This window comes from Jaculus jaculus, chromosome 17, assembly GCF_020740685.1.
Source record: "Jaculus jaculus isolate mJacJac1 chromosome 17, mJacJac1.mat.Y.cur, whole genome shotgun sequence".
Classification (NCBI taxonomy): domain Eukaryota; kingdom Metazoa; phylum Chordata; class Mammalia; order Rodentia; family Dipodidae; genus Jaculus; species Jaculus jaculus.
The window spans coordinates 34408416-34552594 of record NC_059118.1 but is presented as its reverse complement, the minus strand read 5'-3'; the positions used below and the strand labels follow the sequence as shown (position 1 = coordinate 34552594).

Sequence of the window (144179 nt, the reverse complement as noted above, 5' to 3'; positions counted from 1 at the left end):
GTTTTGTTTTTTTGAGGTAGGGTTTCACTATAGCCCAGGCTGACCTGGAATTCACTATGGAGTCTCAGGGTGGCCTCAAACTTGCAGCGATCCTTCTACCTCTGCCTCCCAAATGCTGGGATTAAAGGCATGCACCACCATGCCCAGCTGGATTTGATTCTTGTACATGGAGAAAGACAAGAATCTATTTGCATCCTTCTACATATAATATCCAGTTTTCCCAGCAACACTTGTTGAAGAGGCTGTCTTTTCTCCAATTAATATTTTTGGAATCTTTGTCAAAAATCAGATAGTTGTAGCTGCCTGGATTAACATCTGGGTCCTCTATTATATTCCACTAATCTTCATGTCTGTTTTGTGCCAATACCATGCTGTTTTTGTTACTATGGCTTTGTAATATAGCTTAAAATCAGGTATGGTGATATCACTGGCCTTATTTTTGTTGCTCAAAATATTTTGGGCTATTGGATTGTTCTATTTCTGTGAAGAATGCCCTTAGAATTTTAATGGGGGTTGCATTAAATGTGTAGATTGCTTTTGGTAAGATTGACATGTTCACAATATTGATTCTTCCAGTCCAAGAACATGGGATGTCTTTCCATTTCCCTGTGTCTTCTGCAATTTCTCACTTGAGTGTTTTAAAGTTCTCATTGTAGAGATCCTTCACTTCCTTGGTTAAATTTATTCCAAGGTTCGTTCTTTCTTTCTTTCTTTCTTTCTTTATTTATTTATTTATTTATTTATTTATTTTGAGACAATTGTGAATGGGAGAGATTCTCTGATTTCATCCTTCACATGTTTGTTGTTGGTATATAGGAAAGCTACTGATTTCTGTGTATTTATTTTGTATCCTGCTATGTTGCTAAAAGTGTTTATCAGCACTAACAGTTTGCCGGTAGAGTCTTTAGGATACTTTATGTATAGAATCATATCATCTGTAAATAATGATAATCTCTTCCTTTCCAATTGGTATCCCTTTTATGAGTGTCTCTTGCCTTGCTGCTATAGCTAAGACTTCCAGTACTTTATTAAATAAAAGTAGACACCCTTGTCTTGTTCCTGAATTTATTGGAAAACCTTCAGTGTTTTTCCCATTTAGTATTATGTTGGCTGTAGGTTTGTCATAAATAGCTTTTATTATGTTGAGATATGTCACTTCTATTCCCAGATTATGTAATACTTTGACTATGAAGGGATGTTAGATTTTGTCAAATGCCTTTTCTGCATCTATTGACATGATCATGTGATTTTTGTCCTTCAAACTTTTTATATGGTGTATTACATTTATCAATTTCCATATGTTGAACCATCCCTGCATCCCTAGGACAAAGCCAGCTTAGTGGGGGTGAATAATCTTTCTGATACATTCTTGCATTCTGTTTGCCAATGTTTGTTCAGAATTTTAAATTTTTGGTTATTTTTATTTATTTGAGAGTGACAGACAGAGAGAGAAAGAAGCAGAGACAGAGAGAGAGAGCAGAGGGAGAATGAGAATGGGCGCACCAGGGCCTCAAGCCACTGCAAACAAATTCCAGATGCATGTGTCACCTTGTGCATCTGGTTTATATGGGTCCTGGGGAATTGAGCCTCAAACTGGAGTCCTTAGGCTTCACAGGCAAGTGCTTAACCACTAAACCATCTCTCCATCCCTTGTTTAGAATTTTTGCATCTATATTCATGAGGGAAATTGGTCTGCAATTTTCTTTTTCTGTTCTGTCTTTGTCTGGTTTTGGTATGAGGGTGATGCTGGCTTCATAGAAGGAGTTCAGTAGAATTCCTTCTATTTCTATTTTATGGAAAATATGAAAAGCAGTGGTGTTAGTTCTTCTATGAAGGTCTGGTAAAATTCAGCAGTGAATCCATGTGAGTCTGGACTTTTTTGGTTGGACTGCTCCAATCTCTGTACTTGTTATAGATCTATTTAAGTGGTTTATCTCATCTTGATTTAATTTTAGTAGGTCATATGAATCAAGGAAAGCATCCATTTCTTTCAGATTTTCAAGCTTAGATGCATAAATAATCTTAAAGTATGACCTTATAATTTTCTGAATTTCTTTGGTGTCTGTTGTAATGGTGACTTTTTCATCTCTAATTTTATTAATTTGTATCTCTTCTCTCTCACACTTGTTAAATGTTTATCAATCTTGTTATCCTTTCAAAGAACTCTTTGTTTCATTGATTCTTTGTGGGTTTTTTGTTTATTTGTTTGTTTGTCTGTTTTATTTCATTAATGTCTGCCCTAATCTTTATTATTGTTTCCCAGCTACTGATTTTTGGTTTGCCTTGTTCTTTTTCCAAGGCTTTAAGATGAGGCATTAAGTTGTTTACTTGTGAACACTCTAATTTTTTAATATAGGCACTTAGAGCTATAAATTTCCCTCTTAGTACTGCCTGCATTGTGTCCGAAAGGTTTTGGTATGTTGTATTCTCATCATCATTTGACTCTGTGAATTTATTGATTTCATTTTTGATTTCTTCAATGACCCATTCATCATTCAATAATGTACTGTTTAGTCTCCATGTATTTCTGTATGCTCTGTAGTTTTTCTTTTTGATGATTTGAAGTTTAATCCCATTGTGGTTAGGTAGAGTATAAGGGATTGTTTCAATTTTCCTGTATTTGTTGAGATTTTCTTTGTGTCCTAATATATGGTCAATTTTAGAGAATGTTCCATGTGCTGCTGAGAAAAATGTATATTCTGCAGCATTAGGACGGAATGTTCTGTAGATATCTGTTAGGTTTATTTGTTCCATGACATCATTTAATCCATATGTCTGTTTATTTTCTTGCCAGGATGTCCTGGCAATTGGCAATTCAATACCTGGGGTATTGAAGTCATCCACTACAACTGTGTTTGATGTTGTCTGTGACCTTAAGTCTAATAGTGTTTGGTGAAATTAGAAGCCCCCATGTTAGGTGCACATATGCTTAGGATTGTAATGTTCTCCTCTTGGAGTGTTTAATTAGTATAAAGTGACCTTCTTTATCTTTCCTCACTAATGTTGATTTGATATCCTGTCAGATATTAGAATAGCAACCCCTGCTTGTTTACTAGGCCCATTTGCTTGAAATAACGTTTTCCATATTTTCGCCCTATGACAGTGTCTATCTTTTATTGAGAGATGAGTTTCCTGGAGGCAACAAATGGCAGGATTCTGCCTTTTTTTTTAATTTTTTTTGTTATTTCTATTTATTTATTTGAGAGCAACAGACAGAGAGAGAAAGGGGCAGGAAGAGAGAGAGAATGGGCACGCCAGGGTTTCCAGCCACTGCAAACAAACTCCAGATGCGTGTGCCCCCTTGTGCATCTGGCTAACGTGGGTCCTGGGGAGTTGAGCCTCGAACCGGGTTCCTAAAGCTTCACAGGCCAGCGCCTAACCGCTAAGCCATCTCTCCAGCCCGGATTCTGCCTTTTAATCCTGTCGGCAAGCCTGTGTCTTTTAGTTGGGGCATTGAGGCCATTGATATTAAGAGTTATTATTGAAAGGTATGTGTTGCAGTCAGGTTTATATTGCTGGTAGAAATCAACCAACCAAGAATAGCTTGTGGGGAAAAAAAAAAAAGAGGTTTATTCTGGCTTACAGGCTCAAGGGGGAAGCTCCACAATGGCAGAGAAAATGATGACATGAGCAGAGGGTGGACATCATCCCCATAGCCTACATAAGGTGGACCATAGCAACAGGAGAGTGTGCCAAACACTGGCAAGGGGAAACTGGCTTTAGCACCCATAAGCCTACTCCCAGTACACTCTCTCCAAGAGGCATTAATTCCCAAATCTCCATCAGCTGGGAACCCAGCATTCAGAACACCTAAGTTTATGGGAGACACCTGAATCAAACTACCACATTCCACCCCTGGCCCCCATAAACTGATATTGATACATGATGTCAAATACAATGCATTCAGTCCAACTTTAAACATTCCCATAATTTTTATCAATTCCAATTATGCTTATGCATTCCCATAATCCAAGGTATTTTAAATGAGCAATAATACCAAAAAATGACCTCAAAAAACCCATAATGGCACAGAATAACCATTCACACTGCAAAAGATGGCATTGGGCATAGCAAAGAAATATTCAACAAATACAAGATTTAAAACAACCAGGGCAACCATCAAACTCTGTAGCTTCAAGTCCAACAATTCTAGCAAGTAACAAATCTCCAAGTTCAATAATCCTAACCAGCAACAAGTCCCTCCAGTTAGGCTACTCACAATCCTGGAAAACTTCATCAGGGCCAGCAGCTTTCCTTTGCAGCCATATCATGGTCCCAGCATCTCTACTGGGTCTCCACTGCAATCCACAGTTCATCCTCATGGCTCCATTGGGTCTCCATCAATCCAGCAAACCTACTTCACACTGCCCATGGCTATTTCCAAAACACAAGAGTATATTGTAAATTCAGTGTCCTGCATTTCCACAATAGCAGATAGGGTGCCAATTTGTTAATCCGGCGGGGGGGGGGGGGGGGGATAAAGCAGACTTTGAAGAACAGGACACTCCTTAAGCACTCAGACCCCTTCAAGAGTCAACATTCTTCCTGTTGCCCCAGTGCAGGTTAGCTGACCCAATCTCATTGGTTGTAATCTCTCAAACAACTTGGAGGTGACTGGGAAGCAGTTTAGGCCCAAAGATTTCATTTTTTTCTGTACCATATCCCTCTGCTCATACAAGTTCATTTCTATGCAAAGCAACCCTGCACAACTTCCCAGGACATGGGCATAAGCTTTTTACACATCTTCCTCTAGCCAAGTCCTGACAAAGTTCTTTCTTTCCCTCAGAAGCCAAACCTCACAGTCCATAGTTCTTTATGCACTCAAGTCTCTCAACTCTGACCAGAATAGTCCATCAAGATGTATTTACAGTACTGCAAGACATCTCTTAGGCCAATGTTTCAAATCCTTCCATGTTCCTCTTGAAAATCAGCTCCAAAAGGCCAAAGCCATAGTCAGGTGTCTAGCAGCAATCACACTCCACAGTACCACCTTACCATTTCAGCCAGGTTCACATTGCTGGTAGAAATCACCCAACCAAGAGAAGCTTGTGGGGAAAAAAGAGGTTTATTTTGGCCCACAGGCTCGAGGGGGAACTCCACGATGGCAAGGAAATGACAACATGAGCAGATGGTGAACATCACCACCTGGCCTACATAAGGTGGACCATAGCAACAGGAGAGTGTGCCAAACACTGGCTTGGAGAAACTGGCTATAACATCCATAAGTCTTCCCCCAATACACTCCCTCCAGGAGGCATTAATTCCCAAATTTCCATCAGCTAGGAATCTAGCATTCAGAACACCTAAGTTTATGGGGGACACCTGAATCAAACCATCCCATTCTTCTTATTTTGTAATGCTTCCTGTTTTCCCTTTACTCGCTTGTTTTAATTGTTATTTGAGTATGGTTTATTTTTTCCTATTTCCTTCTGTGTGTGTTTTGCTTTCTCTTCAGCATGAAGAATTTCTTCAAATATTTTCTGTAGAGCTGGTTTAGTTGTCATAAATTCCTTTAGCCTGTTTTTGTTGTGGAATGTCCTGATTTCTCCATCAATTTGGATAGATAGCTTTGCAAGATAAAGTAATCTTGGTTAACAGTTGTTATCTTTCAGAACTTGGAAAATATCATTCTCAGCCCTTCTGGCTTTTAAAGTTTGTGTTGAGTAATCTATGGTTATACTGATGGGCTTGCCTTTGTAGGTGACATGATTTTTCCTCTACATATATTCTATATATTTTTATCAATATATTTTCTTTGGTTTGTGTGTTTAGTAGTTTAATTATAACTTGGCAAGGAGAGTTCTTTCCAGATTTCGTTTGGTGTTCTAAAAGTTTCTTGCATCTGCATTGGCATTTCTGTCCCAATTTGGGGAAATTTTTCTTCTATGATTTTGTTGAAAATGCCACTAAGTCTCTGGACTGCAATTCTTCTCCTTCTTCTACACCCTGAATTCTTATGCTTTTCATAGTGTACCAGATATCTTTTAATTCCTATTCATATCTTCTTATTACTTCTCTTTCTCTTTGTTGGACTGTATTAGGTCTGCCAGCTGGTCTTCTAGTTTAGATATTCTGTTCTCTCCTTTATCCATTCTACTGGCTAGACTTGCCATAGAATTCTTTATTTGACTGACTATTCTTCAGAGCTAGAATTTCAGCCTGGTTTTTCTTCAGTATTTCTAGTTCCTTACTCATGTCTTATAATGACCTCCTGATTTCATGAAGGTTGCTTCCTGTGTTCTCGTTCAGAAGTTTGTTTTCTTCTTTAATTCCTTTGTTTTCTTTGATTCCTTTCATTTCTTCTTTGATTTTTTGGAATATAGATACAATCATTTTTTAAAAAAATCTTTGTCAGGTTATTTCATCTAAAACAGTTTCATTGGTGATCATTTCTGATGGATTTATAATTTTGGTGGAATTGTATTGTCTGGATTATTTGTTTCTTGTATTATAATGTAGTGACTTTTGCATCCTGAATTGATTTGATGCTTGGATTTTCTACTTATCTGCAGTGTTCTTAGATGTGGTGATCCACCCTTTAAATAGTTTCAGGATATGAGTTTAAGGTGTCATGTGTAACTCTTGTACACCAATACAGCCACAAAAGTAATCCTAGGTGTTGAATTTGCTTGCTAAGCAAGTATTCCAGTAGACTGAGTGGAATAATTTACTGGCAAATTCTAAACTGTAACCAAGCAATATACACATCCAATAAAACCAGCACAGAGTATGCAATTGTGGGGATTAAAACAAACAGATAGTCTTATAAAGCCAAAATCCCTAAGAGTGTGTGTTATTCTACACCCTTAATCTTGTCAGCTGGGAGGTAGAGATTTCTGTTCTGAATTGGGTTCCAGGTCAGTGTCAGTCTGAATCAGACCCTGCTCCTAATAATGACAGAAGACAAAGGCCCTATAAATATGAAAGCATCAAATGCAACAATATTCAATCCCCAAATGCAGTTTATTTGAAAATAGTAAAACCAGCCAAGAATATGTAACCCATAATCTGCCCTGACATGGGAAGATAGATTAGCTCTTCCAATGCAGGCCTATATACCTTTTATTTTTATTTTTATTTTTTTGTCAGTTGGCCTCATTACCTTTTGGGGTGCCTTCCAACCTCAATGCTGAGTGCCCGCCTCAATCCCTCCATGTTGTGCTATGGAACTGGAGTTCTGATCAGCTGTGTTGGCTGCGCTGCCTCAGGGGGTTGAACGTCGGAGGTTCGTGGTTCTGATGGTTGGGGGATGGGAAAGTGCAGAAGCCTGGAGTTGCTCATGCAATCCCACCTGCATCCCTTTCAGTAGCTCCTCAGTTGATCTCAGCTGTCTTTCCTTCAGATTTCTTGACTTTGCAAGAAGGCTGATGAGGTTGGAAAATCCCTTGTTTTGTTTCTGCTGCTGCCACTATTTGGCATGCCTGGCGGGGTGGTGCTGGGTGGGTGCATGGATCATGTGGATTGGCAGGCCCACAGGTACCTCAGTAAGATTCTGGCCATTTTCCTCCTTTCTGATGGATCTTGTTCTCTCGTTTCTCCGCTGTGTCTAAGAAGAACCTGTACTCCTTCACTTTTCAGAAGAAGAGTTTATTTCACTGTGGTTTTTACATCCCTCCCTAGGCTGGTTTGGCATGACTCCTATGCCACCATCTTACCCAGAAGTCTCAAAAGTTAATTTTTATTTGTTGGGTGGGGTGAGGCACACCTTTAGTCCCAGCACTCAGGAAACAGAGGTAGGAGGATCGCTGTGAGTTTGAGGCCACTCTGAGACTACACAGTGAATTCCAGGTTAGCCTGGGCTAGAGCGAGACCCTACCTCAAAAAACAAAAATATAATAATTATTTTTAAGAAGTTCACAACAGGGCCGGGCATAGTGGCTCATGCCTTTAATCCCAGCACTTGGGAGGCAGAGGTAGGAGGATTGCCATGAGTTCAAGGCTACCCTGAGACCTGAGACTACACAGTGAAAGCCAGGTCAGACTGGGCCAGAGTAAAACCCTACCTTGAGAAACAAACAAACAAAAAGTCACAACAGTAAGTCATAAATTTATTTTAAAAACCATTCTTTTGTATACATATATATAACTCTACCATTTATTAAAGGCAATAGCAAATTTACATGTAATGGATGTGCTTGTTTGTTTTTATTTTTACATAAAGGATGAAATCTTGGATGAATAGTTGACACTTCAGGGCACAGAACATCTTCAATGTTTACAGAGTTGATCAATATTTTGGTTTTATACTTGTCAATGTTGAGAATGCTGCTTTGCATAAATACACAGTACAAATAGCAAAAGTCTTTTTGGGGCTGTTTTAGAAATTATTGGAAATTCTGTTCTAATCACAAGCCAAAATTCATTTAACGATTTAAAAAAAAAAAAAAAGCTTAGCTGTGCAACCCAAGCAGCATTTTTTAAAAAATCAAACATTCTAAAATGATTCAATCCAAAGATATACTAATGTGATACATCCTGAGGAACCATAGTAGGAAAATGCTATCTTTGTTTTTTTGTAATTAAATGATTGTATTTTTATAAGAGCAGTGCAGGAAAAATACTGCAACTCATAGCATAGAGCAGTCTTGAGTCTGAGCAAGAGTGTTCCAGGCAGCATTCGTGGGTGTTTCGTGGTGTGTGCGTGTGCTATGTTCAGAATCGAGGTTGCAGCTAAGTCATGCACTGTCTCAGATTCGTTATGCATTTGATTTTGAATTATCTTTTGATGATTATTAAGCTCAGAAACTTTTTACTGTTGCCAAAGTTTTTCACGACCCAACATTTAGTTAAATGATCCTGTATGAAGTTGGGGTCACAATCCACAGTTTAAAAAGCTGGGCATGAGAGGACAGAGTCTAGCTAATAGCAAAAGAAATATTTCATGACCATAGCCAGAGCCAACACCTCTAGTCCACCTCCTCTGCTCTGACTCCAAGTGGACGTCCATTGGAAGCAAGGCGAGCCTCCTTTCTTCTTCCCCAGGGAAGGACCTGAAACACCTTGTTCCATTGTCTATGGCTTTAGTGAGATCTTCACCCAAGGTTCATCCTAAGGGACAACTAAATGGCCCAAGATCAGTTAATCAGACATCTCCACAAAGACATTACATTCATTTCTTCACTCCTTCACTCATTCTACATGCATGGGGTGTCTATCACATGCCAAGCAATCTGACTCTTCAACAGTGGGACCAAAACATGAAAAATGGTTACTGCCTTCTTATCCAAACAGGAACCCTACAAAGGTGACCCACTATCCTATCCTAAGGGATCTTGTGTCTTGTAAGCCCGCTATATTTTAGACTTTGTATGTTATCCTCAAATGCTTCCACAAATCCTCCTCTCCCCAGTGCATTTCTCACAGTCCACTTCAGTTACTTACAATCCAAACTCCCTGTTGCCTAATTACAGATCTGACGTCCGCATGCTCTTGTTTCAGAATTGTTTTCCATCTGCCTACTTGCAACAGTGCTGTCTCGGAGTCCCACCCTGAAATTCTGGTGCCAGCCAACCAGCTGCCCTACAGAGCGCTGTCCCAGACCACCTCAGCATCAGCTGCCTCACTTGTGGTGCCCGCCTCCCCTGCCCTGTTTCCCACCAGCTCTGGCAGGAAGCCAGCACTGCCTCACTAGCATCCTGACATCCAAACCACAGCTCACCAGCAGTGTCCCTAGGACCTGCTGGGCTCTTTTACTATTACTTCACTATAAAGTCCTACTTTAAAAAAGATAGTGGAAGTCTGGAGAGATGGCTCAGCACTTGCCTGCAAAGCCTGACAACCCAGCTTCGATTCCCCCAGTACTCATGTAAAGCCAGATGCACAAAGTGGAGTATGTGTCTGGAGTACATTTGCTGTGGCTAGAGGCTCTGGCGCGCCCATTCCCCTGCTCATTCTCTCTCTCTCCCTCCCTCTCTCTCTCTCTCCCTCCCTCCCTCCCTCCCTCCTTCTCTCTCAAATATATATATAATAAAAAGGTTTTAAATGTCTGTACAATAAAACAACTATAGAATGGGGAAGAAGGTGTTGGTTCTTAGAAGCCAAATGAATGCCATCTGCTGGCATAACATCCATGCTCAGGCCCCTGCAGGCAAGTCCCTGGGAGCAGCGCCCACCATTCTGCATCCAGTCTGTTATCTCCACGTGAGAAGCTTCTTCTCTTGCAGAGCATGGGGAAAGGCTTCCCAGAGAAACCACGGCCTGGATTCAGGAGTCCCAGCGTATGCTGCCATTTCCCATGGCTCCATTCCAAACATTTCCAGCCACAGTAAACTGCATCTTCTGCAATCCTCCGTTGCAAAGCTGTCTTGAAGAATTTTGGAAGCCATGTCATTTCCCTCTGTGATTTCCCCCACAGTGTCCCACACTCCCAAACCCCCTCAGTGGGAGGTGCCGTTGAGAAGATGCAGTGCACCTTGCTCACACCACTGCCTGCAGCACCAGTCTTCAGGATCTTCTCCTCAGAGCCAGGCTGCTGTCTCCAACTGGCCTTCCCCTAGATGCTAAGTGCTTAGAAGCCCAGGCTTTCAGGACCTGCTCACATAAGTGGCCATCCTCTGCACTAAGGACACCTGGTATCCCTGGTCACTCAGGGTAGATGACCTTCACACTGTATTTGCAAACCTAGAGGAGCTTGGGCACTGAAACTTTAGTCAGTAATTGGGAAGGCTGTGGAAATAAGTAACCAGCCACCAAATCAACTGCCACAAGGATGCAGAGAGGATATCATGTCTGTAGGTTCACCGTGGCTCAACAGTAATAGAATTCTAGTTAAAACAAACAAAGGGACATCTACCATGGTAACTCGTGCCTTTAATACCCCACAGAACCCATAAGCAGTTGTCACTGGGAAACTTCCTTTTTACTGGTAGAAGGAGATAATACTGATGTTTCTAAAGTTCATGGACAGATTTGGAATCAACCCAGATTTAATTCCCTATAAGTTAACTTTCTAGACCTATGTTCCTGGTCAAAGTAGGTAAAGTTGAAGGGCCTCAGTTTTCCTGTATGTGGCATGGAGATAATAAAAGCCATCTCACAGGATGGCTAGGAAAACAGAGGGAGTCCACAGAAGGATGCAGAGTTGTGATCCACCCCCAGCCTGCAGGCTTCTGTTCTCAGGATGGGTCTAAGCTGGTGAAAGAAGGACCCGGTATCTCCAGAGGCAGGATGCCTTAGCAATTTCTTTACCCTTTTCCTGGAGAAACACTAGGGACTTAGTTTGGTGATGTTTGGGGAACAGGGATCAGCGTTCCAGATAACGTTGTAAATTATTTATTTATGTGCGAGAGAAAGACAGAGAGGATAGACACACCAGGGCCTCCAACCGATGCAAATGAGCTCCAGATCCTTGCAGCACCAGTGCATCTGGCTTACGTGGGTCCTGGGGAATCAAACTTGGGTCCTTTGGCTTTGCAGGCAAGGACCTTACCTGCTAAGCCATCTCTCCAGCCCCCACCCCAGATGATGTTTTGAAGGACAGAAAGCTGGAGAGGAAGGCTCCATGGCCAGCAAACAGAAGGGACCCGGCACAGTCAGCATTTACCTGGAGTTTTGTTGGCCTTAACAATCCCTTGGGCCATCAGATCCACCAAGTCAGAGTGCCCTGAAAGCTTGCCAGTGATAGAATGTCAGGGTGCATACCCCCTATGTCAGAGGGACTGGTCTGCACAGTGGAGTTGAGGACATGAGGAGAAAACACATCAGTGGCTATCATGGGATAGAAACCATGTTAATGTTTTATGTAGGCAGAGGCCATGTGAGCATTTCTTGGTGTGGTGGTTTGAATGTGAATGTCCCCCATTGCCTCATCTGTTTGTGATTGAGCCTCAACCTCAACCCTCAGCTAGTGGAGTCTTTGGGAGGTGGAGCCTTGCTGGAGTCTTTGGAGAGGTGGACCCTGAGGTTCATCAGTCCATCCCTACTGGGTGCTCAGTAGCTAGCTTGTTCTGCTGCTGCCTCTTTGATGTATGATAGTGTGAGCTGTTTGCCTGCACTGCCATGCTTTTTCAGCACCATTAAACTTCCCCTCAAAACTGCAAGCCTAAAATAAACTCTTTCCTCCCACAAGCTGCATCTGGACAGGTGTTTTGTCTCAGAACTATGAAGGTAACTGCTGCAGTGGGCAGGCACACACTTTAGGTGACTCGGGATTGTAATGTGAACGGACTGGCTTCTCCCCACTCCCTTTTCTGCTCATGGGGTTGGCAAGCAGCTAGTAGACACCTACTATGGAGCAGCTGCTAGTCCATGCCGTGCCCTGTGGAAGTAAAAGAGCTGAGCCAGGCATGGTGGTGCACGCCTTTGATCCCAGCACTTGAGAGGCAGGGGTAGGAGGGTCATCATAAGCTCAAGACAGCCCTGAGATTACATAGTGAATCCCAGGTCAGCCTGGGCTAGAGTGAGACCCTACCTCAAAAAAAAAAAAAAAAAAAAAAAAAAGGAGAGCTGCTTCAAAGTGGTCATGATATTTGTGGCTTCACAGTGGCTGACACTACCTACACAAGACCTGCCTAATAGGAGGGGAAACATAGTAACATCAACATAGGAGAGACTAGTGGGAAAGAAACAGGGATTCGGTAAGGAGAGAGTCAGGAGTGGGAGAGGGTGTTGGGAGGGGATTTTGACCATGGAGTATTGTCTTACATAGATGAGAAAGTTGTCAATAAAAAATTAAAAGAGAGAGCTGCCATCTCCCTCCATGTATGCCTCTCTCTCTTGCTCTCTCTCTCTCCTCACCCCAGCCCCTTGATAGCCCACTCCATGCCAAAGTGCACAACCAGGTCGAGGTCCCTGGATTTCTGAGCCAGTCTCTCCCTGCCCTGGAGCCACAGTGCAGGACACAGCCTATGGTCCCAAAGCCCATGAAACAATGCTTGCAAGTTCCCAAAAGCAGCCCACCCCCTCACATAGAGATAACAAGAAAGATAACTGATAACTGCTTTGCCTACATTAAACAGATGGAACAGGGAATTATAGCTGCACTGAATTACAGTAGCAACACACTGTCACACCTCTCTGTCCCACTGTCAATTCTCTCTGAAGAGAGATGAGCTCTCCGGGCATGTCCTCAGCTTCTCACTATACATGATCACACACAAAAGCAGATTCCACTCTAGGCAATGTTTTGCTGCTTGTAACTTACAGACAAACTAGTATGCAGAGACAAACTTTTCCATGAGGGATCTGCCATACTCGGAAGTGAGCACCTAATTTCTATGGTGCATCAGTGAACAAAGTAGAATGTACAATTTCATACATATGTTGTCTTAGCATCACACCACCACCAACAGCAAAATCCAAGCTGGGAAAAGACCAAGGGAAGCAAGCGCTCTGGCTGCCTGGTTGCACTGTCCATGTCCTCAACTCTGGGGTTCTCTTCCCCCACTTCCATCTTCCAGTGTGGCTGCTGAGCTCTGAGCGCCCACAGTTCTTCGTCAACCCTTCACACTCTCTTCAGATCTGGCCTCAGTTACATGGTTGAAAAGTTGGATGCCAGTTTGGTCCCAAATGTCACACCACATTCATTGTCAGCTGAGGCACCACTGTCCTTGTGCAGATCTCTCTCTGCTGAGTCATGACATTACACATGGTTCCACTTTCTTCAAAAGAGCAACCTTTTGGCTCAAACATAGTCTCTGCCACTTCCATTTCTCAAGCACAGAGTGTTTTGTCAATTTGGTGAACTTTTTCTTCCCTCTGTTTTGTTACCTATTTTTATGCCAGATTTCATTGTTAGGATATGACTTAAGCCTCTTCTGCAAGTCCATGCTCCACTTAGTGTTTTGGAGACAATCTTCAATTTTAAGCCACAGATCAAATTCCAGTCCAGCAAATACCTAACCCCTAACCTTCCTGTAAAAGCATACTATTTTTTCTTCATTGCCAGCTAGTGGCCAGGGCGTCATTTATTTCAAGCTCTAGTGGACTTGATAAAATTTCACTGTGCAGTGTTGAAAATCAGAAATTTATGAAATTGAGATATATTTTTATTTTTATGACAAACACTTGGATTCATCTGGATTTATTTTTCTATTATTATTTTAATGATGGATGTCATTTTTCCCATACCATCAGCTTCTCTACCAAGAGCACAGGAGGCCAGGGGGCTGGGAAAATGGCTCGGTAGTTAAAGGTGCTAATTTGCAAAGCCTACCAACCCAAATTCGACACCCCAACCTGAATGCAAAGTGGTGTATGCATCTGTGGTCCCAACATACCTGTAACAGTGGGAGGCAAAGCCAGGAGAACGCAATGCCCACAGACTAGCTGGGCTGGTTTCTGATGTTCCTTTGCAATTTGCTAGTTCATTTGCAGCAGCAATAGACCCTGTGTCAAAGAAGGTGGAGCAGTTGCTGGAGAGATGGCTCATTGGTTAAGGTACTTGCCTGCAAAGCCTAATAACCTGGGTTGGATTCCCCAGTACCCACGTAAAGCCAGATGCACAAAGTGGCACATGCATCTGGAGTTCATTTGCAGTGGCTGGAGGCCCTGGCGTACTTATTCCCTCTCTCTGTCTCTCTGTCTTCTGTCTCTCTGTCTCTGTCTCTGTCTCTCTCTCTCTCTCTCTCTCTCTCTCTCTCTCTCTCTCTCTCTCCAAATAAATAAAAACTGTATTTTAAAAGAAAGTGGAGCAAAGATATCTCAACATTGTTCTCTGACCTTCATATGCATGTCATGGCATACATGCACACAATTAGTTAATAAATAAAATGCATTTTAAAATATTTTATTTTTCTTTATTTAAGAGAAAGAGAGAATGGGTGCACCAGGGCTTCCAGCTACTACAAATGAACTCCACACACATGTGCCACCTTGTGCATCTGGCTTACTTGGGTCCTGGGGAATTGAACCTGGGTCCTTTGGCTTTGCAGGCAAGTACCTCAACTGCTAAGCCATCTCTCCAGCCCAAAATACTTTTTAAAATAACATAGGAGACCAGTAGGCCTTAGACATGTGGCTGCAGTCCATTCCTTTATATTAATTATGGAGACACATGAAATTCCACCAGTGCCACCACTTGGATCTGCCCAGAGAATGCAAACTCAGTGTACACGCTGTGCATGCTGTTTCATGCCTACTGAATGGCGGTCCCAGAAGGAGCCATCCCTTACCACCGACGTGAGCCCTTGCCCGTTGCTGGGAATGAACTCTCCTTGGTTCACACACATGACAGTGCTCAGGAAGCTTTGGGAGTCTGGCATGTTTGGATGTGTTCACAACAATAGAGAAGTCACAACTTCACATATTTTTCACATTATTGCAGGCCAGAACTCACAGGGAGGACCCACCTCTCAAATGTGGCCCTACTTGCTGCGCCATGTTTTAGAGAAACACAGGAGAAATGGTGCCCTTTGGGAGTTTGGGCTAAAAGACACTTTGCAATCATTTCTATTTAGCCATCTATGTTAGCCAAGAGCTTGGCCACGTACAGTCCTTATGAGCTCCCTTATCACTCAGACAGGCAACGGTTTACTTACATTCTGTTGGAAACCCTTAGAAATGTGCTCAGTAACTGCAGATGTGCCCGCAGCCTGTCCACTGTCCCCACCTGGGTCAGCAATCTTTGCATCCTTGTAAATAACCCATGCTATAATCCCCAAACAGAATATTATCCATCTGGTAGCTTAAGGCAAAACGCTGAGGATGCACCATGTGTATTTGGGCTCGTGTTCAGTTTAATCCCACAGTACCTCCTAACTTGAAAATTATTTACCCACAAGATCACCACCTCACTGATATGTGCTATCAGTAGAAGGCAGAGAATGCCAGTGACTTGCACCACCATAGTATATTTCAAAGCAATTTACAGATACTCATCCTTAAAATTGCCCACCAGAGAAAGGGGGAACTTTCAAGAAGCTTGGCAATATAGTACTAATGTTGTCATAAATAGCTCAGTCCAGCAAAATTTCAGCATCCTCATTTCACACTGTCCTCCAAGGACCAGTGAATGCCTAGCCATGCACTAGGCTTATATAGAGAATAACAAAATTTTGCTCCCAGTGTCGCCCACAGAAATGCTGTCTGATTGCCTCTTGTGGGGGGACAGAAACATGCCCAGCAACAAGCCCCGCTCACAGACAACAGCAGAGGCAACAAGCAGCAGTCAGGCTGCACGGTGAATACGCAGCCACTTGCAACTGAGGGCCGCCTCCATGCTCAGAGTCCCCAGTTCTCACAGCGCTCCCAGGACCTCCTCACAGCAAGGCTGCAACACTTCCGTCCCTGAACCCCCCGACCCCTGACCTCCCAGGGTGGGTCTTGGGAAGGTTCATGCTAGGAAACCCTTCCAGTTGGTTCTCCTGAACTCTTAGGTAGGAGGAACGCAGTCCTCTGGCACACTTGACGCTTGGCCTTCCCCATTTGGAAAGTCCCTTGCTCCAATGTCAGTGTCTACACATAGATTGCCTCCTCCAGGGAGCCTTCCCAAATTCCTATAGGAAGAAGACAGCCAGCGCCGAGAGCGCCTCCTGCAGTCACGTGGACAGCAAGCTTACGATGCCACGATGTCCTGCTAGTCCTGCTTCTCCCCGTAGCCTTCCTGATCCCCCTTCTGCCTCTACTCTGCCCATTCTTTTCTTCCACGTGCAGCTGCTGCTTATCCTAGAATGTGTTTGATATTTTCTTTTATCTGACTCATTGGTTAAGACCTAGTCTATTTTATTTTAAATAGACATTATATATCACCGTCATAAATAGGAAACCACTATCATGTTACAGAAATCAAAAAATAAGCAAAATATACGAAAAACAAAAGAAAGTTATTGCATTCTGGTTTGGTAGGGCCTATCAAAGCTTCCTGTTTTCTTTCTGTTTTAAAGAAGTGGACATAACCTACTAGATAATGTTAAAGACACACTATCCCAGACTAAAACTAAAACAGCATTTCCTTCTTTTAGAAACTATCTCACATACAGTAAATAAGTAGTAGGTTCCTAATCTTTAAGAAACATTGCCCTAGGAGTTTAAAGTTTCCCAAAGACAAGGACCATTTTTAGGGTGGCTGCAAGGATTCAGAGGCGCACATGTGGCCACACGAGCAGTCAGTGGGAGCACGTGATAGCGCAGCCATGGGCGTCTGCAGCAGTGCTTCGGGACTTAGCGTGAGCGCTTTGCATACGGAGTGCACTGAACAAATATTTGTTGAGAGAATGAAGAAAGGAATGTACAAACATCCAGGCTGTAAAATTGATTTTGTACCTTTTCGCAGTTTAACTGCTCCATTAACCTCTGCTAGTTCAGTTCAGGGTCTCCCTAACACAATAGAAACTCCACTCTGAGTCCCTTCACTTGTGTGGAGTGCTCCAATTACACAGTTCAAGCAGCCAGTGTCTGATTTGCATGTGATTTGGTTGCAGTAAGCTTGGTCATTTGTGGAGGCTGAAGTGGACTTTTGTTGGTGTATTACACCTCCCACTTGAGTGCCAAATCACCCTTTCTGTTTACACTAGGTCATGAACCACATGGCTTATTGGATCCACTGATTGGTTTTTAGGTTTGGGTATCACTGCAGGGCCACACATCTCCTATTAATCCTGTCACTAGCTTCTCTGTAGCTCAGAGTTTGTGCTTACAGTGATAAAACCTAGAGCGGCCCAAGGCTGAGGAGATGGCTCAGTGGTAAAGGAGCTTGCTTGCAAAGCCTACTCACCTAGGGCTCAATTCCCCAGTACCCACATAAATCCAAATGCACAAAGTGGCACATGCATCTGAAGTTCCTTTGCAGCAGTGAGAGACTCTGGCTCACTTGTGCACTCTCTCTCTCTATAGATAGATATATAGAATTTATATTGCTCACACTACTGAAGGCCAATAGCTCCCTCCCCCCCCCTCTCTCTCTCACACACACACACACACACACACACACACATAGACAAATAGATAATTTTTTTTTTTTTTGGTTTTTCGAGGTAGGATTTTACTCTAGTCCAGGCTGACCTAGAATTCACTATGTAGTCTTGGGGTGGCCTCAAACTCACATTGATCCTCCCACCTCTGCCTCCCAAGTGCTGGGATTAAAGGCGTGCACCACCATGCCCAAAAAATAAATTTTTTTAATTAAAAAAATAAAAATAGATAATGAAATTTTACTCCATCCAGACTTCTGCCTTGTTTACTAAATATACTCTCTGCCCTATTGTCTTTTTTTTTCATCTTCCCTTTTAGTTTTCTGAAACAGGGTCTCACTCTTGTAAGCCAGGCTGGCCTGGAACCACAGTCTACAGCAGTCCTTCTCACATTCATGGCAATCCACCTGCCTCGGTCTCTGAAGCACCAGCATCACAGGCATGAGCCACCACGTAGAGTGCTATTTTCATATTATTATTTTAATGGTAAGTAATTTCCTTCCTGACTGGCAAGCATTGCAAAAGATACTAGCAAACTTCAGGCAGGAAATCCTGAGAATTCTTTGGAAATGCTTGTGTAAAACACTCATACATAAAGTCGCATTTGTTGTTAAGGTTTGTAGTCAAGAAAGGACTTTAAAAAACATGAGTTTTTCAGTGTATGACCTTCTTAGAGAATAGTTATAGTCCATTATTTTTTAAATTCAGACCCACATGGGTATTAGTCTGCTTGAGCCTCTATAACAAAATACCACAGACTTGGTGGTTTAAACAGACATCTATGCCTCACACTGCTGAAGGCCAGGACGCCCATGAGCAAGCTGCGAGATTCGGCTCCTAGTGCGATGATCTTCTTCCCGGCTGACAGATGGCGGCAGCGTCTGTCTGTGTCCTCAAGTGCTAGAGACAGACATTTCTTTCTTCCCCAAAAAAGCTACTAATCTCATCTTGAGGACCCGCCTTTATGGCTTCCACTAACCCTGAATTACTTTACAAGGTCTTTTCTCCAAATACCGCCCTACTGGAGGTTGGTTCTCCAGCAGGCATGCGTTTAGGGAAACTCAAGCCAGCCCGCAGCCGGCGCCATGTGCACAGTTACAGTGATAAGGGAACGTGCGGCCTGTTTCTCGTAGGCTTACCTGGCCACCCAAACCTAGCATGACTCACACATGCAACATATTCCTGAGGAGCTATTAAGGCACAGCCTTAAATTAAATCACACGCTACAGTACATAGTCCTTTTCTGTCCCTGGTATTGTTGTCATCAGCTCATAGGCGTGCACAGCGGTCACCTTTTCGAGATGGCTGTGCTGTGACAAAGGTGAAGTTGGTTGTATTCACTAGAATGCTGACTCATTTAGTGTGGCAGCCACAGAGATGCCCTCCCCAGTGCCTGGGCCAAGACAGACTTGCTGCCCAGCTGCAGGAACTGTGGATCGAGGCCACCTCCAGCTGTCAGCAATTTCAGGGTAGACCTCGGCTCCAAAGAGTCACCAGAGCACAGGCAGGCCTGTGGCCCAGCAGCTGAGGGCATGACCGATGGGGTGGCAGAGCAGCAAATGGGAGCATTGGTCCCTGAAGGCCCACATGAAACGTTGCTTCCCCTTGAGCCTGGGATGGCAAAGTAAACCTCCACCTTAGAAGCACTGGATGTTGAAGAATATTTGTTACAGCAGCCTTGCCTTACCTAATACAATCATCTACATTGCAAATCAGATTTCATTAAAACTTCAAATCTCAGGGTGGAGAGGTACCTTAGTGGTTAAGACAATTGCCTGCAAAGACAAAGGACCCAGGTTTGATTCCCCAGGACCCACGTAAGCCAGATGCCCAAAGTGGTGCATACACCTAGAGTTTGTTTGCAGTGGCTAGAGGCCCTAGCATGCCCATTCTTTCTAGCTGTCTCGTTCTGTCTCTCTCTCTCTCTCTCTCTCTCTCTCTCTCTCTCTCTCTCTCTCTCTTAAATAAATAAATAAAACCATTTAAAAAAATCTTCAAGACACTAGCTTGCACTGAAATCTGAAGAGCTAGCAACATTGAGATTGTTGGGGTTTTTTTTAATTTATTTACTGGAGAGAGAGTGTGAGAGAATGGGCAGTTAAGGCACTTGTTAGAAAAGCCAAAGGATCCAGGTTTGATTTCCCACTACCCAAGTAAAGCCCAATGCACAAGGTGGAGCATGCACCTAGGGCTTGTTTGTAGTGCTAGAGGCCCTGGCATGACTGTTCTCATTCTCTCTGTGTCTCTCTCTTTTTCTCAAATAACTGAAATGAAAAATACACACACACACACGTGTGTGTGTGTGTGTGTGTGTGTGTGTATAATACATATGAACATATATGAAAGAAAAGAAAATACTGTTGAATTGCTGCTGGCTGAGAGCCCCCCTGTCACCACTGGCTCCACTCAGCTGAGGGAAGTAGTCATGTTTGGTCTTAAAGTCCAGGCCAGGCCTAATCCACCACAAATGGCAGGAGTTTCCCATATACAGGAGGCCTAGCAACAGCTCAGGCTCTAAGTTTCTCAGCTTTTGTCAGTTTAAGTTAGTGCTTTAATGCAATTTTAATAGATAGTGATTTTATTTTGTATCTAATGAAACCAACAGAGCGTGAGCATGGACATCAGAATTTGGAAGATAATGAGTCTGTTAGCTCCGGTGCCAGCGTAGCTGAGGGAGGCGCGGCGCTTAAGGTAGGGAGCATTGACTGCTTCAGAAGAGGCTTTTATTAGCTTCATCCAGGGTGGTCATCAAGTGAACGATTTCATGGCAGACTTAATTAGCCAAGGAATGTGCAGGAGCAGCATCTTCCTCCTGCTAATTGGGCATCTAGATGCCAATGCATATTAGCCACCTTAGAAATGTAGCCTATAGCTACCTTGTGATACTCTCTGTGGCAGGATTTGAACACAGGAGAATAGCCTTGCAGCCTTCGGCTCCTGAGGTGAACCCAGAACACCTGTCTGTGCCATGCCCTTCCCCAGGTATCATCTATCAGTGGCAAACCAGAAACTGAGAAAATTTGTGTGAAATGGTTGCAGGGAACAGAGGGAGGCAAAGGCAGTGCCAGATGGTGAAGACAGGATACTTGTCCATCTCAGGAAGCCTGGCACAGCTTTCAGCTCTGCCAGATTCAAAAGGCTGAGCCACAGCAATGAAGGCGCTTGCTTGGAAAGCCTAACGACCAGGGTTTAATTCCCCAGTGTCCACATAAAACCAAATGCACAAAGAGGAATATGCTTTTGGAGTTTGTTTACAGCAGCGGGAGGCCCTGACGTGCCCATTCTCTGGCTCTCTTCTATCTGTCTCTGCTTACAAATAAATAACTTCAACTTTTTTTTAAAGGCTGAGCCATCAGAGGAGGGGCACACCGGGGACAGTCGGGGTCCCGCAGCGCTGGTTCAGTCAGGACAGAGGTGCACTGGTGACACCAAAATGTCCCCCACAACGAACCCTCCCAATGCTGCTAAAGGGAATTTCCCAGGCCTACCTGCCAGGCTTTTCTTAGCCATGCACCTAGTAGGTCAGCTTTTCCTTGGGCCCCACCCAATTTCATGAAAACTCAGACCTACCTATCTAGAGGAAACTCGTACCAGCTACCTGCCAGGTGCTATGAAAAATGGTCACTGAGAAAAAAAGCAAAGACATCTTAATAATTAAAATGAATAACCAAGCCGGGGGTGATGGTGCATGCCCTTCATCCCAGCATTTGCAAGGCTGAGGTAGAATTGCGATGAGTTCGTGGCCAGCCTGGGATTCAGAGTGAGACTCTGCTTCAGAGTAAAAGCAGAAAAAAATATATAACCACAGCTGGCATGGCTGTACATGCCAGCATTTAGGCAGTTAAGGCAGGGGGTGGCAAGTTCAAGGCCAACCTGGGCTACATAGTAAGACCCTGTCTCAAAAATACAAGAGTTTGAATTGTAAAACGCCTACTTTACACGTGCAAGACCCCGAATTGAATGCCCAGCATTGAAAGAAAAGGATATGTATTGTTTTCAAGCTGGACATGGTGACATGTACCTATAGTGCAAGTTACACAAATTCAAGACCAGCCGGGGTCACATAATAAAACTCAGCTGCAATAAATAAATCAGCAAACACACACACATATGAAAACGCCTTTAACCTCTAAGCCATGTCTCCAGCCCTCTATACATACATACATATATGCATACACATACATCTTGTTGTTGTTGTTGTTTTATTTTTTGAGGCAGGGTCTCACTCTAGCTCAGGCTGACCTGGAATTCACTATGTAGTCTCAGGGTGGCCTCCAACTCATGGCGATCCTCCTACGTCTGCCTCCTTAGTACTGGGATTAAAGGCGTGCGCCATCATGCTCGGCTTATACACATGCATTTTTAAAAGTATGTGGGAAAAGATTGAAGATCAAGTTGTTGACTTCTTCTTCTTCTTCTTCTCCTTATTATTATTATTATTATTATTATTATTATTATTATTATTAATTTGAGAGTGACAGAGAGAGAGAAAGAGGCAGAGAGAGAGAGATAAGGGGCACACCAGGGCCTCCAGCCACTGCAAACAAACGCCAGATGCATGCACTCCCTTGTGCATCTGGATAACATGGGTTCTGGGAAATCGAGCCTCAAACCAGGGCCCTTAGGCTTCACAGGCAAGCACTTAACAGCTAAGCCATCTCTCCAGCCCTTATTATTTTTTTAAGTTGTTGATTTAAAAATTTTTTTTTTGTTTATTCTTATCTATTTGAGAGTGACAGACAAAGAGAAACAGGCAGGGAGAAAGAGAGAATGGACACGCCAGGGCTTCCAGCTTCTGCAAATGAACTCCAGATGCGTGCGCTCCCTTGTACATCTGACTAACGTGGGTCCTGGGGAATTGAGCCTCGAACCGGGGTCCTTAGGTGTCACAGGCAAGCACTTAACCACTAAGCCATCTCTCCAGCCCAAGTTATTGAATTTTAAAGGCAAAGGCAAAAACCTCCCAGAACATAGAGAGGGAAAAAAGCTAGAAAATTCTTTCAAATATGGCAGAAAGGGAGAGACATGAAAAATATATTCAGGAAGTTTGAAATCTATCAAAGAGTAATTCTAGTAAAACCGTTCCCTCATAGCTGAAGAGAAGAAATGGTCACATGAGATAATCAGCAGGTACCCTGAATCTTTCTGTTGTGACGTTTTCTGTGAACTTTTCTGACAGTTGTGAGTTTTAAGGTTTTCAGGGTTCACCAAGTTCTAACTAAGATTAAAGGAAAAGACCCTCATCTTGACACCCCTGCCAAAATGCCCTCACTTCAAAGATGAAAAGACAATCCTAAAACCTTCCAGAAAACATCACTAAAATGATGTCTTTTAAAATTTGTCTTTTCCCTAGCTGAACTAGACTATGAAACAATAGTACAATAGACTTAATAACCTAATGAAAAGATACTTCTAAAAGTATTTTGATCTGTCAAATACTGAGATATTCCCAATCAAATACCAAAAGACTTTTACATACCCTAGATGAAAAGACTAAGGAGACAAACTTGAATGAAGTGGAAAGCCCTCTACAGTGTAATAAGAGTGACCATCCAGGGCTGGGGAGGCGGCTCAGTGGAGAAGGCACTTGCTGCAGAAGTCTCGGGACCTGAATTTGGGTCGCCAGAGCCCACATAAGGGCCAGAAGCTATGACAGACTTCTGCAATCCTGCTAAGCCTGGGGCAAAAGGGTGAGAAGATAAGTAGAGACAGGGGAATTTCTTGGAAGCTTGAGGAGCAGGTAGCCTGGCTAGCAGAGCTGTGAACAGCAGTGAGGACGACCGAGCCTGCCTCAGCCAAGCTGGAAGGTGGGGATGGATACTCAATGTTCCTCTGACCTGCATGCATGCACACGTGCGTGCACACACACACAGACCATGGCACACCTGCATACACATACACACACAAATTAAATAGCTTTTTTTAAAAGAGTAACCATCGAATATGAACTTATAGAAGTAAAGAAACTGGCGAAAATTAAACGGAAAATCCATTAGGCTGAGATGCTTTGAAAATTCTCCTTCAATGGGATTTCTTTGTTGTAGTTATTTGAATTTTGGCAGAGTTCTTTCTTTCTCCTTCCCTTTCTTTCCTTCCTCCTCCCTCCTTCTTTCTGTCTTCTCTCTCTCTCTCTTTCTTTCTTTTGTTTTTTCAAGGTAGGGTCTCACTCTACCTCAGGCTGACCTGGAATTCACTCTGTAGTCTCAGGGTGGCCTCAAACTCACAGTGACCCTCCTACCTCTGCCTCCCAAGTGCTGGGATTAAAAGCGAGAGCCACCCACCCAGCATCTTTCTTTCTTCTTTCTGTGGTTCCCAGGATCAATCAAGCTCTGGTCCTAAGAGTTCTAGACAAGTATTTTACCACAGAGCCACACCTATAGCTCCCTCAAAGGTTTGCTTTGGGTTTTTTTTAAAGGATTTTATTTTCTATCATATGGTTCAAATCATAACTGACTCTATAGTGACTGATATTTACATACTAGCACTATTGTAAATGCTATTAACAGGGTTTCTGTTTCAACTTTTAGATTAACCTGAAGATAGGATGGAGACTGTGTTACAACGACATGAGTAGAATACATTTGTAGGAAAGCATGAGACTGTAATGCAGCCCAGAAATTGAGAGGTGGACGGAGAGAAGTGAAAGTGTTCTGCAGGGATATCTCAGCTGATAAAGCAAGTCACTGGAAAATTTAGGCAAGATAAGAAATAAAGCAGTAGTATGAATGAGCTAAAGCCTTCTTTTTTATTGTAGTTAAACAAAATAATCGAGCTTCATTATGACATCTTCACGCCACATATCATTGTACTTTATTTGTATTCTTACCCCCATCATTCTCTAAGTCTCCCTTCTTGAAGAGAAAACTTTAATGTGCCCGTTTTAGATTTTTAAATCAAGAAATAGAGGTAGAAACATATTTTATGATGGTAAAATGCTACAAAAATTTAGGACAAGAACTACAGTGATTGCCTCTGGGGAGAGGTTCTGATGCGTTGGAAGAAATAACTTTGAGTATCCATTTTTTACCTGTTTGAAATCTATTATTTGATTACAAGTTTATCTTTCATATAGAGCTTTTAAAAAATTTACTTATGTATTTGCAAGGAGAAGAGAGAGACAGAATAGGCAGACAGAGAGAGTGGGCACACCAGGGCCTCCAGCTGCTGCAAATAAACTCCAGGGGCATGCGCCACTTTGTGCGTCTGGCTTTATGTGGGATCTGGGGACTTAAACCCAGGTTGCTGAGCTTTGCCAGCAAGCACCTTAACCACTGAGCAATCTCCACAGCCCTGGTTTTAAGTTATTTATTTGCAAGGAGAAATAGAGAGAGGGAGAGAAGGGATTTTTTACCTACAAGAAGAAAGTTCATATTTACTGTACTGTAGTCTTCACCAGTGTAATCAGAGGCAGCTGATGGAAGCTGAACTGAATGGCTTCATGGCCTTCACCAGACTGCAAATCCCACTCATTTTTAACAAACTTCTAATAGCTTAATGCTTAAGATCAACATGAAGTCTCAGAACTTTTTCTTTTTTCTCTCTAAAGAAAAAAAAAAAGAGTAGCTATTTTATGTGAGAACTCTAAAAAACATCTACAATAGTATATACCCACAGATGTAATAATCTGGCCTCCAAACTACTACTGTTGTCTTTAAATATTTTGTGCTGAAATAAAGGGGAGATGAGATGTGTGTACTGCCTTATGCTCTTTCTGGTTCCGAGTGGCAAGTGCTTTCAGAAACTCTGCTGATGCGGTGGTGGCAATGACGAGTGATGGTGATCACTACACATGTCAGAGTCAGGTGACAGGTCAGCGAGCAGGGAGAGGCCTTGGGAAACCTCAACTATGTGGCCCTTGGGATCTTAAAATATAATATCCAAAGGCCCCGTTCCATGTTTCTTTAGATGGAGTCACTGGAAACAGTTTCATAGTGTCTCCAGTATAACCTGGTGTCTTTGTAGAGTGACAACATAAATATGTTGTGCTATTGATAGTAAATTTGCACAGTGTCATGTTGCCTTGGCACCCATTTCAAATACAGCTGGAACTTTCCCATACCCCAAAGGAGAGCTTAGACATACTGGTCACTGTTTCTACTTCTCTGCCCCTCACAGTTCCTCAATGTGGTCAGTCAAGATATCTGCTACTGACCACCCCCCGAGGGGACAGATAGGTACAACTATCTTAGCTGACCCCACTGACAACCCCGCCACTGCCAACATTCATTGCACAGGCATGCCTCAGAGACCACTTCTCAGGCACAGGGTGACTCCACGGACCTCACACCTGCTTGCTCCAAACCTACCAATTACAACTCTCTATGGAAAACCCAATTTGGAGCTGGAGAGATGGCTCAGCAGTTAAGGTGTGTGCTTGCAAGGCCTGATGGCCTGGTTTTGATTTCCAAATACCCACATCAAGTCAAATGTACAAAGTAGAGCAGACATCTGGACTTTATTTGCAATAGAGGAGGCTATGGGCATTCTCTTTCTCTAATTCTTCTTGCAAACAAATAAGTCAAAAAATTTTAAAAAGAAAACCCACTTTAGGATGGCCTTGATCACAAAAAAGAGCTTTGGCCTACAGGTTGCTCTTTCTCTCTCTTGTTCTCCTCTCCCTGACTGAGTGCCTGGGTCCCTGAGTAGAATGCTATCTCTTCCTGGGATCTGTAAGTAATGTTTTGCTTCTATTGCTTCCTGTGTTTTGTTAAGTTGCCTCCTCTGGGCGCACTTGACTGACACTTGAAACTAACCTTCCTCTCACCCAGGGTTCTCCTAGAGACTGGCTGTGTTGCTCAAAAGAAACCTAACCCAAGTCAGACAAAAGCCATGAGAGTGTCTCCCAGTTTAAAAAAGTTTTCTGTGAAGGACACACCAGCTCAGATGGTGGGTTAGTATTATCATTGCTCTGACCAAATGCCCAAGGGCAACAACTGAAGGGAGGGGAGAAGGAGCAACTTTTTTTGGTTCACAGTTTCAGGAGTCTGTGCTGTAGTCATTTGGTTTTGTCACTTTGGACCTGAAATGAAGCAGAACCCATGGTGCTTGGAGTGTGTGGTGGAGCTGTTCACCTCACTGTGTACAGGAAACAGAGAAGATGACAGGAAAGGATCAGGGACAAATTGCCCCATGGACAAATTCCCCCACAGACCCATCCCCAGTGAACTACTTTCTCCAGTTAGGGTCTTCCTTCTGAAATTTCTAGAACCTCCCAAAATAGCACCACCAAGCTTTCAGTATGAGCTTGTGAGGAGCAATTCATATTCAAAGTTAGGAATTAGGCCACCCATCAGAATAGAGAAGAGGCCTATGAAAGACAGCCTGTAAGCCTGCCCCTGGGTGACTCATCTGCAGCCCTGTCAGGGTGGGACTGGCACTTACAGCACTCGACAAGGACATCTCAAGAACACATTAGAAAAACCAACACTCCCACAAGCAAGCAACTTGTGGTTTCAAGAGTTGAGAGCTTTAGAACCTCAGTTCTGGAGCCTAATTCTTGTTCTGCCAGTTGGAGGGCGTATCCATTCTTCCCCACCCAGGCAGAGGGTTAGCGCCAGTAGGCGACTGCCGCCCCATGCTGAGTGTGGAGAAGTCACGTGGTTCAGAACATCTGCCTGAAAAATCTAAACCGTTTCAACAGCTCCCTTGACTGTGCGTACATGTGCATGCAGAGAGCTGCGTCCCACTGCTAGAACTGTCATTGGAAAAACAAGGTTTGTTCTTCTAGCTGGAGATTAGGGAAAGCACCTCAGTGCTCTCTGGAGACACTGAAAACAATGGCAGCTTCAAGGATACAGGTTCTGTGGTCTAAAGTTCAAATGGATACTGAAAATCATGGCAACACCTCACATCACAGCACACTTGCTGTGCCCCAACCACAGTTCCAAACGTTCTCCACGGACACAAGTTACTCAGTACTTACCAGGACCCTATGAAGTAGTGTTGTTACTAATGTTCCTACTGTTAGCTAAGCTACCTGAGACTTGCCTAAGGTTACAAAGCTAGAAAGAAACATAGCTGGGACTTGAACCCAATCAACTGCCTTCCCCCTTAAGCGTGGCTTTCTCTAAAAGTGATGTTTTTAGTGGAACTTGGCTTCAAGAGTTATCGTTAATGCCCAAGGGAATTTTGGAGATCTGGTAGATTGTTACAATCATGCCCAGCTCTCTGCATGATTCACAACCCTCTCCTCAACACTTTCCCCTTTCCAATGGGAACTTGAAGCTCTTTACATGAAAAGGTAGAATCTACCTCCTGACCATTTGTAACTGGACTGACCTTGGCCAAGAGAATAAAGTGGAAAGGAAGTTGTGCAGCTTAGAGCTGAGAGCATAACCGGATTTGCAGTTTCCAGCCCCATCTTCTCACAGAGCTCTATGTCTGCCATAGCATGAAGCCCTGAGCGAAAGATCACATGGAAGGAGACAGCCAGTGTCCCAGCCATCCTGGAAGAACCCAAACCCTTTTGGCCTACCAGTTAAATGCACATGGGCAAACCAGCAGACAAGTCCAGTCTTCCCATCGGCTTGGGAACTACAAATCATTTGTTTTCAACCAGTGTTGTGGGCAGCTGTTAGCTAATGTAGTGACTGATACAGAGATGTTGGCATGGCCCACTCATTTCATGATGAGACCAGAGGTGAAGAGACTTCCCAGGTCTTTATGGCAGAATTTACACAGAGCCACTGCCACTTGCCATAGACACAAGCCGTTGTGGTGGGGTTGACATACACGTTCCCATAAGGATGAGAAGCAGGTTCAGGGACCAGAGCAGGTGGATGGAGAAGAGTTCCCACCTCAGGCCACAGTAGACCCTCTGATTTGGCAAAGCACCTAGGAGACCTCAGGATTAGCGCAGTTTGAGTGGTGACATCTATTGATGCTGGAGGGCTCTCCCTCCTTAGGCTTAGGATGTGACAAATGAGAGAAACCAGAAGGCATCAGAGACCCCTTCTGATTGCCTGAGCTTCTGCTGTAGAATCAGGCAGGTGACCTCTAGACCACCCTGCCACAGCTACCAGCTGGAGCTGCTCTGCTAGGAAAGTCAGAGAGGCTTGCGGAGGGCATGGCAGTATCAAGGGACACAGTATAAAGGAAAGGAAAGGTGGTAGGAAAAGGAAAAGGGAGAGAAGGACAAGATCCACGGAGGTCTCCCGAAGTGCCTTTCTCTGTCCTGTCCCTATTGATTGTGCCTCACGTGCAGGTCAAGAAGAGGAGCTCTAGGGCTTGGGCTGCAGGTCAGCAGTGAAGCATTTACACAGCATGCACAAGGCACTGAGTTGGATTCCCTGCACCTGAAGAAAGTGGAGGGAGGTCACTTGGGGGCTCAGAACAGTTCATTTAGCTCTGGTGCCTCACCCAGGCCTCTCTTCACCCGAACCTGCCTCCCACAGCAGTACAAAGAACTCCCCAAGCCCCTATGCAGTGTCCTGTTTACAATGTAAACGCGACAGTGCCTCCACAGCCTTTGCTGGCTGCTTGCACATCGCACTTGAACTTTCCCCCATAGCCATAGACACCTCCACTATCATTCCATGTCGTTCTCCAAAATGGATCATCCCATGGAGTGCATTTCTCTCTCTCTCTCTGAAAGCCCATTGAGAGTGTGTAAGTCAGAATATTTGGGTTTCACAGAACAGGAACTGGGCTCCATGACTGGGTATAAAGAATGTCTATTAGGCAGCTGTGGGAAGGGGAGGTCTCACAGGGCCAAGATGTGGTCAGGTTGGAGGGACCATGGAGCCTGCTCCAGCTTCACCTGGACACAGCTGCTGAAATGAATGACAGCCAAGCATTGACTGTGCATCACTATCTGATTGAAATTTCAGGGAGGGAATTTCTACCAGCATGCTTGGGTCCCCTGCCTGCCTCTTAGCTATGGGTACCAGTAGGTTCTATAAAATGGGATACTGCACCATCAAAACCCCACCATGCATGAGAACATTCTTATTTCCTGGAAGAGGAGACCCAACATGTGTGTACATGGAGCACACATATGTGCATATACCACATGCACACATACAACACACACAAAAGACAAACATAGCTGCTCTCAGGCTTTGGTTTTGTAGAGCCCAGAGGACCAAGAAAGCAGCAAGAGGTGGAAGCACTCCCACATTGCACAGGTTGGTCTCCACTCCCTCAGAAAAGTCCTGCAAAAGGCAGAAACTTCCATCTTTGGCCTGATACAACTTTAAGGGTGTTGAAGAGAAAGGTGGCAGAGGTTGGGAGGTTACAAAAACTACAATTATTGAGCTGTGATTTTTTTTTTTCTCTGTTTCTATGGGAGGGTCAGAAGTGTGACAGCTTTGAAGAATTATGTGCAAGAGGAATAACTATTCTTAGAATCCTCAGGACTCATGGACCTCCAACACTTAGCTCCACTTACATTCAAACATACAACGTAAAATCACAGTGATCAGTTCAGCATACAGTCCCAGGTTCCTAATGTAGACATAAATCTACAAGGTTTTCACGGAAAACAATAGCCACCACTATCCATCACTGAACTAAGTAACTTGTCATCTCTGTCCAGAAGCCTAGTCTCCCCCTAGAGGTCTTTGGATTTTTTCTTCACTTGGGAACTTCCCAAGCTTCCTTTCATTTTACATGTGCTCAGTCTTTGGGGGACCCAAAGAACGGGACTATTCCTTCCCCTTTCTCACAGGACTGGAGGAAGCCATAGCCGTGGGGCCGTTGTGTCTGTGCAGTCTACAGAGTCTGCGTAGTCAACGATGAAGCAGACGGCGCAGGGTAGACAGGTGCTGGGAGCAGACAGGGAGATTCTCAGATGTGTGAGGGCACCCTGCGAAAGCGTGGCCAGGCTGAGAAGTTTGTTGACTGATTTCCTCACAGGCTGGAGGCTGAACTGCTCTGCTCTTCCTTGGGATACAGTGGCTAAGTGCAGAGCCTTGGTGGGGCAAACCCACATTGCCCACTTGGCAAATGCCAAGGTCTTTGTGCCCCTAATGACAAGTTGTAGTGAATGTCCAGTATGAGTCAACAGATGTGGTAGGAACAACAGACTGTGCTGTGTTAAGCTAGTGGGATGAAATTGTAGCAGAGCAACACATTCTGAGTTAAATGTTTATTATGATTACAGAAGAACTAACAGGTCCGAATAATGGTTCCCAAATAAGAACCTGTTCCTTAGTTTTCTGAGGTTATAGCTTTAGAATATAATTATTTTGGAAAATCAAAGACCAGCAAATGAGATTCTTTAATGCTCCAATTTTGTGATTATTTTTATTAACATCTGGGATTGTGCCCAATAGGAGGGAGGAGGAGAGAGGGAGGGAAGGAAGGAAGACCGGAGGAAGGAAGGAAGGAGAGGGAGGAAGGGGGGAGAGATATCAGGCATCCAGGGACATCACACATCTAATATTTCCAAATAATGCTGACAGTAAACATTAAATTTATGGTTTGACAATTAACTGGCTCTCATCTTGGAAGCTATTCAGTTTCTTTGCAGAAATTCCCCAAGATAAATGTTGGAAAAGGGCTTTTTAGAAAACAAAAATAATTGATGAGTTTTGAAAATAATTGACAAAAGATCTGAAAAGACACTTCACCAGAAACCAAATCTGATGCTAGAGACACTTCCTCAGCATGAGAACAGAGTTCACACCCCCCTGAAGAAGCCAAAGGGTTAGGCCCAGACTCCTTTGCACCTGGGGCGCAGACTGTGACCTGAGCTTAGCTTGTCTCCAGTGCACAGGGAGAACAGAGGGCGCAGGACAGACCACAGCTGTTGAAGGTCTGTACAGCTGGCACCTGGGACTCTGCCTTCTTTCAGTCCATCCTCTTCTAGAGATTCCAGGATCTGCCCAATAACTTTTTTTTTTTTTTTTTTTTTTTTTTTTTGGCCGCTGCTGCATGTGGGGAGAACCGGACATGAGCACCATGGACCCTGTGTTTGGATTAAGATGCCAGTCATCCAATGTGTTCCTCAGCTTCCCTTCTGCAAATACTGCTCTATTTCACTGTATTGTCTTTTAACAATCACATCTAAAAATGTAAAAGCTCCTTTGGCATCATTAAGTAATGTGGACAAAAGAAGCCAGTGTACATATGTTTTCAACCCAGCTTATTTGACTGAAGAGAATTCAAACTTCAGAGGAAGAGGAGAAGAGCCCATTCCAGACCCTGGTCCACACCCGGGTTTCAGCCCCTTGGGGCAGCGAGTAGGCATCCAGCCCACACAGTGCCTGCTTGGACTTAGAATGAAAGCATGGACTCGCGGGAGAGGAGGGCTGTTCGCCCCTGCAGAGCTAGCTTCGCCAGCCTCCACCTGCTGGTTTCCCGCCCTGAGCTTTTCCTGCTGCTGTGATAACATCAGGACCCAGACACTCAGCTTTTAAGTTGTTCTCCTTTCACCGACTGCCACTTGCAATCGTAGCACTGGAGGCAGAGGCTAAAGATGCTAGCCGTGTCATGGAGAACACAAGTCCATGGGAAAGAAGCCTGTTCTCAGGAGAAAAGGTCACGGAAGGGGGAGGGTGAAGCCCTCCAAAGGACGGTCCTGCAGAAAGGCTTTTGAATCCCACACGGTCAATCTCACAATGTTAGACACTATCACCCACTTTTATTTGCAAACCTGACCAACAGTATCATGAGTCTTCTCACTGCCAATGTGTTAAAGAATAGGGACGAGAGAGGGCCTGGCAGGGAGCCGTGGGCGAGAAAAGGAGCCCCAGCAGCTCGGGGGCATGAGACCAGGACCACCTGCTCAGACCACATCAGTGTTTCCTGCCTGCCTGGTGTCAATTTCATTCTATCCTGCGGAGCCTTTGTCATCCATTATGACACCCTGAACCCATCTTTTTATTTCACACCTGTAGCTTAGAGAAAATTCTCTGAATCAATCTGTCACCTTCTGCCCTGGGCACATCTTCAACAGGCACTGCTGATGTGGCTGTGGTCAGCGGGCCTAAGGACAGCCCAGAGATTCCTTTCAGGGGAAAGTACTACTAAGAAAATGTTAAAATTGAACCAGGCTTGGTGGTACATGTCTTTAATCTCAGCACTCAGGAGGCAGAGATAGGAGGATTTCTGTGAGTTCGAGGCCAACCTGGGACTACAGTGAGTTTCAGGCCAGCTTGGGCTAAAGTGAGACCCTACTTTGAAGAAACACCAACAAAAAAAAAGTTAAAATCAGATGCCCATCAGGAAGCCCTGCAAGCCTTCGGCAGTTTCCATGATGCAGGTGCTCCTGTGGACCTTCAGGCCGGGGAAGAGTGCCTGTTCTCCAGCTCTGCAGGCCGCAAAGGCGCTCCGAGCATACTGGGAGAAGCACAAGGCGCGCAGGAAGGAGGGTCTCACTCTGCCCCCTGTGCAACACAAGTATTTGGTGGGAAGTGGTCCTCCAGGTTGGCCTCAGGGTTTGGGGGTTGCCCAAGTTCCCAGAGTAGGGAAGGTTGAACACTCCACATTTGCCCTCAGGCTGCCATGTGTTCTTCCCTGGGCACCCTGAAAGTCCTCCGCGCAGTGGGAGTCAGGCAGGTCTCTGCAGTCTCAAAATACAGGTGCCCCCTAAGCTCCACCCACCACAAGTCCCAGGGATATTTGCCCTCTCTAGCCACTGGGAACATGGAAGAGACATGAAGATCCGGCTCACCCATCATGCCCAGCACGTTGCTGTAATTCCATTCTAAATATTGCCTTAATGCCTATTCTACCAGGCCACAGCGTGAAGAGCTAACTCCACAGAGAGTTTCAGTCATCTGCGTTAGCATTTTTCAATATTATTCCTACATGAGACACGACTTTATTACCATCTCGAGCTGCCCTTTTCAATTCTAATATTCTCATATTCTGTGCATCCCAAGGGGCCCCTTTCCTGACAAAGATATTTACCTTAGATATGTGTAACTTCCTGGAGTCTAAAATCTGATCATAAAGCTATTAGCTAACACTGTGGCTTTTATCTTCTCAAAAGCAGAACTCACACCATTAATAAGTCTGTTAGACTCTTTTTCTTTGCATAGCTCTCCTTTATCCTCCCATGTGGGGAGGAAATATTATAGACTATGTCTTGGATTCACCAGGGGCCCTACAGAGTGAGGCCTGCATGGCATTTTACTAGCCCAGTGGACTGTGTTCTTAATGGAGAGGGGAAAAAAGCAAGTTAGCTTTCCAGGAGTCCTGGAACCTCAAGAGCTCTTCTTTGAGGCTGACACAGGGGGAGAAATCCCTCCTTGGGCAAGAGGCAAGTTCAGCCTCTCAGTATCTCTGCTCCCAAGAGGACACACTACAGATATATTCTGAAAACCAGCCTCACTATTACAACTGGATTCTGGGTTAGTCTAGGCAGTAGTTCCCACACTTGAGTATTTTTTACAATCACCTGGAGAACTTGACTGATTGCTGGCCTGGCCCCTCCTGAACCTGTGGCTCTATAGGCCCCAGGTGGGGCCAGGAATAACCATGCTAACAGTGCTGGTCTGAAGACAAGTATAAGCAGGATTCCAAGATGGGTCACTAGAGGAGCCAATAAGCACAAGCTCTTGCAGTGCCCCAATCTTGCTTTGTCCCTGGTCCTCAGATTCCAGTGAGAACCAACCTTCCCAGGAGAGAGCCAGGTCCTTTGACATCAGAGGAGGTAAATCCACATAAATGAGCTAGCTCCTCCTTCACATGCCTGTTTCTCTCTCTCTCTCTCTCTCTCTCTCTCTCTCTCTCTCTCTCTCTTTTTCTTCTTCAAGGTAGGGTCTCACTGTAGCTCAGGCTGACCTGGGATTCACTACGTAGTCTCAGGGTGGTTTCAAATTTAAAATGATCCTCCTACCTCGGCCTCCCAAGTGCTGACATTAAAGGCATGTGCCACCACGCCTGGCCACATGCCTGTTTCTATCCCTACCATAATGAGCTACGTAACTGGGGGAATCCAGTCCAAAATGAAAACTCAAAGCCTGTTGTTCTGAAATTAATAATCCAGTATAGTGACAATAAGTGTGTCCTTTTCACTAGGGCCTGGACTCTATGGACTGTAATTCAGTTCAGCAAACCCTGACTTGTTCCGCGTTCCTGTCTCCCTCATGTCCGGGTGCCCCGGTCCCTCCTCTCTCTGATCTTACCTCACCACCTTGATTCCATAGCCCTTACCCAATAAGATTATTAGGAGATTTGAGGAAATTTAAATACTATCAAAATTGTAGAATGTTCCTACCCTTCAGTTCAGCAATTCCACTCCAAGGGATTTATATTTCAGTGAAGAGATTCTTTGAAGTGTTTTTACAATGCTCAAAGGCTGTTCATTGCATGGTTTTTGTAATAAAACAAAATAGAAACAACTTAGATGTCAGGTAGTGGCAAATAAGTAGGTTCAAGATGTGGCAAGGATAAAATGAAAGTTAAAAATGTCGGGGGAGGGCCGGAGAGGTAGCTCAGTGGTTAAGAGCACAAGCACGAGAGGCTGAGGAGACCTGGGCGACCACAGGCGTCAGATCCCCAGGACCTGCACAAACACCCACAGAAATCCAGACGTACAAAGCCTCTGGAGTTTGTTTGCAGTGGCAAGTGGCCCTGGCATGTCCACACTTGCTCTCTCTCTCTCTCTCTCTCTCTCTCTCTCTCTCTCTCTCTCTCTCTCGTAGCACATAAATAAGTAAAAAAATAAACTTTAAAAAAATATTTATGGGCTGGAGAGATGGCTCAGTGGTTAAACGTTTGCCTGTGAAGCCTGAGGACCCTGGTTCGAGGCTTGATTCCCCAAAACCCATGTTAGCCAGATGCACAAGGGGGCACACACGTCTGGAGTTCATTTGCAGTAGCTGGAGGCCCTGCCGCACCCATTCTCTCTCTCTGTCTGCCTCTTTCTATCTGTCACTCTCAACTAAATAAATAAAAATGAACAAAAAAAAATTTGTTTAACTATGTATGTATTTGAGAGACACATATGTCACTTTCTGCATCTAGCTTTATGTATGTACTGGGAAATTAAACCTAAGCCATCAGGCTTTGCAAACACCTTTAACTGTTAAGCCATCTTTCCAGTCCCTGTTTGAACTTTTTATATATGCACATGTTAATGGAACACCACAAATACAGTTTTGCATCTGGCTGGATGATCCTCCTAGACATTATTTAATGGCCTCATAATATTATTTCCAGTGAATTATCAGAACCCTCTCAAACTGTTCCACTATTTTTGGATGTTCAAACTATTTTTTTTTTTTTTTTTTTTAGTTTTCAAGTACAGCTCTGGTATGCGCATATTTTTCTATATTTTTTCCATTGTTTCCTAAGATCAGATTTTAAGTGGGATTTCAAGATCAAAGAATAAAGAATACTTAAGACATGATACATTTACCCCAATTGCATTTTAAAAGATTATATCAATTTATAGCACAATGAGGAAGGTAAAAACAGTACATATTAACTAAAACTTATTTCATAAATGTTTACAAATAACTTAAAATCTATTTTTGCAACTAATATTCAGGAAGGAGAACAGCAGCATCTTGGAGTAGGAAGGAAGCTCAGATCTGAACCATCAGTTCTTAAACTTGACAGCACATCAGAATTATCTGAGGAGTCTTTTACTAATATGAGTTTCACTAAAGCTCCTTGGAGAAATGGCAGTTTTAAGTCTGGAGTAGGAAATCACAGAAGATATGCCTGGAGAACTTGTTATTTCAGAAACCTAGGAAGCCATGAAAGAACAATGCCATCCATCAGAAACATCCAGGAGCTTGAAGAGGCTCTCCCTGGTCAAAGAGAGGAATTCTCAGTATAGGAACTGGGAAGCATTGAAGCACAGACATGTTAGGGTCCATGAAGTTACAGGATACTGAAAATAACAACAATGATCACTTTGGAGGACGACAGTGATACTGTGTATCAAAGTGACTTTGGAAACTGGGAACTGAAAGAGGTTACCTGTCCTGCAGGAACTGTACTGTGGGATAGGCAGGTGCTTTCCCAGGGGAGGTTTCAGTTACTGCTGCTAATAAGTGACAAGGGACTGATCAGTTGCAACCCCAATGAATCAGTGAACTCAGGCACTGGCCGTCCACAGCTTCTAATACCACAAAAAAGATATGGTAGACTTCATGTGCCCTTGAGGAAATGCACTACATCTCCTATGATGTAGTCTTGTCAAAATGTTTGAACCTAAATCTAATCAAACCTCCAGGTCAAAGTACTGATTTTTAGAAAATAAACATGGAGGTAAGATACAGCCAGCTAAATCCAGATTGTGGAAAAATCTAAAAGACAAACAACCCAGTTTCTTCAGCAACAGAAATGCTGTAAAGAAAAAACTGAGATTGAGGGACACTAATGGATAAAAAAAATATTTAAGATGGATTCAACTTAAATGTCTATCAATTGATGACTGGTTAATGAAAATGTAGCACATATACACAATGGAGTTTTACTCAGCTATAAATAAAAATGAAGTTATGAAAACTACAGAAACATGGATTAATTGAGAAAATGTGGTAACAACCCTAGTTAGATCAAAATTACATGTACTCTTTCTTATGTGAATACGAATTTTTTTTTTTTTTTTTTTTTTTTTTTTTTGGAGGTAGGGTTTCCCTGTGGCCCAGGCTGACCTGGAGAAACTACATAGTCTCAGGGTGAAACTCACTACGTAGTTTCAGGGTGGCCTCAAACTTACAGTGATCCTCCTACCTCAGCCTCCGAAGTGCTGGGATTCAAGGTGTGCACCACTACACCTGACCTGGATCCTAACTTTTAATGTTCACATGTATGTAAATAAAGAGGACATGAGGCTGAGTATGGGCTATGGTTCTAAGAGAGCATGAGAGGGAACATGAGATGATGAGAAAGGGGGAAAGAACAAAAGGAAACATTAGTATGAAAGCAGAACAGAGGCTGAGTTGAGGGTAGATAGGACACAAAGGAAAGAGAGGGGATAGGGACAGGTTTGGGGAAGGGAAACAAATTTGTTTGAAAACATACTAAAAAATCATTCTCGCCAGGCATGGTGGCACACATCATTAATCCCAGCACTTGGGAGGCTGAAGTAGGAGGACCGCTGTGAGTTCGAGGCCAGTCTGAGACTACATAGTGAATTCCAGGTCAGCCTGGGCTAGAGTGAGATCCTACTTAAAAACAAACAAACAAGCAAGTAAAAAAGCTAAATACTTGGGCTGGAGAGATGGCTCAGCATCTAAAGTTCATTTGCAGTGGTGGGAGGCCCTGGCATGCTCATATTCACTCTCTGTCTGTGTCTCTCTCATTCTCTCTCTGAAATAAATAAAAATAAAATAATTTAAATTATTTGTATACTAATAAAAAGTAAATGTTTACACCACAGGTTGTAGGTTGTTGAGAAATCAAACTGGAGTTGAGCTGAAAGCCTTCTCTTATTCACTAGCTGTCATGATGCTGGAAAGAGCTATGCAGCCTGATGGAGAAAAGTCATCACTGGCCTTAACCAACAGTGGACGCTGTAAGCTTTAGGCCTGGCCATCCAGGATAGATGTGCCAACTGGTGCATTAGTAGTGTGGTGGTTTGCATCAGATGTCCCCATAAACTCATGTGTTCTGAATGCTTGGTCCCCACCTGATGACAGTTGGGAGGTGGAGCTTTGCTAGGAGAGATGTGTTGTTGGAGGGGGTTTAGGGGTGTGTGGTGGTTTGAATAGAATAGATGGCCCCCAATATATTCAGTTGTTTGTTTGTAGTTTGCATCTGCTGGTTACCTGGCTGGAGGCAATGTCACTGGGTGGATCTTAAGTTGTGGAGATGGGTCTCCAATTTCAATATAAAGATATGCAAAGTGGGCCTAGCTGGAGTTCCTGAAGTGTGCTGTGGTGTTTGGCTTTTAGGCTTGTGCTTCTCTGTATCTGCTTGGGCCTGGGAAGGCAGGCCAGCTTCTTCTGCCATTATGGAACTTCCCCTGGATCTGTAAGCTTCAATAAATCCCTTCCTCCATAACTGTGCCTGGTCTGAAAGTTCATCTCAGTGAACCTGAAGCTGTCTGTTACAGGGTGTAATAGCCAGCTTCCCCCTTGCCAGAGATTGGCCACTCTCTTGCTGCTGTTTTCCACCTGTTGTGGAAGACTAGCCTCTGCTCATGTCATGCTTTCCCCTGCCATCACAAAGCTTTAGCTTGACACTGTAAGCCAAAGTAGAAACGTTCCTCCTATCAGCTGCTCTTTAGGTTGGTGCTCTATTCCAGCCGAGAAGGTAAGGAAACCAACTGCTCTCTGATTAAAGTTAAGGCTACTACATAGAAGAGAATTCCTGTATGGTACTGAACACCTAATCAATAGCTTGTGGCTGGGAGGGTCATAAATTCTAGGCAGAACACTATTACTGTTGTTTAGCTGTATAGATATACTATGCCCACCAAACTGCCCTCTAAATACTGATGTTTGTGCACATATATTAATGCTACTCTCTTTTAGTTAAAGAAGCTTCTCTTTCCAGATGGTGATAACAATTGGGGAAACTTAAAACTCATCAAAATGCTGAGAAGTGACAGTGGAGTGTTCAGCATTAAGTAAGACATCTATCCCACCCTCCAAGTCACAGGGACCACTGCCAGAGGGGTGAGGAAAAGAATCTAAGAGACGAAGGTGAGGAGTGCTTTGTAATTCTATAATTTCAGATACAAAATGACCTTGGCACTGATGACCTCACTGTAGCTGATGCTACCTACATATGAGTTACATAATAGGAAGAGGGGGATGACATCAAAATAGACCAGGGACTAGTTGGAAAGAAGGGATTTGGTGGAAGGCTGATGGGGGACAAAGGAAAATGGTGGGAGGGGATTGTGATTATGGTGTATATTGATGGAAGTTGTAAATAAGTATTTAAAAAGACAAAAATTGTTTTCTTAAATCTGAGCAACAAAAAATTGTTCTTTTGCCATATATAACTATTTTATTTACCAATATGATGGCTTCATGTTTCAAATTATTAAAACTAATGTTATCCTTAAATTATTTAAGATGCTTATTATACATAAACCTAATTTGGACTTAAAATAAAAATGCTTTGTTTGAGAGAGAGAGAGAGAGAGAGAGAGAATGGGTGCACTAGGATATCTAGGAGCTGCAACAAACTCCAGACACATGGGCCACCTTGTGCATCTGGCTTACATGGGTCCTATCCTGGGGGATCAAACCTAAGTCCTTTGGCTTTGCAGACAAGCACTTAACCATCTAAGCCATCTCACAGCCCTTAAAAAAAATTAAACACTATAAATAGATTTTTGAACACCGATAGGATTTCTGGTATTAAGGAGCCACTGCCAATTTTTCCTACTGTATAATCCTTTCATGGATATTTTTAAATTCTGCATCTTGTGAAGAAATATAAATGCAAAAGCATAGACAATTAACATATCTAGGAACTACACCTACTAAAGTAGCTTAGAGTGGCTAGGATCCATTATACTATTCTAGTTTTGTACATGTTTGAATTATTCCATAATTAAATACAAGACATATATCAGGTCCTAGACTCCTCCTGAGACTTGCTGAACTACTCTCAGAACTAAGGTTCTGGAATGTGAGTTGTGGGAATCCCCTACAATTCTCATGGAATTGGTTCTGTGAATGGATTTCTGGGAAAGTGAGTTCTCTCCAGGACAGTAAATATCTTGCCCAAGCTTACAAAGCCAGGTCCCAGAAGAACCTGTTGCCTGACCATAGGCCAGTGTATATCTTGAGACTCTTTTGAATGCAAATGGCCCATGTGTATTCCTTCCTAGGTAACATGATGCTCTGACCCAGTTTAAAAGCACTTATCCAGAAGGTGCCCTGCAGGTTGTCTAGGATCTTTAATCACCCCTGAAATCTTAGTCTCATGGGGTTACTTGATCTGTGAGGACACTGGTGTCTGCTGTGGAACAGGTCTTTGAGTCAGATCTGTACTGGAGCACTCACACTCAGACTTCTCATGTTATTTCCAAATGAAGGTCATGACCTTCGCCAATTGTCCTACAGGGTTCAGAGTGTAGCCATAGAAAACCCTCTCTATGCTCAACCCCTTGTGAGTTTCTGACATCCACGATTGCTACTCTAAAACACAACCTCTTGAGATTGAGGGTATAGAGGGGTTTACCCATGCTGAAGTTTGAGCCTGGACAGAACAGGGAGTACCCCATCTTAGGGTATTGGGATGTTGGATATGAGTGGATAGGCTGCAACCTGGGTTTCTCATGGTAACTTACTGTGATAAAGGACTGGCTCCCTTCAGTCTTAATGGATTTTAGGAACAAAGTGGTAGGCCAGTTGTAAAAATTTGTGACAGACAGGTTGAATGTCTGGTTTTCTTGTGACCACTGTCTAATGTGAGAAATCCTTCTTAACTTCTGGTGATGAGGTTGTCACTCCTAACCTGGCCACTGCTGGGAAAGAAGAAACCCACATCAAAAGTTCTGACCACAAGCTGAGCTCTCCTCACCATAAGGGAATGGATGGTTTCCTCTTCTGCATGGCCAGGTTTGATGCTCACCCTTGCTTCTCTTTAGATAATCTAATCAAGATAAGACTTGGAGGCTAAGACCTTATGGTCCAGTTTCCAATGAATGAATGCAAGCGGGTCTCACAGCATTCTACCCAGGTGTCATTTTGGAGAAGGCCCCTCCTAACCATATGCCAGGACACAGTAGAAAAATAAAAACTCACCCTCATGTTCTGGAAGAGGACATTGTTGCTGGCTTTGTTTAAAAATTTATCAGCCATGCATGGTGGTGCACACCTTTAATCCCAGCACTTGGGAGGCAGAGGTTTTGTTGTGAGTTCGAGGCCACGCTGAGACTACGTAGTGAATTCCAGGTCAGCCTGGGCTAGAGTGAGACCCTACCTCAGAAACAACAGACAAATTATTAGAAATGTGTTGCCTCTGTCTCACCTGACAACACACATACAAAAAGCTAATCCAGCAAAATTATACATAAAAATTAAAAACATCTAAAGTCACTCATTAACGTATACCTAAATTATTAGACATTTTTTCACTTCTAAAAATAGCATAGTGGTTTAAAACAAGAAAAATGGGCTGCAATACACTCATACTGGGAGACTTTAGCTTTGTGCTTCAGCTGTCAGAGGAAATCAGTGTGGATATGGGGACATAACTGCCACTCAGCATGGTTTATGCAAGTGGAATTGCTTTAGACCCACACAGTTCTCCAGATGACTAAACCAGTTTTTCTTCACTCATCTAGATAGCCTGCCAAAATCTCCCTCTGCTTTGTAGATTCCAGAAACCTTCCCAGCTAGAAACAAGTAATTTCATCCAATTTGAATTACTTTTTTAAACAGTGTGTCACAAATTCCCAGGGCTGGCTAAGGTGTGGTGCATACCCATTCTCCAACAGATTAAAAAAAAGTCTAAAATGGTACTTTTTTGATGCAGAACTGACAATGTGCATCATTTTAGCTTTAAAATGCTTGCATTTTTTCTCAATAGTACTGTATCTGAAATTAAATTATACCCTGATTTTTAATGTGTACAAATAAAATTATTAGGCATAGTGATGTTCATCACTGTATTATCTTAGGATGAGGGGAGAAGAGAAAACCACTAAAATTTCTAAAGGAAATTCTCAAGGAAATGAACTGTAGTAAAAGATGTGGCCATAAAGTTCTTTCCTGTCAATACTGGTAACACAGGGATAGGCCTAGCAGAACCCTCTCAAAGAAAGGCAAGGCTGAAGGTGGCACCCCACCTTCCTGGGGCGGCTCTGCTGCATCACCCTCCATGATTCTAGCTTCCTGGCCTGCTGCTTTCTCCTGTTCTGCCCATCCCAGCACCTGGCTTGCCAGGTGCACTGTGGGTTCTCTTCACCCACAGGCTTTTCTACTGAATTGATTTTTCTTAATTTAGCTAGAGACAGACCCTGTGAAAAATAAAGTTGCCTGATCACAGTTCCAAAGTGTTTCCCAAAATATGCCCAGTGTCACTTTAGCCCTCTGAAATAAGTGCCAGCAATACATGTCTTTCCCTGAGGATACACAGGTCACATCCAAGGTTTTTAGAGATCCAAATCTTCTAACACTGCAGTGCAGGAGACCAGAGTAGTGGGCAGCAGTGAATTGAAGACAGAAAAGAAATCTAGTGTAGTCTATGGTTTCATCATCTTCTCATGAACCAGTAAGAGCAAGAACACTAAGTCCTGATCAATTTCAATTTGGCTGAATTTCAGTATAAGACACAGCAAGTGAAAGAAATCTTAGGGTGAATACTTAGCCTCTGCTAGCAAAAAGGGACAACCCACAGTATCTAAGGAAATAATAAGAGTGGTTAAATTATTTAGGAGGGAGCTGCTAGGGCGGTGCTAGATACCATGCATTATCACATTTAACCAGCACAGCCAAGAGCCTCCTCTTTGGTATCCCTACTCTTTTGCCCGTCTCATTCTGTCTGCACAGTAATCTTAAAACATATCTCTCTTCCCTTGCTTAACTGTCGAGCTACCTGTCCTTATCTCATGCTACTCTTTCCTCTGCACACTTGGGCTACACTCCTGTTTGCCAGCACCACAGTATTCCCTCTGTAAGATATACCAACTCCCAGCCCCTTGGCCACAGCTCTCACAGCCATCTTCCCACTCAATTCTCAGCGGAAGCAGGACCACTTCTTCCTAACAGTTCCCAGGCCTCTCATACAACTCTTCATTTTTCAGTACACTTTACCATCTGCAACCACTAAGTCATGGCTTATCTGTTCCCAGTCATCCCATCTGGTCCCAGTACACAGGAGATGCTCAACTTGCTGGTGAACTGAGCTGTGGATGGCACACTCTTGATGCAGATGAGCAAAAAGACTCTAAGCACCCAGCCTGCAGGGGTCCTTGGGTCTCTTAGCATCTAGGTATTAGACTGTAAAATGACATGTCTTTAAGGGAGCAATTAACTGCAAAATTTATCTCATCAAGACCTGTAACTAATCCAGATGACAAAGGCCTGAAATTTATCTATCAATATCATGTTGCACATGAACTATCCAAAGAATTCAAAGATCCTCAGGTTTCATATCTGTCTTCCATCCCATTTTATAACCTCACCCCAGTCTTTCTTCTTGCAATGAGCAGTGCTTTGACCAAAGGTCTATATACATTAAGCAGTTAGACAAGACCAGTTAGTGTATCTTATTTACCTTGTTTGCAACACTTTGCAAGTCAGAACTAAAAGCTATGGAGGAAAAAAATAAAACTGCAAGGGAACTGGGCAAGACAAGTCTTCACCCCACTCCCAAAGGCCATCATAGTTGTGTCTGCTTCCATCAAAAGGGTTTCAATAGATATAAATCATTTTCTCTACAATCATAAGGAGCTTTGTGCACAATCCCCCAAAGTTGAGTAGGGGACAGGGCCAGTTTGTGTGCTGTGAAGGTAAACTACTTTACAGACAGAAAAAAAAGAAAAAAAAAGAAAGAAAAAGAAAAATATACTCCTCTACTAAATAGTGAGGTGTATAAGAAATTACCAACAGCAGCATAGAAGTAGGAGACATCCAGAGCATCCAGAGCCCACATGGGCAGGCAGAAGCGGCTCCAGCAGCAACGGCACCAGGTCCACGGGGCCATAGCTGCAAAGCCTGGCATGAGCTGCAGGGAAAGCCAGATGAGGGGATTTTCCACTCACACTGGAGCTCTTTGCAAACTCCAGAAATGTGAAGGGAGAACTGCAGCAGCAGATCCTGGGGTAGAGAATAACATGTACCAGCAGGAGAACTAGAGCCACCCTCCACAGCTTGCCCCCTCCCACCGCCAGCAAAAGCACCAGAGACCAGGGAAAGGGAGCTCACGGCACCTAGCACCAGCCACCAGAGCAGCAGTCCCATGACCCAGCAAGCCTACTTGAACCCACAGTGCATCAAAGAGGGACCCAAGCAGGAGCGCAGCAAAACTGAGACCAAAATCATCCCAAAAGATAACTGGGATTACAGCAGGTCAGTACCCACCAAATAAGCCTGGTACATAGGCCTGAACTGGAAGTGCTAATTGCACCTTCCATATCAGGATAAATTATATGTTAAATCTGATGGATGGTCGGATTTGCCATTCTTAAATAAGCTATATTTTGGGCTTGTTATTTGTTACTTCTTGATTTACAGTGGCTTTGTTTCCTCTTCTGTTGTACATTAGGGAAGGGTCTCACTTGGTCAAAAGCTGACTTGGAACTACCAAAGGCCAGAAATCTTAACCTCCTGGTTGACAGGATTAAGGGTGTGGGGCACCACACACCCTAAGGGACAGTGTCTTGTTAGAGGATCTTGTTGTCATAATACCTACTCTTGCATAAATACTCTATGCTGTTTCTCATTGAATGCATATATTGTTTAGTTAAATTTTAGAATCTGCCTGTATTTTGTTCCACTCATTCTACTTGCATACTCTCATAGCAGGCAAACCCAACACCTAGGGTCAATTTTGTAGATACTCTGAGACTCTTGAGAGCCACACCTACCACCTTAAGCTCCTACCCTGAAGACATATAACATCACATTGATTGATACATCTATAATACTGCAGCTAACTAGAAAATCCAAGCATTAAATTGATACAAGATGCAAAAATATATACATTATAACATAAGAAATACCAAAAATCAAGACAATATAAATCCACCAAAAAGTATTAATGCATCAGAAATGACCTCCAGTGAGACTGATTTTGAGGAAATGACTGAGAAAGATTTAAAAAGAATGATTATAAGTATGCTCAAAGACGTCAAAGAGGAAATCAAAGGACTGAAAGAGGAAATCAAAGGAATCAAAGAAGACACAGGAAACCAATTTAATGAAATAAAGAGGTGAATACAAGACATAAATAAGGAAATAGAAATAATAAAGAAAAAAACAGAATTATTAGCAATGAAGAACACACTAAATGAAATTAAAAAAAAAACTTTGTAGAAAATCTCACTAGTAGAATGGATGAAGGAGAGGACAGAATATCTAAACTAGAAGAGCAGGTGGCAGATCTTATACAGTCCAACAAAGAGAAAGACAAATAATAGGGAAGTATGAATGGGAATTTCGAGATATTTGAGACACTATGAAAAGATCAAACATATGAATTCAGGGAATAGTAGAAGGAGAATTTCACTCCAAAGGCATAGTAGATGTTTTCAACAAAATCAGAGAACAAACTTCCCCCAAAACGGGAAAGAGGTGCCAATGCAGATATAGGAATCCCTTATAACACCAACCAAAACAAACCTGGAAAGAACCTCTCCTCACCATATTGTAATTAATACCAAACGTACAACCAAATAAAAAATATTGAAAGAGAAAAATCAAGTTACCTACAAAGGAAAGTCCATCAGGATCACAGCAGATTACTCGACACAAACTTTAAAAGCAAGAAGCTCATGGAGTGATATACTCCAAGTTCTGAAAGATAACAACTGTCAACCAAGGTTACTTTATCCTGCAAAGCTATCCATTCAAATAGACAGAGAAACAAGGACATTCCACAATAGCAAGCTAAAGGAATATTTGAAGACAAAATCAGCTATACAGAAAATACTTGAAAGAATCTTCCACACTGAAAAGAAAGAAAAGCACACATATAAGGAACCTGGAAAAAAACAAACAATACTCAAATACTAGTTAATACAAGAGAGCAAAGGTAAAAATGGAAGAACTACAAAAAAATTGGCAAAAATAAATACACACCTTTCAATAATATATCTTCAATGGCCTCAATGCTCCAACCAAAAGGCACAGGTTTGCAGACTGGGTTAAAAAGCAGGATCCTTCAATTTGTTGCCTCCAAGAAACTCACCGTTCTACAAAGCATTGACACTATCTTAGGGTAAAAAGTTAGAAAACAGTGTTTCAAGCAAATGGATCTAGAAAAAAAGCAGATGTTGCCATCCTAATATCTGAAAAGGTAGACTTCAGTCCAACATTAGTTAGGAAAGATAAGAGAGGTCACTTTAGGGCTGGAGAGATGGCTTAGCGGTTAAGCGCTTGCCTGTGAAGCCTAAGGACCCCGGTTCAAGGCTCGTTTCCCCAGGTCCCACGTTAGCCAAATGCACAAGGGGGCACACACGTCTGGAGTTCGTTTGCAGAGGCTGGAAGCCCTGGCGCGCCCATTCTCTCTCTCTCCCTCTATCTGTCTTTCTCTCTGTGTCTGCCGCTCTCAAATAAATAAATAAATAATTTTAAAAAAAAGAAAGGTCACTTTATATTGATTAAAGACACACTCCAACAGGAAGACATTACAATCCTAAACATATATGCACCTAACATGGGGGCTCCCAACTTCATCAAACAAATGCTATTAGAACTAAGGTCACAGATAACACCAAACACAGTTGTATTGGGTGACTTCAACACCCCACTCTCATCAACTGACACGTCATCCCAGGAAAAAATAAACAGAGAGGCATCTGGATTAAATGAGGTTATAGAAGACATAGACCTAATAGATATATACAGGACATTTCATCCAAAGGCTGCAGAATACACATTCTTCTCAGCAGCACATGGAACATTCTCTAAAATAGACCATCTATCAGGACACAAAGCAAATCTTAAACAATACAGGAAAATTGAAATAATTCCTTGTATTCCATCTGACCACAATGCAATCAAACTACAAATCAATAGCAAGAAAAGCCATAGAGCATACACAAAATCATGGAAACTAAACGATGAATGGGTCAATGAAGAAATCAAGAAGAAAATCAAAAACTTCATAGAGTCAAATGACAATGAGAACACAACATACTAAAACCTTTGGGACATAATGAAGGCAGTCCTAAGAGGTAAATTTATAGCTCTAAGTGCCTGTATTAAGAAATTAGAAAGGTCTCAAATAAAAGACCTAATGCTTCACCTTAAAGTCTTAGAAAAAGAAGTACAAGGCAAACCCAAAATCAGTAGACAAGAAGAAATAATAAATATTAGGGCAGAAATTAATGAAATATAAACAAACAAACAAAAAATCCAAAGAATCAATGAAACAAAGAGTTGGTTCTTTGAAAGAATAAACAAGATTGATAAACCCTTAGAAAATCTGACCAAAAGAAAGAGAGAAGAGACACAAGTTAATAAAATTAGTGATGAAAAAGGCAACATCACAACAGATACAAGAGAAATTTTTAAAAAATCATAGGGGCATACTATAAAAACATACTCTACTAAGTATGAAAATCTGAAAGAAATGGATGCTTTCCTTGATTTATATGACTTACCTAAATTAAACGAAGATGAGATTAATCACTTAAATAGACCTATAACAAGTATGGAAATCCAAGCAGATAGCAAAAGTCCAGGCCCAGATGGATTCACTGGTAAATTTTACCAGACTGTCAGAGAACACCACCATTACTTCTTAAGCTTTTCCATAAAATAGAAAAAGAAGGAATCCTACCAAACTCCTTCTATGAAGCCAGCATCACCCTGATACCAAAACCAGACAAAGATAGAACAAAAAAAAAGAAAATTACAGACCAATCTCCCTCATGAACATAAATGTAAAAATTCTCAACAAAATATTGGCAAGGAAAACACAAGAATATTCAAAAAGATCATTCACCCCAACCAAGTAGGCTTTATCTCAGAGATGCAGGAGGGTTCAACATATGCAAGTTGATAAATGTAATACATTATATAAATGGAAGGACAAAAATCACATGATCATCTCATTGGGTACAGAAAAAAACATTTGACAAAATCCAACATCCCTTCATGATAAAAGTCCTACAGAGACTGGGAATAAAAGGAACATATCTCAATATAATAAAGGCTAGTTATGACAAGCCTACAGCCAACATATTATATCCCCCAACATAAATGGGGAAAAACTGGAAGCTTTTCCACTAAAGTCAGGAACAAGACAAGGATGTACATGGTCCCCACTTTTATTTAATATAGTACTGGAAGTCTATAGCAATAAGGCAAGAGACACACAAAAAAAGGATACAAATTGGAAAGGAAGAGATCAAGTTATCACTATTTGCAGATGACATGACTCTATTCATAAAGGACCCTAACGACTCTATCAGCAAACTGTTAGAGCTGATAAACACCTATAGCCATGTAGCAGGATACAAAATACACACACAAATCAGTAGCCTTCCTATATACTAACAACACACAGAGGATGAAATCAGAGAATCACTCCCACTCACAATTGCATCAAAAATAAATAAATAAATAAGGTCTGTTGGAATAAACCTAACCAAGGAAGTGAAGGATGTCTACAATGAAAACTTTAAAACACTCAAGCAAGAAATTGCAGAAGACACTAGGAAATGGAAAAACATCCCTTGTTCCTGAATTGGAAGAATCAATATTGTGAATATGTCAATCTTTCCAAAAGCTATCTACACACTTAATGGAATCCACATCAAAATTCCAATGGTATTCTTCATAGAAATAGAAAAAACAATCCAAAAATTCATTTGAAATCACACACAAAAAAACCCTCAAATATCTAAAACAATACTGAGCAATAAAAATAAGGCTGGTGGTTTTACCATACCTGATTTTAACCTATACTACAGAGCCATAGTAACAAAAACAGCATGGTACTGGCACAAAAGCATATATGTAGATCAATGGAACAGAATAGAGAACCCAGATATAAGTCTGGGTAGTATAGCCACGTAATATTCTATAAAAATGCCAAAAATACTCATTGGAGAAAAGACAGCTTCTTCAGCAAATGGTGCTGGGAAAACTAGACATGTATCTGTAGAAGGATAAAAAGAGATTCTTCTCTCTCTCCATGCACAAGAATTAAATCCAAATGGATTAAAGACCTTAACATTAGACCTGAAGCTCTGAAATGCTAGAGGAAAAAGTAGGGGAAACCCCTCAACATACTGGTCTTGGCAAAGACTTTCTGAATATAACCCAATTGCTCAGGCAATAAAACCACAGATTAACCACTGGGACATCATGAAATTACAAAGATTTTGTATGGCAAAGGACACTGTGAATAAAGCAAAGAGGCAACCTACAGAATGGGAAAAAAATCTTTGCCAGCTATACATCTGATAGAGGATTAATATCTAGGATATACAAACAACTCAAAACATTTAATAATAAATCAAACAAGCCAATGAAAAATGGGCTATGGAACTAGAGAGTTCTCAAAAGAAATACAGATGGCATATACACATCCAAAAAAATGTTCTACATCCCTAGTCAGAGAAATTCCGATTTAAACTATGTTGAGATTCCATCTCACTCCTGTCAGATTGGCTATCATCATGAAAACAAATGACCATAAATGCTGGTAAGGATTCGGAAAAAGAGGAACCCTTCTCCACTGTTGGTAGGAATGCAATCTGGTCCAACCATTGTGGAAATCAGTGTGGAGATTCCTAATACAGCTAAAGGTAGATCTACCATATGTCCCAGCTATAGCACTCCTAGGCATATATGCTAAGGACTCATCTCATTACCTCAGAGATACTTGCTCAACCATGTTTATTGCCACTCATTCACAATAGCTGGGAAATGGAACCAGCCTATATGTCCCTCAGCTTATGAGTGGATAATGAAGATATGGCACATTTATACAATGGAGTTCTACTCAGCAGTAAAGAAAAATGAAGTTATGAAATTTGCAGGAAAACAGATGGATCTGGAAAGGATTATACTAAGTGAGGTAACCCAGGCCAGAAAGCCAAGCGTTGCATGTTCTTTCTCATATGTGGATCCTAGCTCCAGATGCTTGGACTTCTGTGTGAGTAGAAAGAAAGCCGAGTAGCAAAGGCCAATAAGCTAGAAAAGAAATACAAAGGGAAGAGAAAGGGAGAAGGGGGCTTAATAGGATGGCATTGTATATATGTAAGTAGAAGAATAGATTAATGGGGATGAAAAGTCCCAAAGTAAGGTCAGGGGAAGAGACTGAGTAAAGGAAAGGTGGAGGGAAGGCTAACCAAAATCTAAGAGGATATAAATACATCATATGGATGCCTACATTTTGGACAATGGAACACTCAGGAGCTGTAGATTTTGTTAGAAATTTTTCAGTGCCAGGGATGGGATATCTTCCAGTGAGTTGTTGGCCAGGGAGGTCCCTGATGCCCCAAAAACATTATAGGCCATTGCTGAGGCCCTTAGTTTCCCACCAGGAATAGATGGTAAGACCCTATTGCTGAAGACTCCACATACTTGGGCTGCAAGGCCACTGAGAAATCCTGCTGGAACTGAGCTGAAAACCTCCTCCATGTAGACAGCTGACAGAAAGCTGGAAGAAGCCATTCTGCATGCAGTTCAATGGGAGACAGAGAAATCACCAGTGAAGATACCCAACAGTGGACACTGCAAGCCTTCTAATTGGCCAGCCAGGCCAAATGAGCCAACGGGTGCAATAGTGGCATTTATGTCATGGTGGAAACCAACTGCCCTCTAATTGGACTGGAGGCCCACTCCATGGGAGAGAATATATCTCTGATACTGAAAACTTAAAACAGGAGTAGTCATGAGCCCTAGGGGTGTAACGTCTGCTGATGTCTGGCTAAACGTATATACTATGCTTATCAAACTGCCCAGTAAGTACTTCTCTTAATGTTCATACCCTTATATTAAAGCTACTGTCACTTTGGATAGAGAATCTTCTTTTTAGATGGCAGTGACCTTGGGATGACTCAGAAAGCATCATGGTCCTGTAAAGAAGTGACAGGAGTGCTCATTACTGAAATATCTCTATCACACCTTCCTAGGCTCAGGATCCATTGCGGAAGAGGTGGCAGAAAGAATGTAAGAGCCAAAGGAAGGGTAGGGCTCCTTACAACGTGCTCCCCCCAGACACAAAATGGCCTAGATATCCATGACCTCACAGTGCCTGACACTACCTACACAAGACAATCATAATATGAGGAAAAGATCATGACATCAAAATAAAGAGAGACTGATTGAGAGGTGAAAGGGATATGATGGAGAATGGAGTTTCAAAGGGTAAAGTTGGGGGAGCGAGGGCATTACCATGGAATATTTTTTATAATCACGAACGTTGTTAATAAAAAAAATTTGAAAAGAAAAAAAAAGACTGTGCTAGATTTTATTTCAAAACATATGCAAATAAAGGATATTCTGAAAAGCTTTAACAAGTTCTAATGTCAATCATGAGAACAAACAAGTAAAATGATCATTCCCTGCTTAAAAACTTTCTCTAACATACCTGCTATTTAAATCAAATTAAACATGCTTTCAGGGCAATCAATTCAGAATTAAATCTGTATTCTTAGACATAGATGTCTCTTAACAAATATCTGATGAGTGCTATTTTTGTCTTGTGGCACTTAAACATATTATTTGGCAGAATTGGACAGGGTGAATACTTTCCTAAGGAGAATGCATTCTTAAAAGAGGCTACTTTCTGAACAGTATATGAGATATAAAAGCTATTCATAATGCATGATCTTGATGTCTAGTAGACTTGAATTCATGCTAGCTAAATATTACTGCAATTAGAGAAGATGGCTACTTAAAATACTTGGTACCTGATATCTCACTACATTCTGGGAGGTTATACTGGGACCAGATTATGTACTTTCCTAAAAGTAAATGAAGGACCATCAACTTATACCACCACATATTAGGAATATTCTGCTAGGGAAGTCACTCTTAGTAAGGTGTTTGTACCTTTCAAATTCAATGTTTTAGCTATCTGAGGTCCCCACATGCTGTTTTTAATCAAAGTTATGCTTGTCCAAAATTCATGTTTTACAGCTTGGAAAACTCCAAAAAGCTTTATAAATGTCCTTAGGACATTACCACTAACTAAAAGCTGTCATTTATGATAGAACTTAAAGTGTAATTTCCTTTTCAAATTTAAAGTACAGGTCTATTCTCAAAGCAGCATTAAGGCCCATTTCTTCTTCCTGTATAATCTGAAGCCATATACTAATTTGCAAATAGGCACAACACACAAAAGCATGATCAGACTCACTGCTCAGCCTCTCTGCTTCCTCCAACACTGTTCTGCCAGTGTACCAGATGCATATGGCTCCATGCTGACAATTTGTAGCATCTTGTGTAGATCTGACTTCAGAGAACCAATCCAGTGCTTCCTCAGCTCCATGCTCTTCCCCAGACTCATCCCACACATGCATTTCAGCTGTTTGAGGTTTTCCTCATGAAGAGTCCTCCTTTCAGATACTAACCAGTGGAAATTCCACAACAGTAAGAGATAACTGATAAAAAGTACTTCTTTTGCTGGGCGTGGTGGCGCATGCCTTTAATCCCAGCACTCGGGAGGCAGAGGTAGGAGGATCGCCGTGAGTTCGAGGCCACCCTGAGACTCCATAATGAATTCCAGGTCAGCCTGGGCTAGAGTGAGACCATACCTTGGGAAAAAAAAAAAGGACTTCTTTTAACAGTCTACTTAACAAAAATGGTTTTGCCAAATAGAATTGAGAGCTATTAACAGGTTGGGGCAGCAGACTATGAAGTGGTAGGTGATATGCAATAAATATATCAACATACCACAAATTTATAAATTCTCTTAGCCAAATGTAAAGAAAGCATTCTTTAAACTCACCTAAAGGTATTAGTGCTGTGGAAATTGTTACTTTTTGACCTGATTTTAATTTTAATCATAGGTGTTTCCATCATTAGTTTCCTAGGTAGAGTAACATTAACATAAGTGCCTCTGTACTGCAGCCATCAATACTTTGCATTCTTCAGTGACCATTCAAAGTTGTCACTCCCATTTTGTGGGCTAGTATAAAATCCAAATTCAGGGAGCCGGGCGTGGTGGCGCACACCTTTAATCCCAGCACTCAGGAGGCAGAGGTAGGAGGATTGCCGTGAGTTCGAGGCCACCTGAGACTACAGTGAATTCCAGGTCAGTCTGAGCTAGAGTGAGACCCTACCTTGAAAAACCAAAAAAAAAAAAAAGGTCCAAATTCAATTTCATAGCCCAAGTTCTTCCTCATCTCCCATTATTCCAAGCCACAGCATGTTTTTTTAAAAGTTAAGTTCTTTATTCTAGAAGAGTTTAATACTGTGTTTTCTAAGATAAAGTTAGCATTTTGTTTTAAATTCATAAAGGTTTATTCTTTGCCCTTTGTACCAAATGAACATCAAACTACAAAACATTCAGTAGGGAAAATTTCTCTTTTCCCCCACCAGGCAATAAATAAAACCATAAAAACAGTGAAGCATGGTCATCAATACTAATCCACTGTAACTTCAGCATCCATTTGCTTCCCAAGTACATCCTAGCATGCCAGGCTATGAGGTGTGGATGTGAAATTACATCACACTGAACCATGAAAGAGAACACAGAGCACACAGTTGTACAAATGGTAGAGTTTTAATTAAGTGATGTACCATATTTCACTTTGTAGAGCAGTCACACTCACAAAAACAGTAGAATGTGATTGTGAGAGACAGGACAGAAAGGGAAACAGGGATTTTAATGGATACAGAGTTTTGATTTTCCAAGATGAAAATTATGGTTGTACAACAATGCGAATGTTCTTAACACCAATAAACTGTACACTTAAAGATGATTATGATGGCAAATGTTGTAAAGAGCATTTTACAATTAAAAATAAATTCTTTAAAAAGAACCAATGAGTTGACATTTACAGGTTGGAAGATATATTTTTATAGTACTCCCTCTTATGTGTTTAAATTTTCCAGTGAAATAAACATATTTTTAACAAATAGAATAAAGAAATGAAATGTCCTAATAATTAGGAAATCATCTATCATGAAACCATCTGACAGTTTGTTTTTTTAAAATATATTTTATTTATTTATTTGAGAGACAGAGAGAAAGAATGGGTGTGCCAGGGCCTCCAGCCACTGCAAACGAACTCCAGACACGTGTCCCTTTGTGTATCTGGCTTATGTGGTCCTGAGGAATTGAATCAGGGTCCTTTGGCCTTGCAGGCAACACCTTAACCCCTATACCATCTTCTCCAGCCCCCAGCTGACAGTTTAAATATGTAAGATGTAGTAACATTTTAGCTACAACTGCTAAATGTAGCACACCACTATTACACTTGGAAGAAAACTAGCTTCTACAGGGCTCACTTTAGAAAGACCATATGGAGAAAATTACATGAACAGTCTAAATTTACTATGAAAACATTTCATTGAAGTAATTAAAAGTCAAAAACAACAAGTGAAATCCCACAAACTTCGTTTGCAACTATTTAATCTTTATGTAGAAAAGCCAGAAAGTAACAGTCTCAAGGGAAAGCAGCTCCACAACAAGCCTAACCCTTAAACTAAGTTATGGGTGAGAGCCCCCAACTGTCTACCGCAGAACACGGCAGCCGAGCTGACTTCAAATAAGAAGTCCCACTTCTGAAAAACTGTCCTTCCTGATTATTTTAAGCCACCAGAAGCATAACATAAAAGAGCCTGTTGAAGTAAGAGAATAAAACACAAACGTTCCAAGCACAATTACATATGAAAATGAATGAGGGCATTTTACCTATAGAGCTACAAAACTGAACAAAGTGAGAATTATCCACAGATTACATTTACGATGAAGCTCCATGAGGTGGTACTACCCAACCTACGCGTTGGAGTCTCAACAACAGAACAAGGATCTCTCTAAGCAGCAGCACATTCCCACCTTTTAGTCTATCATCACAACACGTTCCCTGGGATTTGTGTATGTTTATTTGTATATTAAGTATGAAAAGAAAAAGCAGGGGGTGAGGGGAGAGAATGCAAATAAATACTCCCAAATACCTATTCCAAATATGCATGTGAAACATGAAGACACCAAACAGCTTGCAAGTATGTGTGTGTAGTCACACAATCCTTTAAACAGTGCCGTCACTAATATCTGTACTGAATTTTCTGTTAGCATTTCCATTAAAATTTAGAAGAGTAAAACCAAAATAAGGTATTTAAAAATACACAGCTTTAGAAAAATGGTACTGTTCATTTTTTACAAAACTTTTTCAGCTAAAGAAGTCACATTGTTGTAGTCATCAGAATAGTTTAAGTTGCTTTGGTGAGAGAGATTAATAGACCCTTTTAAAAATAATAACAGTAATAATCATGACAAACCATTATCATGGTCATGTAATTTTTCAAACCTTACACCATTACAAAAGCAAATATGCACAGAATATTTCTCATAAACATGAACTTAATCATAGTTAAAATCTCTTTAATTATTTTTAAGTGCTCAACATTATTAATGGGAAAAGTATATGGGTCACAAGCAAGTATTCCCAAGATTCTTTAATTGGAATAGAAGTCTCAGGGTAAGCCCAATGGAGTGGTCTGCAATAAAGAAAAATTAGGTCAATAGGGAGTAATTTCTGCAAACTTCAGCAGAAAAGCCACTGTATTCTGAGCCAGATAGTCATACTTTTGGATCAGGACTTTTTTGTTGTTGTTGTTGTTATATTAGTTCTTTAACTTCTCAAGCATGTTACAGTTCAGAAATTTCCATACATTTACAAACATGAGTAAGATAATACAATATCAAAGAAAAAATCAACACACTCCTTTTCAGTCATAGTTCTCTCCCACATTTACTTTCTCTTACCTGGAGAGAGGAGTAAAATGCCATTAAGCTGGTAAAGAGTCCCTGCAAATAAAGTCAGGTTGGAAGGTAAAGAGTCTAAACCATATTTGTCAGGGCAGGCAACATGATGTCCTCTTACATGCAACTGTGACATACGGCAATAGCTATCTGGACACAGTCTTTCCTATAACTAAAGGTCATGTCCATGAACATTTTAGTCAACTTACATTCTACTACATAAAAGTGGGTTCTCTAGATAAGATATAAATAAGCTACTGGAGGGGAAAAAATTTCTCTCTCCTTAAAACTCACCAATTTCTGATCCCATTGAACTCTCATGGAATCCATAAGAATTTTTTTGGAGACAGGATCCTGTTACTTTGCCCACACTCAAACTCCAGAGCTCTATGTGATCTCCCTCAGCCTCCTGAGTGCTGGGATTACAGGTGTGTACCATCATGGAAGGATCATCTAATTTAAAAGGGTTATTCTAGATGTCTCATGAAGTAGAATTGGATATTACCTAATACTATTTGCAATTCAAGAAAATAAAATCCAGTACAAGCTTATACACACATTAATAAACTCAAAGAATGTATATTCTATTGGCCTAAGCAAATGTTTGCCTATCCCAAAGGAAGCCAGTTTTTTCTGCCACTATAAGATAGACTGTAATAGTTATATCTGGATTCAGATAAAGAAAATTTCTAATTCTATTATAGTAGGAAAAATATCACAAATACTCAAATCCAACCTAACATTTTCTATTCCCACTTCTCCAATATATTCTTTTATAAAAAGAGAGAAAATAAGCATACCTTACAACTTGACTGGAAAAATCATTACCTGACCAATTCTAAGCTTATCCAAAGATGAGAGTGAATGAGGAAAGCTGAAAATCACCAGCACTTAAACACTATTTTTACAAATTAAAGTCGATTATATAAAATTCCATCCTCCCAGGCAATGAACAGGGGAGGAAAATAATGTATTACTTTTAAAACGACCATTATTTATAGGGCTTTAAATATCAGCACCAAATGTTCACATTAATTATTCTGAGCAACTTTTAGGAATTAACATTTCCTAGCAAAATGATCAAGAGTGACTGATAAGGTAGTAACTTCTAAGATGTACCTTCATACTAAGAATCAATATGTAAAATAGTTTGACTGGCATGTTACAACATTATTGTAGATTTACCCAATTTGGAAATGACATGCCTTACTGTTCAACTAACATGCCTACTCCACAAATCAGGGGTATAGGATGTCATATTTTGTGATTAGGAAAGATTAAACAAGATGAAAAATTTTTTTTAAATAAGTGAAGCCAAAATAATATTAGAGAGAAAACACCATAAGGTGGGTAAATGAAAAACTGAAAGCAAGATTGACAAATACTGTCAGTTCAAATCTACATAACCCTTTATTACAATATATTCATGGCCATATTTTGGTTGACATACACAACTTTTCTTATTTCTTCCTCAGACTGCAGCAAGTTATAATCAACTTCAATTCTGCAAATGGTGTAAGCTAAACTTTTTGTGTATTGAACTTATAAACCAATGGGTGTTACAATTGCCTGAAAACCACTTTATTGTTAAATTTTTATTGAAAGCTATACCTCAAACCACATCCTTCCCAAAAAATTTAAGGTGTTTTAAACAAACATGTAGAAATATTGTGACACCAATATTTGAAAGACAGCCTACAGACAATTATAAAAAGGCATCTATTATACAAAAAAATTCTATGGCAAAATCTTGTTATAAAATTTCTTTTATAAATAAACTTTTTCATGATAGAAGATAAAATCAAAAGATAGAGATTTAATTTTTCCTCTAAAAATACATAGTTGCTCAGAACATGGGTTGAGTGTTTTGAAATCATATTGCTTCTTTGAAAAAAAGAAAAATGTCTTAGGTATTACATTAACAAAATACCGTATCATATCCACTTAAGTCTTTTGATCTCTGGGTATGAGTATTATCCAAGAGAACTTTATTATAGAAATGATAACAAGCCTTTTAATAGGAGTCTCGGTCCCATTATTTTGGTAGTCATCTTAGTAAATAGAAAATGTTAGCTACTTCAATAATGGAGCATGTAAAGTGCATTTGGTATAAGAACACAACAGTAGTGCCAAATTCACCTATTAGGATTTTAAGGGACTTGATATCACCAATTGGGCAAAAAAACAACATTATAGTTTTCTGTTCAGATTTTATTTGAAATCTAATTCAAATTGTCAAAGCTACAAAAGGGTGGGGGGAGACATCTGTGTTATTTTGCTAAGTCACAACATCCTAAAACAAAATACTACTACTGCCAGCAGATCCACTGTCCACATTCTGATGAAATTCATTAGCACAATAAAAATTTCATCTGAGAAACAGCCACAACAAAAGTAATTTATACAATATAAAACAATGACAGGTCTACAGATGCAGTTACTCATGAATTTACACATGCATTCACAAACAAACAAAAAACCCAGGAATGCTCTTTCTTTTGATTTTTTTTTTGTTTTTTTTTTCCTTTTTTTTAAAAAAAAAAACAAACAAGACTATTCAGGCACAAAACAAAATTGCATTTCCGCTAAGTGACAGCATCTTGACAATGTCAGTGTTTGTTTTTCTTTGACTTTTTATGAGACCTGTGTGGAGATCGGGACTGGGATCTGGACTTTTTTCCTGATTTTTTAGGGGATCTAGACCGTGATCGCCTAGATCTTTTAGGTGTCCTTGAACCAGATGGTGACCTGAGAAAACAAACAACAAAAAAAAAATAACAATTTTTCAAGTCCTTAAGCTATTGAAACTATCCTTAAATTGTCTAAAAACATATTTAAGAAGACAATACAAACTGAACTAAACACAAAACTGTAAGCTCAAATTTACACAATTCCCACCAAGCACATACACACACACATGCACAGGCGTACTTATTTACTTAGTTTGTACTATGTACTATGTATTACATCAATACATAGTACAAAATCTGTGATCATTTGTAGAAACTTGTTGCAAAAACCAATTTCTGAGTTGTATCCCTACTCTACTGAGAATGTACATTTTCAGCATGCTCTCCCAGGTAACTGATACCCCAAAATGCTATCTTCTATTTTACTAGATAAAGCTCAAGATGGAAGGCAAGATATTCACACAATTTTCAGAAAGTAGTAGCACTGCAGGCTATAAATCTTGGAGAGAAAAATCATTCACTCCTTTTACTATCATCCAAGGGCACCATCTAAGCAGCATTTTGGGGTTGAGGAGATGGCTCAGCAGTTAAAGGTACTTGTTTGCAAAGCTTACTGGCCAGGGTTCCATTCACCAGTACCCAAGTAAAGCTAGACAAACAAAGTGGCACATGTGTCTAAAGTTCACTTGTAGTGGCAAGAGGTCCTGGCTTGCCCATCTCTGCCCCCCATCCCTCTGCTTGCAAATAAATAAATTTATCTGGTATAAAGTTCTGTTCATGAACATTTCCAAAACCAAAAAACAGAGCCGGGCATAGTGGCACACGCCTTTAATCCTGGCACTAGGGAGGCAGAGGTGGAGGATCACTGTGCGTTCAAGGCCACCCTGAGACTACATAGTGAATCTAGGTCACCCTGAACTAGAGACCCTACCTCGAAAAAACAGAAACAAAAACAACCATATATACTTTACACACATGCGTGCACACACGTATACAAGGGATATTCAAAAGGGGTTAAAGGTTTTTGTTTTGTTTTGTTTTACTGCCCTCCTGATCCCTATCCCTTCCCCACTTCCCCTTTCTCCAAACTAGCTCCACACCCTATCTCATCATCCCTAACCCCCATCCCCAAGCTACACTACAGCTCTCCCCCACCTCAGTTTACTGAAAGTAGTTGCAAAAAAAAAAAAAAAAAATTAGCATATAAAACATTTGTAGCCAAAGACAATTCCTCTGTAGTACCAAATATTTCTGAACCACTCTTCTTAAACTGAAAGTTCAAATAAAATACTACACTGCTACTGAAAAAAATGGTATTAATTAGCATTTATGGTATTTATTTTCACAAATCTTTGCCCACAAACTTGCTAGTAATATTCCTGTGTATATTATATGTGTGTATTTTCCTTGCAGCTTTGACAAAAATCTGATAATATTCTACAAAAAAATAAAGAACAGGAAACAGTAAATATGTTTAAAATTCTTGCCTGGTCTTTGACATACTAGAAGTCAGCCATGAGAAACTGGGTTACAGATATGGGAGGAATAACCTAAAATAAAAGTGTATCTCTCTTGTTTTCTGAAAACCTTAAAAAAAAAACACCTACCAACCATATCATTTTCAAAGGTGTTAGGATGACAAGTTAACTGTACCTGAACTATATATTTTTTAATTTTACTTATTTATTTATCTGACAGAGAAAAAGAGAGAGAGGGAAAGGCAGAGAAAGGGCGCAACAGGGCCTCCAGCCACTGCAAACAAACCCCAGATGCGTGCGGCCCCTTGTGCATCTGGCTAACATGGATCCTGGAATATTGAATCTGGGTCCTTTGGCTTTGCTGGCAAAAACACTTTAACTACTACTAAGCCACCTCTCCGGCCCCTGAATGTATTTTTTAAATGACTTGCATTTACCTTTTGGCTTTTTTGCTAACATCTCTAGGAGAATCTTTATGAGATGACCTGGACCGTGAGCTTTCTTTGTGAGATCTTTCTGACCGCTCCGATCGTTCTGATTTTGGTGATGGGGATTTCACTCTTCGGCCACTGCTACTTCGAGATGGGCTGGGGGATGTACTATGTCGCCTTTTCCTGTGGAATAAAGCCCCCAAAGTATTACACAAGTGAGCAAAGGGTTGGCGTGTTAGTTTTTCTTTCTGTCAAGTTAACTACTATTTGCTACCAGCTTATACCAACAACATTCAAAGTCCTTTATATTTATTTTTATTGGTTTTTCAATGTAGGGTTTCACTCTAAGAAGTACAGGCTGACCTGGAACTCACTATGCAGTCTCAGGGTGGCCTTGAACTGAAGGTGATCCTCCTACCTCTGGGATTAAAGGTGTGCACAAGTCTTTTTTTATATTAAGAACAAGTGTTAAGTCAGGGTGATCAAAAAATAACTGAATTCATTTAAATTGGATTTTCTTTTGCTGTAAGGGATTACTGAGATAATCAACAAAATTTAATTAAAGTTTCTGAATAAGACAACAGTGACAGTGTACTTTTTTAACAATGTTACATTTCTTGATCTAGTATTTTACTGAGGTTAAATGCATCTAGTTAAGAGAATGGGGCCTTGTACAGCCAACATGATAACTGCTTGGAGGCAGACTAGAAAAGGAAGAGCTAAGCAGAAACAGAAATATTTGAACATTTAGGGGTTACTTATACTATTCCTGCAATTTTCAGTAAATCTGAAAAAAAAAAGTTAAAATAATAAAGGATCAGAAAGTTAATTTTGTACTTAACCAACTGTTATAACTTAGTTGTTTTAAGTACTTGCAGTGACTAAGCCGAAGTTGTTATTTGCAACCAATTGGCTTTACAATTTAGAAAACTTCAATTCTATTAATTTTTTCACTAAATCAGCTATATAGGATCTATAAAAGAAATAAAAGCTGAAAGAGAAATTCTAGAATGATGGACTTCAAAAGCGAGAAGCAAGTCTTTGTACCCTTTGTATACAACTGCCTTTCAAGAATGGGAAAATGCTTACAGAGGCGACAGGAAAATCTAACAGGTTGTCTTATTATTTAAGCCTCGGGTTTGACACTTATATTGTAATTGAATTCTTGTATTGAATTAAGGCTAAGGATACCATACGAAGCAGGTAAACAAATGATATTCAAATTAAGCCAAGTGGCAGCTCACTGCCCTGTTATCTCACTACTTCTACCTCATACGGCAGAGGCCAGACATGCTTACTGTGAAAAACCGTTTCCAGTATGTTGGTACCAGTAACAAAATTATAAACTAAAACATTATTCTTAAAACAAACAAGCATATTAAACAATGCACGTGTTATATATACCTTTCTTTCCTCGTTGGAGTACACTCATCTTTTTCCTTCTTTTCTTTGGATCGAGATTCCAATTTTTCTTTATCCTTTTTGTCTCTTTCTCGTTCTCTTTCTAGTTCTTTCTCCTTCTCCTGTTTTGTTTTGTTTTAAAGAAAATATTCAGCTGTTTAAAAAAAATACCAATCCAGGCAAATCCCATATATCTGCCCATATTTTGCCTTTTAGGAAACAATTTTTTAAATGACTATTAAAGTGCAATACCATATGATTTTCAAAAACTTATCTATCCTTCCAGGGAAACCAGACATTTCAGTAGGTAAATATGTACTGAGTGCTTACCATAGTCCAAGCACTGTACTAAACAAGTTTCCTTATACCATTTCATATAACCCTTTACAACACCACTAACAATAGTACAAACGATCCTTAAGCTAAAGATGGGAAACCAGACTTAGAAAGATTCATGACAATGCCCAGTCATAGTAGACCAAAATAAACTTTAGTCCATGAGCTGTGACTCCCTCATACTGAAATAAAAAGCTAACAATGTATTGACTTTTCCATCAGAGACTTAAAAACATGGTCATGCCAGGCATGGTGGCACACACCTTTAATCTCAGCACTCAGGAGGCAGAGGTAGGAGGATCGCTCTGAGTTTAAGGCCACCCTGAGACTACATAGTGAATTCAGGTCAGCCTGAGCTACAGTGAGACCCTACTTCAAAAAAAGGGGGCGGGGGGGGGGGACATGGTCACAAGTGTTTCTTCTAACTGTATAGCAGATTCATTTAATAAAGAGTTCTTACCAAAAAGGGGAAATGGTAGCCAACAAAAATCATCTGTGAAGATTTTATTAGTGAGAAACAAGACCAGTTACAAGGGGAAGTTTAAATCTTATAAAAATATAAGTTGAATACATAATTATATAAACCAGAAAAAAAGCCCTAGATGCTATAGGTGCTGGAACTGTACTTCTCTCTTAAAAGTCTAATTTCTGTTGATAAGAGGGTAATTAAAATAGTAACTTAGGATACTGAATCAACTAAGTTCTTTACCAACAGAAATTAAATTTCTCTATTTGTATGCATCAAAAAAGTTATTTAATAGCTGACTTTTTTTTTTCAAAAAGTAAAAAAAAAAAAAGCCTATATTAAAATTTGGTAAGCTTTTTTAGAAAGCATTATTAAGTATTTTCTGTTTGTAGGCCACATAGTCTTTGTAATAGCTCAGTCAGCTGTACCACTGCAGCAGGAGAGCCATCAAGGACAAGAGTGTCTGTTCTAATGAAACTTTACTTATGGGTTGGAGAGATGCTCAGCAGTTAAGTGATGTTCTCTGGCCACTGCTGGCAAACACACATGGCACCATATGAGCACATAGATGTGCACATACTAGACATACAAAAACAAAACTTAACAGAGACCACAGTATGTCTAGAATGTGTACATCTATGTGCTCATATGGGCCTGTGCCTTCTAGAAACTCAATCAATTAACAGTCATAGAACACAAGGGGAAAAAAAAAAAACCTATATTAAAATTTGGTAAGCTTTTTAAGAAAGCATTATTAAATATTTTCTGTTTGTAGGCCACATAGTCTTTGTAACAGCTCAGTCAGCTGTACCACTGCAGCAGGAGAGCCATCATGGACAAGAGTGTTTGTTCTAATGAAACTTTACTTATGGGTTGGAGAGATGCTCAGCCTGTGCCTTCTAGAAACTCAATCAATTAACAGTCATAGAACACAAGGGAACTAAACCTATAATTTACACATTATTCATTTTCAGTTTGTTACCATTAGACCCAGGGCATTTAGGACAGTTGTTCATGCAGATCAGTAACCTGACACCAGCTCCAAATCCAGAGTATTAATTTCAAAACGAGAATGACTTTCTCTACTGGTCTATTAGATACAGTTTACTGAATCCAATGTTGAGAATTATTTCCTTATTGAAATGCACATCTTATAGAAATCTACTATTTTAAGCATTCTAATTCAATGCTAAAAGTGAAAGTTGCTATTTCCTAACTAATAACCTCACAGAATTGGAATTGTCAACCCAGTTTCAGAAAGAAAAACCTAGTGGTGCAGAGCAGAAAATGGCACTAGAATTCTATAGGGCTGTGTGGCTCCACCATCACTTTACTAGGTGGCTCCCAACCAAAAGTTTTAGAAAAAATAACTGCTTCCCAGTAGTTGCAAGCTGCCTTATATAGCTTTTCCCTATTTCTTATTTCTTTTCTTTTGGTTTTCCACAGTTTTGAGGTTTCACTTTAGCTCAGGCTGATCTGGATTTCACTACGTAGTCTCCAAGTAGCCTTAAACTCTTGGTGATCCTACCACCTCTGATTCCCAAGTGCTGGGATTAAAGGTGTGCACCACCACACCTGGACAGCCCCTATTTCTTATTTCTTTTTCACCACACCATTTACTATTATTGTAATGACAACTATAATATAGGCTAAAATAGCAGTTCCCACAAAGTCCTGAGATCTTATAAAAATTACTATGTGGGCTTCCAGTTTTAAAATTGCCTGCATATTTCTATTTGTTGTATACAGAAATAAAAGGTCAGGCTGGAGAGGTGGTTTAGCGGTTAAGGTGCACGGGTTCAGTTTGATTCCTCAGTACCCACATAGCCAGATGCACAGGGTGGTGCAGACATCTGGAGTCTGTTTGCAATGGTTAGAGGCCCTGACACATCCATTCTCTCTGCTTCTCTAATAAAAATAAATAATTTTAAAAGTAAAAAAAAAAAAAAAAAATCCCTCAAAAATATAGAACTCACTTAGCATACGGTCTTAGAAACAATAGGCAAGAACAAGGACTTCCCAGCACCAGGATTTCCAAAACCGCTTTGTCCATCTTTGTCCCACTGTCTTTAGTGGAATGGGATATGTACAATTATAGGGTTACCTGGTTTTGAAACCATGATCTAGCAGAATTAATCTTTTTAAAAAATATTTTATTTATTTGAGAGAGAGAAAATGCAGAGAAAGACAGAGAGGGAAAGAGAAAGAGAGAGAGAGAATAGGCATGCCAGGGCCTAGCCACTGTAAACGAACTCCAGATGCATGCACTACCTTGGGCATATGACTTAACATGGGTCCTGGGGAGTTGAACCAAGATCCTTTGGCTTTGCAGGTAGGCGCCTTAACTGCTAAGCCATCTCTCCAGCCCCAGGATTAATCTTCAAACCACAGGTAGTATACACAACAAAGTTTTTCTAGTTGTCTACAGCATTTAATATTTATACCTCAAGGATATAATTTCCAATATACTTTCCTTAAGCACATTACTCTACAAAGCCAATAAAAACCTTTGGAAATACATTTTATTGAAGAAATCGATTCCTTACTCGTTGAAGAAGTTTATCTCTGTAGTGTTCTACTTGCTCTTGAAAACTTTGGCCTGGTTTTTTAGGTCTTTTGCCAGATTCCAATTCATCCTGAAACTTCATCACTTTGAGCTGTGGGGGGGGGGGGGGGGGGGGGAGGACATTTTAAAAATAAGTATTTCCCATAACCACTTCTGAAGCATTGCTTTTCTCCTACAGCAAAACAGAAAACAGGTTAGAATTCAGTCAAAATATAACCACAATATAAATTTCTCTTGTCAGACAAGAGCCCACACACTAACTCAACACCATAAGCAACCCAGACATGGTCTTTAATACATATGCCTTTAGTGGCAGCACTCAGGAGTCAGATAGGAGAATTGCCCATGAGTTCATGTTAGCCTGGGGCTACAAAGTGAGTTCCAGGCCAGCCTGGGCTATAGCAAGACCCTACCTTGAAAAACAAAATAAAATAAAACCATAAGCTGTGCATGATACAATCTACTTAACACTCGACACCATAATAATGAATTTGGTAACTTGTTCTCCAAATTAGAAAGGCAACATGACTAAAAGCAAGATTAAAGCAGGTCATAGGAAAATAAGCATCTTAAAAATAAAGGCAGTATTCTGGTTATGGTTCATATAGAACCAAACCTAGAGCCCCATAGCCTGAAATTTTCAACCCTATTCATAATATAGTGTGATCACTGAACATCAAAGCACCAACAGGGCTGGGAAGATGGCTCAACAGTTAAAGGAGCTTGCTTGCAAAGCCTGCTAGCTGGGGTTTGATGTCTCAATACCCATGTAAAGCTAGATGCACAAAGTGGTGCTTGTGTTTGGAGTTCATTTCTAGGAACAAAAGGTCCTGACATGCCCATACTCTTTCTCTCTCTGCTCTCAAATAATGAAAGTGTTTTTCAAAAACACAAAGGGGCCAGGCATGGTGACACATGCCTTCAAGCCCAGCACAGGTAGGAGGATCACTGTGAGTTCAAGGCCACCTTAAGAGTGCATAGTGAATTCCAGGTCAGACTGGGCTAGAGTGAGACCCTACCTTGAAAACAAAAGAAAATCACAAAGGGTTAAATCCCTGAGATGACATAGTGAATTCTAGGTCAGACTGGGCTAAAGTGAGACCCTACCTTGGAAAAAGAAAAAAAAAAAAAATCACAATGGGTTAAATCATATTCATACCTTTTAAGACAGTAAAAGTAAATGCTGATTTTACTCAGGGTGGCCTTGAACTCATGGCCTCTGCCTCCCGTGCGCCACCACGGCCGGCTCCATTTCTTAAAATGTATTCCATCAGAATACCCTAAACTATTTGTATGCAGATATTCATTGTAATTGTTTTGTAAAAGTAGATCACTTACATGTTCCAGACATTTCTGGCTAATTATATACATATAGTCACAGAGACACACAAGTAATGAATGACCTAAAAACATGTACATAAAAAGCTGATTAAAAAAAAAAATCCGTCATAGAGTAAGGGAATATTTGATTAGATGATGCTACTTTTACTTTTTATTATGGAAAATTAAATATTTTTATATTTTTTTCTAAAATTTGACTATATAGCCCAGGCTGACCTCAAAATTGTGATGATCCTGATTCAGCATCTGGGCTCTGGGTATTACATGTGTGCATTACACACCTGACTAAAAATGTCTTAATCTGTAAAAATCACTGAAAACAAATTTGTGATATATTTTAAATAACCACATCACAAAATAATTTAAATTGAAACTCTCTGGAGACTTATGGAAATTCAAGTGATTCACAGAATTTACAAACATAAAAATAACCGCCTATGAAACTAAGTGAAGGAAGAGGCTAAGGCAGACTCCAGGGCACCACTGCACTGCAGTCCCAAGTCTGTCTACCTTGTTGGAATTGGACCGATAAAGGAAAACAGATTCATGTCTAATGGGATCATTACATAGGCTAACATTTTATCTGTTCTATTCAAATATTGCTACGTCCTTTAAATGGGCTATATGTGATTTATTAGTGGGAAAATGAGACCTCATTTGGTTTTGCTTTCAATTTTTTAAAAATTTTTCTTTGAGAGAGAGAGAAAGGTGGGGGGGGGGAGTAATGGACATGCCAGGGCCTCCAGCTGCTGCAAACAAATTCCAGATGCATGTGCCCTCTCGTGCAACTGGCTTACATGGGTCCTGGGGAATCGAACCTCGGTCCTTTGGCTTTGTAGGCAAGCGCCCTAACTACTAAGCCATTTCTCCAGCCCAAGATCTCATTTGTTTTAGGTTTTTCTCCCTCACTATGAATGAAGGTTTCTCACAGAATGGAAATGAACTACAACTCCTCCCTTTCTCCATCACAGATGTATTTTCATAATTTTAGACTTCATGAATATTTCTTGTAAGTTCTCCAAGTTTTGCCCTAATTCACTAACTCACTTCTATAATCAGAGCTGTAGGGTTCTATCCATCTCAAATCTTTGCATTTTTTTCACATTTTGATTAGTACATTTATAAGACAGTATCATGTTAAGATTGAGGAAAGAAGAGCAATGGAAATATGTGCGTTCACCACCTCGTGAAGCCTCCCATGACTAAACTAGTTCTCTTCTCTAGAATGTAAGTCAGAGTCAAGCAATCAAACGACATTGAGAGGAAAGCAGGCGTACCTAGAGAACGTTTTTTATGTTTTTGTTTTTTGAGACAGAGCTTTACTATGTGGTTCAGGCCAACTGGGAACTGGTGGTCCCCCCCCCTTTTTTTTTTACCTCCCAAGTGCTGGAATTACAGTGTCTGCCAGCACACATTGTTTAAAATCTCTTTTCATATAATCATAGAAAGCCAACATAAGAGTTTCTTGTGATACTGTCTAATTGAGACCTAAGTCCAAGGTATCCAGAAAAAATGTAGCCATGCTTTTCACCCCAACAGCAAGTGACTGCAATCAATGGCTTCTTAGCCATCTCATCCCATCCCAGTGCTTTGGGACAATGCCATACACCACTGCCACTCAACAAGTCACCCTTTCACTGGAGACCAAGGTTAGAGGGGGCTCTTTCCTCACCACTACAGAAGACTTTGCACTTGGTTCTGTACCCACCTTTCTACTCCTCCATCCTTCATTGGTAGCACTGAGGACATCAGCATAGGAAGACAACTCTAGCTTAGGCACTGAAAGTTAAGAACTCATTCCTGGTCAACATGGCAGAGAATGTCAGCACCATAAAACAAAAATCCTTGGGTTTTATTAAGCTCCATCACTCTTTTACCCATTCTGGCTTGCATCAAAGTCTTTACTAATCCTCAAGCTTGTCATTTTTTCCTCCCACAGACTCCAGTGATTCTTGGGTCTCTGTTCCCCATGGGACTGGGATTACAGACATGCACAGCTGCACACAGAAATTTACATGAGTTCTAGAGATTCAAACTTGTGTGACCTCAGGGACCCCTAAGCCCTCATGCTTTTGTAGAAAGCAAACATAACCACTAAGCCATCTCTCCAACCTGGAAATAGCTTTTAAGATTTAAAAAAAAAATAGTTTTAAGACAACACAAAACAACAATACAAGAAAACAATAATTTTAAAAAACTATTATATATAATAAACCCTATTGGAAAACCTAATTTAGAACTTTATTTTTTACTAAATGGTTCTCTAATAAAAGGATTATCACTCAATATATTTTAAATTCAGAAACTGATTTTCAAACTAAAGGGCCAAGAAACTTGCTGAATGAACTGCACACCCCCTGAATTTTGGTCCAAATTTATCACCATTTATGAATCTTGATTCTATATAAATTAAATGTCTGAGAGTAAACAAATGAGAAGGATTAGATAATTCAAAGATGGAGACATTGTCTACATTTTAAAACTAGGATTTGACTGATATTCCAATTATGAAACAGGTATTATGATAGCTGAAGAAATATCCAACAAAGAAGGGGCAAGATTACAAAGACCACATATAGAATAGAAATGTACATACACAAGACATGTGTGTATGTGAGTACATGCAAAAATGTTTCACACACACACACACACACACACACACACACACACACACACACATACAGAAAACATGAAAATAATACTCATAAAAATAAGCCAACTTAACTAAAAGCTACACTATGTGGATCTCTTCTCTAACAAGGAAACAGAACTAAGTAGTCTGTGTTGACATTTGTTAAAAGGCAACTTCAGTTATCAAGAAAATATGTTTTTACTGACTCAGTCTTATTTCTACTCCCCCTTTCCCTTGGTCCTGAGGGTTGAACCCATGACTTTTGCAAGTTACAGCAAGTGCTCTAGCTACAGCCTCAACCTCATCCCTCCATGCCACTTTGTAACGGCTTTTACTAAGTTGTACGAGCTGGCCTTGAACTATGTAGCCCTGGCAGGCCTCAAACTTAAATACTCCCTATGTGCTACCATACCCAGCTATTTCTACTCCTTCACAGCTTCATCAGATCAGGGAGGCAAAGCTACCCAAGAAGATACACAGCTTTATGCACATACAGGATGAAAAGGTGTGTTCAGTGATATGTAACACCTCAATCCCTTAAAATCTAAAGAACATATAAATTAATTCTAGAAAAAAATTAATTTCTAATTGAAAAACTCTTATCTCTACTATCACTGAAATCATGCTCATTCTTCTACATGGGATTAAACAAAATGCTTTCTTTGTTAACTTTCTGGTTTGGTGATACTGGAGAAAGTGGTGGGTAAGAATATACCCACCATGAGTAATTATGCACAAAAGTAGAAATGAGATATATGGCCATACCACCCAGAACACACCTCAGATAATCAGAAACAAGGTAATTAGTATGGTTGGTACCGTAAGCTAAGAAAAGTTGCTGGCTCATAGTAAGCATTCAAAATTATTGCAAAATAAAGGCTAATGGGCAGAAAACTCATGCATTCCTTTTAGGGTCTAGGCTGGCTACTGCTGGCATTTACTAGACAAGATGTGTCAACTTAGAACCATTCAAAAATGCTATTCTCTTTGACATTTGGGAATAGCCTTTGATTTAAAAAAAAGGAGAAAAGACTGGAAAGGGGAGCGAAAAGCTTGCTCAAGATGGTTTGGGCATGCCAATATAATTTTCCCCTCTTAATATCAGGATTCATCCAATGTATATTACTCGGTACCCCATCACAAAAAGTATAAGCCTGTAAAATAAACCCATTGTAACTTGAATATGCCACAAAATATTTCACTTTTCCTACTTAGAAACTAGGCATTCGCCATGAAACAGGTTTCCTACATGATCAGATATCAACTCATCATAATCCTCTTCTTCAGAGGATGTCTCATGTCTCATCACCAGCCTGATACAAATGATGAACAAATGACACTTATGTCCTTTTCCCCTCACAGAAAGTATAGCCTGTGCGGAAAATAGACATCAAAAGAGTAAGCAAGCAAGCAAACCCACAAAATACACACATATACCAGAGGTAAAAATCACACATAGGGAAATGAGGCTTCCAGAAAGAAAGAAAAGACTATTATGAGAGAAAGCATACTTGATGTAAGAAGCCTTACAGAGGATGATCTTGTATTGAGGCTTCTAAGCAGAGCTGTGTGAGTCTTATGGAGAAACTAACAGCCAGAGAAGCGTAGTTCTGCCCTTACTGCAGTACTCACCTCAATCTCACGAAGTTTAGCTCGCTTTTCCTCACTCATTTCAGAATACTTAGAGAACTTAGATTCTGTCATTTCCTCCTTGATTGGATTAGAATACAAATGATGTTCCTCAGATTTGGAACTCTGAGTATCGTCTTCATCTTCACTTTCTTCTTCTTGGCTTTAGAATAAAGAGAATACAATGTATATCAAAGCAGTAAAAATGAAGTGTTACCATCTACATACTTTGTTTTCTACTGTCCTAGAGCTTAAATAACATCAGCAGAACATATGAGTACGACTTATTTCTAAGACATTTTCTGCAAAATATCTGATAATTTGTAAACTTTTGTTTCCTCTACAGAAAAGGCTGAGCCTCAACACTGTCATACTTTAATAACTACTCTTACGTTAATGAGCCTTTCATGCTGCAACTTACAGTAATTAAATGATGTGAATAATCAATAAGTTCAGCATACTCGTCAGGTTTAGTAATTTCATGAAGGTTTGTGTTTAAAAAGCCAAATGTGGAGCTGGAGAGATGGCTTAGCAGTTAAGGCACTTGCCTGCAAAGCCTAAGGACCCATGTTTGATTCTCCATGTCCCAGGTAAGTCAGATGCAACTGTGCAAAGTGGCACATGTGCGTTAGGTGGCACACATGTCTGGAGTGTGATTATAATAGTGGCAGGAGGCCCAGTCACGCAACTTCTCTCTCCCTCTCTCTTGCACTCCTACTCTCCCATGAAAACAAAGAACAGGCCAGCCTGTGGGGCTTGCCTCAGCAACAACAACAACAAGCCAAATGTTCATCCTTCCTTTGGTGGAGCCTATAATCCAGGAGGTGTGCATTTGTGACAAAAGTCCCCATGAAATCATCAATGCAGCATACAGACTCACCCTGATTAACAAATTACCCCAGAATAAAATACATAAAGTTTAAGTATCAGCAAACTTCAACACTTAGAATTCTTAAAGTTGTACTATTCTAAGTCACATAGGAAGAAAACAAAAGCTTAAGGGATTGAGGAGATGGTTCAAGGGTTAAAGGCATCAGCTTGCAAAGCCTGATGACTCAGGTTCAACTCCCCAGCCACCCACTTAAAGGTAGACAGGTATTTTAAATATTTGTTTGCAGCAGAAAGACCCTGAAGCAAGCATGCAAGAGCATGCGCACACACATGGCACAATTATCTGGGGGTTGGAGAGATTATTCAGCTGTTAAAGGCACTTGCTTGCAAAGCCTGCAGCCCAGGTCTGATTCCCCAGTGCCCAAGTAAAGCCAGATGCACAAAGTGGCACAAGTGTCTGCAGTCCCAACACACCCATACTCAGTCACATTAATACTCTCTCAAATAAATATGTATTAATTAATTGTATATAGTGATTATATATTAATAAAATATAAATTAATTATATATAGTTATTAGGCATGTATGTATTAAGCCAAGTGACTAACATGGGTATGTCACAAAATATAAATTAGAAAAAAAATTTTTTTAGGTAGGATCTTGCTCTGGCCCGTGCTGACCTGGAATTCACTAGTTAGTCTCAGGGTAGCCTCAAACTCAAGGCAGTCCTCCTACCTCTGCCTCCCTAATGTTGGGATTAAAGGTGTGTGCCACCATGCCCAGGTAAAGAAGAAAATTTCTACTGTCATTCCAAACAGGCAGGCAATTACAGATAAAACTAGACATAAGTACTAGCATACAATTAACAAAATGTCTTTGAAGTAAATTAGTGGCCTTTAAAAAAGTTTTATGTTCTGGGACTTAGTTTAGGGGTATCCACATATGGGTTATTGGCAAATAAATTTGGGCAAAGCAAGGTTATTTATGTATAAACAATTTAATTCCTCATTGGGCCTAGTGGAACATTCAGACAAGTTGAAGACATATCTGGGCTACAGAGAGAGTTCAAGGCCAGCCTGGGCAACTTAAGAGGCAAGCACGAGAACCTGAGTTTTATCACCAAAACCCACATAAAAAAGCTGGGCATGGTGGTACTAATTTGTAATCCCAATGCCCTAGACTCAAAGCCACACAAATCATTTATGCTACATCTAGGTACCTCTCTATATAGTACTTAGGTAAGGAAGAAAAAGCCAAAAGCGAACACAGGGCCAATGGTATGTGTGTGTGTGTATGTCTGTCTGTGTCTCCCCCTCCCTCTCTCTCCCCCCTCTATACATATATATATGCATATATATATGTATACATATATACGTGTGTGTGTGTGTGTGTGTGTGTGTGTGTGTGTGTGTGTGTGTGTATTCTCCATATCCTACATACCTTGGCTACATTGAAGGCTTAAGCAGAAGGATGCAACTTTTAGGCCAGCCTGAGAAGTTACTAAAACTTTGCCTCAATATAAAAATTAGGGGGGCTGGAGACATGGCAATGCCTACCAACCTGGGTTTGATTCCCGTGTACCCATGTAAGCCTGATGCACAAGGTGGTATGTGTATCTGGGGTTTGTTTGCAGTGATTAGAGGCCCTGGCACACCCATTCTCTCTTTCTCTCTGTGTATCTCTGCTTGCATACTGCCTACCATACTTACTCCTCAACACACACACAGACACACACAGAGCCACTGTATATCTCATTTGAGAGTTATTTTATTTTTTGAGGTAGGTTCTCACTGTAGCCCAGGCTGAGCTAGAACTCACTCTGTAGCACCAGGCTGGCCTCAATTATGGTGCTCCTCCTATCTCAGCCTCCCAAATGCTGGGTGCCACTATACCTGACTTTATTTTTATGCTCATATGTTTGTTAGAAAAATTCCTAAGAACAGTTCTGTTAATTTTATAAAACCTAAGAATTTCTTGTGTTACAGTACATAAAAAGTTTACAAGTCTGTGGTGCTTTTACATGATTAAAGTTTGTAAGTAAACAGCTGTTTACTAAAGAATTATTCTAGAAAAGGTTCAATCAACAAATATGTCCACTGGTTATCTGCGGTATTTACTTAATGGACAGGTTTTTATTTTTTTAATTTAAATATTTTTATTGATTATTTGCAAGGAGAGAGAGAGAGAGAAGGCATGAATGGGCATGCCAGGGAATCCTACCACCGCAAATGAACTTCAGACACATATGCCACTTCGTGTGTATGGCTTAACATCGATACTGGGAAATCAAGCCCAGGGCATCAGATTTTGCAAGCAAGTGCTTTTAGTCACTGAGCCATCTCTCTAGCCCAGAAACACTTTACTTCTTCAATGAGACAGACAAAATTGGCATGCCAGGGCCTCCAGACGCATACATATGTGGAACCTTGTATCACCTTGTGTGTCTGGCCTATATGGGATCTAGAGAGTTGAACATGAGTCCTTAGGCTTCAGAAGCAAGCACCCCCACTAAGCCATCTCTCCAGCCTATGAAATGCATTTTAAGTCTCTAGCCTAAATGTGCCAGATAGCACTCAGCAGCTCCTAGAGTTATACCCAGCATTCTTGGGTCCATTTTCCTCCTCTCCCTATCTGAAGTTTGACCAGTCCTCAATGGACATTCTTTTTTTTTTTTTTTAATTTTTATTTATTTATTTGAGAGCGACAGACACAGAGAGAAAGACAGATAGAGGGAGAGAGAGAGAGAATGGGCATGCCAGGGCTTCCAGCCTCTGTAAACGAACTCCAGACATGTGCACCCCCTTGTGCATCTGGCTAACGTGGGACCTGAGGAACCGAGCCTCGAACCGGGGTCCTTAGGCTTCACAGGCAAGCACTTAACCACCAAGCCATCTCTCCAGCCCTCAATGGACATTCTTAATAAGTTCTAGTCTATTTATTTCCTTTTCAATTTCAAGTATTCGCTGGCAAACATAATAGTCCATGTATCTGAATGTTTGCTTTCAGCCAGATGAATACAAAACAGATATGACTTACATAGACCTGTATTCATAAAACTGAGAAAACATAGGTAACAGGATAGTATACCCAGTGATTTTTAAATCATTTTTGCTTATATATGTACAATGGGCTATATGGATGAAAATGACATTGTTCTGAGGCCTTGACAGTGTTTTTTTGTTTGTTTGTTTGTTTGTGGGGTTTTTTTGGTTTTTGAGGTAGGGTCTCATTCTAGCCCAGACTGACCTGTAAACGCACTATTTAGTCTCAGGGTGGCCTCTAACTAACAGCGATCCTCCTACCTCTGCCTTCCAAGTGCTGGGATTAAAGGCGTACACAACCACGCCTGGCGACAGTTTGTTTTAATTGGTTTTGTTCTTAACTCAGTTATTAGCTCTAGGTTCAAATCTCACCATACCTTTCAGGTGTTTTGGATTTTTTTTTGGGGGGGGGGGCTTTCTGAGATAGGGTCTTGCTCTAGCTCAGGCTGACCTAGAATTTACTATGTAGTCTCAGAGTGGCCTCGAACTGAACAGCAATCCTCCTACCTCTGCCTCCCAAGTGCTGGGATTAAGGGCATGTGCCACCATGCCTGGCCCCTTTTAGCTGTACTGTTAGGCTAAATGAAATTTAAAACTCTAGTCAAAAACAGAAATGGCATTTTTAGAACTTTTTCCCAAAGTGTTTCAATTGCTACTCAAAAAGAAAATCACATTGTGTCACAAATACAATAATCTCTAGTTGTATCAAGGAGCACTAAGCAAATGGCAGTTTTGGAGTTAGCCTCTAGAGAGCAGCAGTAAGGCGTAAGAAAATCTGAAGGGTTAGAAAGTTTATTATGTTCCTTCCACTGTACTTCTATAAAGTCATGCTTATATTATGATGGCTTATTTGAACTTCCTATAGAAGTCAAAAATATAAATTACCAATGATTATTTCAACATCAATACTTAAATGAATTCCAAGCATTAACACAAAATCAGTTTTATGCCAAAAAATTAATGGCTTCAGAAAAAAAAATCAAAATAATAATATATTCTGAATTCTTTGATTTTTTTTTCTGTCCTTCCCTCTAAATTAAATAACTAGTAGTACACTATCTATTTTATTTTATCTTATTTCACTTTATTCGAGGTAGGATCTCACTCTGGCTCAGGATGACCTGGAATTAACTATGTAGTCTCAGGGTGGCCTCAAACTCATGGTGAACCTCCTATCTCTGCCTCCCGAGTGCTGGGATTAAAGGCGTGCACCACCATGCCTGGCCTACACTATCTATTTTAGTGCAGTGATGCAACAATCTTGAGATGCGACTAATGATAGACCTTCATAGACATAAAGCCAGTGAGACCATTTCAAAATAAACTGTTCTCAATTCTCAACAACTTCAGATAGCTATTTCCAATAGGAAAACATATTTCTATTTTGTAAATACTCTGTCAACCATTATTGACTTGTTCAGATGGCATTTCAGTAAAGGTGTCAGCATCCCAGTTTTCCTCATCACATGAAACTGTTTCTACAAATTACTGATTGATCACACTCCCTTAACAATCCAAAAACCAGCTGGCTTTATAGAAGACACACATATGCCAACACTGTGCCAGCACACAGAGGCTTTCCTTCTATTCCTTCTTCCCGTGGAGAACAAGACAAGACTAGAGACTCTCTATAAACAAAAACCTCCTCATACTAACAGATTTCCTACACAACTGTTCTTCATACTAACTCTTCCTATTTGAAAACAAAATTTTCATGGCAATGATCTTGAAAAGTGTGACACTTCCTAAAACTCACCAATACAAACTTGAGGTTCCTATCTTCACAATGTCAACTGCAAAAACAATTCTGGAGTGATTACAAAACAGTAAGACCAAAAGGGCTACACCTTTTATTACCTTAGTTCCTCTGACATATTTACATTTCAAGTAACAAACTAGTATGTTAGTTATGTACTATCCAAAAGAAAAAAAGTATAAACTTCCACTAAACATTTCAAAACTCACTTTGTGTGAAGTCCAAAACAATATTGGGAGACAGATAGAAAACAAATGCAGTCAACAAACTAGTGGCTGCAGGTAATGATGTAAAGCCCACAGGACCAAACTGAAGCAAGATGACTGCTGTACAAAGACAGAGCCCAAAACTCTCTATTTATTGGAAAAACAATGCACAACTAAAAGTGATAAGCCCACACGTTTTTAAAAGTGAAATTTTGTTCTTCACTATTATTTCAACTGTAGATCTTAATGAAAAAAGGAGTGCTGCCGGGCATGGTGGCGCACGCCTTGAATCCCAGCACTCAGGAGACAGAGATAGGAAGATCGCTGTGAGTTTGAAGACACCCTGAGACTACATAGTGAATTCCAAGTCAACCTGGGCTAGAGTGAGACCCTACCTCAAAAAAAAAGCAAAAAAAAAAAAAAAAAAAGGAGTGTTTATACACACAAAAAAGCTGAGACTTGGATTCTTACTTTTGAGTTTCTTCTTCTTCTGATTCTTCATGCTGGTCAAATAACTCCCACTTAGAAGTTGTTACAGCTGAATGGTGGGAAAAGAAGATGTAATTCCGTAAGGTAAATTAGCATTTTTGCCACAGCACAGTAGAAACTCACCTTTAGAACTGAAAGTTTATATTACTAATGTTTTTAGCTATGCTTATCTATTATTTAAATACCTAATTCAACATGCTAAATATTTCTTTTCTCTTTACCTACACTGCAATTTTACTCAAATTCAAAACTGACAACAAAACTATCATACTTATTTCAATGTTGAATGATTAAGATTCATTTCATTAGGCTCTACAAATATTAACACTAACAGCCAAGCTCAAGTAAATAAGAAAAACATGTCTAAACTCCTCTCATAAGCATTACAAGAGGATCAAAGCTTTGTTTCTCCAAAACTGACCTCTAAGTAGATTAAATAAGTACAGCTTCCCACTTATACTTTCTACTGAAACGCCTCCCCCCTCAAGCTTTTTAGCAATTTCTCTGATTATTCTAAAGCTTCCAAACTGACGGATCTAAGAAATTATAGCAACAACAATGAAAGCTTATAGTAGACATAAAAGGTGGTTACACTAAGTCTTAAGACTGAACCATGCTATTAAAATACAAGGAAATCACAGATACACATACAAAGCTATCAATGGTTATTTCATATACTCACATGTTTTCCTCTTCAAGTGCTAGGGAATGAACCCAGGGCCTTGCCATGCAAGCACTCTACCACTGAACTATATCACTAACTCAGTACTCAAATTCTTAGAGCTTAATTATTCATTGTACTTTTACTCACCTTGTGCTTCCAACTCAGATTCATCAACAGCTTCCCATTTTGATGGAGCAACTTTAAATATAGGTTCACTCTTCTTTGAGTCTTCAGTAGCATCCACTATTAGAAAAATAGGAGCTATTAAATCTACTAAGGAATAACTTAAGTTAATGTGCTAGTAAATACTCATAAAATTATTAAAAAGCAAAGTGAAGGGGCAGGAGAGATGGCCCAGTGGTTAAGATGTTTGCCTATGAAGCCAAAGGACCCACATTAAGCCAGATGCACAAGGTGGCACATGCGTTTGGAGTTCATTTGCAGCAGCTGAAGGCCCTGGCACTCCCATTCTATCTGAGTCTCTCTCTCTCTTTCTCTCTCAAATAAATAATTTTTAAGTTGTTTTAAAACATAAACTTTGGGCATGGTAGTACATGTCTTTAATCCCAGCATTTGGGAGGCAGAGTAGGAAAATGGCTGCAAGTTTCACACTAGTCTGAGATTACATAGTGAACTCTAGGTCAGCCTGGGCTACAGTGAGACCCCACCTCAAAAAAAAAAATTATTAATCATTACTTTCTGGAATTTTTTGTTTAATATTTACAGACCAAGATTACACAAATCTGTAAATAGGGGGAGTAGTGCATATATCTACTCAGACCATACAGGTAACATTTTAAGCAAATAGAGAGGGATAGTTTAAAAATAAAACTTTAACACTTAATCATTGCTGAGGCTAAGAATTTCATACATTTTTCAGTATTTTAATATAATTTTAGGCAGGTAAAAAATTTCAATCTGTAAGGTGAAAAAAAAAAATCACTGATAGCCAGGTGTGGTGGTGCATGCCTTTAGTCTCAGCACTTGGGAGGCAGAAGTAGGAGGATCACCATGAGTTCAAAGTCAGTCTGAGATTCCACAGTGAATTCTAGGTCAGCTTGAACTACAGCAAGACCCTACCTTGAAACACAAAACAAAACAAGAACAACAAAAACCTGATAAAACCAGGAATACATATATATAGCATGAGATCATAACAGAACACAAGATTTTACTATACTTAAATGACAACAAATATAAAAAGAAAAATTTATTAATAATATAGGAAGCCAAGTCCTATAAAAGATAACCATAATAAACTTATGTCCCTTGGCACAGTCAAATGTTTTATAAGGCATCTAAACTTTAAAATATCAGAAAAAAGTTACTGACTTGACATAATCAAATTGTATAACTATTTCCCATTTCAGTATGCGTGGAAATAAAGGCATTAGGTAAATAAATTCAGTCAGACAATGTTTTGAAAACTGAACTTACAAGGCACTCCATCAAGATCATCATCAAGACTTTTTATAGGGACTCCATCAAGATCATCAATGGGAGTAGCATCAATGGGAATTCCATCCACATCTTCCAGGGGTGCACCATCCAGCTCCTCCTCAATGGGAGCACCATCAAGATCATCTGGTACATCCTATGGAAAGGTACTACTGTAACACTTTCTTTGACTTGCTAAAGTCCTAATGCAATAAGAGTAATGTAAAATCCAGCACACACTAAAACTTGCCTGGATACTAACATTCTTAGATATAGTCAAAGACACACTTTATGACCAAGTCTGTCAAATGTAATCATTTGTACATTTATTTACTTAACGTTTACCAAGTGCTTATTATTGGTTCCCAGTACCATGTGAGTCAATAATAAGCAAAACCAAGCGTGCTATTCATATTTCCTAGTGCTTACTAAAGGATTTTGTTGTTGATGTTCCTTGAGATGAAATTAAGTCAGACAATTACACAATGCTATACAATTAATTGCTGAGATTGTATTCCTAGATAAACAGAAGTTCCAGAAAAAGGGAAGAGCATGTAAAAAGACCAATGAAAGGGGGAAATAGTGTACACGTAAGAATCTGAAACAAGGACTCTGAGAATATGGCAGACTAGGCACTGTCTCTAAGTGAACTAGTGAGTGACTAAGAAAAAATAGACTATCCCGAAGAGAGAAATGGAAGAAAACCTTCAGAAATCTAGAGGTAAAAGCACCCTGGAAAAGAACAGACACAAAGAAGAGTATTATACAGTTCCATGGCAAGGGAAGGGGACCAAGAAAGCTGCCTCTAAAGCAACTTCATTCATCCTTGTTAAGTGGTACTCTGGGAACTGAGCCCTCAAAACCCCGCTGCTCAGTAAGATCCCAGACAAAAATCCAGAAGAGCTGGAAAGATGGCTCAGGGATTCAAGGTTTTTGTTAGCAAAGCCTGGATGCCTGGGTTTGATTCCCAGTATTCATTGTAAAGCCAGATGTACAGGGTGGCATATGCACCTGGAGTTTGTTTGCAGTAGCAGAAAACCCTGACATGAGTATTTCCTCTCTCTCCTTGCAAATAAATATTTTTTTAAAGCCCAGAATAGCTAAACCAACACACAGCAAATTGCAACACAGAAACACCAAGAAGCAAGGCAACATGGCTCCTCCAAAAGATCCTAAATTCTCAAGCAACTGACAGACACTTTTAGAGGTAAAATGTCAAGTAAAAATCATCAATGATATAAACAAGCAGATGATTTTAAACCAGGTTCTAGAGAAGAAAGTCAGCAACACAGAGGTAAAAGAAAAATGGATGAGAAAACTACCTATGCAGATGAAAAAAATCAGCAACATGGAAGAAAAATTCAGCAAGGAATCTGAGCATTGAAAAAAAAAATACAAGTGTTGGAAATCAAAACTCAGTAAACACAGTAGAAAGCACTACCGATAAACTCAACCAAGTACAGTAAGTAACATCAGGCAAATAAAACAAGGTTGACAAAATGCTGCATCTAAATATTAGTTGGGGGGCTGGAGAGATGGCTTAATGATTAAGGTGCTTGCCTATGAAGCCTAAGGACCCAGGTTTGATGCCCCAATACCCACGTAAGCCAAATACACAAGGTGGCGCATGTGCCCAGAGTTCATTGGCAGTGGCTAGAGGCCCAGGAGGGCCCATTCTCCCTCTATCTGATGCACGCGCACGCTCTCTCTCTCCCTCCCTCTCCCTCTGTCTCAAATAAGTATCATTTGGGAGAAGAAGCATGACCACAATGTTCAGGAACCCTGAGATGTGATCAAACAAGAATATATGGGACAGAAAGAGCTGGTAATGTTATAATCTCCTCAATGAAATTACTGTAGAAAATATCCCCAAGTCTAGAGGAAGAAACAAATATTCAAATACAAGAGAAGTGGAATTTAGAACCCCAAATATATACGACTAAGAAGACAAGGTGTCAAAATTAAAGAAACATAAAGTAACAAACTTAAATGCCAAAGGGTCAGACACCAACTCATCTACAAAGCAGAAACAGTAGAATAGCATCCCTCTCTCAGCCTGGCAAAATGTTGGTAAAATGCTAACCTCACAACTAAGAAGACTCAAGTCAAGCCCCAGAACGCACACAAAATCCCAAGAGTACTGTGGTACACACCTGTAATTCCAGATGGGGAGGTGGAGCTAGGTGGAGTGAGCAAGGTTCCCAGGAGCTCACTATCTAACCAAGCTGAACTGGACAGTTCCAGACCAATGAGAGAACCTGTCTCAGTAACAGTTGGACAGTGTTCCTGAATATAACACCCAAGGTTGTCCTCTGGCCTCCATACACACATGAACCAACACTTATATGAACATGTGTAGCCGTGACTCTTCCCCCTAAAATCAGATCTTTTATCAGCAACCTTTAAGGGAAGGCATGCAATTTCAAGAGCTCTGAAAGTAAGTAACTGCCAACCTAGTTTGCTATATCCAACAAAACTATCTTGAAAACTGACAGATAAATAAGAACATTTAAAAATAAGCACAAACCAAGGCAGTTCATGGCTTCCAAGAGAGCACGAAGGTATTTACGTAGTCCAAACAAGGAGAACAGGATTTAGTAACATCTCACAGTAACTTTACACCTAAGTAAACACACTCAACTCACCAGCAGACTAGCTAACCAGATTAATAAACTAGATCCTACTTTCTGTAGTCTTTAAGAAACACATCTTATCTTACTAGTAAAGACACCACAGGCTGTGAGCCAAAGGATGGAATGCAAACTATCAAGCAAAGGAAAACCAAGAGCAGGTTGGTTTAGCTACTATGACATCTGATAAGTAGATTTCAAACCAAAAGTAGTCAGAAGAAATAAAGAAGGCCACTACCACTACAAATTAATAAAAGAAACAGTTCATGACAAAGATATACCAATCATAAATATATATTCACCAAATGTTGAGATGCCCAACTTCATAAAACAAAAACAAACAGTCATAAAAAGTTAACATAGGTCTTGATACAGTAATAGTAAGTGATCTCAATACCTCACTTTCATCTCTATTCAGGACAAACTAAAACTCGACAAAGAAACTTTATAAACTATACCATCAATCAAATGGACATTGTATATGCAGACTTCCATCTAACAGAAACAGGAACACATTGTTCTCAGCACCCCACAGAACATTCTCTAAACAGACCATGCTCTAGCCCACAAATCAAGTCTTAACAAATACAAAAGAATCAAAAAGCATCTCAGAGCTGGGGATATAGCACAGTTAGTAGAGTGCTTATCTAGCATGCACAAAGTCCTGGATTCAATCCAGAGTGCAGCATTAAACCAAGGGTGGTGGCATCTGCCTATAATAACAGCACTAAGAAGCTGGAAGAAGAAGGATCAGAATTTCAGAATATCGTAAGCTAAAAAGGGAGCATGAAGAAACCATGGAACCATGAGACACTAACTTAAGAAAAAAAGGGGGAGGGGGGACTTGAGAGATGGCTTAGTGGTTAAGGAGCTTGCCCATGAAGCCTAAGAATGTATGTTCGAATCTCAAAGTCCCACACAGCCAGATTCAAAAGCGACAAATGCATGCAATGTTGCACATGTGCACAAGGGGGCATACACGTCTGGAGCTTGTCCGCAGCAGCTGAAAGACCCTTGTGCGCCCATTCTCTGTTCCTCTCCCTCTCTTAACAATAAAATGGTGGGCCAGAACAGTGCCATGGCTGCAGGTGTGTGCAGCACCCTCTTCACTGGCTACTACTGTGACAGCCAGAGGTGGGGTGACCCCAACTTCAAGAACAGGCTCGAGAACAAAGACAGAAACAGAAGCTTGCCAAGGAGAGAGCTGGGCTTTCCAAGTTACCTGACCTTAAAGATGCTGAGGCTGTTCAGAAGTAGACTAGTAAAGCAATCAGGAAAGAAGTTAAAAGGTTCCTAGAGGCGCTGGAGAAATGGCTAAGTGATTAAGGAACATGCCTGCAAAGCCTAAGGATCCAGGTTCGATTCTCCAGTTCCCACATAAACCAAATGCACAAGGTAGTACATTCATCTGGAGTTCATATGTAGTGGCTAGAGGCCCTGGCATGTCTATTTTCTCTCTCTTTCTCTCCCTCTATCTCTAAATAAAAATTGAAATAAAAAAATTTAAAACACTTTTAAAAAAAATGGTTCCTAGAGGACTAGGGAGATGGCTCAGCTGTTAGAGGCACTTGCTTGCAATACCTTCCAGCCCAGGTTCAATTCCCCAGTACCCACATAAAGCCATATGCACATTGTGATGCATGCACCTTATTCTGTTTCTCAAATAAATAAATAAATAAATAAATAAGAGTTTCTTTAAATCTCTAGGAAAAAACAGATATAAAGTGGCACATGCATCTTAATTCTAAACACACATATGGCAATGGGAGGCACAGCCGGGAGAACCCAAAGCTCGCAGACTTAGCTACAACTACTCTGGCCTTCTCTGGTGAGGCAGGAAGAACTATAAGAGACTCCGTGTCTCAAACAAGGAGAGTACTATCACCTCAAGGTTGACCTCTGACTTCCACAGGCATGCCATGCCATACACACAGAAATAATAAAAGCAAAGAGTTTCTAAAATCAAATGAAACAACTAAGGCAGTTCTAAGAAAACAGTTTGTATATATGAGTGCTTACCTTAAAAAAGAAATCAGAAAAATCTATAATAAATAACCTAGTAATGTCTCAAGGTCCTAGAAATACAAGAATTCAGAAGCAAACACAGTAAAAAGGAAGAAATAATAAAAGATTAGGGAAGGATTAATGAAATGAGTACTAAGAAAAATACACAGAATCAAAATTGAGAAAAAAAAATACACATAATCAACCAAATGAAAAGAAAAAGAAAGAATGACAAGCCTCTCAACAAACTAACCAAAAGAAGAGACAAATTAATGAAGAGACATGAAAGAGGGAAATAAATACAGATTCCAATGAAATGAAATAAAAGAAATATTAGGTCATATATTAATGCTACCCTCACCTTTTGGTTAGAGAAGCTTCTCTTTTGAGATGGACGTTGAGATGACTCAGAAGGCACCATAATGGTGAGAAGTGAAAGAGGAGTGCTCAGCACTGACACACCTCTATCATACTTTCCAAAGCTCAGAGTTCATTGTGGAAGAGGTGGCAGAAAGAACGTAGGAACCAAAAGGGTAGGACTCATTACGATGCACTTTTCCAGACACAAAACGGCCTAGATATCCATGACCTTGCAGTGCCTGATACTATTCTACACAAGACCATTACAACAGGAAACGATGAAGACATCAAAATAAGAGACTGATTAAGAGGGGGAGAGGATGTGATGGACAGTAGAGTTGTAAAGGGGAATTTTGGGGGGAAAGGGAATTACCATGGTTTACTGTCTATGATGAAAATTATCAATAAAAAAAAAAATCAAGCTGCAGAGATAGCTTAGTGGTTAAGGCGCATGCCTGCGAAGCCTAAGGACCCAGGTTCAATTCTCCAGGTCCCACATAAGCCAGATGCACATGGTGGTGCACGTGTCTGGTGTCTGGAGTTTGTTTACAACGGCTAGAGGCCCTGACACACCCACTCTCTCTCTACCTCTCTCTGTCTCTGATAAATAAATAAAAATGATTCTTTAAAAAGAATTATTAGGCAGTCCTTTGAAAGCCTACATTTCAAAAATGTAAAAAAATCTAGAATAAAAGATAAATACCAAAATAACTAAATCAAAATATAAACAACTGAAACAGACCCATACAATCATGTAGTAATAATAAAAAGCCTCCCAAAAAAGATAAGTCCAAGACTAGCTAGATTCACTGCCAAATTCTACAAACTTTTAAAGTACTAATATCAGTGCTCCTCAAACTGATTTCATAAACATTGGCAAGCTCTTTTCATGAAGCTGGTATTACCCTGATAACAAAACCAGATAAGGATACAACAAAGAAAGAAAACTAGATTAACCAATTTCCCTGTGAAGCATAGATGTAAAAATTCTCAGTAAAATTTCTGAAAATTGAATTCAGAAACACACAAAGGCACTGGAGGGAGAGCTCAGTAGATAAAGTGCTTCCTTTGCAAACATGAGGACCTGAATTCAATTCCCAGTGCTCACATCAAAACTCCAGGCAGGCATGGTGGCAACATGTGTAATCCCAGTTCAGGGAGGTAGAGAAATGAGGATCTGGGATTCCATGGGCAGCTAGTTTAGACTAACTGGAAAAACTAAAGGGCAAGGAGAGACCTTTCTGCAAAGGAGTGGATAGATGGCCATCCTGAAGATGACACCCAATGTTGTCCTCTGGCCTCCACCTGCACACACGGACATGCACACATGCATTTATTTTATAAAGTGACCAAGCTGGTTTCATTCCAGGGACGTAACATTACTTCAACATACACAGATGTGTACATAAGACACTTCAGCAAGGAAGCCAATAAATGTGGACAAGGCTTTTGACAAAGTTCAACGTCTCTTCTTCATGATAAAAGCCCTGAAGGAAGTAGAAATAGAAGTAATATGCTTTGAATGTAATAAAAGCTATATATGACAAACTTGGAAAAAACATTATACTAAATGGGGGAAAACTAAGCATTTCCTATAAAATCTGTAATGAGACAAGGGCCAATCTTTCCACTCATATTCAATATAATGCTTAAAGTCTTAGCCAGAGTAATAAGACAAAAGAAAGATACAAAAAAGATAGAAATCAGAAAGGAAAAAATTAAATTATTCATATTAGCAGTATTTATGGTCCTACACTTAAAACATTCTAAAGACACCACAAGGAAACTCCTAAAACTGATATACTTAAAGCATAGCACCAGGATACAAAATCAACAGCAAAAACAAGCACCTTTCTATAGAACAAATTTGTCAAAATTAAATTGAGGGGGAAAAAAAATCTCATTCACAACAGCTACAAAAACAACAATAACAGAACAAACAACCTTGGAAATACACTTCACCAAGGAGGTGAAAGACCTCTACTATGAAAACTAAGACACTGAAGAAAGAATCTGAAGACACTAAGATAGAAAGACAGCCACGTTGATGAATAAGCAGAAGCTTCCGCGCAGCAAAGGAAGCTGCCCGGAGAACAGAGCACCAGAAGAATGGAAAACATCTCTGCCAAATACATATCAGGCAAACCATTAATATCCAGGCAATACGAAGAACTGCAAAAATTAAATGCCAAAAAACTAAATAATGAACTGAATAGGTAGTTCTCAAAAGCAGAAATACAGCCAGGTGTGGTAATACATACCTTTAATCCCAGCACTCGGGAGGCAGAGGCAGGAGGATCACTATGACCTTGGGGCCAACCTGAGACTACATAGTGAATTACAGGTCAGCCTGGGCTAGAATGGGACCCCACCCCAAAAAACTGAATAAATGAATGAATAAAATAAACTACTTACTTCTGTTTCCTTTTCTTCAATAATATTTACAAGTCCTAAGAAAATATTTTGGAGTTTGATCAAAAATGGTTCCGGATAGATGGCCCAATCTTCCCATGCTCTGAAGCAGGTCATTACCCGTTGCTAAATAAATAGGAAACAATGAATAACCATTTGGGCAATATGTCTTCAAATTTCAGTTCATGAGGATGACCACTGTAATTTGCTGAATATTCCTTTAAGATGATTTTTTTAGTTTAAATAACAATATCTAATTTTAAAAATTAAAAAAAAATTCAAGCTGGGCATAGTGGCACATGCCTTTAACCTCGGCACTTAGGAGGCAGAGGAAGAAGGATTGCCATACGTTCAAAGCCATCCTCAGACTACATAGTAAATTCCAGGTCAGCCAGGGTTGGAGTGAGACCCTACCTTGAAAAACCAAAAATTTCAATGTCATCTTCCAATTAAAATAACTGGGGAAAAAGGACAACTTTTTGCCACATAAAGTCAACTCCATGCCATGAGCCACATTCTGAGAAACTCTCCTATAGTAATGCATGAAAGCTGGAAATCCAAGTAGCCATGTTTTATTTCATGTGTGTTTATGTGTACATGAGTGTGAAGGCCAAAGGCTGAGAACTTGTGAATTCAGCTCATTTTAGCTAACAAGCTCACCCCAGGGATCCATGTCTCTGCCTCCCAAGTGCAGAGATTACATGTGTGGGTGTCAGATGTCTCAACTCCCATCTTCACACTTCTGTAGTATATCTTTTACCAACTGAGCCATCTCCACAGCCTTAAAGTAGCCAAGTTCTGACTTGAATCCATTATGATTCAATAAAGTATTTCCTGATTGTAACTAAAACTGTTTTTTTCCTGCCCACTTCCTACACTTGTAACCAATAACCAAAATTTAAGATCTAGGGTTGGGAAGATAGCTCAGTGGTTAAAAATGCTTGTCACTTATTAAACATAAGGGCCTGGGAAATCCAGAAGCCACTTGAGTTTGATTCCCCCAGAATTCATGCAGAATATGGATATATATATATGTGTCTGTATCAGAGACTAGAGAATTGATGGGCCTTACTGCCTGAAAATAGCAGCTGTGTGTTGACGGAAACCCCATCTTGAGAAACAGGCAGAAGAGCAATAGGAAAGAGTACCTAAAGTACTCCTTTGGCCGCCACACATAGGCAGAGTGCTCATTGGTACACACATGTGCATGCACCACATATATACACACACCACACACTCTACACCCACAGATGTAGATGTACATACACTACACAGTAACACACCACACCGTACACTCTACACACACACAAATTAAGGCCAAAAATAATTTAAGGACTAGAGAGATGGTTTAGCAGTTGGGTTGCTTGCCTGTGAAGCCTAGGGACCTAAGTTCTACTTTCCAGATCCCACATTACCCGGACACACAAAGGTGAGGCAAGCACAAGGTCGTACATGCCCTCTAGGTAGCATAAGCACCTGGAGTTCTACTGCAATGTCTGAGGCCCAGGTAACTGTCTCTTTCTGCCTCTCTCTCTAAAATAAATTTAAATTTAAAAAAAGAAAGTTCAAAAAACATTTTAATGGGAGTTGTTTGAATACCTTAAATAATGAAGTCAGCGAACATTTTTTCAAGCTAAAAGTTTCTTGGAGCTGGGCTAAAGGGGCTTCCTTATAGAGCCTGCTAGCTCACATCCAATTCCCTAGCTACTCACATACAGCTGGACACAAAAAAGTGGTGTATGCATTTGTGGGTCCCTGACAGAGACTTGGACATGCCCTTACAGATATGCACAAATAATAATTAAAAACTAAAATTTCTTGGGCTAGAGAGACAGCTGGGTAGTTAAGTGTGTTTCTTAGGAAGCATGAAGGCCCAAGACAATCCAAGTTCAAATCTCCAGATCATACATGAAACAGCTAGGCATGACGACATGTGTCTGTGACCTCAGTCCCATAGGAGAGCAGAAATCTGAGAATTTATGGAGCCCCACAAGCTATGGAATCAGTAAAAGGAAGACCCTACCTCAAAAATAAGATCAGAAGGAAGAACAAGGGAGCAGGACTCCACAGGCAAGGAAACCCTACTAAAGGTGAGCATATTGGGTGCTACAGGGGCACATATATGTGCATACACCACACATTACAAACATAAACAGAAAAATTTTTTCTAGATGGGCATGGTGGCGCACGCCTTTAATCCCAGCATTTGGGAGGCAAAGGTAGGAGAATCATCATGAGTCCAAGGCCACCCCGAGATTACATAGTGAATTTCAGGCCAGCCTGGACTGGAGTGAAACCCTACCTTAAAAAAAAAAAATCCTTAACAAACTCTTCCCACAAAAATATAATCGCTTGTTCTTTTTCTTTTCAATTTTTTTTTTTTTTTTTTTTTTTGGTTTTGTTATTTATTTGAGAGCAACAGACAAGACAGAGAGAGAAAAAGGCAGATAGTTAGAGAATGGGCGCACCAGGGCCTCCAACCACTGCAAATGTACTCCAGATGCATGTGCCCCTTGTGCACCTGGCTTATGTGGGTCCTGGGGAATCAAGCCTCAAATAGAGGTCCAGAGGTTTCACAGGCAAGCACTTAAATTGTTAAGCCATCTCTCCATCTCTATAATCTCTTTTCAATTTAAGTTTTTTTTCTTTTATTTTTGCTTTGACTCACTTTTCATTTTTAAAATTTTATTTGTTTATTGGAGAGAGAGAAAGAATGAATGAATGGGCATGCAAGGGCATCAGGCCACATTAAATGAATTCCAGATGCATGCACTACCTTGTGAATCTATCTGGCTTATGTGGGTCCTGGGGAATGGAACCTGGGTCCTTTGGCTTTGCAAGCAAGCACCTTAACGGCTAAGCCATCTCCCTAGCCCTTGACTCACTTTCTTAACATTGGCCTATAGCTTAAGATGTTAGGGAAAGAAAAAAGTGGGGCCTGGGAACATGCTCAAGGGTTAAAGGTGCTTCCTTGTAAAGCCTGCTGGCCTAGGTTCCAATCTCAGCACCTCCATAAAATTTAATGTAATCTGAAACTCACAGTGGCATAAGCTAGAGAACCTGAGGAAGGTAGAGCACAAGCCACTTTGAGGCTGTCCTCTGACCTCCCCATGCATGACATGCACCCCCAACACACATATAAAATAAATAAAAGATTACCACAGAACTTCACATAAGCTGGTTTTTTTAAAGTTTCATAGTTTGTTATAATGAAGGTGAAATGTCAGCATAACTTAAAAACAGTAATTTATAAAAATGCACATTTGTATGTCTTATACATACTTTCTTTCTTAGTCTTCCATGGCCCTCATTCTCTATCTACTTAACACATTAGGGCAAAAGCATTAAAACACATACCTTAAAGTTTTCAGATTGTAAATGGCCTTGAATTGTACGATAGGTAGCATTGAGGTCTGAAAATATCTGACATAGCTTTGTTTCAAAACTGAAATTCAAATAATACATTCTTTAAAATAGCATTTGTTTAAAAACCCACATCTTCATTATGATAGACATTGAAAAATCACTCAGGATTTAAATACTTAGATTTAGTAAATGGAGAAATTCTTAAACATTAATAATAATGTATTTAAAACCTAAAACTGGAAATGAACTGCCTGAACTCCTATTATTCTGAATTTTTCTACCACAAATTCCTTGAGCTTATACTAGTTTCCTTCAACAGCAAGCAACTTTCTACCTTCTGTTTCATAAAGCAGCAAACGTAAGAGGAACTAAGAACAGGACCAGCATTTTGTTTGTTTGTTTCTTCCTTTTTCTAAGATGAGGTCTCATGCAGCTCAGGCTAAACTCAAACTCACTATGTTCCTGAGTATGACCTTCAACTTTTGGTCTTCTTCCCTTCAATTCTCAACTGCTGGGATTAAAGGTGTGTTTATGTGATATTGGGGACTGAAGCCAGGGTTTTATGATAGTAGGCAGGCAATAATCTCCATCTCCAGTCAGGACCCCCATTTCTAAAATTTCATTTCAGCATCAGTTCTTAGCCCTATGGGACTTAAGACAATATACATAAATTGCAGTATAGCAGCATAACTCCCTATTGCCCTAAAAAATAAAAAATTAACATTGGGAGCCAGGAAGATAGTTTAATCAACCAAGTTGCTTGCCCTGAAAGCACAAGGTCTGAATTTGTATCTCCAATAGCCACATAAAAGCTGGGTGCAGTAGTGTGTAGTAATAGAAACAGCAGGATCCCTAGAGCTCCCTGGCTAACCAATCTTCTTGAAATGGTGAGCCCCAGTTCACAGAAAGATTCTAACACTAAAAACAAAAAAAAAATGAATCTGGGCATGGTGATACACGCCTTTAATCCCAGCACTTGGGAGGCAGAAGTAGGAGGATTGCTGTGAGTTCGAGGCCACCCTGAGACTACATAGTGAGTTCCATGTCAGCCTGGGCTAGAAAAAAAATGAGAGCAGTAAGACACACATGTTGTTGACCTTTGATCTCTCCAGTAAAATACATGTACCCATATATGAATATGCACATATAAAATGTATATACATGCATACTACATGTACTTGCATACAAAATAAAATTAAAATCAGAAAGCTAAAAATATTAAAACTTTTCAAAAACTACATTTTACATTGACTTAATTTAATCAAAGTCTACTTTTTAAAAAAATCCCTCAGCCAGGCACAGTGGCACACGCCTTTAATCCCAGCAGCAGGAGGTAGAGGTATGAGAATCATGGAGAGTTCGAGGCCACCCTTAAACTACATAGTGTACAATTCATAGAAAACCAAAAACACAAAATGAATAAATGTAAGTTATTTGGGGGAGGGGGTGTTGAGGTAGCGTCCCACTGCAGCCCAAGTTAACCTGAAATTCATTATGTAGTCCCAGACTGGCCTGGAACTCAGATACCTGAGTACTGGGATTAAAGGTGTGTGCCACTACACCCAGCCAAATTATTTCTTATTAATAAAGGATGCTAACAAAACAAGCTTATGTTTTGACCTCTGTACTGTTAAATATTTTATTTCAGGAATATCAACTTATAATATTATACTTACAATTTTCTGTAATATGAAGCATTGGCAACTTTGGCTGATGAGTTGTATAAAACATCAGAAACCAAATATAATCTGGCAATCTGTAACAACAACAGACAACATTAAATAGGCTAAAATTAAAAAAAAAAAAATTACTAGCCAGTAATATATCTAGAAAAAAATCTGTATTTTCATTCCTTAAATCAGTAGCAGATAGTTAATTGTAGTTATAATTTAATAATCACTAGTTTGTGAAACTCAGCATCACTACAATTACGTCTTTGGCAGAAATAAAATTTGTTTACTCATTTACATTTCAACTTGTTAATAACTTGTATACAAGTGAACTGAACAAGTTTCTCAGGGAAATTAAAACTACAGGAATGATTTCATCAGTTAGGTTCTTTGTTCAAAAAGAAAAAGTTTCAATCAAAAATAAGTCAACTACTCTCTTCCCTGCTCTTAAATGTTCACAGAGAAATCGCTTCCATACCTTCTTAGGAAGTGGAGTCTTCAGGATGGACAAGGACTCAGCAATGCAATCCACTATCTCTTCAGCTGCTTCAGCATTATTAAGGCAGAAAACCATTGCATCACCAATGTCATTTTTCCTAGGAGTTAATCCTCGCAAGATTTCTTCTAATTTATCCCGCTGTCTGAATATAAATTTTAACCTTATTAATATTCACCAACATACATGTAAATGCCATTATGGCTTTTGCTCAAACTAGTTTTTTAAAACCCACTCAGACAAAATAATTCTGAAGACTAAATTTTAAGACCCCTCCCCATATGTATTTCAATTTTTAAAAACTTGTATAGAGAAAATACTTTTCCAAAACTAACAGATTCCAGTGACTTCTGTTAACTTAAAAATTAGGTAAATTTAGCCGGGTGTGGTGGTACACGCCTTTAATCCCAGAACTTGGAAGGCAGAAGTAGGAGGATCTGTGTGAGTTCAAGGCTACCCTGAGACCCCATGGTGAATTCCAGGTTAACCTGGGCTAGAGCATGAAACCCCACCTCGAAAAACAAAACAAACAAAAAAAATTAAGTAAATTTAAAATTATGAACATTTTTCCAAGTCTTCAAAAGTGCCCCAGTCCTATCATCCTATTATGTTGAAAAATAGCCTTCAAAATCTTTACTCTCCTTTGAATGTAGTGTTACTTTAGCACTTCTGCAAGGGATTAGGACAGACTTTTTCTGTTAAGAATAAGACCAAAAATGCTTTAGATTCTTGAGACCACTTGGTCTTTATCATTTACTCTACAGCCCTAGACAACAAACATTCTTTACAAAAACTGAGCACAACTGTTTTCCTATATAACATTATTCAGTGAACCAGGAGGCAGCCAGATTTAGCCTCCAGACCAAGCACAGAATTAAACTACTGAATGTACACCTACAGAAACATACATCTCTCACAATTATAAGCCTCGTTAGCAATCAGCCTGATAAATAATGCACTGATACAATGGGTATCAAGCCTTATAGACTATGCAATGAATATGTAACCTTAACTAATAAAAATTCTTCTAGCCAGTTTTCTTCCCACAAGAGTAGAAAAGAAACTGAACAGCTACCAGATGAGGTTCTCCTCTTTAAATGTGCCTACCTGTACTGGGTCAATATTACAATACTAAAGAACTCACTGTACTGGGTTAGTATTACAATACTAAAGAACTCACTTATCCTTAAGAGATGATCACTATGACACCAGGAAGAAGAAGTAAAAGTCAACAGGAAACAGGTTTGTATTTATGTTTAAAATTATAAAGCATATAATGAAGCATATTACTATGTGAAACATTCACTAAGGAGAACATTGTATCTCAGGATTAAGATAGACACAGCAAGACTATTAATGAAAGCAACTATTAAACAACTTTTCTGAATGTGTAACAGAAATGGGGGGGTTGGGAATCTTACTCTTCCTTAAGTGCTCCCTTTTTACTAGGCTCCTCTACAAAAGCCTCTGTTTCTTGCTCTTCTGACATTCCATGCAGGTATGGATTTAATGGTGGTGGCCTCCAAAATGATCCATTTTTAAACATTCGAAAATCTTCTGTTCGCCATTTAGTTGGAGAATCTCCCTAATAAACACCCAAAAAGTTATTAGTTCAAATAACTCGGAGTTAAAATTAACAGAGTAACAAAGAAAACTAATTCTACTTGCCTGCAGAATAGAATAAAGCTTCCACCTGTAGTAAACATGGGCTGGTGTCTGATTTTCAAATAAGAACCTAAATAAAGCCAACAGCAAAGAAATAAATATTGTATTCTTTATAATAAACAATTAAAAAATATTATTTGCCTATTTAGTTCTAAAGAACACCACAGCTAAGGTGTCTGTCAATCTCATTCATCTTGCATCTATTCCTGGCCCAAGCCCAGATTATTTTACTAACATGAATACTGAGAAGGTTCATCTTGCTGAGATTTGTGATTGCTTCACAGAGCACTTACAGATCAGATGCTATACCTAGGCCACAGAGACATGTTCTCAACTTGTATTTTCAAAAGCAGTGATTCTACAGTACTTAAGAATATTCAATTAATATCTGAGATTTGGAAGACAATTCCCTTTCAAAGTCATTTGTTAAAATTTCTCACTTATGGGCTGGAGAGATGGCTTAGCGGTTAAGCGCTTGCCTGTGAAGCCTAAGGACCCCGGTTCGAGGCTCGGTTCCCCAGATCCCACGTTAGCCAGATGCACAAGGGGGCACACGCGTCTGGAGTTCGTTTGCAGTGGCTGGAAGCCCTGGCACGCCCATTCTCTCTCTCTCCCTCTATCTGTCTTTCACTCTGTGTCTGTCGCTCTCAGATAAATAAATAAATATTTTTTAAAAATTTAAAAAAAATTTCTCACTTATAATTGTCTCATTCAAAAGCATAATAATTATTTTCCAGATAGAAAATGTTGAAAGCAATACTACTTAATTCAAAATGTGATAAAAAAAAATTGACCTAAACATATTCAAATATAATTACTAAGATAAACTTCTTATCCTACAAAAATCCTATTTTTATATTTTCATATTTGAAAACACTTTTAATACCAAAAACTAAATTAAAAGCAGCTTTACAATGAACATTTGATGAATAAACCAAATACAGTATACAGATACAATAGAATATTATTTGGCCTTAAAAAGGAGGTGGGTATGGTAGCTCACACCAGTAATCCCAACAACTCAGAAAGCTGAGCCAAGAGGATGAACACAAGTTTGGTGCTAGCCTAGGCTACAAAATGAAGCCATTCTAATATCCTCCCACCTGACAGAAAGAAGAGAATTTCAGTGTATAGCTACAACATGGTGAGCCCTGGATACATAAGTGAAATAAGCCAGTCCCAACAGGACAAACACTGTTTAATACCACTCTCCTGAGATGCCAAGAATAACCAAATTCATACAGATAGGAAGAATGTTGATTGCCAGGGGCTGAGGCCAAAAAATGGGCACAGGGGTTTTAGTTATAAATTTGAAAAAGTGGTCTGCAAATGGATGGTAGTGTTGATTGTGTAACAGCAGTTTAAATGCACTTTTTGCCATTTAGAAATGATCAATACTAAAGTTTACATTGTAGACTCACTGTCACAATTTAAAAACAAAAAGCACACCTGAACATAGGGTTGTTGATTTCTCTGTTCATAATCATAGCTTCAAACATCGGCCCTTCACGCACAACAAACTCTATCATTCGATGTATTAGGGCGAGCAAATTCCTACAACAACAACACAGTTAAAGAACATGGATTCAGACCTACTACTACATAAAACTACACTTGACCTAAGTTACTACAATTGTGCAGAAAAAAAAGATCATTCTGCTAAACACAGAATTTAATAACAAAAAGTTACTTAGAGTATTTAAAGGCCTTGTGCACTAATTAAAAGGGAATGAAGCAGTGGGGGTAGAGGAGTGGGAAGGAGGGTCAAAGCAGGGTGGGAGAAACCATAAGACAGCCTCACAGTTACAAAGCTTTAATAATCTAAATGTCAATTAATGTTATTTTTCAAATGCAAAATATTAAATTATGGATCGTAACTAACTGCAAAGCTGGAAATAGATAAAACCGGTAACTTGCATATTATAGCCATCTAAAAATTTACACACTATCTCAGTTTTAAAACAAAATGTTCCTAATACAAATACTTTCATAATAATATTTAAATGATATGACCATGACTATAATTTACAAAAATGCCAAACTATTAATATAGGGCCTGATTTAATTTAAAAACTCCATACAAATTCTTATACTTTTCTAGTGCACATATGCCAGATGGAGTTTTTATGAAATCCAACCTTAATGAGGCAACATCCCTTTGAAGCACATTTCAAACTGGCTTAGAAGTCATGACATGTATAATTCTGCCTGTACATTATGAGTCAATGAAGACATTATATTGCCAAAGCCATAAGTGAATGGAGTCCTACTCTTTCCAAAATGAGACATGGTGAGATGCCCACTATCTGTAACAATTATCTTCCAATATTTATGCCAAAAAGAAAAATGACTACTTTTTAGCTATGGTTACTTTATTGGCTAGACTCAGAAAATATTTATTTTTTAAAATCTGAATCTAAAATGAGACTCCAAACAAAATTTAAGTCATTGATTATGTCACTGGCAAAATGAGACTTCTCATTTCACCAGTTCCCTAATAATACTAAGTTGGCAAGTAACCACTGAGAAAAGCAAAAGGATATTGGCTCTTGGTTTAAGGCATACACTAAATCACATGTTTAGCACTCCCAGCTCAAATTAATGTAACAGCTAGAAATGTAGAAGACAGATTTGTGGGGAGGGGGTTTATAATGTTCTCCTTCAAAATACCTTAACAGTAAATATCTCTTATGTTGATTATAAATATTTTTTTCAGAGTTTTCATACAAGCCTACTTAAATGGACACTACCATTTCTACACAATAGGAAAAAAAAAAAAACCTCAATTCTAAAGGACAAAATTTATATGGAGGTTTAAATCATTCCAAAGGGGAAAGTATACATTTAAAACTTCTTGATTCAACCTCAATTGTTTAATTTTATCTTAAAAATTATTTTTCCTTCACAGAAGTATTAACTGCTCTGCAAATATGCAGTACTTAATATCCAAAGGAAAATGAAATTTTGAAGGAAATAATGAAAAGTTAGTATTCAATTCCAAAATTCCCACTGGTTATATACCAAGAAATGTTATCAATTAAGTCAAAATCAGCTTGACTTCAGTAATTTAAGACAGGTGAAAAATGGTTTAGCAAGTTGGAACCCAAAGAATTCATTCTAATGGTACATAAAGAATCTCCAGTAAAATACTCAAAAGAATGTTTAGAAATAAGCTGCTTCACATGTAGTTGTTACTGAGCATACTTTTTTGAGTGCTATAAAAATAGTTTTCTGTTGAAAGTCTTATCAGTGGAAAAATAACCCACTATAGTTTTAAACAGGCTTGTAACTGATAAAATCTATTTCTATAAAATTGCAAGTTTAAACAAAGTTTTGAAATATTTCATATGATTACTTAAAATCAAAATCTGACAATTAGTTGTTGACTTGAACTCAATATTAAGGAATTATAATCAAACTTCTAAGGACTATATGATTTTCTTATTTTTAAAAAAATGATTACTTTTCTATCAGAACAAAACAGTGTAGTACAAAAATGTTGTATTTTAAAGTGCATTATTTTATTTCAAAATGGTAATTATCTTATTCTGGGCAACCACAACAAAAAAAAAGTCTTTCAGCTATAATAAAACCACATTTATTGGAGTCGATCGTACCAATGTCTGGCCAAAAACTGTATACTTTCCCAATCCATCCCATGATGTTTTCCTGGTCCCCCGCTGCCGCAGACAGTTCAGCTGGTGTTGCTCACCAAGGCCAACGTCAAAGAGAATTTGTTTTTCTTTTGTGTTCATTTATTATTCAACCAGTGTTGTGTTACTGTGTTTGGGAAAAGGCTTAGCTTGACTGAGCAAGAGCAAACCTAGAGTATGAATTGTTCATTTAAAGTATACTTAAAAAGGAAAAAGAGAAGAAAGAAAAATAAAAAGACTTAAGTATCTTTGCTATCATGAAAAAAAGGGTTCCTAATATGTCTAGTGCCCATGAGAACATTAAGAATTTCCTCTTAAAATGAAATAGGAAAAATAAAAAAATAAAACTATGCCTTCAATAAGAACTAAAACCAAGATCATATACTAACTGCAGAAACCAAGATAAAGTAACAGACTGGGTCAAATGGAAACATTATCTAAAATTTAAGATAAGCTTTATTTAAAATACCTATTGTCCCTTTATAAGCATTTAACATTATCAGATTAACAACTTCACATTAATCTAGTTAATACAGTCTAACTTCTAGAACTATAAAACTCCCTACATTAATAACAAAAATGAAAAAAAGCTGACATAAAATTCAAAAGTATACAAAAGTTAAAGTTTACATATCCCCCCAAAAAAAGTACTGGGAAGGAACCATTGCTCAGTCAAGATATTACCTTTTCCTCAACACCATTTTTTTTTTCAATTCAGAAGGGGATATTGTCTATATTTAGATCAGTAATAATAAAGAAAAACATGTACCTTTCTGTTGGGATAACCACTTTGACTATGGCTTGCGACAGAGTCTGTATATGAAGTCACATCAGATAATAAACATAGAATATGTGAGTATTGTTAACAAGTAACAAGCAAAAATATACATATGCATTGAAAATACTACACATCTAATTACAAGTTTTGCAGGCAATCACTGCATTTGAAGTAATTATACACTAAGCAATTACATAAATGCAAATGGATGTGTTCAGTGAACAATTAATGTTCACCAAATGCAAAGAATCAGAACACTCCTGCCAGAATGCACATCAATGCACTGAAATAGGTACTACACTGAGAATTATCAGATAAAGATTTTAATTTGTGAAATAATTAACTGTTTGCCTCTGACCATACAGTTTTTACTTTGTTCCCAAGCCTTTAAAACGAGCCCTGTCATTTTAAATGTAATTAACTCATAATAGAACCAACAAATTATTGTAACTTGAAATTAAGTTGGTTTTATGTTTAATAAAGAGAAATACTCACCCTTTGCTTTTACTACAATGAACTATTTTTTAAATACTGTATATGTTCTCAAATATTCTAATACCTCAAGACCTTGAAAACTAAGTTAGCTTGCTGATATCCAAACAACTCAACTATTTAGGTGATCTTTCTAATTGAAAAGTCACTTTAACCAAATAAAAACTATCATTTTCTCAGAACAAAGTAACTTCAGATACTACACTTAAGCAAACCTGGATACAACACTGGGCAAAAAAAAAGGGGGAGAGGGGAGCTTGACCAGTGGTCAAAAAAGGAGTGATAGCCACAAATATAAATATGACCTACTATGTCAATATAGGGTTTCCATGGGCTAAGGCAGGGAACACATCTAACTTATTTAAGAGTTGCCAAACAGAGTAACACACACATTTCTATAAATTGTTGAAAGAAACACTACCACAGATTTAGTATTTATAAATTAGATGCAATCCTATGTACATTTTTTAAATTACCTTCTCAAAATCCTCCTTATTTTTAGGTGGTGGCAACATGGGAGCATTGGGGTTTTTTAACCGCTCTCTAGGCTGCGCATTGAAAGGCAGTCCGGAAGGAGGAGGGGGAAGGGTATGTTCCATCATGGAAGGCGGAATGTATATTGGATGTGGAGGAATAGGTACAGCTTTACCCCAACCTAACTTCATCTCAAAAGACATAATCATTTTTCCTATAAGGAAGAAAAACAAAAGTTACTTTGGCAAGTCTCAAAAGAAAATAAAAGTATTTCTGGTGACTTGAATTGAATTTCCTTTTTAGCCTTTCCAATTTCAGTTCAATCCCCCACTATAACTTTTATAAATACTTTTTCTTCCAACCAAAGAATGTCTGAATTCTATAAATAGATGATAAAAATGTCTCACCATTTAAATTCTTTAAAGCTCTTTCAGCATCTCGTCTATTCATAAAGGCCACAAAACCACAATTTCTCTCTCTGGCTCTTTCTTCATCAGTTCTAGGCCACATAATTTTTACACTAGCTAATGGTCCAAATCTTCCAAATTCTTGGCACAGCATTTCTTCATTCATCTATTTTAACGCATAAAAGTGTTTCAGTATATGACAAAAATGAAAGGGGGGAGGCAAAGCAGTCTATAAAGACAGAAAGCCAAATCATTTTTGCAAAATGACAACATATTAATGCTACAAGATTACAGTCAAGCTCTAAGAAGGACCTCTACCCCAGGGCAGTTACAGTATTTTTATATTAGAAATATCCGGTTTTATTTAAACAAAATGCCACGGTGCAGTGCTCGGGGGACAACAGAAACCCAAAGCATATTTTTTAATATGCAATGCTTCACAAATTTGTATGTCATTCTTGCACAGGGGCCATGCTAATCTCTGTATCATTCCAATTTTATTTTCGTATATGTGCTGCTGAAGCAAGCACCCAAAGCACATTTTAACTCCCCTCTTCCTGTTTTAAGATTCTGGGATCTAAAAAACCAAGTTTAACAGCAGCAGTTTGTCTAAGAATTCAATAGCATCTTCACTCAAGAGTGGTTAGCACATGTAAGGTAAGGGGTGTAACTGTTTGACAACGGAGGGAAAAAAGGCTCTGTCGCTTTCCAGCAAGCAATTGTAGTGTAATCAAGAGCAGAAAAAGAAAAAAATGCAACCAGGTCAGAATCAGCTATAGTTTCTAAGGCAAAATATTCTGCAAAACTATATCCCCCAAGACATACTCATAATACTGAGGCAGGAAAAGCACTGAGACATGAAAAAGACAAGCCAGAGTAGTGGCCCAGGCTTGCAATGCCAGTACGTGGAAGGCAAAGAATTTTAAGCCAACCTGGGCTAACTTAAGCAAGATCCTCTCTTTAAAAAAAAAAGAAATGATTTTTAAGAGCCTGGAGAGATGGCTCAGTGGTTAAGGTGCTTGCCTGCAAAGCCAAAGAACTTCAGTTCAATTCCCCAGTACCCACATAAGCCACATGCACAAGGTGGCACATATATCTGGAGTTCATTTGCAGTGGCTGAAAGCCCTGGTGCACCCATTCTCTTTCTCTCTGCCTCACTCCCTCTCTCAAATAAATGAAGTTAAATATTTAGAGGCTAGAGAGATGGCTTATCAGATAAGGTAGTTGCATGCAAAGCCAAAGGAGCTTGGTTCAATTCTCCCAGAGCCCACATAAGCCAGATGTGTAAGGTGGTGCATGCATCTGGAGTTCATTTACAGTAGCTGGAGGGCCTGGTGCACCCAATTTCTCTCTCCCTCCCTCTTTCTCTCTCTCTCTATCTTGTTCTCTCTCTTGCTCTCTCAAATAAATTAAATTTTAAAAACTGAAATATTTTTTTAAAAAACAATGATTTTAAAGAGACAAAGACACAAACACTAGCCTGTTGCTATAAGAATGAAAAAGGAATTCATAAGGAAGCAAGCCATGAGCAGGAGGTGGTTTCAGGAGAATACTGCCTATCACTGATTGGCTAACAGAATGAGCATGTACAAGGCATTCCGAGCACAGACCAATTACTGAAAAAGCAGACCTGTTCTCAAGAATCTATAACATAATGATGTGGTCATACCAGAAAGACCCAACTTTATGAAATAATTTCAGAGACTTATTACATCAGATTTGCCAACTTCAGAATATTGACTTCATTGTTTTTAATTGACCAAGCAATTTTCTTCTATCAGAGTAAGTCACATCAGCCAACATTTCATTTTATTTTACTAAAATTACCTGTGGATTAATGTTTCCAAGGTATAAATTAGTAGTACTTGGATCTCCAACATCATGTGAGCCAGGTGCATAATCATCAAGTACTAAAATAAAGAGAAAAAATTATAATCTGCAAAACACAAAGCTGGAAAATTTATTTAGCAAAAAAGCAAAAACACGGTATTACCACCAGATGATCTATTTCTTCTTGAAGGCACATCCACTTAAAGGAGAGAAGAGAGAACAACTCTTAGTTTTTAGAATAACAAATCATAAATATCCTCATTAAAATAAATGTCACTTACTAGAACGACGCTGACCATCAGAATCAGACTGAGGAGGCTCAAATCGACTTAACCTGCCTTTTGTTTTATGTCTCTCATCACGCTCTTCTTGAATTCTGTTGAAAATATTTAGTCAACTAAGAGCAAGTCATAATATAATTATTCTCATTTAATAATAGAATTTATCTAAGTATTATCTTCAAATAACTTGATATATTTACCATAATCATAATAATAAGCAAGCTTAAAGAAACCTCATTACAAAAGAGATGCATGCGAACTTCTATTATTCTAAATGGGGTGGGGGGAGGCCCTTTTAAAGTAAAGAAGAAATTCAACATTAAAACTACTAAATTTGTTGTTTCTTGTAAGATTTGACAATCCCTTACCACTACCCCTCTGAGCAAAGTGATTCCACTGTAAACAGGATTCCAGATGGGAAATAAATCAACTAAATCAATTGTACATTCTACAAGCAACTTGAATGCTGGACTTTCAAACATACTCCACCAACTATCATTGTAATAATTGCATGGCAAACTAGCTAATAATGACTGATACACACACATCTATCTCCTAAGTATGAGATCACTATACCTATGATAGTCAATACTTCATACTATAAAACTTACTGTTTTAATTCTTCTTTGAAGAGTTCCAAATTGCTTTTTTTCTTTTCTTTCTCCCCTTTCTTCAGTGGCTATGAAGGATATGACAAGTTAAAAGTGAAAGAAAAAAAGATTAAAACAAAACTAATAGTTTCTTTTGAGGGGGATTATCTTGAAATTAGAGAATGACAATTGCTGAACTATGAATATACTAAAAAACTACCTAATTGTGCATGCTGTGAAAGTGTGATTTTTTTTTTTTTTTTTTTTTGGTTTTTCGAGGTAGGGTCTCACTCTGGTCCAGGCTGACCTGGAATTAACTCTGTAGTCTCAGGGTGGCCTTGAACTCATGGAATCCTCCTACCTCTGCCTCCCGAGTGCTGGTATTAAAGGCATGCACCACCACCCCAGCTAAGTGTGAATTTTATGGCATGTGAATTACATCTCAATAAAGCTTTTGAAAAATTGCTTTAAGGGCTAAAGAAATAATAGCTTAGCAGTTCAAGGCACTTTCTTGCAAAGCGTGATGGCCCAGGTTCAATTCCCTAGTACCCACATAAAACCAGATGCACAAAGTGGCACAAGTGTCTGGAATTCAATTACAGTGGCAGGAGGTCCTGGCACTCCCATAATTTTCTCTCTCTCTCAAATAAATAAAAACATTTAAATTGTGTTCAGAAATATCCTAAAAGCCACACAAGAAAGATCAACGTCATTATTCAATTGTATAATGAGTTACCCACCAATATGCCTCTAAGTAACCTAATCACATACCAATCTATTGTCCCCATAAAAATACCACCCCATATCCCGGGGCAGGGGTAAGGTTGGGAACATGGGCCAGTGGTTAAAGGGCACTTGTTTGCAAACTCTGCCAGCCAGGATTTAATTCCCAAGCCACTCATGTCACTTAAGCTGGGCACAAAAAAAAGTGGCTGAAGCATCTGGTGCATGTGAACACATACACAAGTAAATAAATAAATAATAAAGCCTTAAAAAAAAAAATCTCACCCCAAAAGAAAAACTGTTTAAACCAGAGACTATTTAAAGAACAGTGTCACTAGTTATGACAGTAATTCCTAAATGATTCCAAAACCTTCCTGAGAAGCACAATGTTGCCAATAGTTAAGCAACTTAGCCCAGACTGTTTAAAAGGACAATGGCATTATTGTACATTTACTTCCAAAATATAAGCAACTTTTGACTTGTAATAAATATAATGTGAAAGACAGTAATAAATGCTCAAAAGAATAGAAGATTTGCATCTTAACTAATTTTACTGCCTCTTATCTATGTGAATTACTGAGAAAGCATCAAAACTTAAACAAGAACAAATCCCTGCTACAACTGAGGCACTGAAAGCATCCATGACAGCAGTGTCACTTGGGACACACATGGTCAATATTTAATAATGACTTACAGGTTTTTTTGTTTCAATCACAAGAAGAGATGGTGGTCTTTCATTGGATGACTGATTTGGAGGATTTTTTTGATCTGCAAATCTTGAAGATGGCTTATAGATTTTACCCCGTTTTTCATCTGTTTCATGTTCTTCTGAAATTTAAAATACTAAGTTGGGAAATTATTCACATCATTTGATTATTTTCATTTAAACATATATTAATATCCTTTCAGTATTAATATTTTACTGATAAACATGAAATTAAATTCAAATATTACCACCTTACTCTCAAAAATTATCAATTTAATCACTTTGTAACAAAACAATGATATATATTAAAATCTGAAAGGTGCCATTATTTATTCTCTCCTTCATATCTCTTCAGTAATCCCATTTAGTATCTCCTCCTTAAACCATATTTGTACCTTCATTTTGCTCATTAATATAAACCACTAGAGGGTGCTAAATGAAAAGAAGTATGGTATTCAAAATTAATCTTTCATAATTAAGCCAGGCATTCAATCAAAACTTAGGGTTTGCTAAAGGATGTAATGTTTACTCTTACCTTTAGCTGCATTTACAACTCCTCCTCGTACAAATGTTTTCACTTTATTACCATCACTTCCTTCAAAAGCAGCAAGAAATTCCTCATAAATTTCAGCAGCTGCCTTTTCATCCTCCTGAATAATAAATATTAGTGACATGAAAAATTACTTTGGGGGCTGGAGAGAGATGGCTTAGCGGTTAAGGCACTTGCCTGCAAAGCCTAAGAACCCAGGTCTGACTCTCCAGAACCCACGTAAACCAGATGCATGTGGTGGCATATGGGTCTGGAGTTCCTGTGCTGTGGCTAGAAGCCCTGGTGCACCCATTCATATTCTCTCTCTCTCATAATAAATAAACATTTTATTACTTTGGCATATAGAGTTCCTTTTCAAACAAAGAGAATGTAGTAGAAGCAGCAATATTTTCTCCTGACATCAAGTATTAAAGAAACTCAGCCAGGTGTGGCCAGGCACGCCTTTAATCCTAGCACTGGGGATTGCAGTGAGTTCAAGGCTGCCCTGACACTACATAGTGAATTCCAAGTCAGCCTGGGCTAGAGACTCTACCTCAAAAAACAACAACAAAAGGATATCAAACTGGGTGTGGTGGTACACACCTATACCCCAGCTCGCAGGATGCAAAGACAGTGGGACAGAGAGCTGCAAGCCAGCCTAAGCTACCAAGCAAGACCCAGAATCCATGTAAAGCCAGATGCACAGTGGCGCATGCATCTGGAGTTTGTAGTGGCAAGAGGGCCTGGCACACCCTCCATACCCTCTCACTCCTTACCCCAAACCCATCATATATAAAATATTATAAACAGAAAATAGGCATGGTGGCTCATGCCTTTAATCCCAGCACTCAGGAGGCAGAGGTAAAAGGATAAGTGAGTTTGAGGCCAACCTGAGACTATAATGAATTCCAGATCAGCCTGGGCTAGAGTGAGACCCTACCTCAAAAAATAAATAAATAAATAAATAAATAAGAATAAACCAAAACAGATTAGAAAAGAAATAAATCCAAACGTATGTGGAAATGTATTTTTCAGTAAAAGGAATAAAATATTCCAATAAAAGGAGTATTTCAAATCAGTGGGAAATATATTTACTTCTTGAAAAAATGATACCTGGACAAATGGATAACAATCTGAAAAACAGGTAAAAATAAAATCAATTCTTTACACATACCAGGAAAACTTGATTAAATAAAAATTGATTTTGTTTAAAATAAAAACATGTAAGAACGTGTAGAAAATATAAGGAAAGCCAGGCATGGTGGCAGCACACACCTTTAATCTCAGCACTCAAGAGGCAGAAGTAGGAGGATCTCTGTGAGGTCAAGGCTAGTCTGGGATTACACAGTGAGTTCCAGATCAACGTAGGTAAGAGTGAGACCCTAACTCGAAAAAACAAAAAAGATAATTGCTTTGTAAACCAGAAATGTGAAAAATCTAACACAAAAATCAAAAGGAAAGACTGACAAATCTGACTATATAACAACAGATTTTTACAAAGAAAAATAAAACCTGAAGTAAAATAAAAAGAAATCAACTAAAAAAGGGGGGAAGCATTACACCCTGTATTATAGTCAAGAGTTATAAAAAAGGTTGGAGATGGGAAGATATTTTTCAGGAAAAAAAAACACATAAAGGAGGCTGGAAAGGTGGCTTAGGGGTTAAGGCACTTGCTTGTGAGTACTGAGGACTCAGGTTCGATTCCCCACTACCCACGTAAGCCAGATCCACAGGGTAACACATGTGCACAGGTGACACATACAGATGGCACACACGTCTGGAGTTCATTTGCAGTGCAAAGGTCCTGGTGTACCAATTCTCTCTATCATAAATAATTTTTAAAAAAACATAAAAACTGCATACTTTTTTCCCAGTAAAGAACTGTAAATTTAAAACTACTGAGATATTATTTCTTATCTAGCAGAATGGCAAAACTCCTTCAATAACATCCTCTGTTTGCAAGTCTATAGAAGTCACCACTAAACCAGGCAAAGTGGTGCACACTTTTAATCCCAGCACTGGAGAGGCAGAGATAATAGAAGTGCCTTGAATTTGAGGCCAGCCTGGGACTACACAGTGAATTCTAGGTCAGCGTGAAATAGTGAAACCCTACCTTAAAAAAAAAAATCACCACAATGTTGACAAGAATCAAACTGCCCTTGCCCTAGAGAGAGCAACCTGGCAATATGACAAATGCAGCACAGCTACCATTATGTCGTTATTATTCAGCTCAGTAATCTTGCTTCTATGAATATATCTCACAGACAAACCAGGAAAAACAAAACAAATGCATACCATTATCTAAAATAGCATTATTTTAGAAACAGGTGGTGGAACACACCTTAAGCCCAGCACTCAGGAGGCCAAGGTAGGCAGATCACTGTGAGTCTGAGGCTACCCTGAGACTACATAGTGAATGAATTTCAGGTCAGCTTGCACTAGAGCAAGACCCTACCTCAATCCCCCACCCCACCCGCCCGCAAAAAAAAAAATAAAAAAAAAAATACCCTGGCATTATTTGTAATATAATGGCAAAAGGCCAAAACACCTCAACACTACTTTAGCTAAACAATTACTTACCTACAAAGATATGAAAACATACAGAGTATTTCTACACTAGAAGTAATCTTGTTTAAGCAATTAATATGAAGAAAAGCACCCTTAGTATATAGCATGCTATCATTCCACAGGAAATGGATGCAATATATGTACACACCCCCACACCCATACTTGCACAAAAAGAATAAAAATATCAGAAAATAACTGAAAGGTCCAAGAACACAGGGAGAGAAGCTGTGTTCAACTGAATGAACCTCATTTCAAAGATGTGACTTGTAGATAAGAGTTGAGAACATTCTAGAAGTCAAGTCTTTGGGAAACATTGCTCTACTGCTGACACACTTAATATTCCTTTAAACAAATTCATTCCCAAGGATAATCCAGAATATATTTCAACGATTCTCTTTTTCAGGCTTTAGAGATAACTCAAGTAAAATACAAACCTCACTAGCAGGAGGACCTGAACTTAATCCCTAGAACCATGTGAAAAATGCCAGGTATGATGGCACATACCTGTAATCCCAGCACTGTAGAGGCAGTAATGGGAGGATCCCTATAGCTTGGTGGCCAACCAGTCTAACCTAACCGGTGATTTCAAGGTGAGTGAGGGTCCCTGTCTCAAAGGAGATGAATGGTGTTCCAGAAGGTGACCACCCAGGGGAGTCCTCCAGCCTTCATGGTAATCTCCCACTTCGCTACCACATGAATATGCACATATATACTCATACATTTTTTAAATTACCTTTTTCTTTAATTCCTCTTGTTCTTTCTTACTCAAAGTTCGCTTAGCTGTGCTCATTTTTCCAATACTGAATGCTTTCAATTTGTTTTCTAGAAGAGGCTGTGAAGAGAAATAAAAAGCTTGTCTTTATGTACATATTCTTAGAGTTATCTATAAATTTAATACATTTCAGAATATTCAAGAGAGAAAGACCTAAGGAAATTACAGCGTGTTTACTCAGAGGATTAATATAGTCATCTACTACAGTTTGTAGTTTTTGCTGAAATGAAAAGAAATATCAGAACTGAACATAAGGTATTTTTAAAATGTGCTCTTAAAAACTGTTACTTCAAATAAATAAATAAATAATGTACTTATATTTAAACATATTAAGTAAAAAGTAAAAATGTAAATCAGTGGTCTATCCTGGCTAATGGCTTTGTTCATTATATTTTCCAAATTTATTCACAAGAAAAACTAATCTGCACACATTTTTCTAGACAGTACTCAGGATTAAACCCAGGGTGTCAAACATGCTAGGTAGGCTCTCTGCCACTAAGCTACTTCCCTAGCCCAAGAAAGGTTATTTGAAATAGATTTAAAAAACAAACTAAATGACCCAGAGGTGCTTTGCAGATCAGATCTTTAAAAGCCTCTTTCTCTGTGCTCCATACTGCCCGGGGCTGCACTTCACACTGCCCAGGACCTATTCCTGTCTGCTTCCACAAAAACAGCACCAACTCTCCAAGTGCAGGACTATGTTTAATAATCTATGCCCTTCTGGTGAGTCAATAAATAAGGGGAAAAACAAATTTAGCAATAACTACATTACATTCAAATTTTTTTCAAATAAAATACTTTCAATGATACAACTCATGAGCTATAAAACCATTTCCTTACATAAACCTGAGTTTATCATTAGCAAAAAATGTTATTTTTAAATAATGTAACAATGAAACAAGCAAAAAATGCTATAATTACCCTTTCTTACTTTAACCAATGCTTAAAAAGAAATTGTGAGCACAGAGAGAGGAGAGAGAGAAAGAACATGGGTGCACCAGGGCCGCTTGCCATTACTGATGAACTCCAGACCCATGCACCACTTTGTGCATCTGGCTTTACACAGGCACTGGAGAATTGAACCCGGGCCAGCAGGCTTTCCAACCAAGCGCCTTTAACGGCTGAGCCATCTCTCCAGTCCCCAATACTCACTCTTGAGAGATTCTGATGAGGAGAATCACAAAGACTTTCACGGGCACTTTCATTCCTATAATTGTGTTTTCTTGGGCTTTTAGGTCGTGTCCGACTTGGCATATCACTATCTGGGGGTCCAGATGCATCCATCTTCAGGAAAAGTTAAAAATGATTTCAAAAATCATATGTATAGTACTGAAAACTAGAACAAATCCAACTGCCTAAATAACAAATTTCATTGTAGTCTACTAAAAACATTTTTTTAATGTCACCACTGATTTCATCAGCAAATGCTTAATGAACAAGAGTAATTCTAACTTTATCCTTGAAAGTTCAAATATTATATTAACAACATCTGTTACTCTTTTAAGTAACAGATTCTTTCCTCCAGTTTCAAAACATGGCCAACCTCACAGTGTCTAACACTACCTACAAAAGACCTTCATAATAATATGAAAATCGAAGAGATTGATTGGAAAGAAGAAGGGATCCAATGGAGGGGATTTGGGAGGGGAGAATGGGGGGGATGGGAGGAAACCGTCATGGTTTATTGTCCATACTTACAGAAGCTGTCAATAAAGTTTAAAAAAAAATAAAATGACACAATAACTTCCCCCTCCCAAAAAAGAAAATGTCTGCCAAATATCCACATCAGATAATCATAGTTTGGGTGTTAGTTATTCCTTCAAGAATGTAGTCTATGAAAAGGGCAGCTAGTTTCATTTTCAACTCACTCACACAAGTACTTTTCCTCAATACAAACACTTTTAGTACACAACATAGCCTTATATATTTACTTCTTCTTTCAACGCACAGAATATTCAAGACCCACAGATGAGTCAAGTCTTCATTTTTACATCTTCACTAAAAAAATTCCTTTTCTTAAATTTGAAGACAAAGTCTGGCTACATTAGGATAGCCTCAAGTTCATGACTTCATATATCCTAGACTCATCCATACAAGTGCTGAAATTAGAGACATGCACTCCCAGGCCCACCCACTGAAAACATCAAGTGAAACTAGTATGTTTCTACTGAGCATGGCTGAAATATAACGAGGGCAGTATGTATTTGAGTCACTTCCTTGATTTATGCTAATGTACCAATGGTTCCATCCAATATCTTTGGCACCATTAGTGAAATATAAACATGGTAAGAAAGATACATAATGGCTGGGCATGGTGGCACAGGCCTTTAATCCCAGCACTCAGGAGGCAGAAGTAGAAGGACTGCCATGAGTTCAATACCACCCTGATATTACATAGTGGAATCCAGGTCAGCCTGGGCTAGAGCAGGACCCTACCTCAAAAACAAAAAAAAAAAAAAAAAAACACAGATATATATGCCTTGGAATTATTGCAAAATAAGTTTAAGTTCACAGATCCCTTGAATGGTTCTCAAAAAAAACTAGCAGTGATCTGCAAACCACTCTGAACACTGTTCTAATCTAAGGTATGTAAAAAGCATTTATTATAGTGTTTAAAAAGTTTTAAATTAGCTGGCGAAGATTTTTTCCCATTCTGTAGGTTGCCTCTTTGCTTTTTGCACTGTGTCCTTTGCAGTGCAAAATCTTTGTAATTTCATGAGGTCCCAGTGATTAATCTGTGGTTTTATTGCCTGAGCAATTGGGGTTGTATTCAGAAAGTATTTGCCAAGACCAATATGTTGAAGGGTTCCCCCTACTTTTTCCTCTAGCAGTTTCAGAGTTTCAGGTCTGATGTTAAGGTCTTTAATCCACTTGGACTTAATTCTTGGGCATGGCGAGACAGAAGAATCTATTTTCATCCTTCTGCAGATATATCCAGTTTTCAAAACACCGTTTGCTGAAGAGGCTGTCTCTTCTCCAATGAGTATTTTTGGCATTATTATTGAATATCAGGTGGCTATAGCTACTTGGCCTTACATCTGGGTCCTCTATTCTGTTCCACTGATCTACATGTCTGTTTTTGTGCCAGTACCATGCTGTTTTTGTTACTATGGCTCTGTAGTATAGGTTAAAATCAGGTATGGTGATACCACCAGCCTCATTTTTGTTGCTCAGTATTATTTTAAATATTCGAGGTTTTTTGTGATTCCAAATGAATTTTTGGATTGCTTTTTCTATTTCCATGAAGAAAGCCTTTGGAATTTTGATAGGGATTGCATTAAATGTGTAGATTGCTTTAGGTAAGATTGCCATTTTCACAATATTGATTCTTCCAATCCAGGAACAAGGGATGTTTCTCCACTTTCTAGGGTCTTCTGCAATTTCTTGCTTGAGTGTTTTAAAGCTCTTATTGTACAAATTCTTTACTTCCTTGGTTAGGTTTATTCCAAGGTACTTTATTTTTTTTGATGCAATTGTGAACGGGAGTGATTCTCTGATTTCATCCTCTGTGTGTTTGTTGTTAGCATATATGAAGGCTACTGATTTCTGTGTATTTATTTTGTATCCTGCTACATTGCTGTAGGTTTTGATCAGCTCTAACAGTTTGCTAGTAGAGTCTTTAGGGTCCTTTATGTATAGAAACATGTCATCTGCAAATAATGATAACTTGATCTCTTCCTTACCAATCTGTATCCCTTTTATGTGTGTCTCTTGCCTTATTGCTATGGCTAAGACTTCCAAAACTATATTAAATAGAAGTGCGGACAGTGGACACCCTTGTCTTGTTCCTGATTTTAGTGGAAAAGCTTCCAGTTTTTCCCCATTTAGTAATATGTTGGCTGTAGGCTTGTCATAAATAGCCTTTATTATATTGAGGTATGTTCCTTCTATTCCCAGTCTCTGTAAGACTTTTATCATGTTGGATTTTGTCAAATGCTTTCTCTGCGTCTAATGAGATGATCATGTGATTTTTGTCCTTCAACCTCTTTATGTAATGTATTACATTTATAGATTTGCATATGTTGAGCCATCCTGCATCTCTGGGATAAAGCCTACTTGGTCAGGGTGAATGATCTTTTTGATATACTCTTGTATTCTGTTTGCCAATATTTTGTTGAGAATTTTTGCATCTATGTTCATGAGGGAGATTGGTCTGTAATTTTCTTTTTTTGTTCTATCTTTGCCTGGTTTTGGTATCAGGGTGATGCTGGCCTCATAGAAGGAGTTTGGTAGAATTCCTTCTTTTTCTATTTCCTGGAAAAGCTTAAGAAGCAATGGTGTTAGCTCTTCCTTAAAAGTCTGGTAAAATTCAGCAGTGAATCCATCTGGGCCTGGGCTTTTTTTAGTTAGGAGATTATTGATAACTGTTCGGATCTCCATGTTTGTTATAGGTCTATTTAAGTGATTAATCTCATTTTGATTTAATTTAGGTAGGTCATATAGATCAAGGAAATCATCCATTTCTTTCAGATTTTCATACTTTGTGGAGTATATGCTTTTATAGTATGTCCCTATGATTTTTTGAATTTCTCTGGAATCTGTTGTGATGTTACCTTGTTCATCTCTGATTTTATTAATTTGTGTCTCTTCTCTCTTTCTTTTGGTCAGATTTGCTAAGGGTTTATCAAGCTTGTTTATCCTTTCAAAGAACCAACTCTTTGTTTCATTAATTCTTTGGATTGTTCTTTTTGTTTCTATTTCATTAATTTCTGCCCTAATCTTTATTATTTCTTCCCGTCTACTGATTTTTGGTTTGCCTTGTTCTTCTTTTTCCAAGGCTTTAAGGCAAAGCATTAAGTCGTTTACTTGCGACCTAATTTCTTAATATAGGCACTTAAGGCTATAAATTTACCTCTTAGAACTGCCTTCATTGTGTCCTAGAGATTTTGGTATGTTGTGTTCTCATTATCATTTGACTCTATAAAGTTTTTGATTTCCTTTTTGATTTCTTCATTGACCCATTCATCGTTTAGTAGTGTAATGTTAGTTTCCATGATTTTGTGTATGCTCTATAGCCTTTCTTGCTACTGATTTGTAGTTTAATTCCATTGTGGTCAGATAGAATGCAAGGAATTATTTCAATTTTCCTGAATTTGTTAAGATTTGCTTTGTGTCCTAATATGTGGTCTATTTTAGAGAATGTTCCATGTGCTGCTGAAAAGAATGTATATTCTGCAGCCTTTGGATGAAATGTCCTGTATATATATGTTAAGTCCATTCCTTCTATGACCTCATTTAGTCCAGATGCCTCTCTGTTTATTTTTTCCCGGGATGACCTGTCAATTGATGAGAGTGAGGTGTTAAAGTCACCCACCACCACTGTGGTGTTATCTGTGACCTTAGTTCTAATAGTGTTTGTTTGATGAATTTGGGAGCCCCCATCATCACATCAACAATGTGCAGCAAGAGAAAACAATGCATGCATAATGTAAGGCTACCATGGTCATTGTTCAAGCACCAATACTCATGTATATAAAATTTTACAAGCACAATTTTAAAAATTAGGAAATATAAGCCAGGCATGGTGGCACACGCCTTTAATCCCAGCACTCAGGAGACATAGGTAGGAGGCTCATTGTTCAGGGCCATCCTGATACTACATAGTGAATTCCAGGTCAGCCTAGGCTAGTGCAAGACCTTTCCTCGAAAAACAAAAACAAACAAGCAAAACAAACAAACAAACAAACAAAAAAACCCACAAGAAATGTTTAACATGGCTTGAGGGTTTATACAAATAACACCTAACAAAAGAGGGTAAAAGAAAAATGTACATGCACTATAATCTACTTACCATGTAAATCATATGTACCAAGATATAGACAAGAAGAAAGTATAATTTATTTTTTAAGGAAATATGCTTTTATACTTACATGTGTATCTGATGATCCAGATGAATGAACATCTGATGATCTGGTCTATAAGTATTGAAAATAAAATAAGTGAGTATCTACAGGATTAGAAAATACCTCTCTACAATTTCTAATGTTGCAGGAATTTAATCTTTGCCAACTTGTGGCAATTTCTTTTAAGCTAATGACACTGAACAGATAATCTCTGGCAAAAAGGTTGTGATTCAAAGTAAATGTACAAGTCAAGTCTTTAAAATTTGGAATATTTCCAAAACCATAATATAAATGTTTATAAATATATCTGAACCACAGTTCCTTTTTCATAGTATAGACAGGAAATTTAATTTTTGGTGGTGGTTGTTTATCGAGGTATGTTCTCACTCTAGCCCAGGAGACCTGGAATTCACTACGTACTGTCAAGGTGGCCTCAAACTCACAGTGATCCTTCTACCTTGGCCTCCCAAGTGCTAGGATTAAAGGCCTGCACTACCACACCACACACAGCCCTATTTTAAACATTTTTCAATAGAATATTTGCACAAAAATCTGTCCCAAGTCATAAACTAGTGCCATTAACCCTGCCCAAACAGCAACTTAGGAGATCCTCCTTTTCTCCAGACGGTGGATTCTAACAAGAAATTTCACAACTAACCTCACTGGCTAGTAAAAGGTACAAGGTCTACTGCACAAAAGGGAAAGTCTCTTCATTAAATCTCTAATCAGCCACCATCCCCAACTTGTTTCAAGAGAGCTGCTTCTAGTGTGGCATGCCACAGGCTAATTGTTGGGAAAACTCAGTCTTCAAACAATGGCACTTTCCCACAACTTTCAGCCATTAAAATTTCATGTTATTTTTTTCTTGAAATTGATTTACAATTCAGATTGCATATGATGTTTTATTTTGTTACTATACATCTAAGGACAAAGAAGCTAAGTTAAAAAAAATACTAACCAACAAATGAGATATTTCTGAAATTGTTACTTGGAGGCTCAATTTGATTTTGTCATTAAGATGTTGTGTTTTTTTTAATTTTTTGGTTTATTTTTATTTGTGTACTTGAGAGCAACAGACAGAAAGAGGCACAGAGAAAGAGAATGGGCATGCCAGAGCCACCAGCCACTGCAAACAAACTCCAGATGCGTGCACCCCCTTGTGCATCTGGCTAACGTGGGTCCTGGGCAATCGAGCCTTGAACTGGGGTCCTTAGGCTTCGTAGGCAAGCACTTAACCGCTAAGCCACCTCTCCAGCCCAAGATGTTATTTTTAATGTTAAAGTGAGGTACTACTTATTTTTATGCAAATTTGTGTTAAAAGTGAAGTCAATTACCTTATGACCACAAATATTTCAACAGACCCTAACACCCAGTTCTAAATTTAAAATAAAATGAACATTAATTTTTAAAATAAATTAGAAATTCCTATGTAGTAGAAAAAACAAATATAGAAAGATTAATATTGCTCCATACAGTACTGTTTTATTTACCTTGTCCCAACATAAGGCTAAAAACAGCTGGCCGTATTTTTATACCAACTCAATTTACTTCTCTGAATTCTACAGCCTAAGGCCCAGGCAAAAGCAAAACCAGACAGCTGTGGTTTGAATCAGGTGTCCCCCACAAACTCATGTATTCTTAATGCTTGCTCCTCAGCTGGGGGCCATTTAGGAGGTGGAACCTTGCTAGAAGACGTGTGTTAACTGGGGGCGCACCTTGAAGTTTATTTAGCCCCTAGCTTGCCAATGTTGAGTCAGCTTACTCGCCTGCTGCTGTTGTCCACCTGACTGTGGCAAGGAGGTAATGTCCAGTCTCTGCTCTGCCATCTTTCCCCTGCCATCATGAAGTTTCCCCTTGAGACTGTAAGCCAAAAGAAACAATTTTCTTCCCATAGTTCCTTTTCGGTCAGATGCTTTGTCCCAGCACTGAGAAGGAAGGTAACTACAATAGTCAAGCACTGAGATATCTCCCATCTTCATTCTTCCTGCCAACTATTTTCTTTTTTTTCCCCTAATATTTATTTATTTGAGAGAGAGAGAGAAAGAGAGAAAGAGAAAGAATGGGTATGCCAGGGCCTTCGGCCACTGCAGACAATCTCCAGATGCATGTGCCACCTTGTGCATTTGCCTTATGTGGGTATTGGGGAATCGAACCTTTGTCCTTAGGCTTTGCAGGCAAGTGCTTTAACTACTAAGCCATCTCTCCAGTCCTTCTTTTTTCTTAAGTAATATTTTTATTTATATTTGCAAGTGGTGGAAGAGAACACAGGCATGCCAGGGCCTCTTGCCACTGCAAACTAACTCCTGATGTATGTGCCACTTTGTGCATCTGGCTTTGTGTGGGTACTGGAGAACTGAATCCCAACCAGCAGGCTTTGTAAGTGAGCGCCTTTGGCTGCTGAGCCATCTCCCCAGCCCTGCCATCTACTTTCTGTCTTCAACTTTTACTGTGGCTCTCCATCATTTTTCTGCACCAGCTAGTCTTTCTTAAAAGTTGACTAAAGAAGCCGGGCATGGTGGCTCACGTCTTTAATCCCAGCACTTGGGAGGCAAAGGTAGGAGGACTGCATGAGTTCAAGGCCACCCTGAGACTACATAGTGAACTCCAGGTCAGCCTGGGCTAAAGTAAAACCCTGCCTTGAAAAACAAACAAAAAAAAGTAGACTAATGAGTTAGGGAAGGAAACAAAACAAAACTTTCTCCTTTAATCCCACCACTCAGGAAGCTGTGAGGTAGGAGGGTCATCATGAGTTCTCCAAGTGCAAATTACAAAATACCCAGATACTAATTCAATATACACAATGTTTGTGTGACAAAACACAAACTTTACAGAAAAATTCAAACATCAAGCCACCTTTTCAGCACTTGCATTACTATGTGGGAAAACTCAGAATTAAGAACATATCAATGATACTCAAATTTACTTATTTAACACAATTTCATTCAACAACTCAAAATCCCAAAGGGATACCTCTGCAAAGAGCAAGGGAGCTATCAAAATAATCCTGAAATTCACATAGAAGCAGGAGCTTACAAGAAAGCAGTAATGAAAATGACAGCATTTCTTTAATTACCTACTACTGCCACATTCAAATGGCTTCAGAAACAAAAGCCGCAAAAACCTATATACTCAGCTTACAGGTAAATACTCTTTAAGGACTCCAAGTCATTTAAGAGATGAAGCTACCTCTGTAATCTAATCATGAATATCACTTAAATAAGCATTCATCAAATTTGGGAATAATCAAAGCATTTCCATCAGCCTTCCAAAGACCACAATTTTGATGAGCTGGCAAATAAAGTGAGATTCAGGAAGATCAATCACCTGATTCAATGAACCAAAGATGTCAACAGCCACATTTACTGCAAATTTCACACTTACTACTGATCTGCTGCTGCTAATGCTACAACATTCAGACTGGGGTTCTTTCAGACTTAAGACTAACAGGAAAGAAAAAATTAATGACCAGCCTTGAAAATTAATGGTTGAGGCAAACACCAAATGTAATACTACAGAAGCTCAGCTTCTTCTTTCCTTAGATTATAGCAGAAGTGGAATAAGTTTGGGCTTTTTTTTTTCAAAACTGAAGAACACAAACTAATGATTAAAGAGCTTCTGAAGTCTACAACACAATTCCTCACCGAAATGAAAAGGTTCAAAAGAAATGAAAAGGCAGAATAAGGAAGTTAGTATAAAGAGCCACAAGGGAGAAAAATCTATCTTAGGGCAGAAAAGTGGGGATGTGAGGGGTGACAGCAAAATAAATAAAGAGATAAATCAAAATACTGGACTTGGTAAGCCAGGTGTGGTAGCACATACCTTTATCCCAGCACTCGAAGGATGGCCGTGGGTTTGAGGCCACTCTGAGACTACAGAGTGAATTCCAGGTCAGCCTGAGCTAGTGAGACCCTACCTCAAAAAAAATTAAAAAAAAAAAAAAACTGGACTTGGTAGATCACACCTTTGAGGAAAGTCACCTCAAAGTGATCAGAGCCAACCTGGGCTAGCATGACAGCCTGTCTGAAAAAAATAAAAAATTAAGTTAAAAGGAAAAAGGAACATTCTGCTAGCAGAGTGGATCAAGGTAAAAACTACATACAACAAGACAGCACACAGCCCTCTATGGTGCTAGCTGAGGGCACCTTACTTCAAATGAAAGCCCCACACCTGACTTCAAATCAGCAAACTATCCACAGCAGCATGCTCCATTCCCGGTCTCCTTTTTGTCCACCTTTCCTCTCACCTCAGCCAATTTAACAACCCCTCCCCAAAGAAGCACACCAACTGTGTGTACTGAAATGAGTTCTCCTACTGCCCAAGCTTGGCCATCATTCAGGTTTCAACTATTCCCAAAGTTTATCTCCTGGACATCCTCACCTGAATGTCTGCAAGTTCCTCAAATCATGCATACCTAGCATTCTTTCAACACTATTTTCTCTTGTCTTTCTTATTTCTGAGAGTAGTAACTCTCAGTCACCCATAATCTGAAGTAGCAAAAATGTTGCATATACAGTTCTAAAATCAGATTTCTTGGTGTGTTAGCACTGCACACCTAGTAACTGTGAGTCTAGTTTCTTCCTATGTAAAGCTAAGAAGCACCTACACCGGGATTATGGTGAAGGGCAGATAAAGCACTTAGAACAGTGCTGCTTGCAGCATGTTAGCAGAGAACAGCACGGAACAGGTCACCCTGGATCCTTCCTTGCCCCCATTATCAGCCAATATCAAATCCTGTTCCCCTCACTTTTAGCACAGGTCTTCCATGAAGACCCTTCCTTTCCTTCTAAAGACACCACTGCTGTACAGATCTACCTGTTACATAATCACTTCCCGGGCACCTCTTACTAGACTGATCCTATGCCTCACACTAGAAATATATGTAAGATGGAGCTCCTGTCCCTAGGAACTTAAAAATAGACAATTACTGAAACAATGTGGCTATATCACAAAGGCAGAGGGACAGGGCAAGTACGGTTATTGGAGAAAGCTTCCCAGAAGAGTGTGGAGGTGAGACTCTGGAGCAATCCCTGGTAGGTGCCAGCATTGTTGCCATGAGCTTGGAGCCTCTGGACTTCAGGAGGATCCTAGAATCTTTCCTAACAGGACTTGAGTTTCCATGGCTATCTAATTTTATTTCTTAGCATTCAAATCCCTCCACAATTTGGCCCAAACTTATCTTTCCAGTCTCAGCTCCTTTTGCTGCCCCACAAGTTCACTAAGCACTACCTAAACCGAATCACACAGCACTTCATCCCCAGCAATTTATTTTCTTCACTTTACTCTTTTTTTTTTAATTTATTTTATTTGAAAGCAAGAAAGAGGTGTGCAGTGGGGGTTGCACCAGGGCCTTCAGCCACTGCAAACAAACTCCAGACACATGTGCCACCTTATGAGGATACTGGGGAATCAAACCTGGGTTCTTTGGCTTTGCAGGCAAACACCTTAACCACTAAGCCAACTCTCCAGCCCTACTCCTCTTTTCAATACCCTAACTAGGCTCTTCAAAGCTCTGTCACTGCTTAAATTCCACCAAGTTCTTGAAGACTCCCCAACCTTCACTTAAGAGTTTTACATACTTCTGACAGCTCGGCCTTGTGTATTAATGTGTAATGATGTCCTCATACACACAGCATGCTCCTCCAAAACTGGATAAGGACTTTTTAAAAATTGTCTGTCTCAACCTGTCAAGTACTTACCAAAAAAATTACACTTTACACTGTCAACACACTACGCTATCCATTCATTTGGTAGCAGCAACCTAGCTTCCTACACTATCCCAACCAAGGTTTTAGCAGAGCATGGGTGAGCCTTTAATCTCAGTACTGGGAAGGCAGAGGTAGGAGGATGGCCAGGAATGCAAGGCCACCCTAAGACTACATAATGAATTCCAGGTCAGCCTGGGCTAGAGTGAGACCCTACCTAGAAAAACCAAAACAAAATAAAACAAACCAAAATTTTCACTTGTGAGGGGTAAGGGGCTTTATTAAAGCATTAAGACATACTCTGTGTACAATACAGTTAAATAATAAATATAAAATAAATTCATTGCATGACAAACAGTATCAATATGTGACAATCTTTGTTTATATTTTGAATGGTTCTAAGAACTGATTTTTAAATATTTTATTTATTTATGTATGTATTTGAAATACAGACACACACACATACACGAGGGGGGGAGAGGGGGGAGAGAATAGGCAAGCCATGACCTCTAGCTACTGCAAACAAACTCCAGATGCATCATGCACCACCTTGTACATCTGGCTTATGTGGGTATTGGCGAATTGAACCTGGATCTTTAGGGTTCATAGCCAAGCGCCTTAACCACTAAGCAATCTCTGCAGACCTGAAAACATTTTAACTTCTCAAATAGACTTGTAACTTTACCAATATCCTCAAATGTTACTGGCAAATGCTCTTGACTTAAAAAAAAAAAAATTATTTGAGGGCTGGGGGAATAGCAGCTCAATGCATATTTGGTCTGTACAAGGCCCTGAGACCTATCCTTAGCAACCATAAAAGGATGAGGCAAATAATTTCTAAGATTAATGTTCTTTATTTTGAAATCTTGTAGCAAGCTTTTTACTTTTATGTAAAATTTATGTTTTTTGTAGAAAGCAGCAGAAGTCTTCAACTTGCACACCAAATGATCTCTTCTTTTGCCACGAAGGCCAATGACTATCTTTCCTTAGGTTTACTTTTCCTAAAAAATTTCAGAAATAGAAATCAAAAGGAAAACCAAAATGGGTTTTTAGGAAATATCAACAGTCCTATTCCAGCCTCAGTGTTGCAAACAAATTATAAAACAAACTAATCAAGAAAATGGAATATGAAAAATGGATATGGCCTTAAAGAGGATTACCTTAAGTTAAATGACGGCCTACATACCAAGTATGGAGCCAGCCTGGGCTAAAGAGTGAGACCTTATATCCAAAAAAAGGAGGGGAAGAATCTTAAGTCACACTTCTAAACCAAAACACAACAAACTACCTCTCACCAAAAAAGTAATCACAGCCGGGCGTGGTGGCGCACGCCTTTAATCCCAGCACTCGGGAGGCAGAGGTAGGAGGATCACCATGAGTTCAAGGCCACCCTGAGATGACAAGAGTTAATTCCAGGTCAGCCTGGACCAGAGTGAGACCCTACCTCGAAAAACCAAAAAAAAAAAAAAAAATGTAATCACTTTATATCTTAAGAGAAAGTCACGTAGAGGGCAAAAAGCTAGAAAGGGTCTCTAAAGGAAGGAAGATAGGGGAGGACTTAAAAGGCGGGTACTGTAGATATGTAAGTAGAGGGGCAGTTTCCTGGGAGTAAAATGGTCTAAGTGGCATCCAGGAAAGAGATTAAGTAGCCGGACGTGGTGGCATGCGCCTTTAATCCCAGCACTCGGGAGGCAAAAGTAGGAGGATTGCTGTGAGGCCACCCTCAGAATTCATAGTGAACTACAGGTCTGCCTGGGCTAGAGTGAGACCCTACCTTGAGAAAAAAAAAGGGGGGGAGGGGGAAGGGGGGAAGGAGGGAGGGAGGGAAAGAAAGAAAGAGATTAAGTAAAGGAAGGGTTAATCAAAATCTAAAATGTGAGCTGGAGAGATGGCTCAGCAGTCAAAGGATTTGCCTGCAAAGCCTAATGACCCGAGTTTGATTCCCAAGTATCCACAGAAAGCCAGATGCACGAAGTGGCATATGAGTCTAGGGTTCGTTTGCAGTAGCAGAAGGTCCTGGTACACCCACTCACATTCATATTCTCCCCCTCTCCCAACCTCTCTCCTAGTTATAGAGGTGTGCACATTTAATCCCAGCACTTAGGAGGGAAAGGTAGGAGGATTGCTGTAAATTGGATACTAGCCTAAGACTAGAGTGAATTCCAGGTCTGCCTTGGATAGGACAAGACAGTAGCACAAAAACAGTTTAAAAAAATTAAAAAGTTTTTTTTAACAAGATATTATGAATAAGCCATAACAAAACCTACTTCTTTGGATAATGGTGTACCCAGAAGCCACAGATTGTTACCAGAAAAATTTTCAGTGCCAGAGGTGGGATAGATTTCAGTGAGTTGTTGGCCAGGGAGGTCCCTGATGCCTTCAAAACATTACAGGTCAATGCCAAGGCTCTTAGTTGCCCACTAGAACTAGATGGTAAGACTCTACTACTAATGACTCCACATGCCTGGATTGCAGATCACTGAGAAATCAAGCTGGAGCAGAGCTGGAAACCTCCTCCATGTTGACTAGGTGTCAGAAAACTGAAAAGAACTACACTGCATGCAGCCCTTTGGGAGACAGAAATCATTGATGGTGGTAAACACTAGTGGGCACTGTAAGATTGGCCAGCCAGGCCAAATGTCCTAACTAGTACAATAGTGGCATGTCTGTTATGAAGGAAACCAACTACTCTAAAACCAACCACTCTAACTGGACTGGAGGCCTGCTCCACAGGTGGAAATACATGTCTAGCCAGGCGTGGTGGTGCACACCTTTAATCCCAGCACTCGGGAGGCAGAGGTAGGAGGATCACCATGAGTTCAAGGCCACCCTGAGACTACAGAGTTAATTCCAGGTCAGCCTTGACCAGAGTGAGACCCTACCTCGAAAAACAAAACAAACAAACAAACAAACAAAAAAGAAATACATGCTTAGTACTAAGCATAAAAACAAAACAAGGTAAAATAATTTTTACAAATTAAATTGTAAAGAAATATGATAAATAATGTTTTATGTAACAATTATTGGCTCTCTCCCCTCTCAAAATCAAAGCTACAATACGGCATCAAAACTCTCCAATCCAAGAAATACTTTATCCTGACATTTTGAAAAGTGACCGAATTTTATTTCTTAGAAATAATAATAAAAAAAATACCAGGGTGTGATAGCACATGCCTTTAATCCCAGCACTCAGGAAGCTGAGGTAGAAAGACTGCTATGAGTTTGAGGCCAGCCTGAGACTACATAGTGAATTCTAGGTTAGCCTGGATTAGAGAAAGATCCTACCTTGAAAAAACAAAATAAGGAAAATTAAGAAAGAGCCAGGCATGATGGTACACTCTTGTTATCCCAGCCCTTGGGAGGTAAAGATGAGAGGTTCAGCAGTTCCAGACCAGCCCTCTGCTACATAGGACGTGTAAGGCCAGCACAGTCTGAGACCAGGTCTTTGAAAAGAAAATAAATGAGTGAATGACTATCCTGATTCATTTCCCAAATGTCAGTAAGAAACCTGACAACAGATGACAATCTAAAGAATATAAACTGCATGTGTGTTGATGGAAAAAAATCCAGTAGCATTCACCTACCAAGAGAAGTATTCTTTCAGAATGAAGTCTAAACACATACACTGCAATGTTTTCAATGTATCCAAAACCTCAAGGAGGGGATACTTAGTACTTTAAGATGAAACAAAAGCTTTGAGTATTACAGCAGCTAGCTTAAGCTACAGTTCCCAAACACCATGGGAAGCTGTTTGTCGTGAACCTGAAATGAAAAGGCAGAGTGAGATATTCACATAGTTACCTCCTTCCCTAAGGAAGAAGAGGGAAAGTTACTGGAAGGAAGGAAACTGAATGAGTGAAGCTTTAACGAGAAACACCCCAAACTGTCCCCTTACTATAGCTTCACGTAACTGAATGTTTAGTAAGCCCATTATTTATTTACAAACTAAAGGTCTGGTGAAGATCATTCAGCAAATGTCAGGAAAACTCAGTTTTATTAGAAAATGAACACGGTGTGGTGGCTCACACCCATAAACCCAAGGAGGCTGAAAGAGGATCGCCTTGAATCCCAAGCCACCCTGGGCTTCAGTGAGACTCTGCCTCCAAGAAAAAAGAAACTAAAAAACCAAGTATAAAATGGGTATGTTTCTCAAACAAAACAGCAAATGCAAAACTCTCTCCTTCTGTCAACTTTATTTCCTAATAACTGACTTACAATCACAATGTCAAGTCCCTAAACCTTTGAAGTATTAGCCAATTTCTTGTATCAGCATCTAAAGCTTCACTTTGATGACTGCACTTACTACATTTAATATGGAGATGAGAAACTCAGACCTAAAAATAGTAATACAAAAAAACCGATTAAATATCCTGACCAAGATAACAACTAAAAAACTAGATGGTAACACAACTTTACTAACGCTCCATCCAGTACTTCCAGGGCTCAAGGGTTCACAAGACGTGCACTGGCTTCCCTGTGCACGCAAAGGCGAGGGGCCCATCTCCGCTTCCAAGTCTACACAAGTTTTCCCTTCCGGTGGAATTCGCCACGAGCTGGTGTAGACCCTCCAAAGTGATGCCCCACTTCCCCCGAAGAGAGGCCGAAGCCACGTGTGGAGTGCGGAACCCACACGGGAGCGCTGCTCCCCGCACTTCCCACCTACGACCTTCCCCGGCTGGGCCTCAGCCCGCAAACTTGAGACCACAGGCCACTGTTTCCGGGAGGACATGGAGGAAATCGAGGACGACCTCGAAGCGAGCGGGATCCCAAAGCATGCACGCAGGGAGAGGAAACGGACAGTCCAGCCCCGGCCGGGAGCGATTCCCGCCTCTCCCGGGCGCTGTCCCGTGGCGTCCCGCCGCAAGCAGCGGCACTGCCGGGGCGCCGGGCCTCGGCCGGAACCCTGTCTTCACCCCCAGGCCGGCAGGGAGAAGCCCGCACACGCCGCCCGCCGCCGGCGCGCCGGCTCGAGCCAACCCCGGGCTGGGACGGAGCGGAGCGCTCAGGCCTCCCGCAAGCTGCGCACCTCGGCGGCGGCGGCGCCAGGGCCTACCGCGGCGACCAGGGCTCGGGCCCCCACCCCAGTCAGCCCTCGCAGGCCAGAAGCATGTGAAGGCGCCGGACGACCGCGGCAGACCCACGGACTTACGAAGACCTCTAGCAAACTACCTTTGAACTGGCCTTCTGAGATCCGCCTGGCGTTTTGTCCGCCATCTTGAGCTTTGCTCCTCCTTCGGCGGCGGCAGCAGCACGGGTAAGTCGAGCGCCGAAAGAGCGGATCCCAGCAGAGCCCGCCAGAGACCTGCGAGGCTGCGCAGTCGAGTGCCGAAATAGAGAACTCAGACGGAGGCGCGCCACAGGACTTCCGGTGACAGTCACTTCCCAGGCCCCGCCCGCCCCCCTTGTCTTCCTGCCAGTCTCCGTGCTTGGTCACGTTGCACGGCGGAATTTAGAGAATCTCCTTGTCCGGATTTCAAGGCCAACTGATGTTCTGGTCGAGTTGCCCAGAGCCAGCGCGTGATAGGTGCGGACCGCTGGTGCTCTCGGGGCTGCCGAGGAAGCCGCTCCTCCGAGCGGCGCGCAGATCGTCCCGCCAGATCCTGGGTCCGAGAGCGTCGCCTCGGAGCTCCGACCCCACGGAAGGCACATTCGCCGTGGCCTCACGTTAGGACGGAGAACGCTGAATAGTTGTAACTGCAGAGCAGAGCAAAGGAGAATTTGGACCAACCTGAGGGTGATCCAGTAGGGTCTCTAAGACGTCTGCACATGGGTTCTTGCAGATGGCGAACGAGAGAAAATTGAAAATATAGACTGTATTTTAAATCAAGCATACACGTAAAATTGTGTTTTATTTTGGGTTTTTAAATTTCGTTTTGCTTTTTGACTACTGTTTATTTTTTTTAATTTAAAGAGACTCAGGTTACTCAAAGCTAGGCAACCTCTAACTCAATTCTGCCTTGCCTCTCCGTGATTATGGTTACAGGCGTGAGCCACTGTGCCCATGCTTTTTGTATAGCTTGGTTTATGGTGGGTGGGTGGGTGTGTTAAAATTTACATCTTGCACTTTTAGTATTTTCATTGTTAATCACAAAAACGCAGAAAGCACCACAAACTTTTCTGTACTTAGTACTTTTTTTTTAAGGCAGTGTCTCACTCTAGCCCAGGCTGATGTGGATCAAATTCTGTAGTCCTAGGCTCCGCCTCCTGAGGCTGGGATTAAAGGCTTGCACTTGGTACTTTTTTAAAGTTTTAATTGGAGTCTGGATTCAGAAGAAAGCTTACTTGAGGTTACAGGGGAACTGAGGTAGGTAGGGAAAGTGGAAAGGACAACAGGAGTCATTGAAATAAAAGCCTTGTGGCATGAGTCAGTACAGACTGGAATGCAAGTTCCCCATAAACAATCAAGTTTTATTGGACCAGAGGTGCAAGGGAGCAAATTCACCCAAGACAGGTAACCAGTGTGATTAAGGGTTAGAATTCTATTCACCAGATGCAGTAGGATTAGATAGATAAGGCTGTGATGTGGTCAAACTTTTGTTTTAAAATACTGTTCTGGGCTGGAGAGATGGCTTAGCAGTTTAGGTGCTTGCCTGTGAAGCCTAAGGACCCAGATTTAACTCCCCAGAACCCACATAAACCAGACGCACAAGGTAATGCATGCCCATAACGTGGTGTACACGTCTGGGGTTTGTTTGTAGTGGCTAAAGGCCCTAGCGTGCTATCTCTCTCTCCCCCTCTCCCTCTCTCTCCACCTGTCTCTGTCTCTCTGCCTGCCTGCCTGCCTCTCTCTCTCTCTCCCTCTCTCTCGCTCTCTCTCTCTCTCTGTCTCTCTCCCTCTGATGGGTGTGGTGGTGAGACATGCCTTTGATCCCAGCACTCAGGAGGCACAGGTAGGAGGATTGCTGTGAGTTCCAGGCAAGCCTGGGACTACAGAGTGAGTTCCAGGTCAGCCTGGGCTAGAGTGATACCCTTACCATGAAAATAAATAAATAAATAATGAATGAATGAAATAAAATAATGTTCTGAGAAGTGGTAAGAGGCAATCTATTTTGTTAAAAATAGGAAAAGAAAATGTAGGTACTCCAGAGCCTTTTGCCACTGCAAATGAACTCCAGATGCATACACCACTTTGTATATATGCTTTACATGGGTACTGGGAATCAAACCAAGACCTGCAGGCTTTGCAAGCAACATGGTTTTTAAAAAGTATTTTATGTATTTATTTGAGAGAAAGAGAAAATGGGTGCATCAGGGCCTCTAGCCACTACGAAAGAACTCCAGACATGTGTTGCATTGGGCATCTGGCATATGTAGGTACTAGGAAACCAAACCTGGGTCCTTAGACTTCACAGGTAAGTGCCTTAACTGCTAAGCCATCTCTAGCTCCACAAGCAAGCACCGTTAACCACTGAGCCATCTCCCCATACCTTCTTTGTTTATTTAAGTTAGATTTTATTTAACTTTTATTGACAGCTTTTATCCATGTGCATAACTGTTTGATCTGGCACCCCCTGCCACTAAACCCCTTTTTCCCAGCTAGTCACTTTTCTGCTTTGGTGTATGTGTGCATTACTGCATTTAATTAGGGTTGCCTGAATAAGCACAAGTGGGGCATTATTTCCCACAGCACATGGATCCTACCAGTGGCTATGCCACTGCAGAAAATCTGGTCCCCCAGTCTCCATGAACTGCCAGTACGTCCTCATGAAGGGATGAGGGCCCTAGGCCCACCTCCATTATCTGTGTCAGAATGTTAATGGGCCCCATATGTGTGTATTCGGTACAGTTTATGACAGTACAGTGAGGTCATGAATGTAGCAGCCATGTCATGCCTGAAAGACTGCTCCATAGCACTCCTTCTCATCCTCTGATTCATATACTCTTTCTGCCTTCTCTTCCACAATGATTCTTGAATCCTGAAGGGGTTATGTAGATGTCTCATGTAGTATTAAGCACTCCATAATCATTCTCAGCACTTTGATCAGTTTTGAAACTCCTCTGCAAAGAGAGGCTTCTCTAACCAAAGGTGAAAACAATACCAGTTCATGGACCTGAACATACATACTACAAGGGAAATTTGAGCCTTTAATCCCAGCACTTGGGAAGCAGAGGTAGGATTGCCATTGAGTTCAAGCCCACCCTGAGACTACGTAGTGATTACCAGGTCATCTTGGGCCAGAGAGAGACCCTACCTCACACACAAAAAAGACACAACATATTTAGCCAAACAACAGTAGTAGTTTCCCTTTTACAGCCTATCACCTTCCTAGCCACATGATTTTCACTGGGTTTTCAGTGCCAGGTATGATTCACCTCTGGAATATGCCTCAAAATCAGTCAGGAGCAGTTACCTCCATAAGAGTTGTGCCATTATTGCACCAGAGGGCACATCTTAGCTGATTGAATAGCTTTCTGGGTAAGATTGTTGATGACTTCTTGCCTAGCAGCCTTCATTGCACTGTCCAGCACTATGACAGCTAGCCAGTGGGAAAGAAGATTTCTTCAGCAAAAGGGTCTTGTCATCTAGTATTGGTAGGCACCCAAGAGCACTGGTAATCTATATTGTTGGGGGGATCCCTCCCTAACTGAAATCTCACTGAGAGGTATCCTATCCCTGGCACTGGGATTTTTCTGTAATAACCTATGATGTCTAGAAACAGCAGGATCCACACATGCAGGGTGTTTTTATTAAAACTCAGGTTTTGGTTTGGTTTAGTTTGGTTTTTTTTCAAGCTAGGGTATCACTTTAGCCCAGGCTGATCTGGAATTCACTGTGTAACCTCAGGTGGCCTCAAACTCACAGTGCTCCTCCTACCTCTGCCTCCCAAGTGCTGGGATTAAAGGTGTGTGCCACCACACCTGGCCTAAAATTACCATTTTTAACTAGCTAAGAAAGAAGTAGGTGTCCATGTGGCTTTTTCGTATGTCTTTCATTTTGGTTAACCCTCCCACCCGTCTTTATCCTCCCCCACTCCTACCCCACTTAAACCTTTCCAACTTCAGTGCTCCACCCCTTTACTTTCGTATCCCATGTGTGCTACTGTCCCATCCCCCACCCACTTCCCATGGCCCATTTCTAGCTTTCTGGCCTCTGCTGACTCACTCCTACTTACATATCTAAACATTTGAAGTTCAGATCCACATATGACAGAGAACATACATCATTTCTCTTACTGAGCCTGGCTTATATCCATTACTATAATCTTTCCAGACCCATCCATTTTCCTGAAATTTTCATATAGTCTTCATTTTCTTTACAAATGAATAAAATCACATTGTGTATTTGTACCATATTTTCATTATCCATTCATCAGTTGATGGGCATCTGGGCCAATTCTATTTCCTCACGGTTGTGAATAAGCATGGATGAAGATGTATCTGTAGTGGAGTGTAGAGTCTGTTTTTTGGGTTTTTTTTTTTTTCTTGTTTTTAATTCTTCACATATTTTAACAGGTTATACTCTTTTATCCCCTTGCCCTGGCTCCTGTTTCCTGGGGGTCCTCCTCAGTGGGGATTCACTGTGGCATCATGAAGGTCTCAGTCAGCCCCTGTGGGATAGTGTGGCGACTATATGACTCAGGGTATTCCTACCTACCATGTGGCTCTTAGAATCTTTCTGCCCCCTCTTCCATAATGTTTCCTGAGCCATGGCAGTCCTGTCAATTTAGTCTGATTTAGTAGTGTAGCCTCTGGATGTCTGCTTTGATAGGTTTGGACTGATCACCATATCTGTTACCACCACCTTGGAGTTAGTTGTCAGGCTAACAGTAAGACAGTATTCATGTGGCCACTTCCTCTGCAGTTTCTTCTGAGCCCTGGCAGATGTCATAGAAGTGACAAGTTTCATGGTGGGCAGTTGGCTTATCTTCTTGTCTTATTAATGGATCTTGTCGCTGCTCCATTTTCTATGCCATCTGTAAAATAAAACAGATTTTCTAACAGTGGCATGTTGACCTCACAGCTGACCTTCCACTGGTTTGTACTCTCTCAGGCAGCCACACTGGAATGGCATCTAGCCCTGACTCAAGTTTAGAGGCTTTAGGGTATGTGCCCAGGGGTGTCATATGGTCATTCTACTTGCAGATTGGTGAGACATCCACACTACCACCGACAGTAAATAAGAGTCCCTTCCCCACATCTTTGCTACCATTTGTTGTCATTTGTTTTCTTGATGCTCACAATTCTAACTGGGGTGACATAGTATTGCAAAGTAGTTTTAATTTTCATTTTCCTGATGCCTCAGGATGCTAAACATTTTGTAAAATATTTATAAACCATTTGTATTTCTTCTTTTGAGAACTCTCTATTCAGTCCTGTAGACCAGTTTTTTAGAAAATTTATTTATTTATGAGAGAGAAAAATGAGCACACCAGAGCCTCCCGCCACTGGAAACAAACTCTAGACATGGGTGCTACTTTGTGCATCTGGCTTTTCTTTTTTTATTGACAACTTCCATAATTGTAGAAAATAAACCATAATTCCCTCCATCACTGCCCACACTTTCCCCTTCACAACTCCACTCTCCTATCATATCCCCTCACCCTCTCCATCATCTCTCTCTTATTTTGATGTCATCATCTTTTCCTCTTATTATGATGGTCTTATGTAGGTAGTGTCAGGCACTGTCATGGCTATCCAGGCCATTTTGTGTCTGGAACAGTACATTATAAGGAGTCCTTTCCTTCCCTTGGCTCTTACATTCTTTCTGCCATCTCTTCTACAATGGACCCTGAGCCTTGAAAGGTGTGGTAAAGATGTTTTAGTGCTCAGCAATCCTCTGCCACTTCTCAGCATGATGGTGCCTTTTAAGTCATCTCAGAAGTCACTGCCATCTGAAAACAGAAGCTTCCCTAACCAAAAATGAGACTAGTATTAATATATGGGTATGAACATTAAGAGAAGTGCTTACTGGACAGATTAGTGAACATAATATGTGCATTTTAGCCAGACATTACACCTCTAGGGTTTATGACTTCCCCTGTCAGGTGTTTCAGTATCAGTCATGTATTCCCTCCCATGGAGGAGCCTCCAGTCCAATTAGAAAGCAATTGGTTTCCCTCATAACAGACATGCCACTACTGTACCCAGTGGCTCATTTGGCTGGCACGACTTAAAACTTGCAATGTCCACTGTTGTTTATCTCCACTGGTGACTTCTCTCTCCCATTGAGCTGCATGCAGCATAGTTTTCCCAGCTTTCTGTCAGCTGGTCTACATGGAGGAGGTTCTCTGCTCAGCTCCAGTAGCATTTCTCAGTGACCTTGCAGCCCAAGCATGTGGTCTTCAGCAATAGGGTCCAACAATCAATTCCTGCTGGGAAACCAAGAGTCTTGGAAATGGCTTGTAATGTTTTGGGGGCATCAGGAACCTCCTTGGCCAACAACTCACTGGATGGTATCCCATCTCTGGCACTGAAAATTTTCCACTGACAATTTATGGCTTCTGGCTGCACCATTGTCCAAATAAGTAGATATCCATATGACTTATTCATAATGTCTTAGATTTTGAATAACCCTCCCCCACCCTTCCTTTATTTCATTCCCTAACCTCACTTAGGCCTTTCCACCCCTAGTAATCTGCTCATCTACTTACATTTAAACAATACCATTCCCTCCTTAATAGCCCCTCTATAGCTTACTGGCCTCTGCTACCAAATTTTATTCCAACTCACATACAAGACAAAACATTTGTAGCTAAGATCCACATATGAGAGAACATGCAGCAACTGGCCTTTGGAGGCTGGGTTACTTCTCTAAGTATAATCCATTCCAGGTCCATCCGTTTCTCTGCAAATTATATATTTCTTTTCTTTCTTTCTTTCTTTCTTTTGTTGTTTTTTTTTTTTGTTGTTGTTGTTGTTGTTTCAGGGTAGGGTCTCATTGTAGCCCAGGCTGACCTGGAATTCACTATGTAGTCTCAGGGTGGCCTTGAACTCATGACACTCCTCCTACCTCTGCCTCCCAAGTGCTGAGATTAAAGGCATGTGCGACCACACATGGCTCATTTTTCTTTACTGCAAAATAAAGTGACATTGTGTAAATGTACCACATCTTCATTTTCCACTCATCAGCCAAGGGACCTCTAGGCCAGTTCCATTTTCCAGCTATTGTGAATAGAGTGTTGATAAACATGGTTGAGCAAGTATATCTAAAGTAGTGTGATAAGTCCTTAGGATACAAGGCTAGGAGTGTATAGCTGAGTGTATGGTAAATCTATTTTTAGCCATCCCACAAACTTCCACACTGATTTCCATAATGGCTATGCCAGATTACATTCTTAGCAACAGTGTAGACGGATTCTGCTTTTTCTGAATTCTCACCAGCATTTATTGTTTGTTTTCTTGATGATAGCCATTTGGTCAAGAGTGAGATGGAAACTCAAAGTTTTATTAGCATTTCCCTGATGGCTAAAAATGTAAAACATATCTTAGGATGTTTATAGGCCATCTGTATTTCTTCTTTTGAGCTCTCTCTAGTTCTACACCCCATTTATTTAATTGGGTTGTTTGATTTGTTAGTTACTTGAGTTCTTTGTATATCGGAAATAAATCCTTTGTCAGATATATAGCTGGTAAAGATATTTCTCCCATTTTGTTACCTCTTAGGTTACCTCTTTGCTCTACTCAGTTTCCTTTGCTGTATGACACTGTTTTAGATGAAATGCCTCAGAAAGATTTCAAGAAAATGATGGTATCTCTGCTCAAAGAAATCAGAGAAGAAATGAAGGGAATCAAAGAAGAAAACAAAGAAATTAAAGAAGAAAACAAACTTCTGAAAGAGAACACAGGAAACCAGTTTAATGAAATAAAGAGGACATTACAAGACATGAGTAAGGAAATAGAAATACTCAAGAAACACCAGGCTGAAATTCTAGCTCTGAAGAATACAGTCAATGAAATTTAAAAAAAACTCTGTGGAAAGTCTCACCAGTAGAATGGATGAAGGAGAGAACAGAATATCTAAACTAGAACACCAGGTGGCAGATCTAATACAGTCCAACAAAGAGAAAGACAAGCTGATAGGAATGTATGAATGGGAATTTCTAGATATCCAGGATACTCTAAAAGATCAAAAGTAAGAATTCAGGATATAACAGAAGGAGAAGACTAAGCAGAGGCTTAGTAGGTGTTTTCAACAAAATCATAGAAGAAAATTTTTACCAAATTGGGAAGAAATGCCAATGCAGATACAAGAAGCTTTTAGAACACCAAACAGACAAAACATGGAAAGAACCTCTCTTTGTCATGTTATAATTAAACTACTAAACACACCAAAGAAAATGTACTGACAGAAATATATAGAGAAAATTTATACTAATTAAAGGAACACTCCAACAGGAGGGCATTACAATCCTAAATATATATGCACCTAGCATGGGGGCTCCCAGTTTCATCCAAAACTCTATTAGAATTAAGGTCCCAGGGAACACGAAACACAATTGTAGTGGGAGACTTCAGTACCCCACTCTCACCAATTGACCAGTCATCCTGGCAAAAAATAAACACAGAAACATCTGAATTAAATGATGTCATGGAACAAATGGACCTAACAGGTGTCTACAGAACATTCCATCCAAATGCTGCAGAATACATATTCTCAGCAGCACATGGAACAGTCTCTAAAATAGACCATATATTAGGACACAAAGCAAATCTCAACAAATACAGGAAAACTGAAACAATCCCTTGTACTCATATCTAACCACAAAGGGATTAAACTGCAAATCAGCAACAAGAAAAGCTACAGAGCATACAGAAGTTCATGGAGAGTAAACAGTACACTGTTGAATAATCAATGAGTTATTGAAGAAATCAAAAAGGAAATCAATAAATTCATAGAATAAAATGATAATGATAATAAAACATACCAGAAACTTTGGGACACAATGAAGGTAGTCCTAATAAGGAAATTTATAGCTCTAAGTGCCTATATTAAGAAATTGGGGGCTGGAGAGATGGCTTAGTGGTTAAGCGCTTGCCTGTGAAGCCTAAGGACCCTTGTTTGAGGTCCAGTTCCCCAGGACCCACATTAGCCAGATGCACAAGGGGGCGCACATGTCTGGAGCTCGTTTGCAGTGGCTGGAGACCCTGGTGTGCCATTCTCTCTCTCTCTAACTGCCTCTTTGTCACTCTCAAATAAATAAATAAAAATACACAAAATATTTTTTAAAAAAGAAATTGGAGAGTTCACAAACAAACAGTTTAATGCTTCACCTCAAGATCTTGGAAAAAGAACAAGGCAAACCAAAAATCAGTAGACAAGAAGAAATCATAAAGATTAGGGCAGAAATTAATGAAATAGAAATGAAAAATAAAACCATCCAAAAAAATCAATGAAACAGAGTTGGTTCTTTGAAAGAATAAACAAGATTGATAAACTCTTAGAAAATTTGACCAGAAGAAAGAAGAGACAAAAATTCATAAAATTAGAGATGAAAAGCACCATTACAACATATACCAAAGAAATTCAGACAATTATAAGGACATACTTTAAGAATATATATACCTCTAAGTTTGAAAATCTTAAAGTAATCAATGATTTCCTTGATTCAAATGACCTACCAAAATTAAATCAAGATGAGATAAAGCATTTAAATAGACCTATAACAAGTACAGAGATCCAAGCAGTTATAAAAAGTCTCCCAACTAACAAAAGCCCAGGCCCAGAGGGATTCACTGGTGAATTTTACCAAATCTTCATGGAAGAACTAACACCACTGCTTCTCAAACTTTTCCATAGACCAGAAAAGAAATATTCTACTGAACTACTTCTGTGAAGCCAGCATCACTCTCATACCAAAACCAGGCAAAGACAAAACAAAAAAAAGAACAGACCAATCTCCATCGTGAACATAAGTGCAAAAATTCTGAACAAAATATTGGCAAACAATTCAAGAATATATCAAAAAGATTATTCACCCCAACCAAGTTCACTTTATCCCAGGGATGGTTCAATATATGCAAATCAATAAATGTAACACATCATATAAATGGTCTGAAGGACAAAAATCACATGATCATTTCAATAGATGCAGAAAAGCCATTCGACAAAGTCCAACATCCTTTCATGGTAAAAGTATTAAGAAATTGGGAATGTAAGGAACATATCTTAATGTAATAAAAGCTGTTTATGACAAACCTACAACCAACATAATACTAAATGGTGAAAAACCTGAAGCTTTTCCATTAAATTCAGGAACAAAACAAGGGTGTCCACTGTCCCCACTTTTATTTAATATAGTACAGGAAGCCTTAGATATAGCAATGAGGGAAGAGACACTCATAAAAGGGATACAAATTGGAAAGGAAGAGATCAAATTATCACTATTTGCAGATGATATGATTATATACATAAAAGACCCTAAAAACTCTACCAGCAAACTGTGAGAGCTAATAAACACCTATAGCCATGTAGCAGGATACAAAATAAACACATAGAAATCAGTAGCTTTCCTATAAACTAACAACAAACATGGGGAGAATGAAAGTATGGAATCTCTCTAAATATATAGTACCTTGTAATGAACTTAATCAAGGAAGTAAAGGATCTCTACAATGAGAACTTTAAAGCACTGAAGTGAGAAATTGCCAAAGACACAAAGAAATGGAAAGACATCCCATGTTCTTGGATTGGAAGAATCAATATTATGAACATGTCAATCTTACCAAAAGCAATCTATACATTTAATGCAATCCCCATTAAAATTCCAATGGCATTCTTCACAGAAATAGAAAAAAACAATCGAAAATCCTTTTGGAAGCACAAAAAAAAACTCAATTAGCCAAAACAATTTTGAGCAACAAAAATAAGGCTGGTGGTATCACCATACCTGAGTTTAAGCTATATTACAAAGCCATAGTAATTAAAACAGCATGATATTGTCACAAAGACAGACATGTAGATCAATAGACCAGAATAGAGGACCCAGATGTTAATCCAGGCAGCTACAGCCATCTGATTTTTGACAAAAATGCCAAAAATATCCATTGGAGAAAAGCCAGCCTCTTCAACAAGTGGTGCTGGGAAAACAGGATCTCTATATGTCGAAAGATGAAAATTGATCCTTGTCTTTCTCCACTCACAGGAGTCAAATCCAAGTGGATCAGGGACCTTAATATCAAACCTGAAACTCTAAAATTGCTAGAGGAAAAGGAAGGGGAAACTTCAACATATGTAATCTAGTACAGCCATTGTGGAAATCAGTGTGGAGGTTCTTGAGACAGCTAAAAATAGATTTTCCATATGATCCAGCTATAGCAGTCCTAGGCATATATCCTAATGACTCTTCTCACTACCTTAGAGATATTGCACAGCCATATTTATTGCTGTTCTATTCACGATAGCTAGGAAAAGGAACCAGCCTAGATGTCCATCCACAGATGAATGGATAATAAAGATGTGGTACATCTACACAATGGAGTTCTATTCAGCAGTAAAGAATGTAATTATGAAATTTGCAGGGTTAGGATCTTGGAAGGATTATACTAAGTGAGGTAACCCAGGCCCAGAAAGCCAAAAGTCACATGTTCTCTCTTATATGTGGATCCTAGCTACAAATGTATAGTCTTGTGTTTGCTCTAAACCAAAAATCAGTAGCAGAGGCCCATAAGCTAGAAAAAGGCTATAAGGGAGGGAGGAAAGGGAAGGTCTTAAGGGGATGGTATTATATATATGTAAGTAGAAGAACAGATTACAGGGAGGGTAAAGAGCTAATCAAGATCAGGGGAAGAGATTGTATAAAAGAAAGGTGGGGGGAGGGTCAATCAAAATTCAAGATATTCTGAATAAGACATATGAAAATCTACTTTCTTGAATAGTGGCACATCCAGAAGCCATAGGTTGTTACTAGAAAATTTTCAGTGCCAGAGATGGGATACCTTCCAGTGAGTTGTTGACCAGGGTGGTCCTTGTTGTCTCCTTAGTCTATTGCTAAGGCCCTTAGCTTCCTGTGAAAAAGAGATGCTAAGACCCTATTACTGAAGACTTCACATGCCTGAGTGGCAATGTCACTAGAAATCAAGCTGGTGCTGAGCAGAAAACCTTCTCCCTGTAGCCCCACCAACTGAAAGCTGGGAAAAGCTGCACTGTATGTTGGACCTTGAGAGGCCCAAGAGTGAGACCTAGTGGAACTTCCTGAGCCTAGCTAAAGTTTGGCAACCTGTCTCTGGCCAGCAAGGACTCAGCAAGATGCCTAATGGCTTCTTGCCTGCTACTTCTGTGCAGAAGTTGGAATTATCATTTCAATAGTCACAGTTTACTGTTGGCCCTTACCTCTTCCCCCATCATAAAATCCCCGCCTTTGGCCCCAGCTTAATATAGGCACCCATTTGTAACAATAAAGCGAGTTCCTGTGAGTTCCTGCTTCCACAAGACTCCCAACTCAAGTGTGGTTTTTCTTCAGTGACTAGGAGAGGTTTTGGGTCATCCGACGCTCTCCCTTCTCCTTAACCCCTTGGGAGGAACCAGCTGGCATGGTCCCTCCTCAGCACTACCTGCCCGCTGGCGGAGCCTGGCATCTGGCAACTAAGGTACGGCTCTGGGAACCCAGCATTTGTTGAGGTCAATCGGTGTGTAGGTGAGTGTACCCTCATAAGTTATAAGGCAGTTTTTATATTTAATGGACTAAACTTTGCTTCTATAACTTGTACTTGTTTGTCAAACATCTCTTCATTCCCTTTCTCTTTCCTTTCACTTTCAGTTCGCCAGCAGCTTTTGTATTTCTGAGCAGGGCCTGGCAAGCTGCATCTGCAGGTTTTTTATTTCTGAATGCTTGTGCTTCTCTCTCTCTCTCAGTCTGCTTGGTCCTGTGAAGGCAGGCCAGCTTTTTCTGCCATTATGGAACTTCCCCTGGATCTGTAAGCTTCAATAAATATCCCTTCCTCCATAACTGTACCTGGTGTGGAAGTATATCTCAGCAAACCTGATCTGATAAGTGCTGATCAGCAAATCTGATAAGTGGACTGAGATGAACCTGACCATGTGAATGTTGATCTTTTGGAACCTTTGTTTTGGAGAAATAGACATGGACTTTGTGAATACAACTAAAGGTGTCTTCTGGAGTGGTAAGCCAAATTTTATGGACTATTCAGATCAGAGTCTAAAAATGCTAAATACAGACAGCATTAAACTTCAAGGCTTGGCTTATGAGCTTTCTAAGGAAAAGGAAAAACTGCAGGGGACTTTGTTGGAACTGGGCTACTAGCATAAGGGCTGGCTGCGTGCTGCTGCCCAGGCCCAGAGAGTTTAATCAAGGCTAAATTTGTAATGGACTGGTGTGCTTACCTAGAGATATTGGACTGAGATATTTAAGATTTTTGTTGTTGTTATTGTTTTATTTTGATTTTTTTAAATTTTTATTTATTTATTTGAGAGCGACAGAGACAGAGAGAAAGACAGATAGAGGGAGAGAGAGAGAATGGGCGCGCCAAGGCTTCCAGCCTCTGCAAACGAACTCCAGATGCGTGCGCCCCCTTGTGCATCTGGCTAATGTGGGACCTGGGGAACCGAGCCTCGAACCGGGGTCCTTAGGCTTCACAGGCAAGCGCTTAACTGCTAAGCCATCTCTCCAGCCCTTATTTTGATTTTTTGAGGTAGGGTTTCACTCTAGCCTAGGCTGACCTGGAATTCCCTATGGAGCCTAAGGGTGGCCTAGAACTCATGGTAATCCTACTACCTCCGCCTCCCGAATGCTGGGATTAAAAGTGTGAACCACCACGCCTGGCTGAGATTTAAGATTTTAAGCTAAAAAACCTCAAACAAGTTAAAATTACAGGCACTGAGACTAATTTTAGGTTATCGTGGTTCAATTTACATTGTTTGTCTCTCCTTGCTGTGCCTTATACCAGTTAAAAATGTTTACTCTGTGCCTTTATATGTTGAAAGTGTTTAACTTGTTTAATTTTACAGATCTTACTATCTTAAATTGGTCAAGACTGTGGGGACCTTTAAAATTAAACTAAGTACAATTTATAATATATGATGGTTATAAATCTATTGGGAACCAGGGGCGAAATGTGGTAATTTAAATAGATTTCCCCCTCCCTCCTGGCAGCTTGTGCCCAGCCCTCCCCTACTGGGAGTTGGTGGGCAATCCACCTCCTGGAAGACTGCCACATGGCTCCCTTGGACTGATCCAGGTGAGGACAGGGAAAAAGTCCGCCCTCTTGTGGTGACTGAGCTCACTGATATTTTTCTTTCAGTTGATACCTTTTCCTGCACCTACTGGACATCAGCACATGCCAGGGAAAAGTCTAAACATACCATTAGTCATATGCTTCAATGTTTTGCCACTCTCAGGCTGCCAGATCAAATTAAAACAGATAATGGCCCCTGCTTTGTAAGCAAGACCTTTGTAGATTTTCTCCAGACCTGGAAAATCTCACATTCCACAGGCATCCCATACAACCCCCAAGGCCAGGCTCTCATTAAAAAACATAATCAAACTCTCAAGTCTCAATTACAAAAACAAAAGGGGGAATCCTTACCCCGACACAACCAACTAAAAAAAGACATTATTTACCCTAAATATTTTAAATTTTTCTAAAATAAGATAAACAATTATCCCCTTTTCAAAAACATTAGTCCTCATCTGTTACCTACAGTTCTATCTGGGTAAGATGGAGGGACCCATTGACTGGGGCCTGGAGAGGACCAGACCTCACAGCAGGGAGAGGGTTTAGATGTGTCTTCCCTCAAGATAAAAAAAGGCCCATTTGACTTTAGGCTTGTACTTTTAATGTGTAACTATCCTTCATACTCACAGCCTTAAAGTAGCTCCTGAGAAAGTTCAAACTGTACCTCCCTTTAAGATCTTGGGCTCGATCCTTACCCTAGATAGTTTCACCTGTTAGACATTCTATATACTAGGGTTGAAAGTTAGAACTCGTTTGGAGTGTCATGTAGATTTTCAATGGATTTGTGTTACTTCTAAAAAATATAATGACAGGTGTTGGGAAAATGCATTTAAGAGATATTTGACATAATGATAATATTTACTTAGATCTGATTCAGTTGCATTCAGAGATTTTGTCTTTGCAAAATAATCATCTTACTTTTGATGCAGCTAAAGCTGCTGATGACTTAATATCTGCTTTTAAGTCTGCCTTGCCTGGATGGAATTCTCTCACTTCTTGGATAGGAAACTTTACTGCTACAGGTGTTTGTCTTTTGCTCATTCTGTGTTTGCTGCCCATACTCGTTAAATGCCTTTTGAGATCCATTATGGATATCCATGCAGAGGTACATGGGATGCAGCTACGGACCCAACCCAGCTTCCTGAGAGATTATCTTACAGCCCCTACAGAGGCTGGTAGTCAAAGACGGGTAAGATTCTCTCAAGTTAGGTCAACCTAAGACAGGACATGAATGATGGAATTCATGTACCAATGATGGGTAAGGCCTAAATATCATAGAGGACAACCTAAGACAGACACAGTCTTTCTGCACCATGGCCCAGAAGGGCCCTGTTCAAAAAAAATAAAAAAGGGCAAGGAATTGTCTGGAGCCATTTAGCTGGCCTTGTATCCATAGCTCTGGGCCATATCACAGCAAGACTTTAGCACCTACATGTAAGCAAGATTATGCACATTCAGTGTTACTGATAAGAGCTGGCCATTCCTTAATATTTATGTTTATATTACTGAGATCAAAGGGTTTGTTTGTTTTTCAACCTTGGGATAATCTTTCTTTTTTTAAATTTTCTTTTCACAATTTTTATTAACATTTTCCATGATTATAAAAAATATCCCATGGTAATACCTTCCCTCCCCCCCCCTGTACTTTTCCCTTTGAAATTCCATTCTCCATCATATTACCTCCCCATCTCAATCATTCTACTTACATATATACAATACCAACCTATTAAATACCCTCCTCCCTTCCTTTTGCTTCCCTTTATATCTCCTTTTTAATTTACTGGCCTCTGCTACTAATTATTTTCCTTTTCACACTGAAGCCCAATCATCTGTAGCTAGGATCTACATATGAGGGAGAACATGTGATACTTGGCTTTCTGGGCCTGGGTTACCTCACTTAGTATAATCCTTTCCAGATCCATCCATTTTCCTGCAAATTTCATAACTTCATTTTTCTTTAGCACTGAGTAGAACTCCATTGTATACATGTGCTACATCTTCATTATCCACTCATCAGTTGAGGGACCTCTAGGCTGATTCCATTTCCCAGCTATTATAAATTAAGCACCAATAAACATGGTTGAGCACATACTTCTAAGGAAATGAGATGAGTCCTTAGGATATATGCCTAGGAGTGCTATAGCTGGGTCATATGGTAGATCAATCTTTATCTGTTTTAGGAACCTCAACACTGATTTCCACAATGGCTGGACCAGATTGCATTCCACCAGCAGTGTAGAAGGGTTCCTCTTTTTCCACATACCTGCCAACATTTATGTTCATTTGTTTTCATGATGGTAGCCAATCTGACAGGAGTGAGATGGAATCTCAACATAGTTTTAGGGATAATCTTTTATATTGAGAAGTGATTGAAGTGCAAAAACTCTGTAACAGAAAGGAGTTTTTTTGATAGAAATTTATGTGAAGCTCATGGCATTTTTGTCCATGGGAAAACTTTGTAAAAAGAAAAAGACCCATTTGGGTACCAGCGAGAGACTAAAATATCTGGGTCTCCCCGGCTGCTTGCAGTACAATTGCTCAGCCACCTTCCCCATCCCCGTCCAGTTTTTCCCAACGTTTCCTCTGGAACTTGCATTTGGGCCCCGCCTTCCCCTAATAATTCCAGTATAGATGTAGGGTACATTCATCCTTCCTTATGTACTTTTAACACAACTGAGCCCAGTGCTCAATGCTGCCTGCTTTCTGGAATGGTTCATGTTTATGGAGGTGGGTTGGCCTATAACTTTCTGTACAACAATTATATGGGCCTTTGTACCTCAGCCACCTTAATCCCAGTTGTAGATATCATTCCTGGAAGCCAGATTCCCTGGCTGAGGTAGTCCTACAAAACAGGACGGGACTAGACCTACTAACGGCCAAAAAGGGAGGCATATACTTGTTTTTACAGAAAAAAATGCTGCTTTTATGCAAGTAAATCAAGAATCATCCAGGACAAGATTAAGAGTCTCCAGGAAGACTTGGAGAGGAGGTGACAGGACCCCCAGAACAGCCCACTGTGGAAGGGCTTACATGGCTTCTTACCCTGCCTCCTCCCTTATCGTAGGCCCCTCCTTATCCTCACTGTTGGGCCTTGTGTAATTAACAAAATTACACAATTCATTCACCAGTGGCCAGAGGCAATAAAACTCCATCAGGATGAGATACATTACCACAGGCTGGAAACTCAGGAATTAAGTTCCTCAGATGACACACTGCAACCTCCTCTACCCTCCCTGTGACCAATGACGAGTAAGATCTCAGACTGACTGAGATAACCTAAGACAGACCATGGAGTGGCTTCTCAGCAAGCTAAACACATGGTACCTAGTGATGGGTAAGATCCCCAGAGGGGGACAACCAAATACAGGGGTCATGGTAACTAATGTTCTTACAAAAACAAAAGTGGGAGATGTTGGGCCTTAAGAGGCCCAGGCATGAGGTCTAGTGGAAATTCTTGAGCCTAGCTAAAGTTTGGTGACCTGTCTCTGGCCATCTATGACTCAGCAAGACGCCTAATGGCTTCTTGCCTGCTACTTCCGTGCAGGAGTTGGAATTATCATTTCCATAATCACACTTTACTATTGGCCCTTACCACTTCCACCATCCTAAAATCCCCACCTTCATACCCAACATGATATAGGCAACTGTTTGTAATAATAAAGTGAGTTCCTGTGAGTTCCTGTGAGTTCCTGCTTCCACAAGACTCCCAACTCAGTGTGGTTTTTCTCCAGTGGCTAGGAGAGATTCTGGGTTATCCAACATCCACCCTCTTCCTCAACCCCTTGGGAGGAACCAGCAGGCCTGGTCCTTCCTCAGCACTACCTGCCTGCCAGCGGAGACCGGCAACTGTATGCAGCCTTATGGGAGACAGAAGTCATCAGTGGTGAAAGCAGTGGACACTCGAAACCTCAAGTTTGGTCAGATAGGCCAAATGACTGAATGAGTGCAATAGCGGCATGTCTGCTCTGAGGGAAACCAACTGCTCTCTAATTGGAGTGAAGGTCTGCTCTATGGGAGGGAATACATGCCTGGTACTTTACTGAAAACTTAATCATGAGCCTTAGGGGTATAAAGCCTGCTCTTGTCTGGATAAATGCATGTATTACTCTCACCAAATTGGTCTGAAAGCACTTAATGTTCATACTAATATATTAATTCTACTCTCACTTCTGGTTAGAGAATCTCCTTTTTTCAGATGGCAATGACCACTGGGATGACCCAAAAGGCAACGTAGTTCTGAGAAGGGACGGAGGAGTGTCCAGCACTGAAACATCTCACACCCTCCAAGGATCAGGGTCCATTGTGGAAGAGGTAGCAGAAAGAATGTAAGAACCAAAGGAAGGGTACCACTCCTTACATACAACTGTCTGGGCAGAATTTGGCCTTGATATCCAAGACCTCTCAGTGCCTAACAATACCCACACAAAACCCTCATAATAGGAGAAAAAGGTGATGACATCAAATTATAAGAGAGACTAATGGAGAGAGGGAGGATGTATGACAGAGAGCAGAGTTATGAAGGGGAAAGTGGGGGAGGGAAGGGAAATACCATTGTTTGTTGTCTGTAAGTATAGAAGTTATATATATATATATATATATATATATATATATATATATATATATATGCACATATATATATACACATACATATATATATGTATATGTATATATGTATGTATGTATGTATATATATATATATATGTATATAAAAGAATATATCATTTAAATGTAATACATAACTTTTCCTGACATTGAAAGAGAGATTAGCATGTCCAGTGCAGTCCTATGTATATGGCTTTGTATAAGTAGGGCCTGTTACCTTTTGAAATGGCTTCCAATCTCACCAATTCTGAGTGACCACCTTGATCTTTCTCATTGCCAGGCAGCCGGGGTGTGTGTGAGTTCTCTGGATGTTTGTGGCCCTGACAGTTGGAGGCTGTGGGGCTATGCACAGTGCCTGGAGTTTTACCCGAGCTCAGCTGGTCTTGCTTGTATTCTTTAGCAGCTGCTCAGCTGGACCCTGCTTTCTTCTCATTCATCTTTCTTAACTTTGTGAGGAGGCTAATGGGAGTGGAAAATCCCTTCACCTTGTTTCTGCTCCTGCAGCTGGGTGCCACTGGGTGGGCTCTCATTGATTCTTTTTTTTTTTTTTTTTAGTTTCTATTTCATTAATTTCCACCCTAATCTTTATTATGTTTTCCCACCTATTTATTTTTGGTTTGCTTTGTTCCTCTTTTTCCAAGGCCTTAAAGTGAAGCATTAAATTGTTTACAACCTTTCTAATTTCTTAATAGACACTTAAAACAATAATTTTCCCTGTTAGACTTCCTTCAGTCTTTCCCAAATCATTTAATTGTCTTTTTTTTTTTTTTTTCTTTTTTCTTTTTTCAAGGTAGGGTCTTGCTCTAGTCCAGGCTGACCTGGAAT

At 40.0% G+C, this 144179-nt stretch overlaps 1 protein-coding gene and 1 non-coding gene across 5 annotated transcripts; both read right to left on the bottom strand.

Annotated features, from left to right (window-relative positions):
• Positions 1-54055: 54055 nt before the first annotated feature.
• On the bottom strand, positions 54056-124982 carry LOC101614520 (U2 snRNP associated SURP domain containing). Of its 4 annotated transcripts, none has more exons than XM_004663623.3 (28): positions 124791-124982; positions 113947-113991; positions 109229-109360; positions 108038-108136; positions 104743-104857; positions 104196-104329; positions 102800-102867; positions 102189-102283; positions 102071-102106; positions 101905-101987; positions 100078-100243; positions 99673-99884; positions 98696-98739; positions 95723-95827; positions 94277-94343; positions 94030-94193; positions 92591-92753; positions 92119-92198; positions 90434-90521; positions 87080-87202; positions 79671-79827; positions 78381-78476; positions 77552-77618; positions 71250-71409; positions 65625-65735; positions 62280-62398; positions 60882-61058; positions 54056-59024 (listed from the first exon to the last, which is right to left on the bottom strand). In XM_004663623.3, exons 1-28 carry the CDS (start codon positions 124833-124835, stop codon positions 58886-58888), a joined length of 3090 nt encoding a protein of 1029 aa, XP_004663680.1. In that variant the 5' UTR covers positions 124836-124982; the 3' UTR covers positions 54056-58885. The 4 variants fall into 4 exon arrangements, with proteins under 4 accessions (XP_004663680.1, XP_044992277.1, XP_004663682.1 ...); XM_045136342.1 differs by having other exon boundaries at positions 102074-102106; XM_004663625.2 differs by lacking the exon at positions 109229-109360.
• On the bottom strand, positions 100499-100607 carry LOC123455658. Its single transcript, XR_006634046.1, has one exon. It is a non-coding gene; the product is annotated as a U6 spliceosomal RNA (small nuclear RNA).
• Positions 124983-144179: the final 19197 nt, after the last annotated feature.

What these genes read in the sequence shown, in the direction of transcription:
- LOC101614520 (XM_004663623.3), bottom strand. Translation starts at nt 124,835, where the DNA reads ATGGCGGACAAAACGCCAGGCGGATCTCAGAAGGCCAGTTCAAAG. An exon ending in TACAATCTGAAAACTTTAAG is followed by an intron (nt 87,203 to 90,433) that starts GTATGTGTTTTA and finishes CTATTTATTTAG; the next exon opens with CAACGGGTAATGACCTGCTT. An exon ending in GTTAGCAAAAAAGCCAAAAG is followed by an intron (nt 59,025 to 60,881) that starts GTAAATGCAAGT and finishes TTGTTTTCTCAG; the next exon opens with GTCACCATCTGGTTCAAGGA.